This window comes from Diadema antillarum, unplaced genomic scaffold (assembly GCF_040938485.1).
Source record: "Diadema antillarum isolate AM-2024a unplaced genomic scaffold, OU_Dant_1.0 scf00000196, whole genome shotgun sequence".
In the NCBI taxonomy this organism is placed as follows: domain Eukaryota; kingdom Metazoa; phylum Echinodermata; class Echinoidea; order Diadematoida; family Diadematidae; genus Diadema; species Diadema antillarum.
In genome coordinates this window covers 2,629,471-2,773,649 of record NW_027271085.1, presented here as the reverse complement: position 1 = coordinate 2,773,649, position 144,179 = coordinate 2,629,471, and the positions used below count along the sequence as shown (strand labels likewise).

Genomic DNA, 144,179 nt, shown 5'->3' with positions numbered 1-144,179 from the left:
GAATAACGTGGCACACAGGGGGTTTCCACCATGGCACATAAAGAGTTAAAAAAAAATAGCTAGATATTATACGATCAATGACACGTTAAGGTTTCGATAATAACATTAAATCATGATCGGTTGCAAATCAGAACGTGGTTACTGAGTAACCCTTTAACTTGATTAATACATCGAGCCATACGATTAAAAAAAAAATCCACAATCGATTGCAAGTCAGGGTATTGATGAAGATATCGAGCATGGTCGTTTGTATATCAGAGCGTGGTTACTGAGCAACTCTTTAAATTGATGAGTAAATTGGGCCATAAGATAAGATATAAAGGAAATAACACTCTGCAAAAAGACAAGAAAAGAACAAAGTCAAACTTCGACCATAACAAAAAACAAAAACAGAAAAGATATTCCAATCTCACAGCATAGTTGCGGCATAATATTCCTTGATCGATTTTAATTCGGGGTGTAACAGTGCCTATCGATTCTTACCATGAGGATACATTATTCAAATACCTGATTTACTTATGGGGGACCATTACAATCAGATTTTTTTAACCTATCCAAAACAAAACAATACAAAACACTCAATCATTCAATGTAATACCTTAAAAAAAATCATTCAGAGATACATCATTATGATGTATCAAATTAGGTTGAGAGAAAAAAAAGCTACACTCAACATCATAAACAATGAGCGAACGATCATGATCGAATTGGAACGTTCTCAACTATCGGGGGAGACTGCAGTATTCATTATGCTTGAAACAAAAAAAAGAAAAAAGAAAATAATCTATACTTATCAAAACACCAAAATTTTAGATTTTAGTACATCCCTTTGCCTAGATCAATTCAAATAAATATAAAATTTAGTATATTCATACCGTAAGAGGAAAAAAGAAGAAATGTTAATCCATTAAAAGGGAAAAATCAAAAATATAAAAATAATTATAGGTTATTCTTAACGCTGGGATAAAGTGTCAAACATTGATATAATCAGAGCGGGGCAATATAAACACAATAAGTAGAATATTTAAAGTAATATCAAGTATCCTGTATCATAATAATTTATACAAATTTTGCATCAATATTAATTTCAATTTTTTTTGTTCAGCATTCTTTATTATATCAATAAACAATGTAACATAAAAGGCCTAGGTTGTTTCCTGGATTGAACAGGAGGCACAAGGCAAAGACAAAGGACAATACAGAAAAACATGTAAATACATCATACATTGTAAAAAAACACACTCAGTTACAGTTGCGTACTCACAAACAAATTTACCAAAGATACATTTCTACACAAACGAATTAAAATATGCAATACATATATTTCATTTCAAAACATACCTTATTATCCAAATAATAAAACTTCATCTCATTCTATTATTTTCATTTCTTTACGTTTTACATAAATCGTTCTCATAAAACCTTCTCTCTCTCTCCCTCTCTCTCTCTCTTCTCTCTCTCTCTCTCTCTCTGCCTTTCCCTGCTTTTCTTATACCTTTCTTTTACTCCATTACCATTAATTCACTTTAAACCTTCGTAACTTCTTCTCCAAAAACTCTACTTTAACTTTCTCAATAAAAATAACAACAATTAACAATACCAAGTCCTATAACATCGCATCTAACATATCATATACTGATAATGGACTATTAAAGTCTCAAATTCTTTTTTCCATATATAAACCTAAACATAAAATCTTAACACTAAAAAAAAAAAGCTTTACTAATAATATAAATGAATATACAATTATCCTATCTATATATATATTCAGTACATTTATCGGATATCAATCAGGAAAAAATACAGAACGTTTACTCAAATACATACGGGGCGCCACCGAGCTGGCGCCACTTCCCGGCGTAGAAGCGGAGTTTTGTTCCCGAACTGTAGAGCTGTTGGACCTGCTTTGACCATCTCTTTTTTTCCGCGAGGTCGACTGCTGTTAGATCATCGATGATGAAGTAGTTTTCGTTCTTCAACATATTTCTGCAGCTGCGCATCACATCCACTTTGTCCCGGTAGGACAACAGCTTCACTAGGATGTGACGTGGACGGTCCTTCGATTTAAGACCGTCACGATGAGCACGTTCCACTTTGGCTGTGATGTTGAATTTGTCGCGAAGGATCTTTTCCGAAGCCTGGATGCAGTCCTCTCGCTCGTCTCCTGGTGGAGCTTCGGGAATCCCGACGATTCTCACGTTGTTTCTCCTCAGGAAACGCTCACTCTTGTTGACGGCGGCTTCGCAGATGATGGTCCGGGCTCGAATGTCATCTGCCTCCTTCCTCAGCTCGTCGATTGTCGTTTTCATCTCCGCCTGCTGTTTCTCGAGGGTGTCGATCCGCTTCCGCTCGGCAAGCAAAGACCTGTTGAAGTTGCTCTCCATTTCACTCAGCTTTGTGATAAGATTATCGGACACCTTTCTAAGCATCCTTTCAAACTTGTCGCTCATCCGCTGAAAGCATGCTTCGAGTGCCGGAGAAAGGGTCGTTTCAATAGATATATCATGGTCCGATGCATCTGAATGGACACCCTGTTGCACTGTGTCCGGGTTGTTGGCGGGCAATGGAGATCTGTCGATATTATGGCTTGTACACTCTCCAGGGGTCCTTGTCGGGCTGGCACCGGGCGATGCTGTTGCAGTGGCTCCGCTCGCCTGCTTTTGAGCAGGGGGTGCACTGTTGGGTTGGAGCCCGCTCGCTGGTGTTGGTGGGGTCGTTTTTTTAACTTGAGATCTGGTGGGGCGAGTAAGTCTCACAGTGTTAGTTATATGAAAGGTACTTTAACCTGAAACACAAACTAAGACAAGGAAATTCAAGGAAACTTTTGAGGTACCAAAACTTTTTATTATCTTTAACTAGAAATCCATGTCTGGCGACTTTTTGTTGGTTTTGTCGTGCAGGGTCATATTATAAATTATATATATATATATATATATATATAGAGAGAGAGAGAGAGAGAGAGAGAGAGAGAGTGTGTGTGTGTGTGTTGTGACGGTGGAATGGCTGCTGGCAGACTTCGCAGTATGTTCACTTTGCCTTTAATTCTCCCAAGCTTTCGACCCAGTTACAGGTATTTTCCAAGGGTTTCGGACGTAAACAAAAAGGCAACCAATTTTCAAACTTTTCAACAGAATACATAGGCAAAAACAAGGCAAAATACAAGATATACTACAAGCTCTAATATTTTAGCAGTCCCCACCATTTCCAGCAATTCTGTTGACGACTTTACCATAGTGATATAACCTTTATGTGTATCTCTGTTAATAATTTACGTGTGTCTTTACTACATGTTATTATGTTCATCGCATTGTTGTACCAAATTGGTGACATTATCTGTATATGCGAAGATTTCATTGTATTCCTAATTATTTTGTTGGAAATGAAATAAGTCAACTTGAGCTCAACTCGAGCAAATGTAGGTTAGTTCATCTTTTTTTTTTTGCAATCCATTTTAGATACGGTATAAAAAAGAGATTAGGATAGGTGCGAGTTGTGCTTTTACAATATAGATCTGCATTGATCTGTATGTACTCTATTATGTCAGTGTGATGTGGTAAGCGTGTAGTTAAAGGGGATACCTTTGATATTTTTTTTTAGTTTCATCAAAAGTGGGGAACTGCATGATATAAATCTATTGATGAGTTGGAAAAATATTGAGATATCGGTTTGTTCCTTTTTGGTCTGTTTGTTTTTAAGTTCTCGCTTGAAGATATTCAAAGAGGTACACTGTTTTTTTGAATGTGGGTAAGAATATTGGAAATATCATGGCCCATGATGTCATAAAAATTTTGGGGATGTGAGCACCAGTAATATTCAAGATGATAATTGGACTACTGACTCATTGTGTATGAATAAATTAGGGGGTTTGCAGAGAAAACTGGACAGAATTTTTCAGGAAGACGATTAAGTGTGGATTTTGGGTGTAAAAAAAAAACAGCCTGGAAAGTATCAATAACATTTATGACATCTTTCGTTGACGAAATGATAGATCAGAAGGGGTTAAAAGGCGGGAATAAGTAGAATAGTAATTGGATTTAGTTTAGTAGATAGACAACTTCCCCCAAACAATATTCTCGTATGTTATATTAATTTTGGAACAGTCGCAGCGTCACGTAGGGGAAACTTAGAGATAAGAAGTTTTTCAATCGATGTAGAATTGTCATTGTTTTTGAGACACTATCATGTCTGAAATTTGTGAAAGCCATCACTCCGAGTAAATCTATAGTCAATTGTAATTCCTATGAATTTAGTGGATCTCGATTCACTTACACACAGTCCATCATTGTAAATTGCATAGTCATTATCATCATTGCCTTGTGACAGAAAATGTTTAATGTGTATCATAATTATAATACATGTATGTATACGTCTTGCTTATGAAACGTTAATGAACAATCTGGAAGACTTAAATTATTGAAAAAAATAAAATTCTCTGGAAGAGTGTTTAAAGTTTTGATCAGTGTTTCAAAGCCCTAATGGCAGTGAAAAGTAATATTGATATCATCAGGAAAACGTGAAAAGTTCAGGTGTGAAAGACTATCATATGTCATCTGAATAGGCATATAGGATTAGCAAAGGGGTCGAAGAATGATCCGTGGGTAAAACGACGCACAATATTGATTTACGGGATGTACAAAAGTTGAGGACGTTATTTTTTTTTTTATTTATTTATTTTTTTTTGGGGGGTGCAGGGATCTGGGGGATACTCAACAAACTGAAATGCATTGGAATCTCGTTTGCATTGTAGTCTAATATTCTGTAAAGGTTTCTCAAATAATCATCTTATTTCTATTGTGTATAGACAGGATATAGATGCATGTGTACTACACTGATAACTCATCTAGCCAAAAAAAAAAAAAATAATAATGATAATAATATTAGTATAAGCAATGGGGATGTTCATTCCCTTTTCAATCACGGGGGCAAAAAGTTAAAATAGAAATCGGTGTCATGGCATAATCAAACATTGTGACTGGCTATCAGCTCCTGAACCTCTTTGTGCCCCAAAAGCAACGGCGTAGCCAGGATTTCATCTTAGGGGGGGCGGTTAGTCTGCGAGGGAGCGAAGCGACCGAGCCAGAGCGAGCGGAGCGAGCGAGGGGGGGAGGGTGTGGGAGGGGGGTGTCCCCCCTCCCACGGTGAGAACTTTTTGCATTTTGATGTTGTAAATGGTGCAATTTGATGCATGCTTTTGCGCGTTTTATCGACGTGAAACAGTCCCACTTGTTTAAGGTAGCAGTTTATTTTGATGTAGATTATTATTGAACAATTTGCCTATAAAATGGTATAATTCAAATACACTTCTTGTATTAATTCTTTTCACTGAATATCATGAACGCGACTGAACCTGGGCAAGCGGAGCGAGCGAGGGGGGAGGGGAGGGTGTGGGAGGGGGTGTCCCCCCTCCCACGGTGAGAACTTTTTGCATTTTGATGTTGCAAATGATGCAGTTTGATGCATGTTTTTGCGCGTTTTATCGACGTGAAACAGTCCCACTTGTTTAAGGTAGCAGTTTATTTTGATGTAGATTATTATTGAACAATTTGCCTATAAAATGGTATAATTCAAATACACTTCTTGTATTAATTCTTTTCACTGAATATCATGAACGCGACTGAACCTGGGCAAGCGGAGCGAGCGAGGGGGGAGGGGAGGGTGTGGGAGGGGGTGTCCCCCCTCCCACGGTGAGAACTTTTTGCATTTTGATGTTGCAAATGATGCAGTTTGATGCATGTTTTTGCGCGTTTTATCGACGTGAAACAGTAACATTAGTGTAAGGTAGCAGTTTATTTTGATGTAGATTATTATTGAACAATTTGCCTATAAAATGGTATCATTAAAATAATCTTCTTGTATTAATTCTTTTCACTGAATATCATGATTGCGACTGAACCCGAGCGAGCGGAGCGAGCGAAGGAGGAGGGGGAGGGTGTGGGAGGGGGTGTACCCCCTCCCACGGTGAGAACTTTTTGCATTTTGATGTTGCAAATGGTGCAACTTGATGCATGTTTTTGCGTGTTTTAACGAGTTGAAACAGTCCCACTTGTTTAAAGTTGCAGTATATTTGGATGTAGATTATCATTGAACAATTTGCCTATAATATGGTATGATTTAAATACACTTCTTGTATTAATTCTTTTCACTGAATATCATGAACGCGACTGAACCCGAGCGAGCGGAGCGAGCGAAGGGGGAGGGGGAGGGTGTGGGAGGGGGTGTCCCCCCTCCCACGGTGAGAACTTTTTGCTTTTTGATGTTGCAATGGTGCAATTTGATGCATGTTTTTTCGCGTTTTATCGACGTGAAACAGTAACATTAGTGTAAGGCAGCAGTATATTTTGATGTAGATTATCATTGAACAATTTGCCTATAATATGGTATGATTTAAATACACTTCTTGTATTAATTCTTTTCACTGAATATCATGAACGCGACTGAACCCGAGCAAGCGGAGCGAGCGAAGGGAGAGGGGAGGGGGTGGGAGGGGGTGTACCCCCTCCCACGGTGAGAACTTTTTGCATTTTGATGTTGCAAATGATGCAGTTTGATGCATGTTTTTGCGCGTTTTATCGAGTTGAAACAGTCCCACTTGTTTAAGGTTGCAGTATATTTGGATGTAGATTATCATTGAACAATTTGCCTATAATATGGTATGATTTAAATACACTTCTTGTATTAATTCTTTTCACTGAATATCATGAACGCGACTGAACCCGAGCGAGCGGAGCGAGCGAAGGGGGAGGGGGAGGGTGTGGGAGGGGGTGTCCCCCCTCCCACGGTGAGAACTTTTTGCTTTTTGATGTTGCAATGGTGCAATTTGATGCATGTTTTTTCGCGTTTTATCGACGTGAAACAGTAACATTAGTGTAAGGCAGCAGTATATTTTGATGTAGATTATCATTGAACAATTTGCCTATGATATGGTATGATTTAAATACACTTCTTGTATTAATTCTTTTCACTGAATATCATGAACGCGACTGAACCCGAGCAAGCGGAGCGAGCGAAGGGAGAGGGGAGGGGGTGGGAGGGGGTGTACCCCCTCCCACGGTGAGAACTTTTTGCATTTTGATGTTGCAAATGATGCAGTTTGATGCATGTTTTTGCGCGTTTTATCGACGTGAAACAGTAACATTAGTGTAAGGTAGCAGTATATTTTGATGTAGATTATTATTGAACAATTTGCATATAAAATGGTATCAATTTGAATAATCTTCTTGTATTAATTCTTTTCACTGAATATCATGAACGCGACTGGACCCGAGCGAGCGGAGCGAGCGAAGGAGGAGGGGGAGGGTGTGGGAGGGGGTGTACCCCCTCCCACGGTGAGAACTTTTTGCATTTTGATGTTGCAAATGGTGCAACTTGATGCATGTTTTTGCGTGTTTTAACGAGTTGAAACAGTCCCACTTGTTTATGGTTGCAGTATATTTTGATGTAGATTATCATTGAACAATTTGCCTATATTTGAATACACTTCTTGTATTAATTCTTACACTGAATATCATGAACGCTGTCTGTTCAGCAATCAAACAGAAAAAGCATGCACACGAGGTTGTAGATAGGGGCATATCCCCTCCCACACGAAGGGGATTTTGCGTTTTCAGACCTGAAATTCAGCGATCTGGTGCAAATTTTTGGTGCAATACTTTTTCATCGAAGTGTTAAAATCACGGAATTTAGCTCTTATTCCGAATGTGCACCATCTGTGTGTCAGTGTATAAAGTCTAGTGAGGTAGAGCTTAGGGGAAGGGGAATTCCGCCTCCCGCTCGCGGAGCTTTTGCGTTTTTAGAATTGAAATAAAGCGATCTGGGTATAGCCACAGTCTACTTCTATGCATGGCGGAAGGGGGGGAGGGGCGGGTGAGCAGGGAGAAGGCGTGGGCGAGTGTTATCTCCACCTTTCCCTTCCGATGGAGCTTTTGCCTTTTTAAGGTTGAAATTGAGATATCTCGTATACGCATTGATGGAATCAACATTTGGGAAATAAAAAAAAAAAAAAAAAACTGATGGGGGAGGGGACTGAGGGAGGAAAGGGTCGATTAAAAGGGGAAATTCCCCTTATACATGAGGGAACCTTGAGTTTTTGGAAGGTATGTGATAAGTCTTGTGCACTCAGAATTATTCATAATTTTTTTGTAAATCTAAAAAGTGTACTAAGCTAGGGAAAGAGGCACAGAGGGGGAGGGTTTGGGAGGGGGATACCCCCTCCCAAGCACGAGAGATTTTGCATATTTTGAATTGAAATTCAACGATCTGGTGCACACTTTGAGTGAAATATTCAAAAAAATATCTTATTTGATGAAAGGTTGCAAAGGAGACCCGCTTCATGTGCATGCATACAGTATACACGCATTTTTTTTTCCGCCTCCCAAATCCCCGGTTCAAATCTTAGGGGGGGCGACCGCCCCCATCGCCCCCCCCCCCCCCTGGCTACGCCAGTGCCCAAAAGTGATCACTATTGTTATACTGAGTCGATGTTTGTCAATTGTCTGTATGAAATGATAATGTATTAATCGTTACATCGTATACTTACTATGCTTACTTATCCTTCGACCTCTGCGATCGTTGTGAAGGCACGAGGAATAGTAAGAGGTCGACCGTTTCCATCCGGCTCTATCTTAGACTGTTGTGAGGAGGTCTGACAAGGGTAGAGTGGTCCATTCCTGCACGTTGTCCAACTAGCTCTTTCTCTGTCGGCCGCGGCAGCGTCCACCTGACCTTCTACAGTGCCCTGCATCACAGTCTTTGTGAGCCAATCATGCCGAATAACATTACCAAACGCACAACGAGGCAAGCTTGCGTCTCTTGACCATTGGAAGGGGAGAGTCACGTAGGGCACCCCAAGGCATCGTATAAATTATTATATCTTATCTCCAACATGAGTAACTTCACGGAAAAGATAAATACATGTGTTTATTATACCATGTATAGGGGCGGATCCAGGAATTCTGTAAAGGGGGGGCGTTACTAATATTTCTGGTGGCACTTCCGGGTTTTATTTCATGTTTTTTTCTTATTATTTCTTTTGTTTTTCACGAAAAATAAAGGGGGGGGCGTGCGCCGGTTGCGCCCCCCTCTGGATCCGCCACTGATGTAGGCCTATGATCGGCACAATATCACAAAACCGAGTACGCCTCAGAGTGGTGGGGTTTCTAAGGCTAAAGCTAAGGTCACGTACGCAGTGAAACGTTTCACCAACCACTAACCACCAATAAACAGTGGAGCTATCTCCATGAACACACCTACTAATCTATCAATTCCCTTTGTGCTTTGAAATTCCCTGTATGCTTTGAAAAGCACTTGAAAAAATGTGCGTGTTGTTGTGTGTGGTATTTTCACACCGTGTGCGTGTAATGTACGGGGCTTTTCAGCGTGAGTTTTTTCTTTTTCTTTTCACTTTGTTTTTCAGTCTACTTTGTCTCATTCTCTTAACGTCGTTTGCCAGTTTCGCAAACACAGACCCACAATACGTGAAGCATATCAAGACAGCATTTTGTTTTCAAACTCGACCCAGGCGTTATGAGAATGACATGGCTGCACCATCGAGGAATACAGATTTGAAAGATTCAACTGACTACTGGCGACATGTTATCGTTCTGTATAGATTTGTCATATTAGCCATCTAGACGGAGGGATACCAAAGTCCTTTGGTGTACTCATACCGCGGATGGTCGAACTGTATAATTCTGACTACAAAACCCTTGGATTTATCTGTAGCCTGATGCCATCGATCACCTATGTGTTCGGTAGGTATAATTACATTCATTATAATTATTAGAAATACATGTATTAATGTCTCTCCCAAGTTATGATAACCATTTCAGAAAGTGTGATAGATTAGCGGTCCTTGTGTACAACAAAAACCATTGAATAATAATGACATAATGTTATCTTTATAAGGTGGATCTTACATAGGACGGATGTTTTCATGATGGAAATAAATGACAATTCAAACGAATCAGGATTTCCCATTGTTTTTCAAAAGTTAAGAAGAGAAAGGATGAAACTATTGCTGATGTGCAATTTAGAAAAATCCGTCACATTTAAGATTTTGACGAGGAAAGAGCATTGTTGGGTTGATCATAGACTGGAGTCAGCACATCACTCCAAGGAGCCAAAAGTGCCTCGAAGGATAAAACCGTTTAGGAACTCATTGTGTCAAAACACTTCATAAGCGATTTTAATCCAGAACTCATTTCATTACTTTCGTATAAATCGCCATGTGCGCAGCGATATTAACCTGAAGAGGAAACGACACGGAATAATTGTGCTAGAAGAAGAGGGTATTTTCAATTAAGACCTGCATAGGCTAACCATTACTCAAAGTACTCAGAATAAAACAGAGATCATCTCACCAACTCGACACCCAAGAGTCATACGGCCTACGAGCTAGACGTTAAAACAAGACCCATGAGTCATACGCCCAGGAGCCAGACACCAATTTAAACAGGCATACTATACAGTGCTATAGCTGTACACAAAAGGCTGCCCCAAGATCTCGACACTATTGGCAAATAGGGCTCATGATCTAAAAGCTAGCCCAAAAAGTACACTATACCTCGACGCTACGTGCATCACGCCCAGTGATTTAATGATCAAGAGCGTAGAGGCCCTTTTGCCCAGTGTCAGGCTTGCTTGTATAGGGTGGGATTTCACGGAGCACGCGAACGATTTGCGAAGGACGCGAATGGCAAAATCCAGCATTCGCATTTTGGTCTGCAAAAGATCGCCAAGCGAACGTGAGGGTTCGGAAGCGTCGTCAAATGTTCGCGAATGTCGTTTTTACTTCGGCGAGAATTTCAAAAAAGTTTGAAATTTTCTGCGAACCTTTTCCGCACACTTGGTCGTGATTTGCTCCTAAATTGTTCTCGAAAGTGTCTTTAAAGCCTCGTCATATGCGCAAGACCTTCGCAAGACACGCGCGACGTTCGCAAAATGTTCGTGAAACCCCAAACAGACTCCGAACCTTTGGAGAATGTCTCGCGTATGTTACGCGAAATCTGCGAAGTTTTTCCGATCATTTTACGACGTAATCGCAAACTGTTCGCGTACCTTTTGAGACATTCTCGCGAGCGTTTAGCGCACGTTTGGGGTATGTATGACCTATAGGCTTTTTGCAAATAAAAATCGTAGCATACACCTAAACATCAAACAATTATTAACAACTATAGTAATAAAAGAAATTAAAGACTAGCAAAGAGAAAGAAATGTTTGATATACAAAAAAAAATCGCAGAATACAGTTAAAATTAATCTAAAGTATGTAAAATTTCATTTGAAGTATAGAGATTACGTGTTGGAGGAACTGCAAAAAAAAAAAAAAGATCATAAAATATGCTTTACTAGTGGAGATAGGTCCTAGGAAAAAAAATGTAGGCAAGCACACAATAGAAAAATGAGAGAAAAAGAAAGGAGAAATAGAAGAAAGACAAAAATTCAACTCAAGACAGCTTCCACCTCTCCTTGGGTACATTTTCTCCCATGATTATTGAAAATGTTTCGTTGTTCGCATTTCCGTCGCGTGTTCTTCGTGTACGTAACATGCTGTACTTTAGCAATGATACACACGACATTCGCACATACGTCGTGGAAACTTCGCACAAATTGCGCAAGAATAGTTTTCGGCTTCATTGTCGGAAAACATTCGGAGAAAAACTTGTCCGAATGATGGATTTTGTCATTCGCGTCCCTCGCAAATCGTTCGCGTGCTCCGTGAAATCCCACCCATAGTAATTTGACTATAGTTTCCAGCTCGTCCTCTATGATCTAGCTCGTTGACCGCATACAGCTCGTAGGCCTATTTTAATTGGCGTCTATAGCTCGTGGGCCTCGTTTTCTGTAAGTGTCCAGCCCGCATGCTGTATAACTCGTGGGCTGTGTATACGATCTCAAATATATAGTGTATCGTCTGGTGCCTAGTGCGGTTTACAGGTGTACTTGTTGATACGATGTCCCAATTGCTATTGTGCTTCAGAATGATGGGGATTCTAAGGTCACTTACGCAGTGAGACGTTTCACCATCTACCAACCACCAAGAGACGAACTAACAGTCTGACCTCTCCTATCCGGACATGTCAGACACGGCGCTCATCTGAATATTAAAAGGGATTTGGCTGGATGGGTAGACTTCATGCGTAATACATGCAAGTGCCTGCCGAATAATGGTAGCTAAATGTACGGGTCTACGGCAATTTCCCCCTGGGCAATTATCCCGGAATCTTCCCCTCACCCAAACCCTAATCCTAATCTTCAACCTAATCCTAACGCTATTGAACCTTAACGCTAACTCTAAAACCTAACTCTAATCCTAATCTTGACTCTATCATTATTATTAACCAATATTTAGCCGGGGGTAATTGCTCTCGGGGGTCATTGCCTTGATACTATAGAGCCAACATGACAATTTTGTTTGAACATGCCACGTCCTCGTCAGCAGGTTTGCGTTCAAAATTCTCTGTTAATTTCATCTATGGACGATCGCCTCTACTATGTCCTGATTTAGTCAAGAGTGTTCGGTCAATATTCTCACGGAGGTTTGAGGGAAGTGAAGGTCTGAATGCATGTTATATAGATGAAAATTTGATTTGATTGCATCCTCATACTTAATATGTTGGAAATGATATGTAATCCTTGTGAGTTTGTGTGGGACTTTTGATTGAGTTTGACCCCCCTCCCCCCTTCCCCTGTAATTATTATATTAGGAGGGGACTACTGCGAGATTGCGTCAAGATACAGAGATCCGGATAATAGGAGATGAGATATATGGGACAGGCTGGACTGTAATATATGGATTCCTATTATACTTTGAAAAGCGCTTTGAATATTTATACAGTGTATAATATGAGTATGTTTGTTCGTGTGATATTTGAACACGCCCTTTGACTGTAGTGTGTAATGTACAGAGTTGTTCTATTATTTGAGTTTAGCCTTTTTCGTTTCATTTTTTCAGGCTTCACTTTGCCTTATTCTCTATACCTTTTTTTTTTTTGTTTTCAGTGATCTTTTTATTAATTCCATTTCCTTTGAGAATATAACAATTCAAAAAAAATGCACACATTCCACATAACATCTGTCATAAATCATGTAAATGTTCCTACAGTTGTGAGACATAATTCATAATCCATAAAACCAGAATAATCATTGAATTCATTCTGTGGCAGAAATCAAACAGAAGAAAGAAAATAGAATGAATTATCCGATCATTCCTTTTTAACTACAAAACAAACAAGAAAAATTCATATACAATTGTAAGCAATTTAGCCAAACACTAGGAAAACTGGAAATGAAATTTCTATCATATTAAAAGAACAATAACAACAACAACAACAACAAAAAACCACCCTCATTCCCACCTTTCCACCATACCCAACCCTCAACTACTCAAAACTTTAAACTTTAAACCCCCCCCAAAAAAAAAGAAACCGTCCCTCTCATATCTAAACCACCTCCCCACCCTCTACACCACATCCACCTGCTTACCCGAGACAGACACACTCCCTCTCATCCACCTTTCATCCACCCACCCATTCACACACACACCCTGCGCACACATCCACTAAAACACACACACACACACACACACACACACACACACACACACATCCACTTAAACACACATCCACACCCCCTGCACACACATTCACTCAACACAACACACAATTATTTCTGCTCGCATTCAGAACATAAATAATTATACTAATTATGCTTAGGATATGTGCTGCACACACACAATACATGCATGCACATACACATATTATACACAAAATATACATATCCACATACCTGCATATATATTTTATATACGCAATACTTATCTCTGAACTCAAAAATATCTAAAGAAAAAAAGTCAGTGATCAAACACACACAAAAGGGGAGAAGTACGAGTGCATAAATAAACTTAATCCTTTACAAATTATTTAAACATTCCCATTTCAACAAATGCAAACCCGGTTTATATCTTCTAATGGCAATATCATTCTCTTCCTTTCGACATATCATTAATGCCTTTTTTAATTCTGCCAATGTCGGTGTTATTAACTGTGACCTCGCTTTATATAACATATGTTTAACTATAAGAATAAGAGTGTTGTACAATTTGATTCTGTGAGAAGTTCCTTCTAAACCAATATGTATATCCCGCCAAGCTAAATTACGTAACTCTTCTAACTGAAAGTACTCAATGAAATCATGCCATAAAGATTTAACTTTTTCACAGTTCCAAAATAAATGCGAGTAAGTTTCAGAGCTTTTTCCACAAAAGGAACATAAATTATCAGCCACAAAACCAAATTTTAGGAGCTGTTCCTTAGTATAAATCGCCCCGTGTAATAACTTATATTGAAATTCTCTTAAATCTCCAATTAGAGTTGAACTTCTGGGCCTTATAAAAATATCTCTCATTCTTTTATCAGCGAAAACAAATTTTTCGTGTCCATCTCTAATTTCTAAACAGTAAGACTGCTTTAAAAGAGACACGAAATGTGAATAAATCTTCCTGGATTGTATCTTTTTTAAATCTGTAATTTGTCCAAAAAACTTTAAAGGTATATTAAAATCACTGACATCTACTTCATACCAATTGCATAAAATTCCATCATATTTCCCACTTTTCAAAATGGACTCACAAAGACTCCATACATAAGCAATATTTTCACTTTGTAAACCTAAACTTTCAAAATAACTAATTGGTCTTATGGATTGTTTATCAAATAATTGTTCTAAATGAAAAACATTCCGCTCATATAAATCTGCATTAAATGTCATTTTCCCTCTCAATAAAAAAATCTTTATTATTAAATATAATTGGATTAATTTTCCCTTCTTCAAAACTTCTGCAGTTATATAAATCTTCCCAGGCAGCTAACATTTCTAAATAAAACGATGGTGCCTTAAGTGAAATGTTTTTGTCTCATAATTGCAAAGAAATAAAATTCTACCTCCTACAGCTTTAAAACTGTGATCAAAGTATACTTTCCAACTCATATTTCGTTCTCCATACAAACGTCTTTTTACCCACATCACCCTCTGAGTTTTCACAAACAATTCAAAATTCATCATTCTCAATCCACCATCCTTGTAATCCTGATACATAATGGCTCGTTTGACGCGATCCTTGCCCTTCCACACAAAATCAAAACAACTTTTTTGAATTTCATCAAATAACCATTTTGGAACAACAGAGGATGACGCCACATAAATCAATTTAGATAAAGCATAAATTTTAAGTAAATGAATTTTCCCCATGATGGTGAGATCTCTTTGCTTCCACCATCCTAAAAGTCTTTTAATTTTACTTAATATTTCTTTATAATCAACTTCCTCCATTCTCTTCCTTTCTAAAGCAAATGTAATCCCTAAAATCTTAATTTCTGTAACTATACTTCCAAACTGAAATTGTGCTACATTCTCTTCATCCTTACCAATAACCAAAACCTTCGTTTTATCCATATTAACCCTTAAAGCACTAACTTCCGAAAAAAATCTGAAATAAATTTTGTAATAACCTAACTGACTCTTTATCTCTTATAAAAATTGTCATATCATCAGCATACAGTATCTGCTTTACTTCAAAATCACCAAGATCAATCCCTCTCAAGGTAGTCTCATTTCTCAAAGCATGTGCCAAAATTTCAATAACTACTAAAAATAAATAAGGTGATAATGGATCACCCTGACGCACACCCCGTTCTATTCTAAAATAACCGGTTGAAAACCCCTCATTCATTACACAGCTGCTAATATCAGTATAACATGTCTTTATCCAAGAATAAAAAGAAGGGCCAAATCCAAAACTTTTCAAAACGGTTAATAAAAACGAATGAGATACCGAGTCAAAGGCCTTCTCAAAATCAACAGCTATTAAATAACAACCTATATTATATGACAGACAGTGAAAAATCATATCATCTATTAATCGAATTGCTTCCTCAATATTTCTGTTTTCCATGTATCCCACTTGATCCATGTGTATTATCTCACTCAAAACTTGTTTCATTCTCTTCGCCAAAACCTTTGAAAGAATTTTATAATCCACATTCAAAAGTGTAATCGGTCTATAATTCTTGATATAAAGAGGATCTTTACCATCTATTTCTATTAATGTAATGGTCCCTTGCTTCTGTACGCTGTTTGCCAGTTTCGCCCACACACACACACACACACACACACACACACACACACACACACACAAATAATAAGTGTAGACAGCGTGAAGCTGATAGCCGGCATTCTCTTTTCAAACTCACCGTACGCATTACGAGAATGGCATGGCTGCCACGTCGAAAAATACAAGTTGGAAAGATTCTGACTACTATTGGCACATTATTGTTCTGTGTAGATCTGTTATATTGAGTTGGCTATGGACGGCGGGACAACAAAATCCTTTGGTGTGCTCATACCGCGGATGGTTAAACTCTGTAATTCTGACTACAAAACCATGGGATTCATATGTCGCCTGATGCCAATGATCACCAAAGTGTTTGGTGGATATCAAATTATCAGATAAACGTGTATTAACAACTCTCTTCATTTATAATTCCAATTCAGTAAATATGATAAGTGTCTATTCGTCCTTATACTGGGTTAAAATACTTATACATCTATACACACACACACACACACACATATATATATATATATATATATATATATATATATGAGATTAAAACCTAAAATGGCATTAAAACGCTTTATCCTGGCGAGGAAAGCGCATGATTTAGAAACAAGACACCAAACAGGTTAGTCATCGCATTCTTCATCAGCGACCAGGATGCGATGTGATGTTAGATTAAAAATCCGTTTCTGAAGCAGAACATACACACAAGGGTATACGTCTGCTCCTGGTCGGACGGATTTCAAAACTAACCTGCTTGTGATGGAATGCGTCTAGACTGATAGTTGCTGCCACAGTGCATGGTAACCGCGCAGTGTGTCTGTGCGCGTTTGGCGTAGCAACGACGCATCCATGGACTGGTTCCCTCCACGAAGAGCCAAAGATGAAAGGATGAAATCAGTGTTAAAAAAAAAACATGACAAACATGAATCCCTGATAGCTTTTCAATGGACTTACATTGCCAACGTCATGCTCCGATTTACTATCACGAAGATAAACGGTTCAGAGACCCACCTCATCTTGTCTTTCACTGACGCAAACTCACACCTCCGGCCCCCATAGAGACATCCCAGCCAGTAGTTGTGCCTTGTCCGTGATGGAATACTGTATCAGACTTTCCTGATAGTCAACGGTCTTTCCCGTAGTCAATCAGACTTTCCTGATTTATATATGTGTGTGTATAATTATATATATGTGTGTGTGTGTGTGTGTGTGTATAGATGTATAAGTATTTATATATGTGTGTGTATATATAAAGTATTTATATATGTGTGTGTATAATTATATATATGTGTGTGTGTGTGTGTGTGTGTATAGATGTATAAGTATTTTAACCCAGTATAAGGACGAATAGACACTTATCATATTTACTGAATTGGAATTATAAATGAAGAGAGTTGTTAATACACGTTTATCTGATAATTTGATATCCACCAAACACTGGTGATCATTGGCATCAGGCGACATATGAATCCCATGGTTTTGTAGTCAGATATATATATATATATATATATATATATTGGTCTTATCCGTATATGATAAATCTTAGATGTTCGGAATAAAAATGAATGATAATTGAATTGAATTGAATTGAATTGAAATGAATTGATGCAGTATTTCCCTTTTTTTTCAGAAAGTAAGAATAGAAAGGACGGAACTATTGCTAATGTGCAACTAATTTAAGAGAAATCCGCCATATCTAAGATTTTGACTTTGAAAGATTATTGTTTTGTTGATCATAGACTGGAGTTAGAACAGCGCAAGAAACAAGAAGTGTCTTGTGGGAAAAAAAGTGTACAAACCCATTGGGTAAAACTGTTTCTAATAACCACTTCATACGCGATTTTAATCAAGGAATCATTTCATTACTTTCATAAATTGCCATGTTCGCAGCTATTGCGACTGGTCGTGGAAATGACGCATTCATGCTAGAAGAAGACGGAATTTTTGATTAAGTCCTGCATGCTAGCCATTAATGACGGCAAAATAAAACGGAGATCATCCCTTCAGCTTTACACTCACGAGTCATACGGCCTGCAAGCTAAACGTTAGAACAAGACCTATGAGTCATAAGCCGGAAAAGCCATACAAGCCCACGAGCCAGATACCAAGTAAAACAGGCGTATACTAGCTATACACAAAAGACAGTCACATTCACATTCCATATATTTCTAAGTAATTTTTCATCTATTTTTCTTGAGATTACTTGGACACGGCCACACACACAAAAAATAACAACCCTTCCGAACCAATATCCTGGTTGTGACGTCATCTGCCAATCATTGCTAAAGTACTAATATGACTAACAAAAGGCATTGGAATGCACCCTCCCCGAGACAGAGCATAACTTGCATGTTCCCCCGCCATGTCTTTTGTTAGCCACATTAATATCACAGAAATATTATGCAGGCTAGTCTTATTCGAGTTGAAGGTGTATTCCAATGTGTTTTGTTAAGCATGTCAGTATTTTAGCAATGATTGACAGATGACGTCACATCCAGAATATTGGTTTGGATTATTTTTTTTTCGGCGTATCCAGGTAATCTGAAGGAAAATAGAAGAAAATATATTTAGAAATATATGGAATATTTTGTAGATATTCGTTTCACCGCAAGTGATGTTGAGGGTATTATGAATCAACAAAAATCAACATGCAATTGTATGTCAGAGACCCTTTTAAAACACGCCTATTATAAAGAAATCATCGATACAACGAAGTGTCTTATGCAAGCTCAAAATCCTCCTGAAAGACCCCGTCTCCTTTAACTATCTACAAAGCCGTGATTCTATCATGCATCACATATTGCAGCATTGCATGATGAGTATATTCCCATGAAACATTTCAGTCAGTTTACCTCCTCAAAAATAGACCTATCCATTCAAAGCTAAGTGAAAAGACATACACGGCCCAAAGTAAACATTTAAAAAAAAAAAACATTTTGTTACTGTTTTAAATCTTTCATGTACTAACCAGTAGTAGCCCGTACTTGATTATGAAATCCCATTGTAGACGCGTATCTCTTGGTTATGAAAGTCAAATTTAGTTTCAAATTTTACCCCGAGACATCGATTAATGTCAAGCAACTGCTTATGATGGGTGCCTCCTGCTTTTCTTTTCTTACAATACTACGAATATATAAGTCCCAAATGTATTACCTTAAATCCCTCTTTTGCTTTTTAAAACATTTTAAATCATATATTCGGTCAATATGTAGCTACTTTGCAATTGTTATCTTTATTTTTTGAATTATTTTCTAAAGTATAGTTATGCTAAGCCTTGCGAAAATACTAATGTTAGGCTCAGAATGTATGTATGTGTTCTTTTGTTACAAGTTAATAAGAAATAAGCCCACGCAAACACAAACACATATACGATATATATATATATATATATATATATATATATATATATATATTAAAATTTCACGGATTGCCTTCATGAAGAAACAAACTGGGAATGTATTATTGGCCTATAAAGCATGAGTTTATTCGACTCAAATTTGCTTTCTTGACAAAACTCCTGAAAAAGGCTTAGGACGCCGAGAATTTCAGTCGAATAAACTCATGCTTTCTTGGCCAAAAATGCATTACCAGTTTCTTTTTTCATGTATATATATATATATATATATATATATATATATATGGGTCAGAATTTTGAACGATGTACAATTGAGCCAAAACAAGGCAAAATTTAAAAAGTAGGAAATTCTCCAAATCATTCATCTTACCTGAAAGAGTATAACTCAAGTTTTAATATGAACCCAATTATACTAGGATTTTCCCAGAGGAACAAGTTTTTATTCACCGCTGAAGTTTACCATGTCCAGAGCAGCGAACGTCCGTGAGGAATAGTACTGCACATACATTTGAATACCATTTAACATAGTTTTCAAAGATCTGATTCAGTTCAAAATCCTAACGAAATATCTTAAGGGACATGTATACAGAATATTAAGCTTGTACTCTTAACCTGTACGTAATGGTAGACAACTGATGATTTAACTAAATTCGTCATTTCTGTTGAAATATTGCTCTTCCGCTAAACACTTTCTTAACTTTACGCGCATTTTACAGAAACTCAATATTTTCACCTCTTATTTCACTATCCCATACTTTAATCCTCACTCCCAAATAACAATACACCTTTTTAAGATGTATCTCATCTGGGCAGTCTCTATAACCCAACAAACATAGCATAGTTTTCATCACGGAGGTTCGCATGTAGCTCACGGACGTTCGGAACAAACAAGATATTGAACAATGCAGCTCTCTTGAGTTGGAAACGCATTCTACTCACAACAAACAGCAATTTCATGTCGAGGACAAACTCCTCTGCAAAATCCTGAATAGATATTACCAATTCTCAATTATATAAGCTTATTTATCTTCTCATACTGAGGAATCAAAGAAAACAATTGTCCATCTCTCGTAAATGAACGTACAAACGTACGTGTAATCTCAGTGACGTACTCTCTAAAAAAAATCGAGTGAAAATTTTCACTCTAAAAAGAGTGAATACAAAAAAGAGTGAATTTTGAGTGAAATTGGAGTGAATTTTGAGTGAAAAAGCTCATTTTCACTCATTTTGGAGTGACGTCAGGGATCACTCCAAAATCTTCGAGTGATCCCTGACGTCACTCCAAAATGAGTGAAAATGAGCATCTTCACTCAAAATTCACTCCAATTTCACTCGAAATTCACTCTTTTTTGTACTCACTCTTTTTAGAGTGAAGATTTTCACTCGATTTTTTTTAGAGAGTAGTCCATCCTTGAGAACGAATATATTTATCAAAATTTCGTTATCACGAAGTAAATATTCAGGTCCTAAACTTGTTATATAAAGTCTACAATGCAAAATTTGCTTTTTATATAACGAACAGGATCACAGCTAAAAATATGAAAAAGAATTAATAAAGAAAAACAACAGAAATGTGCTCCGTTATAGAAATACGAAGTTTAGCTGGGGAGGGCAAACGAATACGTCAGGAAGAAATCCCTCTGTGTTTTCTCCTTGTGTTACACACTGTTACCGAGGAGAATTTGTGTTATTATATTAGTCAGAAATGATAATAGGTTCGATACTGCGAAGTTTCGTCATAACAAGACACAATAAGTCCATATAACTTGGATGGATGTTTGTGACTTCGATATTATACAATATGGTTTGTTATAACAAACCTTTTGTAGCGCGTCATTTCGGAGGCTCGTTATTCATACAGTTATTCAATACGAAAATTGATAGAGTTCGTATAATTATGAAGCTTTTTTATTCGGTAAATGATAGGAATCTCCGAAGGTTAATCGAAAGGCTTATTAATTGGAACATGAAAAATGATGTTCGCTTATCCAAATGTGGAGAAACAAGTTAACAACTAAAATCCTCCAATTTCAAAACCTAATAATAACCGTTTTCACCTAAACGAATATCAGGCCCATTCAACTTTTAGAAGAACGGACCTAAAAATAATGATCCTTAGTATCTATTTTTCGAAGAACATTTCTAATAACAAACCTCCTGAATTAACTACATTTTTTTTTTTTCATTTTGGAATAACAAACCTTTGGACATCGGAGTAACGAATCTTTGGAAGAGCGAACGTATCAAAGTGCAACCTTAAACCTATTCTTAATCATTACTTTTTTTAACATGTGTTTTCAAAGTAAGCACAAACAAATTGACGATCTCTCTGTCTCTTAAATGTAAAATGAAAAAAAAAAAGATCTTGGAAAAAACTACAAATGAATATTGCTTTTCATTGATGAGTATAAAACAACACCATGTGATGATAAGCGGAGGATTTGTGTGTTTTCATCAGACAATAATTGTATACTGCATGATTTTTGTTCGCTTGTGACGGCATTTCGATGAATAAAAAACATAAACAAACAAACAAAAACTTCTCCAGAGGAATTTGGTATAACGGGAGTGCACTGGCAATTCTTTTCTCTGTGTGTTGGAGCTCGATCCCTTCTCTGTTTCTCAGTCATTTTCATTCAACTGCTTCCACGCGTCCTTTTGAAACTTTTCCGTTTCTTATTCAACACATGCTCATTACAGACTTCTTCCGTCATTATCCTGAATGTGATTGCGTAGCACTTTTCGGATTTGTTTTGGTTTGTTTGTTTGTTTGTTTTTTCTGTTTGGTCGCAGCATGTTCAGGCTATTGAGGGAATGAGAGAAAAATCGTCATGAAGAGAAAAATAAGAATGAATTAAGGCATTTAATATCATGACAATTACAGCGAACGTCCGTTATGGAGACCAAATCTGGATGTGTTCTGTTTGAGACGGCAGCTACCATACTCAAAAGATAAACACTTAGAGCACCTGTCACTAAAAAGTGGCACTGATCTTCTTTCTCCTACTATGTAATGCATTGACTTATTCAACCAACGAACATCCGTGAAAAAATGTTTTCCGTTTGTTATTACAGGTAAATTGAGTGCTGAACGCTATTCACTTTCGGGTATGAGCGGCCCGGTGATTTGGTAATATTTTCAACTAACATTAATCTTATGTGCAGTGATATATTTGTAATTGTCAGAAATTTCCTTTCTCGGACAGAACGTCCGTGATCGAAACTTTCAGAACCTGTAACAGTACAAATTGTCTCCAGAACGTCATTAGAAAGAAATTTAAACGCACAGAAATTACAGATTACGCAAAATTCCATTTTCCTATAACTTTGTTTTAAGTGTTTAGCTGTTTTTGTATAATTAGAGGGAAAACAAGCGTAAAATTGTGAGTTTGTTGTGAAATTGTGAAATTGTTTGTTCATAATGATCACATAACGCCTTAAAAATTCTGAAACTACTGCTCTAAACTCATTGTTTACTTTGTAAAACTTTATTTGTCGCTATTCGAGCCAAAAGTTTTAAAGAATACAGGACACTTTCGGGACAAGCTATCCCTATCGGAGGGATTGCATACGTCACGGACGTTCTCTGGAATTATCACGGACGTTCGTTCTACTACTAGGGTCATGTTCCAGGACGGATAACTAATCGGCAGAGAGTACCTAGCCTTCCTAACTCTTTCAAAAATTTGAAAAGGTATTGTCAATGCAAATTATAAGAAATTTGACATCCTTACAACATATGTATTGCTCAGAGGGGGATCAGGAGGTGAATTTTCAGAGAAAATATTAATTATTTGCTTGGTTTTTGGCGAATTGCATGGTCCAAAAACTGCGGACGAACCTCAGTCCGCTCCAAAAATGGCATACAGCTCCTCGGTTAGAGAGCCAAAGGTAAAATGCACCTTCGCCATCAAAGCAAGATGGTGTCCCACTCGAAAACGTTTTAATCATCACGGACGTTCTTTTCTTCTTGGAGGTTCGTCTAAAAATATAATTTCGGTTCCTATTTTACAAAGGATGGACAGAAACTCAAAACGAACATATTATCGTGTTGCTAGATCTTAGTTGATTACGACTCAGAACAATATCGCCAATAACGTTTCATGGGCTACGATCTTTATTAGAAAATAGCGGAAGCACGTCCGTGACGAAAACTGAGTATAATTTTGCATAAAAGAATATTACGTCCCATGTACAGCCAGCAGACGTACAATTTTTGCAGGATATGTTCATTAGGTGGAACACCAAATTTTCGTATACGTTACAGTTGGGACAACAAAGTAGAATTTGCAGCAGCGATAGAAATAAAAGCATCACGGACGTTCGTCTGTTTAGGACTTTGATATTTTAATTGTTCTCTGTAATTTTATACGTGCTCATAAAGTTCTTATAATTTTGTGGTACATACCCATGATATGTCAGATCCAGAACATGGTCAGATATTAGATGCCACGTACCATTAAAAATGCACATCATTAGTTTGAAAAACAAAAATTATTGTGAAAATAGCGTTTTTACCGTATTTTTACGCTTTAAGTCCTTGTGAAATGAAAAATATCAGACAAAAGTCAACCAAACCATATATTTCCTGAAAGGAAATTTACAAATCTTTGAGATGAAATGAAAAAATCTGGTTTCTTAGATCATCCTGGCGTGTTCTAAGGGAAAGAATGTCATAAGGTACGAAAATTGGCAATTGTACATCGTTCAAAATTCTCACCCATATATATATATATATATATATATATGTGTGTGTGTGTGTGTGTGTGTGTGTGTGTGACCGTGCACCTCAAAACGAACAAAAAGTCGCACACACTAATTTTGCGTGAGGACTGAAAAAAAGTGAAATGGGTTAACCTAGCCGATCTTGACTTTTTCATATATTCTGAAAGAACAAGTCTTCTTTTACATTATGCTAAAATTTGGGATCATAAAACGGGCGGGAAAGTGTGTTTTTTAGCAGTTTATCTCCAACATTTTTGAATAGTGTCATTAGGTGTGTCTTTAGAGTCCCTTTTTCATTTCTGAAAAACCTTGTACACACTCTTCACTTTCAACTCTAATAACTTTTGAAAGGATAGTGCTACTGCCTTGAAAGTTGGCATTAATTATGGACAGAATGTGTTAATGAGGCATGATTAATTTCAGTTTAATCTGAGAATCCCTTCATTGTTGTTACTCAGGTAGTTTACTTCCTATTTTTTGTCCCATTCATCGCACAGCCAGCACAGCTTGGTAAAGATTAAGCGCACTGTACTTCAGAGCCTCTTTTCTCAGTTAACACTTTTCCAGAGTGTGCGCTTTCTTTCCAGTATTTAGATAGGTTAGGAGAGTCCATTTGATTTGAGTTATGCATCATTTTAAAGCTTAGACTCTACTCTTTCAGAATCTGCCCTTAACTAAAAATCCATGTCTGGCGACTTTTTGTTTGTTTTGAGGTGCAGGGTCACATATATATATATATATATATATATATATATATATAATTATTATGCATACATACATAATGTATGCACATCTAATGTTCAACGTTAAAGAATTTTAGGTATAGCGTAGTAACTGGCGGTCCCGAAGACTTCGTTATAATTGAAATGCTATGCGTTCATGCGCATTCTACTCAATGCGGGCTTCACGGGTCGAACTTCTTTTTGTCGTTTGAACAAAATACCTATAGCTCCAGCAGCATACCTTCTGCTGCGAGTGATGAATGCAAGATTCGCCGCTATCTCGGGTGGACTTTTGACGGCCATTCCATTAATGTGTGTTCCAGCTGTGGAGAGTGTGGTTGCTCTGGGCGTGCTGATGGCGATATCAGGTAAAGCCAAAGCAATGGTGACGAAATGGCGTATGTGGTAAATCAACCGCATAAAACGAAGGGGGGGGGGGGGGGGCACATTATGCCCCCTGCCAGATTTTCATTTGCCACTCCTTTGCCTTTTGTTTTTATGTGACAAAGACATAAAACAATAGATACAATAGAGATAATTGAAAACAGCATTAATTTCCAAAGATTGTCTTTCTATTTTGTGTCACTTTGATTCCTTCACCCAACTTATGCACTAAATATAATTTATTTATCATATTACCAATCTTCAAACTTAAAATTCCAATATTATGGAAGTATGAAATGTGGTGACTATACGCGTACCTATCCCAAACAATGCATCACAGGTCTCATAATGTATTTCTTTATGTCATAAATAGCGCCCCCTTGTTTTGACCTTGACGAATTTCAACCCTAACAAATAATGAGAGTCGACTTGTACATCATTTGTGGCAAATATGAAAATGAATGATTTATGATAACACATATATACTGGAGATAAAGAAATTATCCAGAAAATCCTGTTGTTTGACAATATTTCATATGTGTTGTTTTATATTTTGGTAATTATTTTTTTTTTTGGTAATCATTTTATATTGATAACAAATTAACGTTATTATTTGGTACCATACCTATTTTGCAGGTTGTGGAATGTCCATCTCAACTCTGACTTTTTCGATAGCTCTGAACGAGTACTTCACAGAATCGTTTGCGTTTTACCACGTGGTAACTCAGTGTGGCGTGGCAATCGGGACGTTTTTCCTGCCTTTCTTGATGGAGAGGTGCTACGAAGCTTATGGCTTTAGCGGGGTGTATCTAATCATGGGTGGGATTTGTCTGAACACAGTCTCGTGTGCTGCTGCAGTTAGAAGTCCGAAAGACTGTGTGACGTCACAGACGTCTTCCACTGTGGTGGGTGAGGAATCTTCCTTAATTGGTGTGAAGAACAATGAAACGGAACCTGAAAAGCCACTGGACACCCAGTCCACCTCCATCTGGAATTCGCTTGTGAACAGGTGGAAAAAGAACATCTTCATGCAGGAACCTATATTCGCTATATTGTCCCCTGGATCGGTATTGATCTGCTTCCTGATATACGCCTGGTACCTCTTTTTGATACCTCGCCTGGAGTGGATCGGAATCGAACCTTCGCGCGCCGTCTACCTCGCTAGTCTAGCCGGCATTGCGGGCTTCGCGGGAATGGTCACCCTGATGTTTATACGAAAATTCACTGACTCGGTTCTTCCAAATTTGGTGTGGTCTTTACTTGCCGCCCTCACCCTTTTTGTTGCACAATTCAATGATACATTCGCCTACCAAGCAGTTTTGGCATTCGGTCAAGGCTTCATTATAATATCCATTAATACAGCAGCACTGACAATGACGAAGGCATCGGTTATGCATGAGGAAAATATGCCCGCTGCAGTTACTGTGACTTTCTTTTTAGCCGGAGGGGGAATACTCTTAGGGGACACTTTTTCAGGTAATTTATAAGCGTGGTACGACTACAAACCTGACAGTTCTAGTACATAGAAAACATATCAGAAGAGCTACATATTGACTTCGTTGGCCTTAAATCAGCCTAAATGACACACAAAATACTTTATTCATGCAAATTCCAGCAGTCTTAAAAAAAACAGAAAACACAATGATGCATTTGAGATACTCTTGTCTACTTTGAATTTTGAATTTTCTATCATCGACGTAACCAAAACATGGCTTCACCTTGACCCCCCCCCCCCCTTTTTTTTATATCCCCGGTTTCAACATCATAAGGTCCGATCATGTACCCGGTCGAGGAGGTGGTGTCGCAATCTATGTCAGCGATCCCCTTATAAATTAAAGTTTAGGGACGAACGTCACGTTGATGCAGCAGAGGATCTATTCATAGAAATCTTAAATGATAACGTTAAAAACGATATTGTTGGCGTGATTCATAGACCTATCCAATTCTCTGCTGATACATTTTTTAGAGAATTTAGATTCCTGCCGCACTGATGTGTCTATCAAATAAAAAACATCAAGGTCATGGGGATCTTTCTCAATATCAACTCGATAAATAGTTTTCATAACCACACTACTAGATTGATTAATTTATTTGCTTCACGTGCGATCCTTCCACATATTGACAGACCATGAAGAATTACCCCAAATTTTCAAACTTTAATTGCTAATATATTTTCCAATGTTTTTCTAAGAACGTAAAAAGTGGTATTCTATATTATGATATTTCAGATCACTAACCAGTTTTTACAGTTTATTCCAGCATCATATATTCTAGATAATTCCCTAGACGTTATTCTCTGACCCTTGATCCACACCTTTACATATAACCTCGGCCCTGTGTCAAAAAGCTGGACACACTTATTGCACTTCATATTCCAGTCGTCCCTAGTCAAGCGTACCGTTACGAACAGCTTTATGAAACAGGGCCCTGGTCAACCCAACCCCCCACCCCTCCGATAAACACACGCATACACGTTGTATGAAACATTCCTCGCCCCCCCCCCCCCCCCCCCCGAATAAAACTTAACTGAAGTATAATCGCTGATGAATGAGCCTCTTTGAGTTCACGTGTAGAACTCAAAACTATTATTTTTGTGTCATGATGTTTACATGTGGTGCAGCTGGTATAGAGAGAAGGATGCTTAGGCCTATTGTATGATAAGCCATGCACACAATCGATTCTTCATTACATTTCTTTGTCTGACAAAAGGCACGTCATTAATTTACTTTCTCTAATGGTTTTTGGTTTTTTTTTTCTATCGAAGGAGCACTGATCGACCTGACACAATCCTACAATGTGGTCTTCAGCACGTTGGGGGCGGGCTTCCTTTTCCTCTCTCTGGACGACCTCGTTGTGATGCTGCTGGTCTCACGGAGAACAGCTCGACGAGAAACGCCTTACTAGCGTTACAGCATTGCACCATTCAATTAACCCTAATGTGATTTTACAAATGCCTTATTATAAAATACAATATTGCACATATCAAATATGGGAGTGAGTGTGTATTTCTATATAGGTGAGGGTAAGTTTACGCTCGTTTCCTATAGTGTTGTGTACGTTTTGCAAATATCCAGACATCAATTGTATATACTGTATAAGAAAAGATGACACAGCTGTTAATGTATTGTGCGTTCCTTAAATTGATGACAATATTTAAGTACATGTAATTGAATTTGATTAAATTGATATGGTTGGGTTAAAAAAAAATGAAGTGAAGACATGATAGAGGGCTTTTGTTTCATAATGTCAAGATTGCTACGTCTTCAGTTATTCATAGGCCAAAGGTTTCAATGTAATAGAATGTTTCAATGATTATTCGTATTCGATGGGAAATCGATGCGTTTGTATCGGTCCATTTCTTTGTTTGTTTGTTTTCTGATGGTACCAGAAACTAACTGATGATACATTAACTGTTTTTCCTTTGGTGCTTTAGTGCCACTCAAAAAAACAAAACAAAAAAATGTAAGAAATGGAATCAACAGAGAAAAAGAAATCCACACGTTATTGTAATTGATTAATAGGCCAATGTTGAATACTTCATTTCAGGCAAGTGTTGAAGCAGCTGAAATAACCCTTGATGTATTAATGGATTTCGAAAAAAAAAAGAGCATAAGACACTATCAATCATAGCATCCTGTAAAATGTAAAATAGAACATTAAGTTATAAGTTTAAGTTATAAGTTATTATTACAGAGGGGCCCACATTCTACAAGCTCTGTCTTTTTAGTGGGTCTCTCCATTTTTTCGCACTTTAAGCAAAGTTATACATGTACTTCATTTCGATCACTTCTGCTTCTTTTTTTACTACAATGTATAATTACGATAAGGTTTTCAATTGTTGTACATTCTTTTGATACATAATGTTTTGTTTACCTTATTCTTTGTTGTCAAAAGAAGTGTGACTTATATGTTTTGTCGAAAAAATGAAATAAACTTTGAATTGAATTGAATTGAATAAGAGGCAGAGGTTTTTAATTTCCCTCTCAAACAGATAGCAGGGATTGTATTACAAGAAAGGAAGGTCCAGTAGTGGAAGTCATGGGACCCTCACGGTTTTTAGTGCATGGCAGATCCTGTTCAGGCGGGGGACGCACCGGGCGCCCCCCCCCCCTCCCGTATTTGTTTTTAAAGGCAATAAAAAGAAAAGTTGGGGCGCCCTCCCCCTTTATTTTGTAAAAGGGCCTCCCATTTGCGAAATTCTTGGATCGCCCCTAGTTTCTATCAAATATCACTGATTTGCCAAGCTGAACTCACTTTTGATGTTTTTATTGTTTTTTCAATTGAGACTATTTTCGTTGTCCTGATGGCTCTAATTTTTTTTTCGTACTTCCCCTTCCCCCAAATCGCACATAAATTGATATGAACGATGTATTGAAAATAAGCAATCAAATGAAGTACATGTGCAGTCATGGTGAATTGTCAAAAAAAAATAATAATCATATGGGGATAAACAATAAAGGATATGAATTGTACTTTAAGGTATAGTCAAATATTCCGCTATAGAAATAATTCATGTCGCATCTTTGTCAGGGATTCAAATTGATGGCACCCTGATGAGGAAGGACGAAATAATTCAATATATCAAGGAATGCATTAAAGGGGCATTCCCGACGATTTTCATAATTTCACATCGTGTATTGCATAAATCAACAACTCCATGTATAGATTTGTGGAATTTATTGTGGTTCTTGAAAGCAGAGAAACAATACTTTGTAAAACCTTACACAAATTACACTTAACAAGGATGATGACATAGGAGGTTCACATATTTCAGAAATGTAGCAGTGCATTTACATTACAATACCGCTTGCTTGCGAGTTCACCTGTGATTAACCTATGCATCCCTTCTTCTTTCGTTCTGCTTCCTTGAACCCTGATTCATGCATTTTTATAGTGACCCTGCTTGTCATCATCCTTGTTCATGGCAATTTGTTATAAATTTCGAAAATATTCTTATTCATTATCCCGATTATCATTAATTCTGAAACTGTGTGATACTCAGTATAACTATGCCATAGTTCTTCTTCTTCTTCTGTAGAAGTGCATCCTTCATAGTTGAAGATCAGCGCACTGCAGAGTGGTGTGCATGCCGTCATGGCACTTTGAGAGACGGGCCCTCAAGGGCCAATCATTATTTACATAGAGTGAACAATACATTGTGCAGTAATATGTACATGTGAAGTGCTGCTAAAAAACTTTCGGCATGACTGGATGCTAGATGAGGGCTTCCCTCACTGCCTTGTTAAAGACATCGAGTGATGGGAAGATTGCAGGATCCTTCTTCAGGTTGTTCTATTCTCTTCAGGTGCTGTGAAAGAAGGATGAAGAGAAAACTTGTGAGCTGGAGTGTGGGATCCAGAATCGACTAGCATGGCCTCTGGTATTTGACGTCAATGGTGTGAGATGGTCCTTCCAATCAATATCAACTAGGTTGAACCGTATCTTGTAGAGCATTGCTAGCCGACTGTGCGGACGTCTGCTCTGAAGTGTAGGCCAATGAAGATCATTTAGCATGGCGCTGACACTTGATTGGCGGTCAGAGTTGTTCAAGACATATCTTGCACTATTTCGCTGGACCTGCTCAACTTTCTTGATGTTTCGTTGTGTGTGTGGATCCCATGCTACTGCTGCATATTCTACTGTGGGTCTTCATCAGTTCGCATCCGTTTTCACTGTTGACGACACTCCTAACCTACCTGACCTTGGACCTTTCCCTTACCCACCTACGGACCGTATGACCATCAACAACGAGGGGATTGTCAAGCTACTCAAGAATCTGAATCCCCAGAAGGCGACAGGACCAGATGGTATCCCTGCCAGACTTCTTAGAGAAATTACAGAAGATATCGCACCAGCACTTACACTTCTGTTTCAGGCCTCCCTTGACTAAGGAACCGTACCATCAGCATGGAAGAAGGCGTTGATTGTTCCCGTTTCAAAAAAGGAAGCAGGTCATCTCCAGCCAACTACCGGCCTATCTCCCTAACTGCCATCCTATCTAAACTGTGTGAGCATGTCATCCATAGCGCCATCATGATCCATCTCAGAGACCATGAAATCCTATGTGATGCTCAGCACGGTTTCCGGAAAAGACGATCATGAGACACTCAGCTGGTCTTGACCATCAATGATCTAGTAAGAGGAATAGAGGACAAAGGGCAGACTGATCTCATCCTACTGGACTTTGCAAAGGCATTTGATACGGTGTCCCACAGACTGCTCCTCCACAATATCGAACACTATGGAGTGAGAGGGTGTACTCTGCAGTGGGTAGAAGACTTCCTCAGAGATCGCACACGGCAGGTCCAGGTTGAAGGTGAAGTCAGCAAAGAGGTGCTTGTGGCATCTGGTGTGCCACAAGGGAGTGTCCTCAGGCCCTTACTCTTCTTAGCCTTCATAAATGATCTTCCGGACTGTGTTAAAAACTCTACAAACCGGCTCTTCGCAGATGACTGTGCTCTGTACAAGAGGATATCATCTCCCCATGATGTGAGACTACTCCAAGACGATCTTGATAACTTGCAGGCCTGGGAGCGCACATGGAAATGCGCTTTAACCCAGCAAAGTGTCGAGTATTGCGTGTGACAAAGAAACGCAAGCCAGTCACTTCTACCTATAACATTCATGGAGTACGTCTTGCAGAAGCTGCATCTGCCAGATATCTTGGGGTTCACATCAATAGCAACCTTAACTTCAATTTGAACCCCTGACAAAGATGCGACATTAATTATTTCTAAAGCGGAATATTTGACTATACCCTTGATTAAATGTAAAAATCTGAATGTCATCCGGAGATCTCCTTTAAGCAAAAAATAAATAAATAAATAAAATAAACAAAAAATAGTAATAATGATGGCTTCCTTTTTGCGTTACAATATTAAAGTTACCATTTTGTGTGCAGAGGCATATTATCATTCTCAATATTCACCAGTCTAAAACTATTGGATGTTCATAATCTTCATGAACTCGCAATATCAAAACTTGTATTCGATTTACACAAAATAACATTAGCCGTATTCTTCAGTGCAATATTTGCAATATGAGGAATCATACCTTTAGAACCTGAGGCAAAGAACACTCCGTTCTAAGACTCTCCAAATCATGTATGCCATCTGCTATACAGGAGCAAAGTTTTGACGCAAGTATTCGAGAGGCAAGAACAAGATTATTATTACGTTAACATGTAAGATTTCATTTATCATCAAAGGTTGCTGATAGGCTTCTTGAGAAATATATTTACAGTTTCTTGAGACCGATATTTACAGTTTTTGTACTACATGTATGTTTTGATGTTTTGTTTTTTCCAATGTAAAAAATCAATGGAGAACCATTCTCAACTATAAGTAGCACTTGTGCTAACTTTGATTCTACGTTTATCAACTTTTTTTTCTGCTTATCAATGAGGATAAATAAAATGTATTATAGTTATGTATTAATTTCTTATAATACAAAAATCTTTGCTTAGCGTATTCATAATCATTGTCATTCTCGCAAACTCATGCAAAATATATATTCTCATGTAAGTGTGTTTTGTTGTTAATAAAGTCAAACTCAAATTCAACTCAGCACTACTCTTAATTTTTCACGGATCGCTTGGTTGCGCCCGCGAGAAGTTTAACGGGTCGGGACTCTAGAAATCATGACTATTACAATATGAATTGTAACAAATACGGATAATCATATTGTTTATTTAAATTCAACAGCCAAGTCACCTCATTGAGACGATCAGTCATTCAAACACATCAGGAGATACTTTTGGCTGTTTTGGACACGAGTATCACATAATCTCCCATTCACAAGTTTCACCCACATGCACTGTTGTTTTAGCTCTTTGAAATGTTCCACGTTCGTACGCTTGACTCAGTCAACGACGGGAATATTTTTTCTCAAACGCACCAACACGCCGAAAACAGATATTGATATAATAGCCAAATGCCACAGCACAACGAAAGCTTCACTCGCGATTCCAATCCTCTTACAGGTAGCTTGTATTGAGTAGTGATTGAATCTTAAGCTGTATCCCTTAGAGTTGTTGTTATTTCTTTTTCGAGTAAATTCTAATTTTCTGCTATGGTTGTGTGTGAAAAAGCTCCCAGACCTGAACAATAAATGTAGCTACTGGCCATTTGAAAGAAAAGAAAATTATGATGAAAGACATACAATAAGTTACATTGTAGCAAAGCTTGGAATTTTCTCTAAAACCAGTTGAAAACCTTGCTTTTTGCGTGTCCAGTATAAAAGTTTTTATTAAGATTTACAGGAACTGAAAACAGAATGTTTTCCCCATGCATGCCTGCTGAATGCCTCGGAATAATGTCGCACAGGAAAAAAGGCTTTAATATTATTTGTATCTCGTTGTTTGAATAGAGCCCCACAGTATAGAGCGCTTGCCCGTTTCATCAGCACACTCCACCAAGGTCTCTCCGCTCTTGTAATCCTTGCCTCCTCATTGTTCCCTAAAATAATGAAAAACTATGTGGGGTAGCAGCCTAGCAGGTCTTTTGACCATACTTTGGGAAATCCTCTCTCTGGAACAAGGCTTCTTTCCACATTCTTACTATGTCCTCAGTTGATTGTTTTTAAAGACAGCACTGAAAATACACATATTTCAAATAGCATGATTAGTCCATAACATAATACTTTCTCTCTCTCTCGCTCTCTCTCTCTCTCTCTCTCTCTCTCTCTCTCTCTCTTTAAAGGAAACCCAAACCCAAAGAGAAATGTGGATTGAGTGAAAGCAGCAACATTAGTAGAACATATCAGTGAAAGTTTAAGGAAATTCTTACAATCGCTGCAAAAGTTATGAATGTTTCAGGTTTTGGCGTTGAAGGAGAAAATATAACGGAAATTCAAAAAAAAAATCATTTTTCATGAAAAGTACACGTTCCATCAACTTGATACTGACATATGTCATGGGTAGCACGTTTCCCCCTACTTTCTGAAAGCGTGTAGTCAAGGGCTCTTTCATTATCCTAGAAAAGTGACTTTTTGTTGAGTTTTCTTTATAATGGTTGTCCACACTTACATCGTAACCTCTAGCACTCTCCTCATTCAGCGGTTCCAACACCAAAACTTTCAAAATTCATAACTTTTGCATTGATTGTCCGATTTACCTCAAACGTTCACTGATGTGTTCTACTAATGTTGTTGCTTTCAGTCAATCCGCATTGGGTTTGGGTTCCCTTTAATGCTGTGTGAGAGAGAATTTCCATGCCCTTTGAGCATTCAGACTGAGTGGTATAGGACAATGTAATGAATACCCTCTATTATTATCATACCATATACTCAGTGGCACATGAAGGGGTAAAAGTTTATCTAACTTGCGGCCCCTACCAAAATGATCCATCTATAAGCATTGTCTGACATCAGAAAACAATGCTTTCCGAGCCAAAATTGAATCTCCCACAATGCTTATAACATGAGCTATGGGTCAAAATGTTTTTGCTATTAAAGGCGGATATTTTGACATTTAAATGGCGCCTGAAGACATGGGAGGAAAATAGAAACAACATCGTTTGCTTGCTTTTCTTTGATTCAGCATCCCAAAATTGGTTAAGCTGGTTAAAAAAAGTAAAAAAAATGGTTTTTGGTCCGAAAATCTCACACTATCAATTATTTCGACAAAGCAGATTAAAGCGTGGCAAGTTTGTAAACTCTAATTTTATCTTACTTGATTTTTCCGATTGATTTCTTTTTGATTACATAGTCCTTTTTTTTACATTATTGATTTTTTTTTTCAATCAGAATGAATGAACAAAATGAACCATCATTTCAAATACAGGAACTTCTATACAAGTTGATCCTCTAATAATATATTGTAATTGATTTATCTTTTTTAAAATAGCTCTCAATAGCACAGTTAACGTTAAACTCTGGTCGGTTTGTTTACATGACAGCAAAACACGAATAAATACATTGAATTAGTGAATCTATCAGAGTTGTCGTGATCAAGATTCAAGACAAAATGGAAGATTGTTATCTCCCGTGAAATTAATTTGGTAATTTTTATGAGAAAATGTTAAAAAGGCTCGTCCCATTTTTGTTTCCATCTATAAAAGTCATGTAAATTGAGTGTACAAGTCGACCTATATGTCAAACCATTTATTGCAGTTTTGCTGGAAGGGTTATGTCACAAAAAGGCAATGCAGTAAAATATATTAGTATATTGACTTTGAACACTACGCTTAAAAAGGGGGGGGGGAGATTTAAGCTATAAAGGTGAATAACAGAATGTATGTGCGGATAAAGTTTACGCGATGGAGAATTAATGTAGGAAGACAAAACCCGGATATTGGGGCTTGCTGCATCGTTGTTGTTATTGTTGTTTGTGGGTCTTTGTGAAATCGATACTGGATGATTCCTGCTGCTTTTTTTTCTGTCTCTCTCTCCCTCACTCTCACTCTCGCTCTCTCTCTCTCTCTCTCTCTCTCCGTTTTCTTTTCTTTGTGTTTCTTCTATAATTTCTATTCAAGTACAAAACAGAAATCGCTTTAGGCTACGTTACACTTGGCCTTTGCCCAAGCGTAATTATACAACAACAAATAAAAACTTTACATCTGTTGATGATGTGGATGTGAGCGGTAGCGGCACAAGTAATTTATACTAAGACCTTCATTTTAGTTTCAGTTTCCCTGGTGACGTAATAAACAAACAGACAAATAGAAAAAAAAAGGTTCCTCTGTACATGACACACGCACACATGATCGGATGCCCAGAGCATCAATGTGTCAACGCAGTATGATGTCATATTGTGCCTTCTGCATGAGAGAGAGAGAGAGAGAGAGAGAGAGAATAGCTATAGTTGCACCACTTTCCTTCCACTTTAGAATGCACACTATTGAATTACATGAGTAGTAATGTGTAAATTCCAATAACGATCGATCCGTATAAAAGTTTCTTGACAAATATTACAGGAGTTAATCAAGACAGATGATGTTAAAAGTAAGCAGCACAACAATGCATAAATAATCGAAATCGCCAAGTCTATGGAGGAAAGAAAGAAATAAACAAACTGTAAATTATGCACACTATCTAGATTTTGTATGCTGATTCACTAGTGATGGAATTTATTCCGTAAAAATTAACATTATTGAACTGATCTTAATGACATGTCAAAATGTTTGCACAACAACAACAACAATGATAGTTTTACTGATACATGTAGTAAAAGTTTTACACTACATTTAAGAGAACTTTTGAGGAGTGTGTATTTGTGCGGCAAATGTGTTTGGAGTCGCTTTATAGGGTATTGAGAAGACGAAGAACAAAAATGCTATAATTGGTGAACAGCGCATACTTACATCGCATGCCTCTCTGTACTTCAAAATCGTTAAAAATTTGCGAACAAACTCTTCATATATACACACATTAGCCTTGCATATGTGTATCTGCCTGTCAAAATTGGAGAACAAATAAAGGGAGAAAAGGAGAGACACAGATAAAAAAGAGCATACATCATTGTATATGTATATGTATATATATACATATGAAGAGTTTGTTCGCAAAAAACCGATAAGTCCACATTTGCCAAATGGAGATATTTGCGATTAAAGGTCAAGAAAAATAAAGAGAATGCTAAGAAAATGTTTGCTTCTTTTGACCAGAAGTTCAAAAATGTACCTTCATTATGAAGTGACCAATGTATCATTTAAAAGGTATTACTTTTGTACTTTATGACAGAGACCGTACTTCAAAATCGTTAAAAATTTGCGAACAAACTCTTCATATATACACACATTAGTCTTGCATATGTGTATCTGCCTGTCAAAATTGCGAATATGTAATAATTCCGAGTTGTTGGAATTCCGAGATATAAGATTAATGATTATATCCGAGCTAAACGTTTCCAAGGTAAATGGACTTCACTCCCGGCTGTTACACTAGCCAAGGGCTTTAGGGTAGTTACACTAGCTGTTACACTAGCCAAGAGCGTTAGGGTAGGATAAACGCCACTTATTGCGTGTGTCGCATTCATTTCCTGTAATTCAAAACAGAATTTCAAAATACTTCTGACATATTGAACAGGAATTAGGAAGTGCTTTAACTGATTCCAAACGTTACCAATTATTTCATTTCATTCGGTTTCATTTCATTCCCAACGACACTCATACACTCACACCTACATTATTGTAATACATCATCATGTTACATTGTCCTTGTCTATCAATTGATGTCATTTATATAAATAGAGTGGGAGGGAGAGAACGACAGACAGACGGACAGACAGAGATAGAAAGACAGACAGATGTGTTTTAAGATATGATAATTATGTATGTGCATAGTAGGTTGCAATGGAAGAGTTTGTTTGCAAAAACCGATAAGTCCATATTCAAATGGAGATAATTTATTTGCGATGATTTAAGGTCAAGAAAAATAAAGAGAATAATAAAAACATTTTTGCTTCTTTTGACCGTAGCTTGAAAAAATATACCTTCATATGCAGTGACCAATTTATCATTTAAAATGTATTATTTTGTACTTTATGACAGAGACCGTACTTCAAAATCTTCAAAAATGGACTTATCGGTTTTTGCAAACAAACTCCTCAATTATTTGCTTGAATCCCTTTCCCTCCTTTGTATGAGGTGGCATTCGCGATAGCACGACTCATTTTGCCATTGATTATCCTTTCGCTTTATTGCATTACCTGAAAGTCATTGAAATCATATCAACCGCGAAGACACTGCTTTGTGCCTCGGGAAATCCCCTTTATACTATGTAGTTTTAATCAAGTAAATTCGAAGAGTGAACGGGTCATTTTATATTTCATGTGTGGCGTGACGGAGACTGATTAGCAGCTGCGCAATGATGTGAGGTTACTAAATGCCATGGTACATGTACTTACAAGTTGTGTTTTATGACTGGATAGTTCCGTCTCGGCAAATGGTAGCTGCAGATGTGTGGTAGTAATAAAGTCCTATCCCCGGGTGTCCCAAAAAAAGCGGAACGGTGGATTTTCAGTACCTTGCGGTCTAAAAGTTATATATCTTTTGACATCATGAGAAAAAGCATCTTCCGCAGAAGACTATGATACCCAAATCATTTAATTATGTTCAGTACCTTTTATTCTACGCCAATTTCTGAAAATGCAGTCATAGTCAAATTTCGCCGGATTTTTGCGACTTATGAGATAATGATTTGAGTGCGACACGCGATCCATACGGTGAATATTGTGTAAGCTCGGTGATCCATGTCAACAAAAGATACAGCTTTCACATTGGTCACGGGCCAGGAAAAAACTGTGTGTGTGTGTGTGTGTGTGTGTGTGTGTGTGTGTGTGTGCGCGTTCCCAATATGAAAGCATTATCTTTTGTTGACATGGATCAAAGAGCTTGCACAATTCACCGTATGGAACGCGGGTCGCACCCAAATTATTATCTCATAAGTCGCAAAAAATTGAAAATGACTGCATTTACAGAAATTGGCGTAGAATAAAAAGTGCTCAACCAAATTTAATGATTTTGGTGTCATGGTCTTCTGCGGAAGATGCTCTTTCTAATGATGTCAAAAAATTTATCACTTTTAGAACGCAAGGTACTAAAAATCCACCGTTCCGCTTTTTTGGGGACACCCGGTATATAGTGCCTATAAGCCATTTCCAATGTTAGAAAGCAGTATAATTTCTCTGACAATAGAATGAACAGACTGCGCCGCAGTTCTATTAGTAGGAGGTACCATTAAAAACTGGAGAAATTGTGGCTTTGAAAAGGTGGCTTGCGGATATTTATTCCCACAGCCACACAGTCAACATTTTGTAGCGCTCTCAGTGGAATCTTCTAGACTGTAGAGTATGTTGAAAGAATCGTGTATACTCAGTGTTAGCACTAGGTTTTGTTAGTTTGCTTGCTTGTTTAGGTTTTTCCCAGATTCGTTTTTCTTAAATGTACCCTTTTTCGTCTGTTTACTTAAATGAGTATCTGAATGTAAGAACGAGCCAAGTCCATGGAAGACCATTTCGAGTAAACTTAAAAAAGAACTTCATATCTTTTTCATTTGTCCAATAACATTCTTTTAGCTGTGATGGGAAAGCAACATTGTATATACAAATTAGAACATAATGACAATTAACATTTACATTAATTGTGGAGAGGCCATTTTGTGTTATGGACTTGGGTCGTTCTTTGATTCATATACATGATATTCTGCTATAGAGATGAGAGAAGGATGAGAGAGGGCGCTATAATATGAATGTAAGAATGACCCAAGTCCTTCATTCTTATACATTCATTTAAGATTTAACTCATTCATTTCAGGCACTTCCAGGGGTAATTAGGATTTATGATTTATACACAAGATGAGTCAACGCATAAGCTACAATTTCCCATGTCAAACTGACTTTGGCCAAATATTGGACTTGGGTCGTTCTAACATTCATGTCTTCAATTGTTTCTTTTTTTGCGTATCTTTCATTAGGAGACGGATCGTTGAGATTTTCGATTAACCACGACTAATCTTTGTATTAGGCAATGAATATTGCCTAATACTCTTCTCTCTCTTCTTTCTTTCTATAAAACAACAACAACGCTGAATATATGCGCTACTTCGTCAAACGTGAACATTAGTGATACAAATGTATCAATAATGTGCCGTTATATATCGTAATGTTTAGCGCACAGTTAGGGTTTGTCGGTTTTACTAGATTATACAGAAAACTTTGTACACTTCATTGAAACAATCTCAGTGGTTGTTAAGCGGCGTTCCCACTATCGCAATTGGCGCCACGATTAAAATCGTGGTCTTAATCGTGAAGCAATCGTGGCAATCGATAGATATCGTAGAAATATTTTCTCGCTGTCAATGCCGATATTATTTCATGGAAATAAAAGCGTCTTTGCTAGACGACCAAACTTCTTTCTTTTTCTTTTTTTTAATCATGCCCACTTAGAACAACGGAAATCGCGGAGGGTAACGCATTTTTGTAAGAGGCCGTGGAGATCGCATGATATATATAGGGGTAACTTTGGGCACTATCTGATAGAAGGTTACCTTTGACTGCACTGTGCCATCTTTAAACGGGCTGTACAGTACTGGTTGAGGTGGGGATTCATGTTTTTTATATTCCTAAGTGAGATAATGAGAAAACTCTTACGAAATATGAAAGAGCATGTAATTTTAAGAGAGGTTCAACGTTTATTTGATGAAAATTGGTTTTCAAATGGCTGAGATATCCAAAAAGTGATGACAATAAAAGACAACAGGCCACGCTTTTATTAGTATCTCTTTGTTTCATCTTGTTTTGGGATATCTCAGCCATTTCAAAACAGATTTTCATCAAATAAACTTTTGACACCCTTAGAATTGCGTGCTCTTTGACATCTCATAGAGTGGTTTCTGAATATCTCGCAAAACGTTAAAAGCTAAATCCTCACCTTGACCAGAACTGTACACACCCTTTAATATCTCAAAACCTTCAAGAGTACAGGAGATGAATCATCAAGATTCGGATTCAGCACCCTCTTAATAGGGCTAGTTTATCACAAAATAGGGCAGGTTGGTTACACTTGTTTGATAAAGTAGACTTTGATTCTATAAGTAAGTAAAAATTAAAGGGACTGTACAGTACTGGTTGAGGTAGGGATTCATGTTTTGAACATTCCTAAGTGAGATAATGAAAAGCCTCGTATGAAATATGAAAGAGCATGTAATTTTAAGAAGGATTCAACGTTTATTTGATGAAAATTGGTTTTCAAATGGCTGAGATATCCAAAAAAGTGCTAATAATAAAAGGCGACATGCCCCAACTTTATTAGTATCTCTTTGTTTCACCTTGTTTTTGGATATCTCAGCCATTTCAAAACCGATTTCAATCGAATAAACTTTTGATACCCCTTAGAACTGCATGCTCTTTGACATCTCATAGAGTGGTTTCTGAATATCTCACAAAACGTTAAAAGCTAAATCTTCACCTCGACCAGAACTGTACACACCCTTTAAGCTGTTATCATCTATCTGATTACAAAATTTGCATAATATTATTTACGGTAATGTTTCTTTTCGATGAAGAAAAGCTGAAATTGTGAATTTGAGCGCTCTTGATACGCTTACATCCTTCATTTTGATGTAATTAAACATTTCTTTAACCCGGAACCTTTTTAACGACGTAAGATAATTCGCATATTATGCAAATGAGGACCTGATTATCTACATGGAAATGTTTGCATTGCACTTAGTGACATTGTAAACTTAGGTTTCAGCTCTTTCGGTGTTCCAATCTGAAACTTAGATGCATAGTTTTGATGGAAACACTGTATTTCTGTCATTAGGGGAGGTAACTTGCATATGTTTTATGCATATGTTTATGATAATTTGATCACTTTGCTCCCCTGGAATTCTTAGGACTTTTGGAATGGTGTTTCACAGCCCATCGTGAGTTGCACTGGAGCAGTGGAATTCCTACTGTTGCTATTAGTGGTGGGTGAAACCCTATTTTAATTGGAGTAATACGCTTGCGACATTATTTGGCATGAGAGTCTGTGGGTGACAACCATACAAGAAAAGTCAAACAAAGAAGTCAAAGTTAAGAGTAAAAATGACGATAGTCTTCATTACATATGCTACCTGCAACCTTTGTAAATTGCGTCCCCATTCACCTTTCTGCTTTTCGAAGTTTGCTTCTCAGCTTTCAACTAACCACAGCCTGTTCAAACTACCTTTAAGGATGCAGTGTCGTTGTGCCTTCGTAGCAGAGGTAGTGTTGTAAAAGTAACCATCATCTTATTTACTACTACCATTATTAATAGTCATTTTTCGTAGTAGAACAGTCGAATCAAGAAGGGGGAGAGAAATAATTTACCGTAGAAAACGTCCGGCACAAGATATACTAGTAAGTCCAATATTATTATGCGTATATCAAAATGTTGGCCGTGTATTGATAACAGGAACGTGAGTACTCGCAAACTCATGAAAAAAAAAATATGTCCCTTAATCTATGTATTCATATTCTCATGTAAATATGTATTGTCTTTATTAAACTCAAACTCAAACTCACCTCTACTCAGCTCTTGATTAATTTTTCCGCGGATCCCTCGATGCGCGCGCGGGAAGTTTATCGGGTCGGGACCCTAGAAAACATTGACTTTTAAAGTGATTATTATGAATTGTAGAGCATGGCTGTCGTTTATTTAAATTCTACAGCCAAGTCATCTCAATGAACAAATTTGTTTAGAGTATCAGTCACGCAAACACATCAGAAAATACTTTAGGCAGTCAATGTGTTTTGACACCAGAATTCACTTACAGTTCGACGTTAAAAGCATGGTCTCCTTTTATCCGGAAATCTCATCCGGACGCGTTCACGCAGTGAAGGACTTTTTTTTTTCATCCAAAAATTGAGAAAAAACAATGACTTTAACATCTTTTCATGGATCTATTTCACTAATTTCATAAGATGTACATGATAGGTTTCTCAATATCTAATGAAGTACATTACAAAAAGTCTACACGCGAACGGTGACAAACAGATAATGAGCTATGACGTAGATCCGTTATATGCATACCACCAATCACAGTGCGTTGAGTGTTAAAGAATAATACATATTCATGATGCAATCACGCGCCGCAAATGCTACATTGAGCTAATGTATTAATATACAAATGATGCACAGGATAGAGTGCGTTAGTGGAGATGTAGCGCACTCGAGGGTATTTACAATTGTGAAACATGCACGAGGCGAAGCCGAGTGCATGTTGCACTACATTGTAAATACCCGAGAGTGAGCTGCATCCACTAACGCCACGAAATAATCCTGTGCATCATTTGTTTTATAAAATGGGTCGAAAACTAACAGCATTTTCATGTACCTTTGTGGGCCAATACCAGTCAGCTACATGTAGCACTCGCTCAAGAGTCAAGATGTCCAAAGATGTTCGTCCCAAACATTTACGCACGTCGCACTCGGAAATCCCGCACATATAAGTACATGTACTGTACGTATAAGAGTATACGTACGCCATACATGTTATGCACACAAGAAAAGAAGTTGTTTACAGGATTGACAGCGCGTATAGTAGCGCGCGACGCACTTGTAACAACTGATTGAGTGCGCACTGCTAATGTAAACATTGTGACGTCAGGCCGTGCATGTTAGTGAGAAAATAATGCACGCACACGTGACTCATTTCAGCGCTTCCAATTGGCTACATTCTTGAACCCATTTTATAATGAAATCTAAATAGTCATAAAGACGCGCGCACTTATTGTCACGTCACGAATTTGCATACGCGCTACGTCACGATGGCCCATGCGACCTCGTAAGGCCAATGACATTTAGCCAATCAGCGTAGCGTATTCAAGTGAGAAGCACGCAGGGACGCGCAATTGCTTTAGTGTATGACTATGAACATATTGGTGGGTTGTTCACTCGGGGCTAAACTGACATGGTTTATGAATATCGAAAAGGTACCGATGGCGAAGTTTCACGAAATTCCTCCAAACTCAGTATAAATACACGTGAGTATTTGCTGCGAATCACTAGGCAGGTGCATTGTACAAAAACAACAGGTATAGCAGTAAAATAACCCTTCCAAAATGGCCTTCAGGCTCACAGTTGGCACACCGCGCCGTCAATGTAAAATTGCGTGTTGTCGAAGAGCTGATTGCGTTTGAGTGAGAAATGACACCTAATTTTCAACTCGAAAGGTACCGATGTAAAATTTTCACAAAACTCTACAAATGAGGTATGTAGAGCAAGCCTGAAATCTAGATTTTCATAAAAATCAGGTGCATTTAAGCAAAAAGACATATTCTGGGAGGTATGAGTTCGTAAAGTCGAGAGTCCGTGTATATGTCCTATACCTGATTTTGCGCTCTGCGCGTTGCATTAACGCTCGTTTCCTATGGAGGATGTCACCGCACTTTTTGTAATGAAAACATGTATGATTTTCACATAAAGATATACTTTATTTTTGTGAAAAAGGGACTACAATTTTGCGCAGGCAAGCATAGATTACACCACCGTTGCGGGTACGCTACCTGCCTAGCTGCCAGTGCACTGGGACGGCAGCTTGGACGGCAACTATATACATTAACATTGTGTCTCCCATATCCGGCCAATTCGCTTATCCGGATGAGCGCCGGTCCCGACATGGCCGGACAATCGAGGTCGAACTGTAATATCCCATTCACAAGTTTCACTCTAATGTAATGCTTTGAACTCTTTACGTTCCAAGTTCGTATGCTTGACTTAGTCAATGACGTGAATATTTTTCTCAAACGCATAAACCCGCGAAAACCGATGGATTAACTAGCTAAATGCCACAGCACAACGAAAGCTTACATATCACTCGCGATTCCTCCCACATGTAGCTTGCATTGCATAGTAGGATGAATTTTTTAAGCGGTGTTTCCTAGGTGTGTTTGTATGTTTGTTTGTTTATTTGTTTGCTTGCTTCTTTGTTTGCTTGTTTGTTTTAATCGAGTAAATTCTAGTTGTTGTCATGGTTGTTTGTGCAAAATCAATTCCTTTCAGATCTGAACAATAAATATATAGCTACCAGCCATTTGCAGGAAAGGAAAATAGTAGCCATAGATAAGTTACATCGCAGCGAAGCTTGGAATTTTCTCTAAAACCTATGCTTGCTCTTTGCATGTCCAGTATAAATGTTTCTATAAGGATAACAAGGATTGCAAAATCATGAAAATAGAATGTTTTCCCAAAGCATGGCTGCGAATGCCTCAGAATAATGTCGCACACAGCCGGCTTACTCTTTGAATCTCATTGTATGAATAGATCTGCCCCAAAGTAGGCCCTGTAATACTTCTCTCCTTCCAACAAAATCACTCCGCTCTTGTAACGCTGCTGCTGGCCCGTCTTCATTGTTCCCAAAACAAAAACCATGCGGAGGTGACAGGTCTTTTGTTCACGCCGTTCCTTTAATATCCTGGAAGGCGACCTCCCTGCTCGATCAGGAACGATTAAGCTCCTTAGTTAATTCTTTTAAGATAGCACTGAAAACACACCTATTTCATATAGCATAATTACGAATAGTCAATGGCTAAATTCCTTCTTTCTTTCTTTCCTATATTTCTTCCTCTCTTTTATACTGTGTGAGAGATTTTCCATGCCCCTTGAGCACTCAGACTGAGTGGTAAACAAGTAAAGGACATTATAAATGCCCCTATCACTGGAGCCTACTATTGTTATTACACTGTGGCGCATACAGAGTTAAAGGCATACGATAAACTGGCGCCTATCAAAATGAACCATCAGCATGTGGCAAACCTGTATCAGCATGTTTGACATTTAAAGCATGCTTTCTGCTCTAATCTTAAATCTTTACAATGTTTTTAACATGAGACATGGGTCAAAACGTTTAGATATAAGGCGGTCATTTGGACATTTGAAAACATAGGAGGAAAAGTGTAACCAAAGGTTGTTGTTGTTTTTTTTCTTCTTTTTCTTTGATTCGCAACCACAAAATTGACCAACTTATTGAAAAGAAAACTAAGATCAAAAACAAATCAGTTTGGGCCCGAAAATCTGACTGGATAAAATATTTCGTGATGGCAAACTCTAATCTTGTCTTTCTTGAATTTTACGGTCGATTTCATTATGATTACTCATTCCTTTTTTAAAAAGTTTATTTTTGTTTAAATCGAAATCAAGTAACAAAGTAAAGAATCATTCAGAGATACGTGAATTTGGTCGGACACTTCTAAACAAGTTAATCTTCCAGCAATATAGTGCTATCAATCAATTTAAATAATATATATATAGATATATATATATATATATATATATATTATATATATACCGTATATATAATAGCAAGGTCTTATTTACCCAGGGTAGCCTCTTCAGTGTTGCTACTGTTCTACCAGAGGGCCCTGCCACACACACACACACACACACACACACACACACACACATATATATATATATATATATATATATATATATACAAATATTAACGTTATATCAACAGCAGAAGTCAACAGGTCCTAAAGGCCGTGTCACACCATTCCGGGCAAGCCTTGCGTGCGACTTGCAAAGAACAAATTGGACTACCCGGAGGTCCCCGTAGATGATCCGCATATGACAGTATCTAGCACGTATCTCAACCGTAGTCGCCCGGAGGTGCGCACGCATATTTTTTTTTTTACCCCCCACCGTGTTTAGGCCCTGTCACACCATTCCGGGCAAGCCTTGCGTGCGACTTGCAAAGAACAAATTGGACTACCCGGAGGTCCCCGTAGATGATCCGCATATGACAGTATCTAGCACGTATCTCAACCGTAGTCGCCCGGAGGTGCGCACGCATATTTTTTTTTTTACCCCCCACCGTGTTTAGGCCCTGTCACACCTTTCCGGGCAAGGTACCCGGGCTTGTTACGTGTAGGGATTTTCTAGCATACCAGACATTCCTGAGGGCGGAAAAGGATTTGAGCGAGTCAGCGTGTGTGTCTTACATGCTGGACGCGTTCTACTTAAATTATACTTGCGACCTGACCTTTGTACCAGTCGCGTGGGTGCTGACAACTCAGTGAAGGAATTCCTCTAATGGAATGGCTGAAATCCCACAGAATTTCATTATCTTGGCTGCATACGGGACTGCGAAGTACCTGCGTGGGAGTTGCCTGGGAAGTGCTGCCGCTAAGGGCCTCCTACTGGCGTTCTGCGTGGACCTCTCCGGGCATTCCCGCGACTCACCCGGAAAAAGTTTTGGTCATGCTCAAAACTTGGTTGCGGTTAAATCGGACTTGCGTGAGTACCTCCAGGCAACTACAGGCGAGATATGCACTAGATACTGTCAGGTGCGGACCAACTGCGGAGAGCTCCGGGGAGTAAATTTGTTTCCCCGCAAGTCAAGCCGCAAAACTTCCCCAGATACGTTATGACAAGGCATGAATGAAAATTGCAAACATTCTTGCTCGCCCGCTGAAAATCTTCTACGTGCTGGAAACTACCTCCTCGCCACAAGCCCGCGTAGCTTGCCCGGAATGGTGTGACACGGCCTTTAACTGTGGTCGGTTAGTATAATATGAAAGCAAAACCCGCATGAATGTACTGAATGAATAAATCTATTAGAGTTGTCGTTATCAATATTCAAGACAAAACTGGAGGATATAATCACCCATGAAATTAATTTGTTTATTTTCATCAGACATGTTACCAAGGTACACGCGTATACGTCTCATTTTTTTTTTCTATAAATCGGCTAAATTGTATACGAGGCCTATATCAAACTAAAAATTGCATTTTGCTGCCGGGACAATGTCAATGCAATTTATATATCATCATATTGCTTTTGAACACATAAGCAACTTAGAAGAGAGAAAGAAGGAAAAGTTGATTAGCAGGATGCATGGATAAAAGTCTACGCGATGGAGAATAGTGCAGGAAGACGCAACTCCGGATATTGGGGTTGGTGCATCGTTGTTTTGGTTTATGGGGTCTTTACATTATGGAATCGATACTAAAATATCTCCTGCTGTTTCCCTATCTCCTCCTCTCTCTCCCTCACTCTCTCTCTCTCTCTCTCTCTCTCTCTTTCTCTCTCTCTCTCACTCTTTCATTTTCATTCTTTTTTTTTCTTTTTTTCTGCTATATTTTCTTTTTTTAGTACAAAACGGAAATCGCTTTAGCTTACGTTACATTATTGGCCCTTGCCCAAGCTCACAACATAATGCAGCAACAAGTAGACGCTTTATGTCTTATGATGATGGGAATGTGCGCGATGCTTTTGATTTTGTACAACATAGTTACTGCGACCTTCCTTTTAGTTTCAGTTTCCCTTGTGACGTAACAAACAAATGGACAAACAAACAAAAAGATTCCTCTGTACACGACACACGCACATACATTGGATGTGTTGAAATCTGGAATTCTCTTTCTCATGAAGTGCGACGGTGCCAATCAAAGCATACTTTTAGAAGACTAGTAAAGAATACCCTTCTTTGCAAATTATGTTTAAACAATACTATTTGCATGGTTCTTGCCTGCTGTCTTACCCCAGGTTCACAGGTTTATTTTGTCATACGTATACACTACGTACATAATAGCAGCGAGTCTTTCTATGTTAGTTGTTACCAGAATTGTCAATCTTGTATACCTTTAACTACCATGATGTAGAGTATCCCTCTCCTTATCTCTTCCTCTCACTTTTCTTTCTTTTTCTCTCCTTCTCTCATCTTCCTATCTATGAACAAATTGAACGCGCATAATACATTTTTTTTAATGATGTTTATGTACATAATATGTGTACGTTATCCATACTGGACGTCCCAGTCAAGCTTTTCATAGCTTATGACGATCCAGACAAAATGTGTAATATGTTTCATGTACAAACTATGTGCATAGTTTGTGAATAATGTATGTATATGCATTTTGTAAATAAATCAAATCAAATCAAATCAAATCAAATGTCAAGAGCATCAATGTGTCAACGCAGTGTGATGCCATGTGTCTACTGCATGAGGTAAAATGGGGATTAAATTTTGTTCGAACATTTTTAGCTATGACACACTGTCTTTGCACTTTAGAATGCACACATGAATTACATGAGTACTATTGTGTAAATTCCAATAACGATCGATTATATATGAAATGAAATATCTTGACAAATATATTATAGCGGTTAATCAAGACAAATGATGTTAAAGTAAACTACACAGTAATGCATATTTTGATATATCAAAGCGAATGGCACAGATATCGTGCCAATCTAAGGAGGAAAGAAAGAAAAAAAAACAATATTTGTAATTACATTATTCATTATTAAACTGATCTTAATATGTCAAAATCTTTGCACAACAAACTGATAGTTTGACTGATAGTAAAATTTTCGCACTATACATTTAAGCGAACTTTTGAAGAGTGTGATGTGTTTGTACGGGTATAGTGTTGGGAGTCGCAAATAGGGTATTGACAAGGAAAGGAACAAAGTGCTATAATAATTATTGGTGACCAACACATACTTACATCGCATGCAGAGAGGCAGACAAAGGGGGAAAAGAGACCAAACGGTAGAACGCACATGGAAAACAAAGGAATGTGGAATCTTGTATAGACGAAAAGTTAGATGTTTCGGATCACTGTACTCCAACAATACCCAGCATAATGTACAGTACCCTCGGGTACGGGGTCCAACTCAGGACGAGAATTGCTAAAAGATTGGATAATTGGATAAAGAGAGAGAGGGGGGGGGGGATAAAGAAGTATTATTCGACTTGTATGCATATACCTGCCTATGATCATTGTGAATATTTAATAATTTGGAGAGGTCGGAACTCTGAAGGACAAAATTATTGTGTCTGAGGTATACGTTTTCAGGGTAAACCTACATGAAATCCACTCCATGATGCACATCTAACCACAAGGGCGTAGGCAGCTGCACCACTTATTGCGTGTGGCATAGAACATTCATTTCCTGTAGTTCACGGAATTTCTATGTCCTTCTAGGTCTTTCATAGCGCAGGAAGGAAGCACGTACTGATTCCACACATCACAGATTATTTCATTTCATTTTGCTTCATTCCCAAAAAACAAAACGAAACATTTCATATACACATAGTGACACGATACTAAAAATAATTTGTCTCATTTTTACACAAATAGAAAGGGAGGGGAAGAGGAAGAGATGGGGAGAGAAAGGAAGAGAGAGAGAGAGAGGGAGAGGGAGAGAGAGTGAGAGAGATGCGAAATACAAAATGTTGATACGATATGTTCCTGTGCATAGGTTAGAGCCTATTTTCACCAGACTCCTTTTTCCCCGCCTTCAATGAGGCGGCATTCGCGACAGCACAACTCATTTTGCCATTATTGTCCTTTCGCTTCACCGCATTTTACTTGAATGCACATGAAACGCGGAGACATTGCTTTGTACACGGGGAAAACCACTAGTTCTAAATCTTGTGTCGAATGGCAGGGGTGGCGAGTCGTGTTATGGTCCGTTTGTCACGTGATAGTGTCACAGCTGCTTAAGGATGCGAACAAGTGACTGAGGAGAAGCTATTTGATTTACAAAATACGGGATTATAGTTCCGTCTAGGCCAATTGGAGGTACGTGTGGTAAGTAGGAAAAACATGGTGCCTTCAAGCTCTTTCCATCGTTTTAGAATAATCTGAGTTCTTTGACGACCGAATTTACAGACTGAGTCACAGTTCTGTTGGCATAGGGGATACCACAAACTCTGTACTGGAGAAATTGTTGTTGTGCGAAGGTGGTTTGCGGATAATCATTCGCACACAAGCACGCTGTCTCTATGTCACGCTCTAATCAGGCTAATGGGATCTTCTCTCGAGTGCTGATGAGCATAATGCATTTAGGAATGGAAGAGTCGTGCCGAGTCACATCTGGCGCCGTTTTTGCTTACGTTTTTGCATGTTTTGTTTTTCCTAAATGTTAATTAATTAGTTTTCAATCTGTGTGTTTCTTTCATTTGGAGACGCATAATCATTGAAGTTTTGGATATACAATGGCAAACCATTGTAATATGGTAATTCATATCTGCGCTACTGGCGCTACTTCGTCGACTGTGAATGTGTGCAGTGATGCATGTACGATGTCGTAATATACTACACACAGTTAAGGGTTCGCACTTTTTCTGTACTGTACAGTATGCCCCCTCCCCCCATCGCCCCCCTCCCCCCCCCCCCCCCCCCAAAAAAAAGAATGCATGTATGTTTATATTAGCACAGTTATTGTGTGTTAACGCAGGGCTGCCAACACTGGAAACTAGTTGAGAGTGAGACTCCCATACGCCAATGCTATAGGAGTCAAAATGAGTGAGATCAATAGAAATGCATGCAAATGAAATAAAGTTTTAGAGTGAGAAAGGACCAAAATGAGTGAGTCTCACTCTCAATGAGTGAGAGTTGGCAGCCCTGGTTAACGTACTTAACAGGCTCCACAGGTTTATGTGGTAATGTTGATAACTGGCTGTGATGTGTGAGAGTGAATGCAATCCCATATTGATGGGGAGACCTAATAAATTAAAATCGGAGTAACAAAGGAAAAATACAATAATCATTTTGTAGAGGGCATGTCTCAAGTTTATTCTACAAAATTAACGAAGGTAACAAAGTACTCAGGGTATCGGAACCCTTTGATATTATAAATGTGTATTCGTGCGTTCGTGTCCTTCATTTTTTATATAAAAGATCGGTATAAACTTGAGTAATGATTTCATTTCCCTTTTACAATATAATAGTTATAATATTTTACATTCTTTGTCTGTACTACTGTTGTCAGCTGGCAAATGTTGTCTGTTTTGTTAATAGATGCATTGATACTATCTCCAGGGGCTCTGGGCCTAAGGGGTGCTATGGTAAATCCACAGTTTCCTTTAGACAAGAAGCTTACGGAACCGCTAGAGTGTATCAAACCATTTTTACATTCAAATACCCTCTGATTTAGCTGCATATCCAGTTGCGCTAGCTGGTCTTCAATGGGGTCTAGTTACATGCTAAGTAGACCACTTAGCGTGGTTCTCAGTCTTCTTTGTTTTTGTTTTTGTTTTTGCAATGAATGAATAGAGAGAGAATCTAAACCTGCATGAACTGTTTCTGGATTTCAAACACGAGACCTCCGGTTTATGTCTAATCCGAGGGATAGAGTGATTTGCCTCTAACGAAAGGGGATGGAGTGATTTAGGCCTCCGAACAGCATTGTTCAGTGAGATTTTCATGGGCTATATACCCACTGGGCAATTTGTTACCGATTACTGATATTACCGGATATTATCGGTAATATCACACCAAAATTTGACTAAGACCAAATAATACCAATATTACCATGTTATTACCAAAATTGTTAATGATATTTCCTGTGTGATATTGAAAGTGTTATAAATTCCTTGCTATTTCTTATTTTGAGGGTAAGGATAAGATATAAATGATCCTCGAGGCCGACAGGATCTGTTTCTGATGAGGAAAACAAATGAAAAACGGTGCACCTCGTATAACACAATGTTCAAGTCCAAATATTACTGCTACCACAATGTTGAAACCGACTTTTATAGCGAGTTACAACAGGATGATGATGCGTACTATGGGTAATATTGAATGGCTTTAGCTGGTATAACATTGCAAACTTAAATGATAAAAGTAATCTTGTAGCAATCCCAGCAAACATTTCAAGTTCCACAAATTGCTGTTATCACCCTGTTAAAACCAACATTTTATCGAGTTACAACAGGGTGATGAGGGGTAAAATAGGTAATGTTGAATGACAATTCCAGCGACATCTTCATGTCCCCCAAAATACTGTTATCACACTGTTGAAACCAACATTTCACCGAGTTACAACAGGGTGATGAGGGGTAATTTAGGTAATCTTGAATGGCTTTAACTGGTTATAACATTGCAAACTTGAGTAATAACAGTAATCTCGTAGCAATCCTAGCAAAATTGTCATGTTCCATGCAAATTACTGTTATCACCTTGTTGAAACCAACCTTTTAAAGAGTTACAACAGGGCGATAAGGGATAATATGGGTATAATAACATTTTGAATGGCTTTAGTTGGTTATAACGTTGTAAACTTGAGAAATAACAGTAATCTTATAGCAATCCCAGCGACCCAGCGACAATGCCGGAAATATCGGTTACATCATCCCGGCTAATATTGGGTAAATGGGGTAATATCGGGTGGTTTCCGTATCATGAATATTCATGCATATTCATGAATATTCAAATGAGAAAATGTGTGACCTAACTTTAGTAACCATGTCTTCACGCATCACAACATTTTGCAGGTGTATAATACAGAATGTGATAGTGTATACGTCAGTAGGAATAGGATGTAGTAGGTAAAGACGGTAGGACATTAGGAACAGGTTAGGTTAGCATAGGATTAGGATTAGGAGTAGGGCATATTAATCCCCAAATTGTGCCTAACATGATCTCATAACTTATCAACATGCCCAATTCAATCCTTAATCTTTATTTTACCCATAATATCGGGTGATAATAACATGGGAATGTGGGTAATATCTTTTTCATCATACTGTGTAATATTGGGAAAATGCAGTAATAACGGGTGCTAATAGCGTGGATATGCTGGAGATATCGGTTACATCATACCAGTTAATACTGAGTAAATGGAGTAATATCGTTGGTAATAACATGGAAATGCTGGAAATATCAGTTTCATCATAACGGGTAATATTGGGTATCAATGCAGTAATATCACGGTAACATTGGATAATAATGCAGTAATATCGGGTGGTAATAATATGGAAATGCTGGAAATATCTGTTACATTCATACCGGGTGATATTTGGTAAATGGAGTAATATCGGGTTCGAGTAATAACGGGGAAAGATTTGTCTACTATTTCCCCGTATACTACCCACTGCTGTTAATAACAGGTAATAACAACGTAATTACCTGTTATTACCCGGGTGATATCTGGTAAAATGCCTAGTGGGTAGGCCTATACATGCAACGTTATTATTGAGGTATTTAAGGGTTTTCATAGGGTTTTCTAAGTGAAGATTATCGCTGCTTTTTTTCTTAGACCATAAAGACTGAGTTTTGTTTTCATTTTATGACGATTGTGTTCATGACTTCCGTTTAATGCCCACATACACGCAAATGGGCGACAGAATAATATATGTTGGATGTGCATCGTCCATGTAGAAGTATAATCAATATAATAGCTATAGCAATGAATTAATGACTAATAGCAATGATGTTTCAGGAAAACGTGGGGATTTAATTTTGTATGATGAGGAAATCTTACAGAGTAACTTTTGCTAGTTGTGCGACACTATCAAATGCATTCCAGCCAAGCAGAATGTAAAGACTTGGATTTCTGAATAGAAAGCAAAACACAGCGAGCCGCATGACGTTATCATCTTGCAAAAGGCATTCGTGTTAGTTTATGTCTGTATGTTCTTATCACATGATAGATGTGTTTTTGCTTCTAATCATCAGGTCCAATTTTCCGGATCTCCAAAAATGGCCTCCGCTTTAGAGGTTGGAGCGGACAGGTGCCGAAATTGCGGATGCCAAGAAGAAGGTGGCGCTACATACAACGTCACGGACAAACAGTATTTGTGCGCGCATTGTGCGTTCAGTAAAGAAGGGAGCATTTCTGATCTACGCGACAGACCAAAGTGGATGTGCAATGAGCATGATGATGAAGAGGTAAAGTTGGTGTGCGAATCTCACGACATAGGAGTGTGCTGCCTCTGCGCAGTTGTCGACCACCAGAAGCCGTGCGAACTCGTGGATCTGAAGCGTGTGATCGAACGGAGAACGAAGGAACTTGACGCTCTTACTATTGTGACAGAAAACGAGAAGAGCGCCTGGGAGCGGTGCGAGCAGAGAATTAGCCAGTGCGAGAGCGACGCTGATCAGCATCTGAACACAGTTGCAGAGCGAATTAGGCTGAGCATCAACTCCGCCTTCCTTAACGTGGACACGTGGAAACGCCGTGAGAAGGAGCGAATAGAAGAGCAATCCGCCGCGGCGATTCGGAGCATACTGGAGGAGAAAGCAGTACTGCTTCGAAAAGCCGAGTGTGACGCGACTAGACGACGAATCCTTGTTGAAAATCAGGAACTAGAGTTGTCTCAGGAAGTAGGTAAAGTTCGCCATCTGTCTAACGCTACTCTTGACGGATTTCGACGCCAAGTGCAAAGTAATGTGAAAGCAATGGACGAGAATCTGGAAGCAGTTCAGGCTCTCCGCGAATCGCGAAAACTCGTCGATGGCGGAAAACATTTCATCTCGTCTTTGCCTACACCTGTTCAACATGGGATAGATGACGGGTTGCTAAGACAATTCACAGAAGGGATTAGGGATATTTCCTACATAAGGCACACTGAAAATGGCGTATTCAAAGGCAGAATTGACTGTCCTGGTGACTCTTGGAGCCTTGTGCGTTGCATAAAAATCCCAGGCTACGTGACAACGCCCACCCTTGCAGGTTATCTCAGCGAGGAAGAAGTGGTGATATCAGACTGGGATACTTGCAACAGGCACACATACACGATGAACATCGAGAGAGGGGAGATCAGAAGAGTAGTCCACAGCGACAACTACCTTTTCATCAAGTCGTGCGTGCTGCTAGATAACGGCATGATAGCTTGTGGTAAATGGCGGGCGAACTGCAGTGGCAACACTCTGAACAACTGCGTTAGTCTGTACGACAAAGATTGGAAATTGATCAGGGAAGTAGCCATTCCGAGAAATACGTCGACCTACGACGCCTGGGTGGACGTCGATGCGTTTGGCCGCTTCATTCTCGTCGGTGAGGGCGGGCAACCCAATTTGCACTTGGTGAACCCGAACAATGGCAAGATCATCAGAACCATAGAGCGCCCTCATTCTTCAATCCGGCTTCGCGGTCATCTCAAGTCCGGGGATATAATCCTGCGATACGTTCCTTGGAATTACTCATTCATTATCAGGTCTCCCCGTGGACAGGAGAATGTAGTCACGCACAGTGCGACGATCAGAAATATTACCATTGATCCTGTGAAAGACGCCCTCTACGTCGTGTGCTACGACGTACACCGAGAGGCCTGCTTCGTTGAGATTCTTCCTCTCGATGGAAGGCCGTCGAAGAGGGTTGTGTCCTTTCGACTCTCAGATGACCTTTCTCGAGATTTCAAATCTATGTTTCTAGCTAAATCGGACGTTCTGCTGACTCCAAGAGGGCAGTTGATTGCCTGTGATGGGCGAAATATCCTAGTATACCATAAAGATTGGAGCTGGTATGAACAATAAATGGCATGTGCGATTATCCGATGATTACATCGATCCAACCTTACAGCAAAGTCCGCCATTGTCTGTGGTGTCCAATGCGCGCAATCTTATGTCGTGCTTATGGCGAATATGGACGGCGGTCGGCTCGCTTCTGTATCATGCATACACAGAGTGCATCCATTACGTATGTGAGCTATACTGGGACACCGCAGGTAATGGGGACTGTTCTGCCAGGTCGGATCGGTATAAAGTCATGTATGACTGAGCACATACGTTACAGACGACAATGACAAGTTGTATTTTTTTTCCAAGTTTGAGTTTTATTATTACATAACATTGAATGTCTTATCTGAAATGGATGAGAGCTGTCAATGAAAATGGTCAAATTAAGAGGCCGGACTGCCGCATGATTGCGGGTTTGGTGTATTTAGGGTTTCATGACATTTTTTTTTAATGGTCCATAACCTTTAACATGGCAACGTGTCGTATAACCTGGTCACTTCTCCAACAAAGGCCAACGCACACGATCGATTTTTTTTTCTCTCTCTCTGCACATTCAACACATTGTCTGCCGCTGCGCCGAGCTATGTGCTGAATATGAACAGAGAAATGGACTGTGTAGGTTGACCTTTATGGGAGTGACCAAGTTACAGGACAGGTGGCTATATGTCCAAGGCGATGGACCATAAAAGCTCAGGGGAGTCTCTGGAAACACAAACTAAATTGCAGTCGTGGAGGATGGGGTGTTCATTTCTCCATTTCCATTGACAGTTCTCATACTTTTCGATAAGGCTTCAATGTTCCTTCGTGATAACAGTCAGATTTGGAAAAAGAAAAAAGCAACTTGTCATTGTTATCTGTTAAGGAAATGTTCTCGGTCATACGTGACTGAAGTTATTCAACTAGGAATAACATTATATTTTGCACGTTGATATTTAAACAGAAACAATGAATTTCCATGCTTTCAACCAACCACAATCTGTTAAAACTATCATATCTATTCAAATACAGTGTAGGACTTTTTTTATTTCTTATCTTATGTATACTATAATGTTTTATTATGTTATTTTGATTTGTTTTTACCGCTTCACTGACCCACTGAAGAACAGGTTTTGGCTGAAATGATCGAGTGACCGAGTCGAAGAACTCAAACTCAAACTTAACCTAGTAGCAGAAGTAGTACTGTAGATGTTACCATTGCCAGCTCAGCAGAAATTCTACTGAAACTCTAGACTTGTGCACTTCCTAACATCTCATGTAGATGATTGTTTTCAAAAAAAAAATGTAAACAAGGTGCAGAGAATCAAAGCGCGGTTGATAGAGGGTGCAAGCTCGGGGTCATCCCACTAGACCGACACCCAAGAGTCATACATCCCACGAGTTCGACATTGAAAACAGGTCCTCAGGAGTCATACAGCTCACGAGTCATGCAGTCCATGAGTTCAACACTATAGGCAAATAAAGCTCATGAGTTCGACACTAACAATTAAGGTAAAAACAGACCACGAGTTTGACCGATACAACACGGGGCTTAATGTGTCGGTCTCGTGAGCCGTGTTAGCTCAATGTCGAACTCATGGGCTGTATGACTCGTGAGTTGTATGACTCGTGGGCTGCTTTATAACTCGTGGGTGTCGGTCTCGTGACGGGCACCCGCAAGCTCTATGGACTCAAGTAGTCTGACTATTACACCAATTCTAAGTAGACTTCATGGGCTATCAATTGAAAATCGTGTGGTAGTTAAGACATTTAGGCCCGAATTCACGAAGGTAGTACAAATGAAACCATGGTTTAAACCATGGACAAAAACCATGGAGCGCCAAGTGTCGCATGGAATATTTCGTTACGAAATCAGTCATTTCGTCGATGAAATGATTATTTTGTAACGAAATGACAACATTTTGTAACTAAATGAACATTTCGTCCACGAAATGATAATTTCCTTAACGAAACGGTCATTTTGTCGACGAAATGACCAATTTCGTAACGAAATATTCCGTGCGACACTTGGCGCTCCATGGTTTTTGTCCATGGTTTAAACCATGGTTTCATTTGTACCACCTTCGTGAATTCGGGCCTTAACGTATAAGTGTTTTAGAGCCCAGAACAACCTCCTCCCTCTTACATCCTTGAACTTAGTCATCTTCACATTCCAACACGAACTCTTCGATCATCATCACAGCATCAAATTATAATATCCTGCAAACACACATAACATGGTACCGTACTTTAGTAACCGCACCCATCATCAGCTCCCACTCTTGCATTACCCATTTTTAGTAATGAGCATAGGGTCATCTTCCTTTGATTTCTTCTTTCAAGAAGGCGCGGCTGAAAAGCTATCTGTTCAGGCACTGTTGATAGTATGTTAAGCACATAGAGAATAAATGATAATTATTATAGGATTTATAAGTATAATTCACATTATTATTATTATTATTATTATTATTATTATTATTATTATTATTATTTTTATTATTAGTAGTAGTAGTAGTACACTGTAAAAACATCGGTGTTAGATTTAACACCACGGGTGTTAAATCTAACACCGATCAAACTTCAATAAAGGACCACACCCACAGGTGTTAAAATTGCACTGTGATGGTGTTGAAAAGTGTTCACCTGACACTTCGTGGTGTTAATTTGACACTGTACCTGGTGTTATTTTGACACTGTACTGGTGTTAATTCAAAAATGACACCACATGGTGTTGATTTGATATTTGTTGGTGTTAATATCAATGGTTTAACACCCGTCCAGCTTCAATAAGAGACCACACCAGCTGGTGTTACTTTGGTGTAAATTTATTTTCACATTTTTTCAAAAATCTAGTAGGCCTATTTTGATGTAAAATTCTTGATCGTCTTGTTTTAATTAAAAATCGACAAGAAGTGCAGTTACTAAGAAACTTTTCAAAAAACAGTTTAAAATTTGGAAATGACACCCGGAGGTGTTAATTTAACACCATAAATTAATGAGCACCGAAAATTTAACACCAGCTCGGTGTTCACTATTTAACACCGGACTTTTTGCAGTGTAGTAGTAGCAGTAGTAGTAGTAGTATTGTCATTATTATTATTATCATCATTATCATTATCATTATTATTAATATTATTATTATTTTCATCATCATCATCATCGTCATCATCATCATCGTCATCATCATTATCATCATTATCGTCATAAATATCATTATCATAGCACTAATATCATGGTCATCATTAATAATTGTTTGAGGTTTGTAGTACAACGGTCGAGACATAGGATGGACAGAAACATTGACCGTACGTAGTGGAAAACATCCAGCACATGTCGGAGAGTGAGCTAAAAGAAAAAAAAATGTGTGACTGTTTTATACCTTACCTGTGTGCTTATGACAGGTGTATTACCTTTTCGGATAGATTTGCTCAAACCACATAGTCCATGGGCCAGGCCAGATATTGGTACCACCTAAGGTGGCAAAACCTTTTTGGTGTCACTTTGTTTGTCGGGCATAGATATGCTTATCAAGCTATGATAGCATTTCCAAATGAGTAGCTTAGTCATAATAAATGAATTCTTAACCAATTTACAACAGAACACCTGTGGACATACAGAAGACAGTGTTCTTCTTTGTATAGCTGTTAGTTTCGATTCAGAAGTATAGGGATATAAAAACGAGACCAAATTGGTTAAAAATTCATTTATCATGACTAAGCTACTCATTTGGAAATGCTATCATAGCTTGATAAGCATATCTATGTCTGACAAACAAAATGACACCAAAAAGGTTTTGCCACCTCAGGTGGTACCAATAACCAATTTGTCGGGTCTTGGCCCATGGACTAACACTGACTAATTCTATAGCTGCAGCTGGAACACGTCTTAGTCTGATCCCACATCATCAAAGTGGATAATGTATACAGAATTGAACAGCGCCACCTCGTGGCAGAACCACTTATTGTAAAAATATACACACCTAGCTGGGCAAGTTGCATAAATTTTATTGTGTTCGTAACATTATGGCCCAATGTTCATAGTGGATAGTTTTTCTCCCTCAGTGGGACGTAGGTAGGGATAAAAATAAATGACAAAAAACAAATAAACACACAAAGGAACAAACAAAGAAACAAACAAACAAACAAAACGAGTGTTCGTTCGTCAATATCGCAAGACCACTTTTGCGCAAGTTTTCAACTTAAGTGATGGAGAGCAAAACGGTAAAACTACGTTTCCACAATATTTTGCCAACTAAAATATTCGACACTTATAAACACTAGCAAAGAATAATATTGATCGAAAAGGCCTATTGTGAATCATTCCGTTTACTTTTGTTAGTTTTGCCTGTCTTTATACTTGTCTCCTTGTGTGTGGATGTGTGTGTATGTGTGTGTGTGGGTATAGGTGTGTGTGCGTGTGTGTGTGTGTGTGTGGCTGAACTCCTCTCTTATCAATGTTGTCTGTTGTCTGTTAGTTCTTGTCTATATGCCGTCCGACAGAATCCGACGAAGCATCAGTGAAATAATGTACCTCCATTTTTGTTTTCAATCATTTTATTAATCATTTATGCCGTTCATTGAATGAAAACAATGCCTCATTCAACTTGTTTTCGCGTGTTGTCATATGTTTTCCTTGTAAAATAGTCGACATCGCAGCACACATATGAGAGAGAACGAGACAGAGATAGGTAGATAACGAAGAAAAATAGAATAAAGAAAGATAAGGAGAGAACATTTATGCGAGAGAAAGAGAATGAACGTAACATTCAAGTGAAAGGGAAAAAGAATGAAGGACACCAATTAAACACATCAACAAACATGAAAATGATAAATGATGATATCCATTCCCCGGGCAAGATCATGGACAAAGAGATTCTGAAAAGGACGAACAAAACTGTCCGGAAAGAGTTCCAAAGGTTTGGTATATCGCTTAACGAAGCTCGCATCTCTTTCCAATTACTAATTTTATCGTCTGCGGGGGAGTTTTCCTCTGTACATAATTTGATAAGGATTTCCCCGTTCCCGAATGTTATAACTGCATAGCAACCAATGTCAAGCAAGTCAAGTAAATCCTAATAAGGAAACTTGGCTGGGAAAAAAAAAATTGACTGTGTTGTTGTTGTTTTTTTTTTTTCGTATGTCTCATTCTGTTTGCCTTTTAAGTCCTTAAAGTAAGGAGCCGTCGATTTAGAGTTTTGTTCAAAATAAATGGCCACAATCAATTTTGTCTATATCATGATGTCCAACTAGACCTCATAGAAGACCAGTTAGTGCTGCTGAATATGGACTATACTGCCATCTTCTCAGATGGACGATTAGAACGAAAAACAACAACAACAATAATAATAACAGTACTGACTGCATGCCCACCGATTAGCAGAAACTATAGAGATAATCTTGTGAAGCACACGGTCTACATACTTAAATTAAAGGGTGTGTACAGTTCTGGTCGAGGAGAAGATTTAGCTTTTAACGTTTTGTGAGATATTCAGAAACCACTCTATGAGATGTCAAAGAGCATGCAGTTCTAAGGGGTATCAAAAGTTTATTCGATGAAAATCGGTTTTGAAATGGCTGAGATATCCAAAAACAAGGTAAACCCAAGAGATACTAATAAAGTTGGGGCATGTCGCCTTTTATTATTAACACTTTTTTTGGATATCTCAGCCATTTGAAAACCAATTTTCATCAAAAAAACGTTGAATCCTTCTTAAAATTACATGCTCTTTCATATCTCGTAAGAGGCTTTTCAGTATCTCACTTAGGAATGTTCAAAACATGAATCCCTACCTCAACCATGTGTGATTATAATGTAACCTGAGAAGACTTATTCTATTCTATTTTATTTTGTTTGTTTGTTTGTTTTCTTTTTTGTATGTGATTGTGTGTGTTTGTAAAGTATGAGAAAGGGCCTTTGAATCTTTTGATGAGTAAGGAATGTTATCGCGAGTAGCTTTGAAAATGCAATTTTAATCACTCGTTTGCCTTTATTTGACAAAATTTAGGTCGAAGGGGGAATATACAATTATAACTGCGGGCCCACTAAGTTTTTAACAAAATATACATGTGTACTTACATCTGGTAATGACAATGTTCGCTATATTCTGCACTTGCAAACCGCATGGTCATAGTAAGTAGACGGATGACATGGGAATTTTTTTTTCTATCCGATATGGTTCTAAAGAGAAATGAATGTTTGAGCTGACTTTATTCGAATCACACATTGAACAAAGAGAAAACTGATAGTGTCCCTCCATATTGGAGGTGAAGTATAAGATAATGGTCAGAAATCAAGTCAATAGAGTCGAAGTGAGCTTGTATGACAGAGGGCAGGCTACATCTTGCAGACAATCTAGGCGTCTGCGCTTGCATTCTGACGCTGACTGTAAATGTTTATAGCCCTTCGCGGGGCGCTCGGCACGCGTCTCGTACTTTCAAATCGGTGAAGTGTTTTCGCAGAAAGGTCACGCCTTCACAACACCAGCGTCATTTTGGAATTGGTAACGTCATCTTTTCATCAAGGACTTCAGATTGTGTTCCGCCTAAATACATTGAAGTATATTTCTTATGTCGGAGAGACAGACGCTGTGTATATACGCAATTCTTTGCAAGATTCAGTGCGCATCAATGTAGGTAGTCATGCACAAACTAAGTGGAACGATGTCACTAATAACAAAGTGGTTGTCATTCTAAAAAGACGTTCTTCTTCTCCTTCTTATGGTATTAGTCTGCCTCCTTCAATAAGCTGAAGATTCTTGCAGACTGTGTTATTTACATTATAATACAGTATATTCCTTTACAAATATTTACAAGCACATAACAAGAACACGACTAGTCACTGTTGCGGAATGCTCACACAGATGGCGCTGTAACAATTTCCGCCAACATACAGCCCTAACCTAGAACAGAGAACAGGTTCTGGGATATCATATTCAGTGTAACCGTAGAAAACTGCATATTCCCTGCTTTACTATCCTGTATAATTATATGTTTCTTTAAAGGGATAATCTAACCTAATTGTATACATGTAAATCGAGAGAATGCAGCAATTTTGATATAAGACATGAGCGAGGTTTGAGGAAAGTCGGATTATCCCTTGAAACGTTGTGAATTTGTCAAATGTCGGTGCCGCCATTGCTTTGTTTTGGATATCTCAGCCATTCCAAAAGCAATCTTCATCAAATAAACTTTGAATCCCTTTTATATTGTATGTTCTTTAACATTTTATAAGAAGTTATTCATTATCTTTAAAAACTAAATACAAATTGAAACTTGAAGTCTCATCTCAAATATTCAGTTATTGCTATATATCATCTGTTTATCGCATACTGTGCGGATGGTATAGTTTTTATTAGCAAGTATTATTACCTGTTTAGCCAGAAGAGGAATGGGTCTGGACGCATCCTCTCTTCCTGCAATTCAACTCAATTCAAGACGAAAGTATAACAATAAAAAAGGATTCAGGTGTTAGGACAAACATTTACATTGTTATTGTCAACGATATTTCGTATAGGTTTGATCGCGGGACGATTCCCCTTTGGCCATGACCTCCTATTCTATGAGTTTGATGGCTTTATTCAGTTATTGGTATAATCCTGTCATTGGATGAATACTTTGTTTACTTTTCTCTGGCGTTATCATCCCACATTACAAACAAGGGTGCAGTCGAGGAGGGCACTGTCTGTAGGACGATTTTATATTGACTTTTCGATGTATAGCAACTGTGATATGTGCGGGTTGACCCTATTCTGGATTAGTTTTGGAGCTGGTGCAGCACCCACTGTCTTGAGCATAGCGTCATGCGTTTCATCTTTGTATTCTCGGCAATGGGTTCTAATGATATACTAGCAGACGTACAAACATTCTAGGCTCGTTTGCCAAGCAACGGTCCCTGCAAGGACTTTTAATACGCGTGGGTCTATAACGTCGTGTATTATACAAACTGTGCCCCGCCCCTCATTCACCATGCCATCCTTCAAAGATTCTCAGAACACACAGATATATATTTTCAGTGAATATTCATTCTACTGCATTTTTATGCACTGCGCGTGAATAAACTTCATTGTTATAGTGCTGATTGGTTGACAATAATTTTAATTTCAATTCGAGCTTCAATTGAAATCAAACTCAAATGCAAATTTTAATGGAATTCAAATTCGAACTTCAATTGGACTGCACGCTCTCCTTTGAGATGACCTCTAACATGATAACACTAAGTTCCACATTTTCATTTTAATTTCTGCTCTTCTTGTACATGTTTCATTTCCCATCGATCTATGCCCTTTCTGCTTTCATCTGAAACAACGGAAGTTTTTGATGCACCATAGCTGGTAGATACCTATGAGGAGAGTTTCTGCATCTACTCAATCAATGCAAATTTACCAGATAAAATGATCTTGTAATCATTGCTGAATATTGAAGTTTGCCCTAAAGACGTTGACCATGCCTTCGAGTACAGTTGACTATACGGTATCCAGGCCCTATTTTAGCATAATTATAGCTCAGTAGTGAAGCTTTTCCATGGTGGCTATAATAGCATTTAAATCAAGACGCCCTGATAGACTTTACTATTAACATATTTTGTTCTTGTCACACACACACACACACACACACACACACACACACACACACACACACAGCCAAAAACAAAAACAAAACAAAACAAACATCACTCTCGTAGTTGGGGTAACTCTTTTCCCCCATGGGAGTTATTATATTCGGGATGTTGGGTGAAAACTGAGTTGAATGGGGATAAGGTATAGTGTTCAAAAAATGAATATGATAATACACAGTGAGCATGCCAGACAATATAAACAATAGGTTTTGAGGGGTAGTATTATAATATAGCGCTTATAACTTCCGTTTATAGATGAATGCGACGAAATTTCTTCCTGTTTAGAGTCGAGTTGCAACTTTCCAAGTTTCGCTCCCACCATCAGCAAAATCCCTCCTCGGACGTATCGGATCTCAGGGGTCACGATCTTCACAACCTGTCACTTCCGGTATCATGTCGAGGTCTCGCCTTATCTGACATTGACCAGTTTCCACAAAACCGGGTCGCCCCATTTCCGCGCTGTGTGCGCTTGACCCAGAACAGTGAATCTGCAGATTAGATTCGTCATTCTTTCCTTTAGCCGTTTTCCTTTCTAGACGTTGATATCCAGGGAGTCATGGACCACGGTTATATTGATCAGACTGCGCATTGTGGTCATTCGGACTTTTCTATATACTTCAGTCGGAATATAGTCATATTCGGAGAAATACTTCATTTGAGGTGAAAGATAAAGGATGAAGGAAAATAATCACTTTGATAATGATGGCAGCAATAAAGCTTGGAATAAACAAGGTATACTTCAGACGAAAACAAAAATGAATGAGAAGATGAAAGGAAAAGGAAGACAAAGACGAACAGAAAATTCACTTTTGCTACAGTAATCATATTCACCAGTTATTACAATTTATAAATGGTTTCTAATGATTGCGATAACAATCATGGTATGATGATAGCCATAACCATAATGATAATAATGATGACTAAGATCGCAATAATAATGATGGTAATAAGAGTACTAATAATATTTAAATGAAAATGGCACTAATAATGACAATCAGGTTCAGGCTCAGGCTCAAGTTCAATGGCATACATTTCAAGCAAATATATAAACATACATATTAAGTACAAGTAACATGCCATCAATTTTAAAATACTGGGGACTCATTTCCAGACGAAGAATAGAAATAACAATTACAATAACAATAACAATAACGATAACAATAACGATAACAATAACAATACAATAACAGTAACAATAACAATAACAATAACAATAAAGATAACAACAATAATATCATCAACTTTTGTCTTCCTCTTTTAGAAACCAAACCTATATAATTATGCACTTGCCATGCAGGATTCGAAAAAGAAAAAAGAGAGAGAAAAGTCTTAGGTCTATATCCACTAATGATAAGCCATAGTGCCTACACATAACACAGCCCAGATTCAGGTTTAATGTCATCTATTTCCAGCAAATATGAATAGAATGATAACAAGTAACATGCGGTCAATTTGAAAATGCTGGGGGCGCATCTCTAAATGTACAAAAACTTGTGACGAGTGTCAGTGCCCTCAACATAAATGAGTTTATTATTACTTAATGAAAACGGCAATGCTGACCACAATGACGATGACGTAAACGATTTAAACAAATCAAATTCATATAAGATTTTATTTCTAATAGCACATTTTTGTCGATACTATTTCGAGAAAAACAAAACGTATACAATGTACGTATTCAAACAATATTATACATACATGTACATGTGAAACTTATTGTTTCCAAAATGGTTGTGTTATCGGAAAAGAGAGGCCCAAGGAAAAGACAAGGTTGTAGACATGTGAGCCACTCAATGAATCGAGCTTAGAACAGAGAAATTGTAAATGAACGGAAACGCATACATACAGAAGCACACGACACTCATAGTCAACAAAGGCATAGACAGGACAAACAACAAGAGACAATGGAAGGGCAGGTTAAGACGGAGAATGAAGGAAGGGAGGGAAAAGAAGGAACGAATTAAGGCAATAATTATTACTATTTCCTTGACTTTTGCAAACTGTCTATCATGAAGAAATTCAATATGCAGGAATATAGTGAGCGCGGTGATAATATATATATATATATATATATATATATATATATATATATATATACAAACATATATAATATATCCACATATATATGAAGAGTTTGTTCGCAAAAAACCGATAAGTCCATTTTTGAAAATTTTGAAATATGGTCTCTGTCATAAAGTACAAAATAATGCCTTTCAAATGATATATTGGTCACTACATATAAAGGTATATTTTTGAAGTTATGGTCAAAAGAAGCAAAAATTTTCTTATTATTCTCTTTATTTTTCTTGACCTTTAATCGCAAATATCTCCATTTGGCAAATATGGACTTATCGGGGTTTTTGCAAACAAACTCTTCATATAATATTACCTTATTGTCTGCCAAGGAGTCAAATGTGAACAAATTTCACACATTAAAATAGACAGCTGATACTCAATACGGCACGCAGAGGATCAAAGACAACCTAAAGAACAGCCTAGATAGATAGGCAATCTCCGTAGATCTATAATGTTATAATGAGAGAAAGAGTTTGAAACCGCGGTGGTCGGGCGAACAGTCTCGTCTCACCTTCCTGCAGTTAGCAACCCTTTAGTGTTTACATCAAATTTTATTGGACATTGGAGATAAAGGCCTACCTGTAGTTCACGTACGGTTACGCTGGCGCTGCAGGAATCATGACCATTTAAAGGGGTGGTAAAGTGTTGTTTGAGGTGAGATTTCAGCTTTCAACTTCTTGCAAGATATTCAGATACCACTTTATGAAATGTTAAGAAGTCTCCAATATTCTTGCTGGAGTTCAAAGTTGATTTGATGAAAACCGGTTTTGAAATAGCTGAGATATCCAAAAACAAAGTAAAAAAAAAAAACAATTCTAATAAATTGTGGGTCACACCGTTTATTAGGATTGTTTTGTTTTGGATATCTTAGCCATTTCAAAACCAACTTTCATCAAATAAACTTTGAAATACTCCCACTGTATGATCTTTTATATTCAATTACAGGTTTCCCATTATCTCTAGAAATCATCATCAAAAAACGTTGGAAACATTGCACGCGAAACTGTACCATCTTGAACCAAGGAAGTATACAGGCCTACTACACGGCGAGCTCAGTACCTCTTGTCCTAACAAAGCGCAAGGCTAACGAGACACACTACCGTTGCTTAGGATTGGAAATAACATCGCATTTACACACTAACTGACCTTACACAGAAATTTAGTCTCTTAACTTTTATCCCTTCTACGTAATTCACACAGAGGTATAATATACTAATTATATCTGTCTCTCAAGGGCGAAGCTCAATTAAGCGGAAGCAAGTACATGCTTCCGCTTATTTCCAGATAATTCCATTATCTGGAACAGCATACGATCCAGTTCTTGAATGTTAAGGCTTTACATTGTAAAATTGGTTATGACGTTTGGCTCTCTATCGATTTTTTTGTTTTGTTTCTGACTGTGTGTAGTCATAATATGTCTCTCACTCCCCTACCCTTCCCCTCGTTGAGAAAGAGTTACACATAATCATTGTCTATAAATATGACTTTTAAACATGTTGAATATTCACTTTCGTGATCGCTAAAATAAACAAACAAACAAACAATTAAAAAACAAACCACGATTAATTTTGTTGTTGTTGTTATTATCATTGTCGTTGGTTATTATTATTATTATTATTATTATTATTATTATTATCATTATTATCATCATTATCGGTATTGTTATTTTGGTTTGGAACAAGTTAGAAAGGGACCTCGACTCTGCAGGCTTGACAAAGTGATGGGATTGCCTGGTTCAGTTGGACAAAATGGTGCGATGGCGTTAAAGGGCTGAAACGTCGTTCTTGTGTCAACAAAATAACCAATGGAGCTACAGTGTATTCCATCCACTGAATGTTCCTGGTAAAGAACCCATTCACTGGCACCTTGTTACGACCCAGATACCACTCCACCTGCGTTGGAGGTAAATATTGGCGCCGTCTTTTATCTGGTGTAATCTGACGTATATCCAGAGAATCATGCCATGAGCTCCATCATGGATATACTCCTGTGGCCTATACTACCAAGGCCGTCAAGATCTTATCGTCCGCTACCTGAGCAAAGAATAGACATCACCGCGGAGGAGGATAATTGCTTCGTTGGTACACAAGCTCCTCGTTGCGGAAGACATCGACCCTCAAAGTGAAGGACTTGGAATGTAGTAACTGCGCTTTGAGTGATAACTACCTGTCATTATACTTCCGTGAAAGAAGAAATCTACTACCGAACTTTATCATTTTTTATGCATGAGAAAGAGGAAAAATCCCTGGAAAACAGGGCAAAACTGATCGAAATCGAATAAGATAATAAAGAAGTTATCAACTGCAGAATTTTCAAGAAACTTTCGGAAAACACTGGTCTTCTAGACCAGTTGTTATGAATAATTCATTCAGATCTCAGCATGTTGATAATGTCATGCGCCAATGTTTTCTCATTTATTTCATGATTATACAGAAATGACAAAAAATTCATATTTTTGCTGTACAGATGTAAAGCTTACCTTAAAACCACCACTAAAAAAAGAAAGAATCAGCTCTGATATAATTTGTTAAGGCAATAAATGATATGCTTTCACTTGCATTCTGCTGAAAAACTACATTTTTCCGAATTTCATATTATAACGCACATGAAAAATAGTGAGGGCATGACATCATTAAATCACTCATATGAATATTCATGAGGACTTGTCAAGAAACAATTGCAATTTCAATTCATTTATTTTCATTCTTTTTCCAACAAAACATAACACAAAATAAATCAGGAATTACATCGTTAACATAAACATTCGGCTTTGCAAGAGACAAAATGATGCAGATAAACATAAGAATGTATACTGGCAAAAATACAAAGTTATACTTCAGTTTAAAAAAAAAATAGAGGTCCACTGAAAAGCAAGCTTGTTTATTGTAAAATAAAAATAACAAAAACTTATAAATTACTTATTTAAAAACACGTATCAAATATAACTTACGACAGGACGGAACAAAACAGAGAAACACAACAACACGACACAACTTGACAGAGTAGATGGGGAAAAATGGAAGGAAAGAAAGAAAAAGAGAGAATGCCTATTATAGCTAATGTATATACACCCTGAACAAGGGAAATGCAACAGGGAATGATTGAGGATGTGCTTCAGAGAGCTGGTGCTGCACGCACTGCAGCTGCGCAAGGATTATGATGGCTACTTCATTGTGTAATAATGAATTCAGTAATGATTGATTGGTGGATGAACGATGAACCCTGAGGTTGATGAGACCAAGCTCATGAAAAAAAAAAAAAAAGGATATCAGAGAGGATTTCAACAGAAAGAATTTCAACTTGCGCTTAAAAGAATACAAGGATGGGGATTTTTTTTTTTAAATTTCACAGCAGCTGCTTACATGGCTTAATGAGTTCCAAAATCCAGGATCGGTGTATATGTATTCTGAGCCAATAAAGTTCTCAGGAGGGGTAAATGAAACTCATTAGATTGCCTAGTGGGATAATTATGAAAAAAAAAATGATTCCATGGGAACACTGAGTTGAAAATACTGGAAAGTGCAGTTGGATTGTAATTAAACATGAACTGACCAAGTTGAAAAAAAAATACAAATCTTTAATTTTCAAAATCTTATAATGTTTAGTAAATAATGGTTCTGAATTGGAACGTGGCGGGACGCCACAAATAATACGAAGAGCCTTTTTGGGGGGTAATAACAGTAGTTTATCTAATAGTAAAGTTTGATAGGCACTACCCCATGCTCGAGAGTCCGTAGTTAAGATAAGGTAAAATAAGAGAGACAACGGAATGTGAAACTTGAGTGTATTGGTAATATTAATATTACGTGGAATTGTTGTACAAATGTTAATAATATGCGGCCTCCACGAAAGTTTATCGTCCACTGTGATACCAAGGAATTTTATATGAGATACTCGTTCTAAATAAATGATATCTGTGCGTAAAGTTTCTATGGAATTGCTAAAAAGCATATACCTGGTTTTCTGGAGATTAAGTGATATTATTTATTAGCTCTTATCCACCGAGTTACTTTTTTTTTCAATTCGGAATGTAACGATGCGTACAAGAGTAGATCCTATCTCTATTTTGGTGAGAAAAGAAAATATTTGAATCATCAGCGAAAAGTATAAATGAGAGTATGTCAGTTTGATGATCTGCAAAAATCATTAATATAAATGATAAAAAGGTAAAGGTCATAATAAACTACCCTGTGGGACGCCACATTTAATGAATTCAAGACTTGAAACGTTCTCGTTCAGATATACGTATATGTTTTCGGTTTTGTAGGTAACTCCTGAACCACTCCAAGGTCTTCCCCCTTATTCAATGATGAGACAATATTCTAAAGTATTCATGATTAATTGCATCGAAGGCCTTGGAGAAGTCCAGGAAGATGCCAATAAGATGAGAATGATTATCAATAGTATGCGCGGCGTGGTCAATAAACTTCAAAAGGGCAGAAAAAAATATGAAATTTCAAAATGTCATCTCTTCTTTATTACTTGTCAGAAAATTTTGGAACTTTTTTAGATCTTTTTCTCTCTTTCTTTAAAAGTTTATTTAATTTTGGGGGTGGATTTTCTCTTTTTGTTTCATAAAATCGTATCATTTCTTACTCGATGCTCGTTTATGAAGGGAAATTCAATGATATAGCCTTATCAACTTTTGTCCTTGACTCGGGAATGGCTGGCTGGGCATGTCTGTGCGGACAGTGGTCTGTCAAGTCAAATTTTAACAATGCAAGGTTTGAAATCATAGTGACGTTATGATCCTTGAAGTTTCAAATAGCCACATGTTAGTTTTTTAGAGTAAACGGAATTCAATTCAATTCAATTCATTTCAATTCAACTCAATTCATTTTCATATTTCTTAATGAAGGAATGTACATCAAATATAATAAAATGAAGTGAATAATAATATCCGGCTTAATGGATGCAAAGTAAATTAATGTAAACGTATAAAACATGGCGGTCAATTTTCGTAGGTTTGGCTCTATGTACGTGTATATAACGCTAAATAAATAATATATGATGGAACCTACTTAAAATCGAGCTTGTTAAGCGTAGGTCGCAAATTCTGAACAGAGTGTAAGATACACGCAGATGAGGAGCACGGATGTGACATAGGACCAAAATAAAGAAAACAAAAATGAAAGGCAAAAATACACGGGGCAATAACAGAGTGTTATGTATATGACCTTCTTCACTTATCATAATCACTTGGTTTGTTTGCAAAAACCGATAAGTCCATTTTTTGAAGATTTTTAAGTATCGGTCTCTGTCATAAAGTATAAAATAATACCTTTTAAATAACATATTGCTCACTACATATAAAGGTACATTTTTGAAGTTATGGTCAAAAGAAGCAAACATTTTCTTATTATTCTCTTTATTTTTCTTGACCTTTAATCGCAGATATCTCCATTTGGCAAATATGGACTTATCGGTTTTTGCGAACAAACTCTTCACTTCATCAGTAGATTCCTTCAACAACATCTATTATAACTATCATTCAATCATCTTCATTAGGAATAGTCACATCACCACATTGATTCGGAGCTATCATCTTGACTGTAATTTTTTCAATGCTTGGGCGTATATTATAGGCTACATGATACATCATAAATAGTAAGCATGACCTGATGATAATATTAATAATAATGATGCAAATAATAATAATAATAACAATAATAGTAATGATAATAGTAGGGAGTATTTGAAGAGTTTGTTCGCAAAAACCGATAAGTCCATTTTTGAAGATTTTGAAGTATGGTCTCTGTCATTAAGTATAAAATAATACCTTTTAAATGATATAACATGGTCACTACATAATGATTATAAAGGTACATCTTTGAAGGGGTCTAGGGCAATTACCCCGGAGCCTTCCCCTGGCCCTAATCCTAATCCTAATCCTGAACCTAATCCTAACCCTTACCTAAACTCCTAACACTAAACCTAACCCTAACCCTAATCTTAACTCTAACCTTACCGCTAGCCAGTATTTAGCCGGGGGGAAATTGCCCTCTGGGGGTAATTGCCCGGATACGCTTTGAAGTTATGGTCAAAAGAAGCAACAATTTTCTTATCATTCTCTTTATTTTTCTTGACTTTTAATTGCAAATATCTCCATTTGGCAAATATGGACTTATCGGTTTTTGCAAACAAACTCTTTATTTTTTTAATAATGCTCTTTACCACTCAAAGGGCATGAAAAACGAACCTCTCACATACAGTAACACAGAGAGAATATTATAAAGGGGGTAACAAAGAATTCAGGAATTCATTGACTAATCATTTATGAGAAATGAAATAGGTGTGTTTTCAGTGAAGCTGCCTTAAACGAATCCACTGCGAAGATAGTACGAATGTGTAAAGGAAACATTGGTATGTAGAATAATCACCATCATAGCATCAACATAATATTACTCAGAGTCATTTACCATAGTATGATTAGGACAGGTAACTTTACAGACTCCGGAGGTTTCACAAAATAGTGGAGGCATTAACCAAAGGCAAACGTAGATGGCGCATCACAATTTCTAACGGACTACTGTTGCAGCCAGCGGAAGCTGCAGCGGATCCACAGGTTGTTACCACGGATAGAGCTTGTTCTGTGATAGTACCGCGGCAGAGCTGGGCGGCGGACGTGGGATCTATGATCTACCACCACCTGTTTTGCGTGCGAGAGTAGCGCGGCACGCGCGACCGTGGTAGCTGATGTAGTTTTTATGGTATTGTGGCGAGAGCGACGTGTTCGATAAAGCGGTGTCGGACAGCGTACCCACAAACCGGGCGGGGGCACTGATGCACGGACGTACACAGTACACACTAGCTACGTACGCGGACAGGCTGCTGCTGCACGAGGAAAGTGCGGCCGGACGACTGGACTGACTGGGTTTCATCAATACGGCATCCATTTCGGTGCTAAAATACCACGAAGTAAGGCCGAGAACTACCCGCTCATCCCCGCATTTACCTTGGAATCATAAACTGAGTGTGCCTACTGAGTATAGCTTTGTTGACTTGAAGGTACCGAAGAGGTAAGGGAAATTAACGTCTTTTGAGTCGATACATTTATTTTTTTTTCCTTCAGTGTTCTCCCGGAACTTGGCTGTACTTTTTAGATAACGTAATCATATGGAAGATAGCCAGCAAGCAGATACTGTAGCCGACGCCCACTGCTGCACCGTGAACTTCACGGCACGGTTCACTAATTTAACATTTGAATAAATCGTAGACTTCCTCTTCACATTGTTGTTATTGTGGAGCTTTATCCAGGCCGATATTTGCAGTGTTCTTTGTTTGTTTCATCACAGAGAGCTGGAACAATCTCGCTCGTGTAGTCATGGTAAAGACCATGAGACAGACCAGACCAGGAACTGTACCATCGCCTGCGGCCTGTACTTTCTCTTTATCATTGTGTATGATAAATCTACAATCAGATCAGTCTTTGTTGATGAAAATTTATTTAAAATTAGAGTTAGAATTGTAACAGTGTGAGTTAATAGACACCTCACGCACGTGTACGTGTGATTCTTCAATCATCAGGGAACCACTTATTCATTGACATCGCATTGTAACGTAGATATTCAGCCCCCCTGAGCCCCCCCCCCCCCCCCCCAAAAAAAAAAAATGTACTTTCGATAGACTACTTGAAATAAAAAGCATCCATAATTTGGACTAAAAAAGTGATTGTGAGGGGTAGCCTGTGTCATGTGCGTGTTGCAATTATGCACTTTGCCATGGACAGTTCCTGTGGAAGAGTAACCTTATCTTAGAATTTCTTCTCCACCTCCCTAGACTACCTGGGCCTAGGCTGAGTATCATAAATCCCTGGACCCTGGTCTAAACGGACCTTTACCCGTTGAGGACGGGCTGGTTTTGCAATACGCCTTTCCCATAGACACTTGCCTGAGTAGATCTATACTCGGTACTCATCCTCAACGGGTTAACGGTTAAAGGGTGTGTACAGTTCTGGTCGAGGCGAGGATTTAGCTTTTAACGTTTTGCGAGATACTCAGAAACCACTGTATGAGATGTCAAAGAGCATGCAATTTCTAAGGGGTATCAAAAGTTTATCTGATGAAAATCGGTTTTGAAATGGCTGAAAAATCCAAAAACAAGGTGAAACAAAGAGATCCTAATAAAGTTGTGGCCTGTCGCCTTTTGTTATTATCACTTTTTTGGATATCTCGGTCATTTGAAAACCAATTTTCATCAAATAAATGTTGAATCCTTCTTAGTTACATGCTCTTTCATATTTCATAAGAGGTTTCTCATTATCTCACTTAGGAATGTTCAAAACATGAATCCCTCACCTCAACCAGTACTGTACAGTCCCTAACCCAAGACCATAGATTCATACATCCACGTCATTGGTAGACCTGCTGTATAAACCAAGGTCACAAGGAAGTCTTGCAAGAACTTCTGCCACTGTCTAGCCACGCATTGCTTTCCTATTTAAATCCTATTCATATGGGACTTTAGATTTTTTCAGGTTTTAAAAGGAAAAGCGACTTCCTCTAACATGTTAGAGAGTGAGTAGGGGCCTATACTGTGCACTCAAGCATATCCTACTGAAAAGAGCTGTGGAGCATGGGATTAGCTTGTGCTACTTCCTGAATACATTTTATGTATCAAATTCATTGGTTTGAGTCCAGAAATGGGCAAGTCCAAGATAACGTGCACGTTACGTATGGGACATTCAGAGACTTTTATGACCTGAAAAATAGTGTTAATGGCCTTTGATCATATTGAACTTCATCATGGTGATTGATATCTAGAAGAAGTATAATCATGTAAAAAATTGAGAAAAACGACCTTGACAATTATATTCTAGAAGAGAAAATATGTGCTGTTACGTATGGGACCAGAAAAATTTTGTTTTTTTGAACATTTTTTTCAACCTCAAAACTCTCAGAAAGTATATCATTCTACAACTTGTAACTCACTGTGATGAAAGTCACAACACTCAAGATTATCACATGTAAGTTTCATGTCATTAGGCAAAAAGCTCTAATTATAGGTTCTAATTAAAGACAGACATGACGTGTTACGTATGGGACAGTTACGTATGGGATAGTTTGTCCCCCATTCATTTAGTGTGTGAAGAACCATGTTTATGGGTATTTTGCATAATTATTGAAGTAAAATCAGTAGAAACTACTCAAATACTGATTCAAATTGTCAAGGAAACAATATTCCCCAAATATTCACCATCATAATTATATTCAATCATATTTTTATATCACAGCGACCAACCTGGGTATGCATGCCCTTTGTCCCCCATTCGTTTAGTGTGTGAAGAACCATGTTTATGGGTATTTTGCAAAACAATTTTGCAAAATACCCATAAACAAATTTTTGCATAATTATTGAGGTGGAATCAGTTGAAATTACTTAAATACTGATCCAGATTGACAAGGGAACAATATTCCCCAGATATTTACCATCATAATCACATTCAATCATATTCTATATTTTTTATGACCAACCTGAGTATGTATGCCCTATTTTTATCAGGATAGTTACTACTGAAAAATTGAATAGTTTAAAGTGTTTACTTCCATTGATGAAGGGCAGTTTGCCATTTAGTTTCAATAAAAAACAACTTGACACAAGAGATATTATTAGTTTAATGAATAAGCAATACCTGCTGCGTGGAACCCCAGTGATCGAGTGGATATATGATGTCTGTCTAGCAGTCAGGTCATTGATTCGAGTCACACCTCAGTATATATGTATACCCATGAAGTTTGTTGTGTGGCTACTACTGAAAACTGAATACGGAAAATTTGTGTATCACTTGCAATTTTTTAAAAAAAAATCATTTTACTTTTTTTTTCTATACTATATCACAACCATTTCAGATTGGATCTCCATCACATAAACTTTGAATTCCTCTAGTCTTAGGATTTTAAGCTCTTAAGTAATTCAATAATTGGTTTCCAATCATCTCTTTAAATGTTGAAAACTGAATCCCCATTTCTACAAAAAACTATACCATCCCTTTGATGCTGATTTTTCATTGTGTATTTTGCCATTTCCCCCTCCCCCTTTCTGAAAATTGTTCAGTCAAGTTCATGTATTGTTTCAAGTGTCTATAACTAAAAAAAGTAGCTGCAATGTTGGGATGTTTTCTTCAGGATGATTGACCATTTGTGTACTGAGAGACCTTCCCAGCTAGCTACATGCATTCACATGCAATATGTATGAGGATGTCCCATACGTAACGCATTTGTCCCATACGTAACATTATTTCAATGCCTAATAAAAAATATTTCTTTTACTTTTTTTTCTTTTTTCTCTGGTATTTAATTTCTCTAAACAATAAATTAGAACTTTCCAAAAGGGCATTAAAATAACCTTAGCAATTTCAGAGAAAACCTAAAAAAATGACCTCATTTTGTTACGTATGGGACATCTCATGATAGGACACGAGCTAATTTGCATAATCACTTGCATAATCCCTAAATTGTCATACCAAGTTAAACTATGTGATGAACTTCTTATGTCCACATATTAATCAAATATCATTTGCTTTCCTTTGAATTAATATGAATTTTTATAAATGTCCCATACGTAACACTGTGTTTCACATTTATGTAAATGAAGCCCTTGAAATTTGCATAAATTTACATAATATCATTTTTTCTTCCACGGAAATCAAAACTTCAACTCATAAGCTTCAAAATGATACCAAGCATGTCAATATTGAGCAAAGATGAAATTCTGCCTTCTGAGGGGACCTTATCTTGGACTTGCCCAAATACAAGTTTACAACACACTCTGGACTTTGGTGTGCGGGGAAAGATATTGTTAGAGGGACAGATAGAGAAAGTGGTTTAAAAGTGTTGACATGAACCTCTTAAAAAGTCTAATTTAATAATGTTACACATTCCTGAATCTCTTGAGAACTGCATAGTGCAGGCACCATCATTATGCCTACTGAACAGGCATTTTGAGCTGTACAGTTCATGAAAGATTTGTATCTAAAATGGAAATTTTCGTTTGAAAAAAAAAATGAAACCAACAGCTTTGATATGAAGTTTTATCTAGGTAGGCCTGCTGTAAATGTGGATATTTTTGAGATGCATTAATTTTCCGTGCATTGTACATGTATACAAGGGCTTACATGTACTTGTACTTTTGGCTAGCTCAAATTCTAAAACCACTAAAATAAAGTTTTCTCTGCACATTTTGAACATGTCCACAATTGCGCCAACACAAAATCAAGAACCTGTGAGCTGCTCAGCATGAAAAATTAATCATGGGAAAATATAAAATGTTTAAAGTACCATACTTTTAATAAAGGGATGGTACAGTATTAGTGGAGATGAGAACTGGGCTTTAAACTTTTTGCGAGATATCAAGAAAACACTTATGAAATAGTACAGAGCATGACCATTTTATTAAAGAGGAATTCAAAGTTTAATTGATGAAAATCGGGTTTGGAATGACTGAAACATCCAAAAACAAAGTAAAACAAAGGAATCGTAATAGCAGATGGATCCCACACTTCATTAGAATCGCTCTGGTTTGGATATCAGCCATTTCAAAACCAATTTTCATCAAATAGATATTGAATTCCTCATGGAATTACATGCCCTTTCATATTTCATAAGGTTTCTCATTATCTCACCGAAAAATGTTAGAAACCTGAAATTACTGTAGGTGTCAACCAAAACTATACGATCCCTTTAAAGGGGCTGTACAGTACTGGTTGAGGTGGGGATTCATTGTTTTAACATTCCTAAGTGAGATGATGAGAAACCTCTCATGAAATATGAAAGAGCATGTAATTTTAAGAAGGATTCAAAGGTTATTTGATAAAAATTGGTTTTAAAATGGCTGAGATATCCAAAAAAAGTGATAATAATAAAATACTACATGCCCCAACTTTATTAGGATCTCTTTGTTTCACCTTGTTTTTGGATATCTTGGCCACTTCAAAACCGATTTTCATCAAATGAACTTTTGATACCCCTTAGAATTGCATGCTCTGTGACATCTCATAGAGTGGTTTCTGAATTTCTCGCAAAATGTTAAAAGCTAAATCCTCACCTTGACCAGAACTGTACACACCCTTTAAAGTTCAGGGTTGTACAGCTAGTTGTGTGAGTTGACTTTTGAACCAAACTTTACAACATTATACTGTAAGACTGGTCCCATAAAGCATTCAAGAGCAAAGCGATTGAGTTTTCAAATCTCTCTCTGCATGATTGACATTATAAACCAGTGCGTAGTCTGTCTGGTTGGCCCCTACATTGGGATGTTGGACAGTAGCCAAGAAGAAGAAGAAGAAGAAGCTTGCACAAATGTGATACTGTATATGCTATAATTTTCGCGTACATAAATTTTCGCGAATTGCCGCTGTCACACATTTTCGCGAGTGGTTAAATTCGCGATTGGGGGACCAGAGAAAATATGAAGAGGCAAAGAAAGTGTGAATTTTCAACTTACTAGCAAATAAGAATGATACTACAGGCTGTAGTTATACACTGCATGAAAAATACTTACCAAACTCTGCGAACTAGTAAGTTAGAATTCAACATTTTTGAAGTGGTTAAATGCATCGCGCTAGATTTCTGATGAGTGGTCCCCTTGCGATAATGGATTGGCTCTCTACAGTATTCGTAAGTAGACGTGGACGTGCGTAAACAAGCTTAGCCAGTATGGTCTGTTCGGTAAGCCGTGACATGGTATACTAGTACTGAAATGTTCGTATCATCAAGGCAAGGGATTCATTTTGGAAGGTAATATTTTCGCGTGTTGTTAATTTCGCGAATAGCTCCCGACTCGCGAAATTCGCAAAAATAAAACCCACGCGAAATATATAGCGTATACAGTACCTGAACCTTCTCTCCATACAGCAATTCATACAGATTGTACCCAGGATAAAGGGGGGGGGGGGTGGAGGGGAGGTGGTGGAAGGTGTTCACTGTTGGGGAGAGCTGGCTCTTGGAATGGAAACCACTGTGGGTGTGGTAGCCAAAGTGGTATTTTATGTAGAGTAGCCAACTTTCGTCCTAATCGTTTGGTTTTGAATCTACACGTAGTTGGATACGTGCTCTGCAACAGTTTTTCCAAGCACTCTTGAGCCCAGATGATGTAAATCAACCCCGTCAGAACACACTCCACACACTCTGGGGTTGGCTGCCACAGTGGTAAAGGGAATGGTCAAAGGGATTTATCAAGATTCAAAACGACACAGTTCGATTGATATTGAGCGCATTCTTCTCCAGCTTTGGTTCAGATCTGCACAGACCAATAACCCTCTTTGTGCAGTAAGTGTATGCTTTTCATTTGTACCTTTTATTCTTACTGTTTTGTTTATTAATGTTGATATTTCATGGAGGGGATGGGATGGGAGACTGAACTTAAATGAAACAAGAATCACAATGAAAGACCAGGAATTTGATTTCGTGATGAATTGGATCATAATGCGAAGTGTAATTTACAATACCAGTGGTATGTTAATATGTGTGTTTATTATGAACTCTTGATACATTTGTAGCTACTGAAATAGGAACAGATTTACAACCCTGCCAGATTATGAACAGTGGCATGCCATGTACTTTAATATATTTGCACAGTTCTGAATCACTAATGATACTATAGCAACAGCTCAAGTGTCATTACACAGCACACTCCCTGCCAGCAACATTGCCTGTTATCCGTCTGAAATGTAGGGCCATTTTTTTTTCTTTTTCTGTGCAATAGTGCAGTGTTCTGTTGTATGAAAAAAAAATGGCCAATCAGAGTTCTGTGCTCTACTGTACGCTGACTTCATTCTGTAAAGTCCCATTGCATGTATACATATATTGAATAGATTTGCCTTGAAACTGTAGTTAGTCTACAATTATAACGTGTACTGTCTGTTTTTTTTTACCTCCGCCAAAGGAGGACGTTATGTTTTCATTACTGTTGGTTTGTTTGTTTGTTTGTTTGTCTTTGTGCAAAATAACTCAAAAAGTAGTTACCCGTTACGGATTTGGATGAAACTTACAGGAAAGGTTGAGAATGACACTTGACAAATAATAAGATTTTGGTAGTGATCCCAGAATTTTTTTTTGAATTTATGTTAAGGATTTTTGATATTTTGAAAGGTAGGGTCCCTGAACTTGGGAGTTCAAGCTGCACATTTTTGAGGTTTTCTAAAAATGGATATTGTTTCACATTTCAATGGATTGAATCACTTTTCAATTGTTTCACTTTTCAATGGATATTGATTCACAAGCATTTTTGTGTTGTTGAACAGTTTGCCAGGAAAGTTTGGAATACAGTGTGTCAGAGAATAGAATCTTCCATTATAATTTTGCATAATACTTCCTATGACTCATACTACATGTATATCAGTTCAAATTCAAATCTTTGGAATGCATCATATTAGAATGAAAGGAAAGAAAGTACTGTATGAGGCTAATACAGCACACACATTTCCCTGTGTGACAGTAAACTTTCGAGTGAACTCCTCCTCTGGAATGTTTTTTGTTTGTGGCAAATTGACGGTGATTAAAATGATTAGTTTTCAAGCTCCTTTGCAGAAATGGATATTATGCTATCATGTGCCGTCTGAGGAGAAACGGCCATTAACACAGATGCACTTGGGTCATAATGTGTGTCCTGCTTGGCACGCTATAAAAGGCTTTATTATTTCCCCCACCCAAAGAGAAAGTCTGCAAATTCACTGAGTACTCATTTGAGAATGAGAGAGAAAAGAAATTCAAATGCAAAGTCCAAAGTCCACATTTGAATAGCCATCGAGGACTACCCAACTGAATCTATCAAGTGAAATGTATGCATTCATTTGAATACTCGTTGGTCTATAAACCTTAGAAAATCCAGGACACAACCTAAAAACTATACTTGTGGGTGTTGGCTTGCAAGCATGCACAGGAACCTGGGCTGTTGCATCTTTGTTGCAATGCCAGGATATCAGTGATTTGCAAGCTGTGATGAATATAGTGCAAACTACACTTACATCGTCATTATCACCCCCCCCCCCCCCCCCAACCTTTCTACTGGCTGTCTGGTCTATATGAGAATCCACTTAGGTGGGAAAAGTTTTCTTTCCGGCTTTCCCAACGAAGCGTCTCAAATCCCAGGTCTGCCCACTTCAGATCGAACTTTCGCTTCTCCTCGCAGAGAGCGAGAACATCGAAGAATGTTTTCTTAGATATCTGAGGCGACAATGTACATTGTATTATAAAGTTGCTCTGCACTTCATACCACGTACGAGCAAATACTTGATGAATGGAAGTTACAATGTACATACTTCATACTGTAAAAGCAAACATTTCACCGATAAAAAGGAAGGAGGTACATGTACCAGTAGTTGGATGCTTTTCACCCCACTTCATTCAGTAGTTATTTCCATAAAGGTTGTCTACTGTCCAAAGACAGGCAGATTACATTCAAGTACCAATTTTCATACTTTCATGACAGCTCCCAAACCCTGGAATAACTTTATAACTCAAGAAATCACCTACACTGTTGTACTGTAGCATCTAAAAATCATGATTTGAAATAATGTTTTTCAGAAAACATGTCTTTTTATACCCCCGCCAAATGAAGTTTGAAGGGGGTATAGGAATCAGCGGACGGTCGGGCGGTCGGTCGGGCGGTCGGTCGGGCGGTCGGTCCGTTGCAAATCTTGCGTCGCGAACTACTTCCTCAGTTTTCAACCGATTCCCATAAAACTTGGCACAGATGTGTGCCTTGGGTTGTAGATGTGCAAGACACATATTTCCGCAGTGGCAAAAAGTGCGTTGCCATGGTAACGGCATGTTATTGGTAAAATATAGGGCAAAATGCTTCATGGCAAAACTGCTTCATCAGTGTTCTTCCAATTCTCATGGAATTCATATTGAATGTTTGTCTTAGGATATAGGTCAGCATGACACATTTCTTGACAGTGACAAAAAGTATGTTGCCATGGTAACAGCTCACATATTATGAGCCAAAATGATGGAAAATTTTGTGTTGCAAACTACCTCCTCAGTTTTTGCCCAATTTCCATGAAACTTGGTACAGATGTGTGCCTTTGGTTGTAGATGTGCAAGACGCATTTTTCGACAGTACCCGAAAGTACGCTGCCATGGTAACGGCATATTAATGGCAGAAGGTCAAGGAAAGATCTTGCGGATTTAACTACTTCCTCAGTTTTTTGACCAAAGCTTATGAAATGTTGTTTTGACCAAAGCTTATGAAATGTTGTTTGGCGGGGGTATAACCAGTCGCTGTAGCGACATTTCTAGTTTCATTTAATGTTCACCATTGTTTTCAAGTTAGGAGCTCTTGCAGTACGGATACGTGTACGGTGACGGCATGAGTTGTACAACTCACGATGTATTAGTGTACGTATCCAGTAAGTGTACAACATTAGAACTTCACTAGCTTTTACTGTTTTATAGTGACAAACAGATGTACACAGTAACTGTATTGTCATTCTACTGTACCATTTAAGCTTCTTTGATGTACATGCAATGCAAGCATCTCCTCAAGATCAAATATTTATATGATGTATTTTCTACACTCATTGTTTTGTCGTTAATCTGTTAGTTTGTTTTTTCCCACACCCCTCCAATATAGGTATTCTCTTCTGAGGCTGACACTGCTGCGGAGCTGTACAAGTAAAGTACGTTTTACACACTGGTCGGCGGACTTCCATCCTGACGCCGTAGCAACCACAGTTGGAGAGAAAGAGTGTTGACATCATACATCTATTACATCACCATGGCCGAACCAGAAGGGAAAACTGAGGCTGAGATTCGTGAGATCTTTGCAGGGGTATGTATTATTGTACTGAATGAAATACTGGCACCATCCACAAATTGTGCTTGCATTCAGTAGCTGCGGTCGCACTGGCAAAAGACTGGGAAGATTAAGACCGCCATCTTTAAAGATCTCAAAGTTTTGCCAGTGTGACTGCAAATTTTCTGTGAAACTTTCACTCAAAGTAGGGATAGAACGATCCGCACCCCCGCCAAACTTCTCGATCTTTTGCCAGTGTGATCGTTGGATACTGAAACTTCGTTAAGTTTGTCACGTGACCAGTCCACCTGCGAAGCTCGGGGCCATGACAATGTACAGGTGTGTATTGTTACATCACAATCACTAGCCATGAGACGGAGTAACTCTTCTAGTCAAGATCGAGAAGTTTCTCTGCTGGTGTGAACAGCAGACCAAAGATTGCAAAGACTTTGCGATCTTTAATAAACTTCTCGATCTTTTGCCAGTGTGACCGCAGCCATTGTGAAGATGTCATGGCAAAGTGGATATCAGAGCCCTTCGGTCTGAATCACAAGGGTGTGGGTTCACAGGCCCAATGAAGCCAGGCGCGTTTATCGTTCAGCAGGGCACCTTTCATATACCCACATTGCTGCTTTTAACCCAGGAGTATCATGGGTACACGGTATGTGAGGATGTTGGTTGATCAGCATGTGCACGCCTGTAAAATAACGACTGGCTGGAATGCTCCCTAGGGAGCGGAGAGTGAGGACTGTTAGTGCTGGTTAGGAATAATGTATCCAGTGACCGGGGTATTAATAATGGTCTGTAAAGCGCATTGAAACTCTATAGCAAGTCTGAAATAAGCTGTATAAAAGCTAGCTACTATTATCATCCGCTCGTCAAAATGTACAACATCAATATACGTACTGTAGTGAAAAAAAAACAAAAGAAAGACAAAAAGGCTAGTTGAAACAATTTCCCCAAAATAACTTTTGCTTCTACCTATAAAAGACACGGTAGACATGCCTTGTCCAATTGACTCCTCATACTTGCCACCCAACAGAATACATTTAAAAACAACGAACAATGCATCATACGTATATCGTTATTATTAATGCTCATCCTAAACGGTTGACTCCAGGTGAAATTCTTGGCTGTGTGTGTGTCCTTTTGTAGAGATCAGTGAAAAAGCTGTACATCAACAATACCATTCGTTATTGGGATTCTTGCAAACACACTGTAATTGAGGCTCCATTTATTATACATTGTAGGATGAGCTAGGCCTGCCTTCCCATTCTCTGATACTACATGTACATGTATGCCAGTTTACCAGGTCAAAATTTTATATCCCCGACCACTGCTCTTATGAGGTAGACCTACAATCGACATCCACTAGGGCATCAACGATGTGCAGTAACGCACCAGCACCAGAATCAGAACTTGAATGTTTTCAATGAATGTCATACAAGGATGGTACAGTATACACGCTACTGTCTGTTTGTCAAATATAGGTAAACATTACAATTCAGTACGACTACATACATAGTACATTGTATGTGTATGTAAAGTACCTTTGCGAAATGTGAGAGGCGTGTGGCATTTTTAATATTCAAGGGAAGAGATATTGGCAGAAAGGGTCTAAAGTCAGCTTTAGATCAATCAAACTTCATTTGGGTCTTGTCATCAAATATAGTCTGTCAGCAGGTTAAAAACCAATTGTGATTGATTACAATGACACAGTACTGGTACTCTGCAACAGGGGTAAGTTCTAGGACATCCAGGTTAAACTGGACTATGGCTTGTGCGGTAATGGAAAGAGTTTGATTTGCAATTGGGCCTGGATAATAGAAGATGTACGCAAACAAGTGGAGGCATGCCGATGCACAGGGGAGTATTGTAGTTTTGCCTACAATGTACCTCTGTTGAGGTGAGAACGGAAATTGTATTTTAGAAGGGAACACATTGTAATGCATACAGTACACATTGTACACATTTCAAGTGTGCAATTTGTTTTTTGCTGTGAATTGACTTTTTGTATTTTTCTTTTTAATGGTCATCATGCATTGAATTGCCAACCCTTTTTACCCTGTTTGCATCGAGAGCAAACTTAAGGGAAAGATGCTGCAAATAATACCATTTTCCTCTAAAATACCAGTGAAATAATGCCCATTGTCCTATATACATGTACCTGATGCCATTACTACGTACAACTGTAGTACCTTATTTCATGATATTGCCGTCAAATACATGTACAAATTGTAGACCCAACCTGTCTCCATTACAGCACGATAGCATCACTTAGTTTCCATTTTGTGATTATCTTTTCCAGAAAGGATATAAAGACTATGAGATTTTCAGAGGTACAATTTGGGTGTTAGCATCGTGGATGTGACTTTCAAAAGTGCCAAGAAAGAAAACCATTTTGAATAGCACAAGACAGTTTGTTTCCAGATCAGGTGGACAGAGTTTTCCAAAAAACTGATTTGATGTTAACCTGCAATTACAAGCAGAAAGAAAATTGTAGATTAAAACTACCAAGGTTGTTTGCTTCTTTGATGTCACTTAATATTCCTACTTTTCAAAACAACCTTGGCCTGTAATTTTAATACTGTCCAGAGGGAGCCGAGCAGTATCAATCTCCCAATCTTGTGACCGAATGTCAAATACTTCACATTTTCCACACAAACCATCTCATTTTCCAGTTTTCACAGCTTTTTATTAAAATGTGTCCAACTTTATCAATGTCATGTGCTTTCAGTGGCTCGCACAAATAGCGTGCGAAGAAACTTGAGATAGTGAAACCGCTGTATAGCAACAGTAAAAGAAGGAAAGAAAGAAAGAAAGAAAAAGTAAAGGCAACATTGAATATTCCTTGATACCGGACCTTGTCCTATCCCTCCCCCCCCCCCCCCCCCCCCCCCCCCAAAAAAAAAAAAAAAAAAAGAGAGAAAAAAATGAATAAATAAATAAATAAAAACAATAAAAAAAGAAAAAAAAAGAAAAAAAATAAATAAAGAGGATAAAATACAATTTAAGGAGAAGGAAAAAGGAATTGGAAAAAAAGGTATCGGTAAACCATTTACCTTAACCCTTTTTGTGCCAGGGACTTTGAACAGCATACACTAAAGGGTTTTTTGTGCCAATCATCCCTCTATAAAGCACACAAAGGATTAAAAACAACATATTTTGCCGTTAAAAACTTTTGCTTTCATTTTCACACTTGCTGGCGAGATATTAATTGCCCATCGTAACAACGCGGTGGTAAAATTGTATGAAATTGAGCTCTTCCATCCCAGAGGGGGGTGTTCGAATCTGATACTACAAACTGTACATGTATGGATAATCGAGGTCAGATTTGTCCCCGGGAGGCAGGAGACAGGCGATGGTTTGTGTCTCAGAAGAAAATGAAAGCTTGTTAGTGGACAAACCAACGCTTCTCTGTCAGTTAGTCTTGCTAAATACAGACCCTTTCATCTTAAATTTGATTGGAAATGCAGTGCCACCGGATGCCTTTGTACTGTAGGTGCACATTGTACAACAGAATACAAAGAGACCGGTTTGTGATACGCAGTGTGTATATGTTTATAATCTGTAAACTAGCCAGGGAATAATTTTCCTGGTATCGCATCACAATTTGCTATCTTCATACACCATTGCTACACAAACGATCTTTTATGTCAGCAGTGTTCTTCCATAGCAGAAGTGTACATGATGAGAAATTGTTCATGAGGTGAAATTGGTACTATAATACATGAGTTGGATTTGATTCCCTGCTGATGGGAATATACAATTTTCATGGACCTTTCTTTTTTTTTTCTTTTTTTTTTTGCCTGTCAGCTAAAACCTGGAAATGGAAGGGGAGACATGAGCTGAGGACCTTTTTTTTTTTTTTATGCTCATGAATCATAGAATCATGGACTAAACAGACTTTATATTCATTTGTAGTATGAATATGGAGCCCAGAAATATTCAGATTTTAAACATAAACATGACATGCTTCTGGTATACTTTCATGTGTTTAAAGGGGCTACGTTTGTTTGTGTACACCTGTGCGTGTGTGTGTGTGGGGGGGGGGGGGAGGGGGGCTGGAGAAGGAGGGGGACATACATTTGTACAGTACAATGCAGAGATTTTCTTTGTAAAAGAAATGAAGAGCTACAGTTGTATAGTAACACACTGAAATGAAAAGAGGCACTGTTAGTGTTACAGTACATACTACTTATGACATTCATTGTCCCCGCCGAACGAGTTCGAGCAGGGGACTATGAAACGGGCTCCGTACGTGTGTGTGTCCGTGTGTCCGTCCGTCCGTCCGTGTGTCCGTCCGTCCGTCCGTCCGTCCGTCCGTCCGTGTGTCCGTGTGTGCGTCCGTGTGTGATCAAAATCTTCAATTTGCTACTTCTCTGTCATTTATGAGCCAATTTTGATTCTGTTTGCTTTATATGATAGCACTACATGGGAGCTTTGAAACTTCTACACAGAATTTCAGTCGTGACCTTTGACCTTGACCTTTGACCTATATTGTACATTTTGCTACAAAATGCTACTCCTTCGCCATTTCTAACCCGATTTCGATTCCGTTTGCTTTATGTGATGGCACTAGGTGAGGGCTTCAAAACTTCTACACAGAATTTTGACCTTTGACTTCTTTGACCTTTGACCTTGATTTTTTTGACCTATATTGTACATTTTGCTACAAAATGCTACTCCTTCGCCATTTCTAACCCGATTTCGATTCCGTTTGCTTTATGTGATGGCACTAGGTGAGGGCTTCAAAACTTCTACACAGAATTTTGACCTTTGACTTCTTTGACCTTTGACCTTGATTTTTGACCTATATTGTACATTTTGCTACGAAATGCTACTCCTTCGCCATTTTTAACCCGATTTCGATTCCGTTCACTTTATATGATGGCACTAGTTGAGGGCTTCAAAACTTGTACACAGAATTTTGACCTTTGACTTCTTTGACCTTTGACCTTGATTTTTGACCTATATTGTGCATTTTGCTACAGAATGCTACTCCTTCGCCATTTCTAACCCGATTTCGATTCCGTTTGCTTTATGTGATAGCACTAGGTGAGGGCTTCCAAACTTCTACACAGAATTTTGACCTTTGTCTTCTTTGACCTTTGACCTTGATTTTTGACCTATATTGTACATTGGCTACAAAATGCTACTCCTTCGCCATTTCTAACCCAATTTCGATTCCATTTGCTTTATGTGATGGCACTAGGTGAGGGCTTCAAAACTTCTACACAGAATTTTGACCTTTGACTTCTTTGACCTTTGACCTTGATTTTTTACCTATATTGCACATTTTGTTACAAAATGCTACTTCCGGCGGGGACATATGTTACGCACCGCGTAATTTCTACTTTTCCTTGTTTTCTTTTTCTTTTCTTTTAAACCACCTTGCAATGACAGGGCTGTGGTAGAAATACTAGAATACAGCTTGCAGTATAAGTGCACAGATGGTACTATACTGTAGCTGAATATTGTGCGTTTTTTTTTTTTTTTTTTTTTTTTTTTTCAGAAGCACAATGTGTTTGAATTGCCAAAAAGTGTGGAAAAGGTCTGCAGCAGTAGACTAGGGCTTCTGGCAGGCTTGCTGTGACCTTTCCTATCACCAGGTGGCAATGAGTCAGATCCAGACACTATTTTGGTTTGGTTGGGATCACACTTCTCCGTTTCAAAGAGACCTCTGTCCTGCAGGCTTGTCAATTTATACAGTAAAGAATAACATACGCGCTTGTATGTATAAAAGATATTCTGGAAATTGACTCGCTCAAAACAAGAAGCGCTTTAATATGTCCTTCAAAGGGAAAGATGATCTTTTAAAGATGATCACAACTTTTTATCTAATGCCCAAAATGAACCAATATTGAAGAGTCTTGAATGGCTTATAAACAAATTTTCTTTTGGATAAAAAAAAGATAATGCTTTAGAGATTGGTTGAAAGTGCTTTGTGTTATTAAAATTACATAATTATATAACTACAGTTCAGAGTTAGTGATGGCCTGTCTGACATGCCATTATGATTTGGAAAATGATATCACTGCAAATGACAACATTTTACAGATACAGAAGTGTTTCATATACATTTTATATCAAAAATTCAAAGTATTATTTCGACATTAGCAGTCCCTCACATCGCACATTGCTTCAGATGTCACTCTGTGAAATGTATCAGAAACAATTTCTATTAAAGAAAGCACAAATGTAGTTCTTGACATCACAAAGCAATATTCTGACTTTACATGCTGCTCTGTTGGTCAAGCTGTGAAATTGCATTTTATATTGAAGAAAAAATTGTGGCACATTCGAGCATTGTCCATGCAAACCTCAAGTATGTGCAGCTTGACCTCCCAACTTCATTGACCCTACAGACTGTATCTGCCAAAAGATTAAAAAATCCTTCAAGATCTGTACAAATTCTCAGATCACTGCCAAAATTTAATCATCTGTTCCTCGTGTCATTATCGACTTTTCGTGCAAGTTTCATTTAAATCCGTGCACAACTTTTTTTATAGTTATTTTGCAGACAGACAAACAAACAAACAAACAACCCAGTACTGATGAAAACATAACTTCCTCCCTTGGCAGAGGTATTGGGCCGAATGCATAAAACAAGCAATTGCTTGTAAGCAATTGCTTTTAAAGCAAAAGCACAAGCTCGTCTAGCAAAAGGTCTAGCTCAAGCAATAGCTTAAATCCATCATGCATAACCTTTTGCTTGTGCCCATACCTTTTGCTTGTCCTGCACAAGCAATTGCTTGCGTTTTCGACAAAAGGGACGTCACGCCTGTGCGAACACAAGGACAAAGGAGTGTGGCTACATGTATTTGAAAGGGCATGTGCGTGCGGAAACATTTCCTGACATAGCAGAAGAGCGATGAAATGACACTCATAAATGCACACACAGACGAATACACACAACTATACACACACATGTACAGTATTACTGGCTGATTCCCATCACTGCTTACAGTAGCCCGCATCTTCCGGATCGCACGTGGAGAGAGGTCTCTTTGCTCTCCACCGAAGTCAGATGTCCTACCTGTTTTTCATCACATTTTGCGTGCTAACCACTGGACATTCCCGTTGTTGAAATGAAAAAGTTTCTAACTCTACTTATGAGAAATTTCTTGTAGAAGGTACTTTCTCCTTCACAAGTGTGGTCTTTCTTTGATGAATATGAAAATGATACTTAGTTAGAAGGGAACGTCCCAGATTTAAAGCAAAAGCTCAAGCTCATTTTACAGAGCTTGGAAAATCGTAAGCAATTGCTAGCAAGAACTAGCAAAAGGTATGTTTTATGCATACGTTTTTAAGCAAATGCCTGGCCTCTAAGCAATTGCTTGCGGGCAGCAAGCAATTGCTTGTGCTTGCTAGCAAATGCTTCTGCTCGCAAGCAATGGCTTGCTTTTATGCATACGGATTCGAGTAAAAGGCTAGCACAAGCAATTGCTAGCGTTTATGCATCCGGCCCAATGATATGACTCAATTTTCGGTGAAATACTTCAGTATTGAATCTACTTGTAGGCTTGAGAGAAGCTTTCCATAGTTGGTACTGTAAGTTGGCATTGGTGCTCCAGGTACCGTACCTCAGCATCCCAGGTACATTATACAATGTACCTCCCTGGGAGAGTAGAGTTATACATTGAGGTCAAGGGGGACAACAGTTTGTACATGTAGCAGGATCCTGTACAGTGTAAACTCACTGGCCCACTCTTGGACCCAGGTCAAAACTTTCATATGATATCAGATGAGTAAAGTTGAATTGGCACGTGTTTGTTTGAAGTGTAAAGAGAGACTTGCCTAATTGGGCATTGGCCAAGCCAGAGGTGTGTCTTTTTTCAATGCCCTGCGTGGTTTGATATCGTTTCTATTTGTCTAAAAATTTGCATAAATAAATGTCCTAAAAGTTGGAGTGGAGCGTGAGATTGCATGATTGAAAGCCTTTCTGATATCGTACAAGCAGTTTTTCTTTTTTTTTAAATATAATAATATTCATTCATTTTTCCTTTATTCAAGTACTTTTTTTTTTTTTACTTATTTTTTTATTTTTTACTCATGATCATTGGGGTGCATTTTGGCACTTTGCGTCCAAAAATAGTTTGTGAAAATAGTTTAAGGATAAATCTAATGAAACTACTGAAATTCAAATACCCAGTGCTTTGTTAATTTTGCACTTTTACATACCTGGGGATGATATCATGTGTCTACAGGGAATACTTTCCAAGTGCTGTGCAGCCATTGAACTGCATACAAATTGTACTTTAACAGAAAAAAAAGTAAGATTACACTTGTACATCCTCCTTTTTATGAAAAATGGAAGCATTTTGCATGAAAACTTGTGATTGGATGCCTCATGAATGGAGTACACGTGTAGGTTGCCTACATTAACTGTAGTTCAGAGTGATGTTTAATCAAAAATCAAACCTTGTTTTGGGTCATTGTAGAAAATAATGGAGCTAGAAGTATAATTGTAATCATTGCCTCTATAAAACAAGTAGTTTTTTGTTCTTGCAACATTATTCATGCTCTAGTTCTAGATTAAAAAAAAATGAAAATAGAAAGAGGAAAGGAGAAGAAAAGAAGAAGAAGAAGACATTCTTTGATATGAAAAGGAAATTATTTCTGGCAAGAATGGAGACTTGTCTGTAGGATGTGAATGTACATGTACAAGTACATGTACACCACCTGTGAATATGATAGGGAGGGATTGTAATAAGGATCCCCTCTAATATTTTTCTTTCCATACTTGAGTGTACATTCCTGTTTATTGATGTACAGTGCATACACTGTACATGATTTAGTCGAAATGTGTCCCAAGTAGGAAATTCATGAATTCATTCTCTTCCTTTTCCTGTTGGGGAATGGCTCTCTTTCAAGGGTTGACATCATCAAGTGTCGCAGCTGGAGGAAGGTACAGTTTTGGAGCCAAATATAGAGGTGCTAATTTGGTGAAAGGGTGCTGTCACCCAGTCACTCCAAACAGAATCTTGTTACCATGGTGATGTAACTCTCCTAGAGAATTCACTCTGTGGGGAAGGGGGGGGGGGCAATATTCAAAAAAAGTTTCTATCACAAACAACAACTACAACATCTGTGGAAATCTGACAGGGTTGATATTAAAGTATGAGTTCTAACTCTCTTTGGGATTTTTGTTATGTTTTTGTGTATGTTTTCATTGCTTTGTTCTGTTTTATATTAACTTTTTTTTTTGTTTTTAAATTAAACCAGTCACTAATTGATAATTGTCCAGAATGCATTTTATATGGAAATCTTACTTGGCAGATAACAAAGAAATGCAGTACACACTATGTGTATGAAACAGTGCATAGAATTGTTCGTCATTGATGGCAGAAGTTGCCAAATGACTGTTCTGAAGACTTCATAATCACAATTCCATACAAATTTGTGAATATTTTGAAAACAAAGATTTAAACACAAAGTTCTGCAAATATGTTGTCTGCATTCATATCATAAACCAAAGCTGCACACTGATACTGGTCCGACGGTCGAAATCATTGTTGAACCGGTAACTTTTTCAGGATGAACCAGTAAAATACATGTCGATGGAAAAACTGGGTACCCTTCTGGCAGACAGGTCCAACCAGTAGAAAAAAAGGGTTTAAAGCATGCAGCCCTGATAAACCATAAGACATCTGTGTGAGACAGAATTGATTATTTGACATGTACAAATGACTGTAAATGTGTGTCATGTTATTATTTGTATTGTTATCTGGAAAGGGAAATTGTGTTTCTACATGTAGAAACACAATTTATTATACCTTCCAAAGGCCTACCAAGGCTGTTTTATTGCTTAATATTATGACTTCCGTGTTTCTGAAGGAGGAACGAGAATCCCAAATTTTGTGCTGCTAGGGACACTACACACAGACAGTGTACAGCTGTAGTTCCCTGCCAACTTTTTAAAAGGAGATAATCCTCTAGTCTGGTAATAAACAACAACAACACCAAAGAAACAGAAAAGAGGAGGTCATAACAAGTTTTTGTGCTAAAGTATGATAGGACTTGTCTAATCCATGGAGCTTGGAGTGTTTCACTATCAAGAACTCGCATTCCTCCCCGCTTCTATTCTTTTTGGGTTGAATGCGGAAGCAGTAGCCAAAATGTGGGGTACAGTGTGGATTGTGTTTTATTGTTGTCGTGTTTTATTGACAGTTGGGCATTGTGTCAGGCATTTAAAGGGAAAGGCTAGTAACCGATCAGTGGGAATCAGTGGGAATGCTGGAGGATGATTGTTCCAATCCTTGTGGGATTCATTTAAGAGTACATTATATATCTATTGTTGTGTGAAAATTATTTGCTTCAGAATGGTCTCATATTCAAGTAATGTGCTGTTTAATGTTTCCAGGTAAGCGTCCCTGGTCAGTGACGGGGCATTAATATGCACATTACTTGAATATGAGACCGTTCTGAAGCAAATAATTTTCACACAACAGTAGATATATAATGTACTCTTAAATGAATCCCACAAGGATTGGAACAATCATCCCTCAGCATTCCCACTGATTCCCACTGATCGGTTACTAGCCATCCCCTTTAACCCAGCCTCAGATCACTCATTAGGGCTGGTATGATGTGTTTGTGAGTGTGTGGGAGAGAGCGGTAGAGAGAGAGGGGAAAATCAGAGAGCGTCTACTGTAAATGCTGTACACCATGTACATCTTGCACTGTATTTGCAATGTTGCAGCCTTTTGATTTTTAGGAGCTTCCTTCAAGTTTCTCTGTCTTTGTATGCATGATTAATTTAATAGTTCAGGGACATTATTTACCATGTGCAGATGAAAAAAAAACAACTTCAGAGCTTCAAAATGATTATATTATATAAAAAAGTAAAAATTTTGATCAGTATTCAATCAATGTTTTATTTGTTGAATATAGAAAGTGTAAACAATGATACAATAAAATTGTCTCTAGGATAAACCGTCTACAGTTATGGTTTACAGTGTATAACATAGTGATATCTTCTTGTATTTTAGGCTTTATTGCAAAATTCTCATTTGATAAGTACTAGTTAAATGTTTTGTGATACAACTGACCTACAGATTTATGTACTGGGTTTATGCATCACATGTGACAACTCAATTCTTTTTCTTAATCACTGCTCCCGATGGTAAACAGTACCTTTAAGAATCCAAATCCACATTACGATTTCTCCTACAAGTGTACTTCCAGATGAGAAAGAAACTTTGTACATGTATCTCAATTCAACAGTTTCTGTTCAAGGATGTAGGCCTTACACTTAAAGGGGAAATCCAGTCCAAATATAAGTTAGTCTGATAACAAAGAGTAAAATATTACGAGTTCAATAATAAAATTTTGATTGAAATCTGGTGAAAAATAAGACAGTTATGACAATTTGAAGTTTCAAAAATTTTTCAGGAAACAGTTTTTGAACAGTGCAGATGGCAAAGTGAGCATGTCATACCCTCACAACTTGCCATATAGTTTGTACATAAAATTGTGAAATTTCCAGTTTTTCATTCAAGCGCAATTATGCCCGAGGCTCAAATCCTGATATATCTAAAGTGATCACTATTCTGAAGTTATTCAGCCAGGAATAACATTATGTTTTAGACTTCGATGACAGAAATATTGAATTTTCGTCATTTTTTTGTACACGATCAATGGAAAATTGTGAGGTTATGGCATGGAAATGATCATCATGGTTATGGTCATGGTTATGACAGCTCACTCATTTGCATATTCATATCCACTGTACAAGAACTGTTTTGCAGAAATAAGCAAAACCTCAAAATTTCATAACTTCCTCATTTTTCATCCAATTTCAGTCAAATTTTTACCACTGAATTCGTAAGATTTTACTTTTTTTTTATCAGACTATCTTGTTTTTGGACTGGATTTCCCCTTTAAGCTTGTAGTGAAAGTTGGTATGATATTGGAGGTCAATTTGAAAGTTGGTTGCCTCTCATGACGATACCAACTTCAGGTCAATAATTTCGCGATTTAATTTCATTGAAGAAGGAAATGATATGGCAAAAACGTATCGGTTTTGCTTTCCCTTTTAAAAGTGATAGATACCGCATGTACTTTGCCATATAATACAGATCTTTTACAACCACATCATTTTATGAGCACTGGTATACTTCCTGTAGAATAGAATAATATTTAAAGCAGACATTACCTGTAGATCCCAATACAAACAGAAGAATAGTGTCATTAGACCATGAGACTTCTCAAAGCAAATATTTCACATACATGTACTTCCGTCATTGTGCCCTGTAGGAAAATTCATAAACTGTGAGCAGTAAATGAACAATGATCATTTGAAACAAATCTCAAAATGGCACATTGGTGTACTGTACAAGTGTGTTTTGGGTTGCATATTATGGAGCATACTTCCTTCATACTGCCTTACAGTGTATAAAAGGAAATTCATAAACTACATATGAGTAATTTCTGGTCCTGCCATAAATTATGAAAAAGAGACAATAATTAAAATTAGAATGAAAACTTCATCTAAGATTTTCACATTCAATTTGAATCATAAAATGTTCGCATTGTATAATTTGAATCTTGTGTACCATGCATATTGTACAGTATGTGGCTGTACACTCATTCATCTGCAACATGCAAGACACCCTACAAATATGAGGAGTCACTCTTGAGTTCCTACACATTTCTAATCTATACAGGGAATGACAATCAAAAAAAAAAAAAAAAAGAATGAAGAGGAGAATGAGAAAAAAAGAGGTAAAGATTCTATAGGTTTGCTGTTTACAAGCGTTTTGTAGAATAGAATTTTATGCTTCCAGTACTTCCTCCTATGTACAAGTTAGGAGCCATCTGTGGGAAACTTCTGTTATAAAAAGAATGATTCCTATTAAAATAGGGTACATGTACATTCCCCTGACAAATTCATTTGGAGACCTACAATTGTACATAGTTGCCTGTGGAAAAAACAGATAAGTGGGGTGTTTGTTGTCTTTGTGTAGCTGCTCATGAAAATGCCAGTGATTGTTCTCAGGGATAGTGTGTGTGTGTGTGTGTGTGTGTGTGTGTGTGTGTGTGTGTGTGTGTGTGTGTGTATTTCTTTGTGAGGTTTTTTCAGGTGATATGGCCTTATCTCTGCATAATCACCAAGTATATATTGCGACTTAAAGATTAACGTACAGAGGCTGTACTATATTAATGCTATTTGGAAAGATTTATTCTGAAAAACAAAAAAGCTACCCAGTATGTTAACAAATCAACAAACATATTTCCAAACAAACACTGTCCACACACAAGAGTCCAGATACAGTACTCGGCAGAAAAAAAAAAAAAAAATTGCATTCTACAATCTGCAAGCAAACTTTTACCTAGTGGTGTCCTATCTGATGACATTGGGATGTGTGTCTTCATTTACCTTTAATATTAAGAGGTTGTCAAAAAACAATTGACCACTTTTAAGTTTGATATGACTGTGCATTACAAATCCAACCTACATTGTACATTTATGTACAGTATTTGCTTGACTCTTACAAGTACAAGCGTGTATTAGGACTCAAAACAGCTGAACTGGATCAACATACTGTGTACATTGTACAAATGTAGTCATACTTTCAGATGATATGAAAGAACAATTCTATGCAAGTTTTGGATCATAACATGAGTGACAAATTGTCTACTTTTGCACTCTTTCAAGAATTTTTTTTCTGTTTTTTTTTTCTCTCTCTCAGTTTAATAGATGTTTATTTTGTCAGATTTACAGATTTGGAGCACAGGAAACCCCCTGATAAAACCAAATATATCATTATGCCTTATTACCTTTCCTAACCCTGTCACAGTGTTTCATTGCATTCACAAGGTTTAATACATTGTGTAGCATCCCTGCCTAATGTCCTCATAAAAAAAGATATTCCAGATTTTATGACAGTTTACAGATATCAAGGTGAGTAGTATGTATACAAAGTATACAATATTTTCCATGTAAATTTGAACAAGCAATAAAGATTACTTCTTCAAACAACCCTTGAAGTGCCATGCTAAAGGATTAAATTGGTATTTGTTTGAACAGTATGTAATGAGTGTACAGAGTACTCACAGTGAATGTAGTACAATATGTAGCTGTCAGTTTCGAGGAAAAAAAAAATAAGGAGTTTGCAGACTTACCTGATAAAGGAAGCTGCTTGGATACAACAAAAACCAACATGAACAACTGAACCAGTGTTGTTCCCTATTTGGTATGAAAAGAAGAAGAGACCTGTGTTAAATATACAACTTGTAATTTACACCTCCACATACAACTGTACAATGTAGGGAACTCAGAGGGAGGATAAGATTCTTTTTTTTTTTTTTTTCTGGCTATTAGTTTCCTTTTTACTACTGGCAACACCCCTTTCTGACTACAACAGTATTTCAGGAAAACGAGACAAAACCATACAAAACAAAATAATGTCAACAACAATATTACAAAAAACAGCAACCCAATCACTTTACAGTATTAAAGTTTCAAGGTGGCGAGTGATGAATGCTCAAGAAAACCATCCATAAAATGAGGAGAAGAATGATGGAGAAAAATGATAACATTTGGTGCAGGGAAAAAAAAATGTTTTCTTCTCTTTGAAGCATTACTATATGGTGATGTGACATAGTGATTTGATCGCACGTACTCGTACAGCAAGTGTACAAATTTTGTACACGTATGTACTCGTACGTTTACTCATGGTGAATAGCACATCTGTAGGAAGTACATGTATGCCTTGTAACATACTGTACAATGTATATGGAGGAAACTTGGTGAAAATGTAAAATTTTTCATTTCCGCCAAATTTCCTCCAGATGGTACAACTGTTGGCATACTTTTGTTAAACACACACACACACACACACACACACACTCATACAACAAAACAAAAACTTTACACACGAAGCAAAAAGAAAAATGCAATCTGTGTTTTAATGAGGACATTATCTGGGTGAAGATATGAAAGTTTTCCTATACCCTGGAAATGGAATTAGAGTACAGCTAGAATACGTACATCAAAAACCGGCCATGCACAGTTTAATTCACTGGTGGTAGCCCCTGAAAGTTCCTATCTTTTCGGTATTGTGAAATCAGATCATTTCTATGTATGTCATATTACAAACAATTTGTCACTTGTGTTCTGTGCATTTACACATTAAGGTCTGCTCCTTTACACATAAAGGTCTGCTCCTTTACACATTATTACAGGTCTGCTCCTTTACACATTATTACAAGTCTGCTCCATATGCGCTGGTCCTGATGTCTGTGCTTTCTAAGGGTGCGTTTATAAGATTTTTCTTCTGGCTAGAAACAGTGTTTTGAAACACTGTTTCTGGCCAAACAGTGATTCTAGCTCGAAAAAAATTCTTATAAACACTCGCCGTGATTTGAAACAGTGTTTTGAAACACTGATTCAAATCGCACAAAATAGTGCGTTTCAAAACAGTGTTTCTGTAGAATCAGTGTTTCAAAAATCTTATGAACGCAACCGCGATCGCAAACACTGTTTATAATGACGTCACAATGCCTTGCGCGCACCCTGTTTGATCTTTTGCCGAGGAAAAACTGTGCAGAGTGAGTTGCGCAATGGCACAGTCTGAGCGAGAGCCCCAACACGCTCAGAGAAAAAATCTTATAAACGCTCTCCTGACGAAAGTGTGATTTGAAACAGTGTTTCAAAACAGTGTTTCAAAACAGTGATTCTAGGCACGCAAAATCTTATAAATGCACCCTAACTCTATATGCGTCCCTTTTTTTTTCTATGAATGATGTCGAGATTTCCATGTTGATCGTTTACAATGTTCAGTAACGTACCTGATCACGCGCACGCATTGCATGTCAATATTGTTCAAGATCATGTACTAAGTATTTGGGGAAAAAAATGTCGATAGCACGATTGTTTGATTGAAAGAATCAGGTGACCGACTAGTTTCTTTCATATCATTTTTGTGTTTGTACCATACTCTTTAAAACATACATACATTAATGTACTGTAATAATCCCAATAAATAAAAATATCTGAGTGACGAAAAAAGCATGAATACTTTGCAGTGGGCATGTCTCAGGTACATGTAGGTCTTTAGTCTACAAAAAAGCAAACATAATACTCATGGTCTTGGTACACTGTAAAGCATTCGATATCAAAGCTTTTTGAAGTTTTAGATCTTTACTTTCGCACATTATGCTGTGAATGGGACTATTGTGCAATATGTTCACATAATGTGAGTAATGTGCTGAGAGATACTGTACATCTGTGCTCACTTTGTGTTCTTCCAAACAGTTGGCAAAGGTTACAGACGGCATTACTCACGGGCCTTGTCCAACGGAGCAGCAGAGCCCGAAATGAGTCACGCTGTACTGTAATTTGCCATGCACACAAACGACAGCCCCTCTCATTGAAAATATCGGTCCATACAGTGTCTAATGTGTGTGCGTGTTGGGCTTGGGAGGAGGGTGGTTAAATGTCCTTTAAAGCGCCAGATTCCTTCAGGCTGATATACTGTACAGGGTAGTTAAAAAAAAACACATACACCGCACACAATTTTACAATTTACCAATCATATGAATCTATGAAACATCACTTTCACAATTTTGCAAGATCATAAAATGATGTGCAGCTGTACGTGTAGATCTCCAATTTCCATCCCAGACTATGAGTTTTAACAATGTACAGTGTGTATTGTAATAGTAGGCTATCTTTGAGTTCTGTATTTTACCAAAAAGCTGTGAAAGTGGGATAACATACAATGTCTGATGGCATGCTGCTGCCCCTCTTTAAAAAAACAAACAAACAAACAAACATACATTGGGTGTCAGAAGTGGCAATGGACATACATGTACATACACTGTACATTTTGTGATACAAAAGTATCTTGAACCACCTGTTAAAATCACTTGCTACAAATGATGTTTACATGTGCATGACAGAAAAGCAAAGCTGTGTTTAAAAGTGTGTCTGAAAAGTATCCTAATTGATAACTTTACAATCATTACAAACTTTTAAGTTATTTGCTTTCTTTTCTCCCCTCTTATTACATCTAGACTATTAAATTTTCTGGTATATTTCTCCTATTAAAGAAAAAACCTGTGAAAGAATTGCCTGCCATAGCAACAACTATGTATGCAGTTCATTCTGAAAGCATAGAAATTACAGTGTTCACAATGAGTAGCACTTGTACAGGTAGCCTTTGTACTGGTACACAATGGCCCAAATTCACGAAGGTGGTACAAATGAAACCATGGTTTAAACCATGGACAAAAACCATGGTGCGCAAAGTGTCGCTTGGAATATTTCGTTATGAAATCAGTCATTTTGTCGATGTAATGATTATATTGTAAGTAAATGATATTTCGTCCGCGAAATGGTGATTCCATGCGACACTTGATGCACCATGTTTTTTGTCCATGGTCTAACCCATGGTTTTATTTGTACCATCTTTGTGAATTCGGGCCATAGAGAATGTGCATTGGATATCTGCAGAATTATAGGCCTAATACCAGTGTGAGCATGGACCTACAATACAATAAAATCAGGTCGTGCACTGTAGTCTTTGGTGTGAGGAAGACACAAATTTTGTCTTCGTGGTTTTGAAGTCCCATACAAACTGGCTTGTCACCTTTGATATCGGACTACATTGTGCTATATGTACACATTGTACGTACTGAATGCTACAGGCCTAGGCCGACACACCTTGTACATGTACTACATGTACATGTAGCTACATCTGTATATGAACAAAACTAGTGTATGTGTGAATTAGCTGGACAAATGCTGGGTAGCATTGTGCATTCACACAAACCATAAAATGTGTGTGTGTGTGTGTGTGTTTGTGTGTGTTTGTGTGTGTTATTAAATGAATAGACAGCTTGCTGAATCAATCACTTAACTACACTTTATTAAAGTTACATTTATAATTGACACAATAGATCTGTTACTTCGTAATAAATAAAAGAGTTAAACTGCACTTGCACAATATGTATAGCCACTCATGTGTGTCTTGGTTTCAGTTTTTGTGGCATTGTCCGACTATCAATTCCTGGTAAAGCATTGATATACAAATGTACTATAAAGTAATACAGTTGTACTCCATACCTTCCAGTGCGTCCTCATCAATATGAGTCTTTCCCAAGGACAGTGTACAGTCAGCCTCAGTACTGAGGTTGCATATATATATACTGGTATTCCATTATGTCCACACTGATACACTAAACAGTCATTTGGAACATTCAACTGGTGTGTGATGTGCCATGAGATCTGTTTCTTAGAGGCAGATTGTATAAAATTATCCATTTTCTAGTCATTGGTGGGTTTATCTGGGTACATTATGTACCAACATACAGAGCTCTGACCTTTGACCCATTGGTCATCATGTCGTTATCACCAAACTCTGTGAGGAGAGACTGTGCAACATTTTTGAAAAAAAAAATGTAGGAAAATAGAAAAAAAAAATTAAAAAAATGATAATGAGGAAGTAGGAGTTGTAAGTATTCAATGACTTTTAGTATTACAAAAGGTTGAAAAGATAATATGTTAGAACTCCAATTACTGTTGGGGGAAAAGAGGAAATAGTGAGAATAAATGTTTGAAATGTGGGCCCCATTTCATAAAGAGTTTATTTGCTGAAATGACTATTGTCATGGTAACAACAAGAATACAGCTTCCTGATTGGCTGTTTGCTGTGACAAGTTGTCATTCCAGCAAGAGTTGCCATCCTAACATCTTTTATGAAATGAGGCCCTGGTCTGCCAGCCTCGAGCTTGCATTTGACATGAGACACTATTACTGGTACTACATAATACGATGTGACATTTTGTAGTATTGTACATGTGAAGGCAGGTCAAGAAATGGAACCTCATATGCGATCAGATTGCTTGTCTTTTTCTTTATAATGATGCATCGAAAATGTCCTTGTTATAACCGGAATCTCGTTGGAACTCGTTATAACTGATTTGTTCTGCCATACATTTACACGCAAAGGAAAACGGGACCTCGATATACGTGTAACCGAAATTTGTTATAAAAGGGTTTTCACTGCTCTTTCTCTTTGTTGCATTTAAAGTGTGATACTTTTTTAAAAACATATAACATGTCATATATTCTTTTTTTTTGCAAAATTTCTGCAATTGTTATGATTTTTGATGTGTGTTCCTCTCCAGATGGATTTGAATACTGATGGGAAGCTTACGCAACAAGAACTAGGCTCACTTTTTGAGGAAGTAGGGGAAAAATTGCCAGGCTACAGACTGAGGGAGATCATGAGTGAGGTGGACACGGACAAAAACGGCTCCATCTCCTTTGAGGAGTTTCTGGCTGTGAGTTTCAAGACCAATATTCCTTGCTTCCATGAATGCTTTTCACAAGATTTGATACAGTATTTCACATCAATCAGCTATTCGTACAAATATCCATGTAGTGCCTTTTATCTAAATTTGTGGAATTACAGTTATACATTGTAGTTGTGATGGCTGTGAGCAGATCAACTGATAAACTGAAAAAAATGCAAAATGTTATACATGCTGAACTAGGGTGAAGTTATCCATAGGAGTCTGGGTTATTTTTAACCGTTATTATTAAAGTATTTCACTTGCAGGCAAGTTTAATTGGTTTTATGGTTCTTTTGTCTTTACTTTACCCTTTGTTTCTCAACAATTTTGATGCCCCGTGGGACCCGTGTTTGTCATCACCAGGTCTACAACAATATGCAGAGAGGGAAAGTGTCGTCCATGTTCAAGACTCTGGTGACGAAGCGGGAAGGCATCAAGAGTGTGACAGGGTCGTCGGAGGTCAGCTCAACGGGAACGACACACTCCTACTCAGAGGAAGAGAAGGTTGCCTTCACAGGTAAAAAAACAGAAGGCGGTCTTAACACTTTTTTACACTTGGTGTTTCTTAACCCCGGACTTTCTCTGACCCAGGACTATAGTTAGTCCCGTACCAATTTTTTCAGCTTTTTACACTGGCCAATTAGTCCCGTACTATCTCTTGTCCGGGGCTAAGGAGAAAACTGACCTTTTTACACTCGTATTTCTTAGCCCCGGACTTTCCAAACCACATGAATATATTCATGATTACGCTGTGCACTGTACACGTACACGCACGCACCGGCAGCACTTGATTACCTCGTTTCTTATTGGTCAGTGAGGGTCGGACTTCGTCTCCGTCGCTTAGCCCCGGATTATTTTTTCGTTCTGTTTACACTCACTTGCTTGGCACCGCAATTGCAGTGCTAACCCTGCTATTTTGCAGGGCCAGATAGTACCGGACTATCAGTGGGGCTAGCCCACTTTGGCAAAAACAAGTGTAAACAGAAAGTGGGCTAAGGATAGTCCCGTACCAACGGTGGGGCTAAGGCCCCCCCCCCCCCCCCCAGCCCCACCGTTGATACGGGACTAAGCAAAAATTTACAAGTGTAAAAAGCCCTTTAGAGATCGTGAAGAGTTTTATTGCAAAACAAGCTAATTCTGTTCTTGTTATTTAAAGTTGAGATATTTGTGATTGAATATGTTAAAAAAGACAGAAAAAAAAGAATGAGAAAATACCACATATTTTTAAGCATAACATTTAGAATATCCCTTGTTATGTTACAAGTTAGGTATTACTGGAAAGGTTTATTTTTGCTCTATCTGATGATGGACTAACTTTGAAATGTCTAAGAATGGCACTTTAATAGCTCATTTTGCAATAAAACTATTTATATGTATTTTCACGAGAAGAGCCCTCTGAAAGTGCAGACCTCTGCCAAGCAGCCATTTTCCACCCATACACACATGCTGAAAAATCATCCAATTTTCAGCCTTTTTGTATGTCATCAGCTTCCAGCTGAGCGATGCCTCGCCTGAGAAGCATGTGCTTCAGAGGGCATGTGCACACCTCAGATATGCGCAGCATGAACTCCCAAGCTCATTGACGCTATCTGCAAAAATGTAAAAAATCCTTCAAAAATTGATAAAAATTCCTGTCCCACTACCCAAATTTGATTGCAGTTTCTGTTCCTTGTGCCTTTATGAATGTCTCCTGCAGGTTTCATCTTAATCCGTTCCCAATTAGATGAGTTATTTTGCACCAAAATAAACAAATAAACAAACAAACCAACGCCAGTGAAAACATAACCTCCTTCCTTGGCGGAGGTAACAAACATACATGTACAAATGAGAAGCCAGTTGGGAATTCAGTGTATAACTAAAGAGAGGAAAGCAGAATTTTGAACACTAGTTTTCATTTTCACTTCATTTCTTCTCAAAATGAAATGAAGTGTGAGATTTTTTTGAGGCTATGTCTATCATCACCCCCACTGATTTGCATGCTCACAGCCAAAATTCATATCTCTGTTTGATGTAGGGCCCCAAACTAAAACTCAATTTCCCTTACTTTCTCATTTCATGATTTCTTTGTCTCGCCCGCATAGCGGAAGGGAGATGTAGGCATCACTTTTTTGCCAGTAGCAGCGATGGTTGCAGTATCGTCACTAGTCAATGATTAGGTGTACTCTCTGTAAAGCTCTCCATAGCTTTGAGCTATGACCACCATTATTATAGACCCCAAAATGCCCGTCAAGTTCGTACATGTTGCTGTACATTGACGTAAATAGAGCAATTTGTCAATCAGTTGCTGAAGTCTTTAATTCTGGTATGTTTTCTTCATTCATACTTCAGATTACATCAATAGTCAGCTTAGAGAGGATAAGGATCTTGCGAGCAAGATGGACATTCAACCTGACGACCTTTTCAAGGCTGTGGGTGATGGCATTCTCTTGTGGTAAGTATTGACATGATAGGGTTGAAACTAGAAGTGTGGGGGGAAGGGTTATGAGTCTTGATCCATTAATAAGCCAGTATTTGGCATTATTCAAAGCTACTTGAAGACATAATTTACCATTTGCAGATGAAACAAAAACCCGGCATTAGTGCTTTAAAATAGTTCTAATATGTGAGTTGGGATGGAAACAACCAGTGTAAAAGCTTGAATTAGTAAAATCGATGTGAAGTACTGTTCAATACCCAAAATGTTAACAATAATTATAACAAATGTTTCCAGACTAAACCGTCTACAGTTACGGTTTATTGAGAAAAATACAGATATCTACATGTACATATATGTTTTACGCTTTATTGTGAAAATGGTATATGATGGGATGTTTTGTTGTACAACAGACCTACACAAATATAATGCATGTACTATTATTTTAAATGTCATATCTTGACATTTTCTTAAATCACTCTTCCCGAAGGTAAACATGACCTTTAATGCCTAAACTTGTCCAACTTAGCAATTTTTGGGATTCAATAGTCGTGTGCAAACGAGGAATATACGTGTGTAGAACAGGTGACCAGAATGGCCTGTGAATTTACACATTATACTCTTTTACACTTGGGGGAAGCTTTCATTTCATCATTTTGCACTGAATTCATTATTAAAATAAATCCCTGTCTGCAGTAAAATGATCAACCTCTCGTCCCCCGGCACCATTGACGAGCGGGCGATCACGAAGACCAAGCTCAATGTTTACACCCGATCGGAGAACCTGACGCTGGCGCTGAACTCGGCCAAGGCCATCGGCTGCAGCATCGTCAACATCGACCCTCAGGACTTGCAGCAGGGAGTCCCACATCTTGTGCTTGGTGTACTATGGCAGATCATCAGGGTGAGTTCAAACAGTTGGACAAGGGGCACATACAGTATGTCTCCCCCCCCCCCCCCCCCCAAATTACAATCAGATTTTCGCATGGACAACTTCCAATATGATATATCCATCTAAATGCCACTTCAGGGTCCTAAAATATAACATCTTAGCTATATTATGCAGAAAACCCCATTCAATTTGGTTGAGTGGTCACAGAGATATATTATGTGGATCATTGTAACGCATGTCATGGGTCTGATTCTTCCAAGTTTAATAGGCACTTGGATGTTCTTGGAACTGCATAATGTGTGAACACATTGGACAGAACTTGGAGGGAAGGGTTTCCTGACGTGCTCTACAAAACTCCTCATTTCTCTTTGACCACTGAAGCAAATCGGATGGGGTTTTCTGTAAGATGTGGGTAATAAGTTTCAATATGATTTCCTACCCTGATATTGTATTTAGATTGATTCTCTATTTGCAGAGTTATCGTTGCGGAGGGTCCCATTGTAATTTTTTTTTGGACATATGGTGTAGGCCCGAGAATTCACAAAGGTGGTTTAAATGTAAACCATGGTTTATGCAAATTTCTTCTGCGTAAATACGATTGACAGATTGCATTTATTCCAACAGATGTCCAATAAAAAAAACATGCGCTGATATGTGCATGTCAAAGTTACTGTATGCCTATTTTGTACCTATTTTTTTTTAGAGTATTGTCTAAATTTGAACCACCTAGAATAGTGAATTTGGGCCATGTAGGCCGCCAGAACCAAAAAATGTTCCAAAGCAGTTTGAAGGCGAAATGGAAAAGCATGCATTTTGTTTACTGTTATCAATATGCTATAATATGCAATTTATGTCCCCTTGAGCTATTGTTAGCCTTTGCATTGAAATATTTGCCCTAAAATTAGACTTTATATGTGACATGCCATGACATCAGGATCCAAACGTCACTGACGGCTGAGCCGAGAAAATGAAGTTTGAAGTTAAATCATCAAAATCGGTCAAAACAACAAATTTCTGTTTTTGGCAAAATTTTGCAGTCTAATGCGTCGTCTATCACTGCTAAAATTTCGAAGCTAAATGATCAAACGAAAGGCAGGAAATTAATAGTGTTTTTCTGGGCCATGTTTTTCTGACTTTCAATGGAACAGAAATGTGTCCGAAGATTTGGATTTAAGGCCGCAAATAGACTCCGCCCTGGCAAAGAGGGAGTGATCTTATTGGTCGGTGTATGGCATCCTGGTTACTGGTTGGTTGTGTGTAGACCGCTAGCGCTTAGCTTGAATGAACATCGCGGAGGTTGCTAGGAGCATACCTTCAGTATTGTCAAGAGGTGAAAACTGTCTTACCTCCCCTTGGTCACGATTGCGTCGGAAGGAAAACTTTCAAGGCGGTTTTCTTGAAACGCTGATTTTCTGGACCGCTCGACATGGTCTCATAGAATCATCGATACCTCCGCAACCTCATACTTTTATGAGTTGTATAGCGGAAGAGTAAAAGGAAATAATGCCATGCCATTTTCAGAAAATTGACCTCCCCCCCCGACTTTCGGTTCCTTTTGTTGCAGCAGGTCACATATCGACAGGACCACAGGCGACAAGACCTCGTATCTACAAAATGTCAAATGTTCAGGAAAGCAAAAACACATGGTAGCCAAAGCACTGTATCCAATGAGATAGACATTCCTTTGACATGCCGTGGTGGCTTCATTTTTGGGGTAAGACATCTAGGATTTGGACGGGACATCACTTAACTACAAGTAATTCTCTGACCATTAATCAAAAAAAGTCATTTTTACCAAAATTGCAGATACAAGGTCTTTGTCACCCCAGCGATGATATGTAGTTTTATGAAACCCCGATGTGAAGGAACAAACAAGTATTGCATTTGTTTGAGTGCACGAGTTGTGACTCTCTCACACATTGGTCCTCCAATGTCTTACCCAAGGGACAAGGTGTGTTTGCCTCTTTGATAGTACAGGGATGACATGATTACTACCAGGGTACTCACAACTGTGCTTCAGTAGGTTGACTCATTGGGATTCAATCTCCAGTCATTTGATTGCATTGCAGACACGCCACCAACTGACCCACCTCGATGTTCCAGTATTTATCCATAAAGCGCCCCAGATATTTATGAATAGAGTATCCAAAGATATGCAAGATGTGAAAAAACAGAAGTCACAAGATTTCTGTGATTTCTCTTTTCTATTTTAAAGATTGTCACGAAAAATGTCAGGAGGGGGGTGGCTAATCTAGATCCCCGGTTACAAATAGGGTTAACTTTGTTGCATGTAGATTCATTAATTCAGCAACCTCTTTGTACATCATGCCATTGATATAATATAAGATATACATACGTATATAATATATATTTTTTCAGGCAATACGGTGTAGTCTTTGTAGGGGTATATAAAAGGGGAGAAGTGTGGGGGGGGGGGGGGGTGTGTGGGTAGGGGGGGTGGATAGAACTTGTCTGTATACAAAGGTCAATTCAAGCGTCATTGTAACTTGATAGCATGTCAATGGTTGTCAATCCTCCCAGAAGTATTGATAAGGTATATATCCGAAAGAATGTAACCCTGTATTCGAAGAGTATCGAGTTTCGTACTTGGTACTGTATTACAGTAGAGTTTTGCAGGATGCCAGACCACAGGAGCTGTTATGTAATCAAACCTAGAAACTGATAGCATGATGCAGCTGGTATCGTGAACTAATCCATAGGGGAAACCTCAGCTTCCTTCCGTCAACGATAGCAAAATCTTGCCCCGTTGAGCTGTACATGTATCATCATTTATTATAAACTTTAGATGAATCCTTGCAAATGTGTTCCAGTGTGCATCTAATGACATTTGTCTTGAGGACATTCCTTTTTTTTCCTCTCATCTATTTCAACACCAAATAAGGTTTACGTTGAAATACTATTGCTTTTAGAAAAAAAAAAAAAAATCTTTTTCAAATGTTCACTTGTATTATCAAAGTGATTGTATCATTGGGGAACTACTGTATTTTTTTAACACTATCCAAAAATGCAAAAAATTCAAATTTTGCTCAAAACTTCTATGATTGCTTGCAAAATAAGGCATCCAGCTCCGTATCTAAAGTAATTTTTTTTTTTTTGTTTCAGGACCCCCCGTCTTTAAAGGACAAGTCCACCTTCATTTACATAAGGATTGAGAGAATGCAGTAATATTAGTACTAACACATCAGTGAAAGTTTGAGGAAAATTGGACAATCCATTCAAAAGTTACGAATATTTTAAGTGTCTGCGCAGTCACTGCTGGAAGAGAAGACTACTACAGTGTATAAATGATGTCGCGTGCGTACAACTATATACAAAGTGTAAGGAAAATAAAAAGAGAATTTCACAAAACGTTACTTTTTGAATAAAGAGCACATTTCTTCGACTTGCTACTGACGTATGTTAAGGGTAATATCATTCCCCCTGCCTTCTGAAAGAGAGAAGTCGAGTGTTCTTTTTGTCATGCGAGAAAAATGGAAATATGTTGAATTTTCTTTATTCTTTCTTTATATGTGACCCGCTACAACAAAATGGTCCTAAAGTCGCGCACGGTCGAAGCCGTCAAAATCGAGTTTGAAGTTAGAGCATCAAAATTGGTCAAAACTTATGGTTTTCTGAATTTGACAAATTATTAGAGTCTGACATGTTTTCTATCATCTGTCGAAATTTTGAAGCAAAATGATGAAAGGAAAGACAAAAAATAGCGTTTTTCTGGGCCATGTTTTTTGACGTTTCAAAGAAGCAGAAACTGGTTCGAACATTTGGATTGAGCGCCACACATAGGCTCCACCCCTAACAACGACCAGAGTGATCTCATTGGTCAGTTTGCTGCTTGCCGCTAACCGAAGCGTGAAGCTCGCACACTGCCCAGTCGACTGGTGCGTGCGGGCGGGTTGCGCTATGCCTAGCCGCTTCTCCTGACATCCTGGTCACTGATTGGTCGGTGAGGAGACCGCCGACGCTGTGTTTGAATGAGCATTTCGGCGGTTGCTAGGGCTTAACTTCTATTGTCCGGAGGTGAATACTGACTTGCGTGTCTCTTGATTGTGATTGCGTCGCAAGGAGAACTTTTAGGGCGCTTTTCTCGAAACAGTGATTCCCAGACGTCTTGACAAGCTCTCTTTTAAACATCGATATCTCCGCAGCCGATTATTTTTATAAGACGTGTTATATATCAATTTAAAGCAGAAAGATTAGGGAATTGTGTCATGCAATTTTCAAATAATCGACCTCGCCCGACTTTAGGATCATTTTGTTGTAGCGGGTCACATATCGTTGTACTCATGTGACATCACAAGCTATAGTAGTCTTTTCATCCAGCCGTGACTGAGCAGAAACTTAAGAAATTCATAACTTTTGAACGGATCGTCCGATTTTGCTCAAACTCTCACTGATGTGTTCTACTAATATTGCTGCATTCACTCAACCCACATGTCTATGAAGGTGAACTTGTCCTTTAATAAGATACTGTAATTAAGCTAGAAATATTTGCAGCATGAAATTTTCCCGAATTAAAGCCCAAGGTCTTTTCTTTCTGCATGAAATTTATGTGAAGTGCCACTGACATCTAATGCACTATATACATGACTTGTGTGGAAGACAAGATCTTTTGCATCCAAATGTTTTATAGTTTCGAGAGTCTTTAGCTCTTGCAACATTCACAATATTAAAAAGTGAATGTGAAGATTTATTGTTTTATAGTAGCCCACATTAAAGAGCTTCGTGTCAACAGACTGAATTACTAAAAAAAAAATATTTCAAATTTTTCCATTTCTTTCATCCTGACAAAGTGGCAAGGTATTCTATTAACCTACATGTATATATCTCAGGAACACTTCGCAGTATTTACATGTACATACTGTAATAATCCAGCTTGTTTACATTGGTAGTTGTTTCTCGCTTTTGGCAAATCTCGCACAATCGTTCAGGCATTCGAGAAAAGTCATTATCAGAAAGGCATGCATAAATTTTGAGTAGTACATTGTAAATTGGGTCTCTTCCGCTTTTGTCAAGGCGAGTATTTACTCTGTACATGACATGTGTCATTGGCATTCCTCGAATTCCATCATTTACAGTGTACATAATCATGACCTGGAATCGTGCTGGGTCCTGCACAGCTATCCTTTAACCCATTGAGGACGGACTGATTTTGCTAAAACACGCATTTCCCATAGACACCTGCCCCAGTATTCTCGGGGCTCGTCCTCAACGGGTTAATAGATACTGATAAATTGCTGTATATCTCTTTGGGGAAAATCCCAGTCATGCTTCCTGTGGAACCAGTCACCAAGAGGTAGGCGCCTGATGGTCTGCTCTGTTTTTTCCATGCACGCGCTATCTAATTGGCATTTATAGTCCAGAGGGTATGGGCCACATGACGGTCATCCACTATCTTTCAATAGAATCCCGATTTGAATGTTTACTGTGTCATTGATGTCAGCTGAAAGACAAAAGAAGTCATTGAATTTCCAATAAGGAAATTTTCTATCCAGATTAGAGCGATTAAAAAAAAAAAAAAAGTTGCCTGTTTATCACCTTCTGATGTTATTTTTTTGTTTTGTTTTTATTGAAGAGGTCATTTGAATAATGGGATACACACACACACACACACACAAAATTATTGTTGGACTGTCCGTAAGTGATTTAACCCTAAAAAGACTGGGCTATTTTGGTAGCTCGAAAGACTGGGGGGGGGCTCAAGGGCCCCCCCTAAGATCTCGGCCGTGGATCGCGCGATCGCCGCGGAACTTTGCACAATGGTAGTGTGCGATGTAATCTACAAGATTGTGTTTTTAAATTTTCCAAAATAGTCTTCTTTTATTTTATTTTGATTAATTATGATAATTTATGCGAGAAATCAGAATCTTTCATCTAAATCAGTAAATAAAGCTCCAAAAGTGCTCATTTTTGGTACAATTATTCTTTGTGGCATTCTTAGCAGATGTACTTGAAAAAAAATTCGGTATCAAAATTAATTTCTTATTTATTTTATTGTTTCATGAATTTCTTATTTATTTCTTTGTTTTTTTTGACCTTTTGTTTTTGTTGTTTTTTGTAGCAAAATTTGTCACAGACACTTCTTGAAGCATAATACTCCTAAAACAAACTAATTTTAGCCATTGAGAGTAAAAATAAGCATATTTATATGAACCATGTGAAAAAACTCAATTTGCATTGACTTTGTACACAAAATCACATTTTTTAGCCATTTTTGGCCTCACGTGCATGTACAAAAAGTCATGTAACTTCAGAACCGTACCCCCAGGTGTCACAAATTTGGTGTCAAAATGTGCGGGAAACTCAAAAGAAAAAAGTCATGGAGCATCGCGGCGAGAGCATTGCGTGTTGCAGAGTAATCGTGCGAAATGTTGAGGGGGGGGGGGGGGCCTCCGAGCCCCCCCCCCCCCCAGTGCAGTTAGGGTTAATTGTGTAACATTACCTGTAATAAACCATCACAGTACTTCTGATTATTATTTTTTTTTTTGCTACAGTAATTTAGGGGAAAAGGTGAAATATGTTTAAATACATTCCTTTGTCATTTTTTTTTTTTGTGGGGGGGGGGGGGTATGCATTACTCGAGAGCAATTTAAAAAGTAATCTCCTCTCTATACATGTGCAAACTTTCTGAAGAATCTTTGGAATATATATTCATGACGTGCTTGAGGCTTGCCTGACATATCAACCCCTAATGCATGCTCAGTGCATTGAAAATAAAATTTATGTACACTGCACACTTGGAGTGAATAATGTTACACTATGTCCTTCTAGCAATACACATACATGTATGATATAATTTTCAATGCACCAGCATTCTGGCCTATGAAGTTACAGGTAATTGTATGAACGCAAACAGGGAAAGGGACATTATTGTTTAAGGGAACAACTTCCTTCATCTTAAAATATGCTTCCTCTCTGATTAGACTTTGTGTCAGTAGCTCCGTTGTAGCACAGGTCTTTTTTAAGGGGAAAGAAGCCACCAGTTGTGCCTATAATTACTGGCCTGTGGTATCATCTGTTGCGGTCTTGTAAGGGGAGAAATCTGTACAACAGGAAATGGTTGGGCGATTGGCATTAGCGTTAAGCCTGTGGTTACACACAGTGGGTGCTACAGTTTGCTTTAATCACCTGCCGCTGTTACAGTAAGCCAGAAAAGGGGAGAGCCAATGTGCAGAGCTCCGCAAAACGCGGGGTGTACAACATGTATGATGTAACCGAGGACACCACAAAATCCCAGACAAGGTTAGCGACGAGGAAGAAAGTCCTTTTCCCCGTACCGCATCGGAAGGCGCAATGGAATGCATTGGCATAATTGATTAGACGTGATTGAATGGGCAAGTAATTGTTAAAGACAGAAACTAAGGACTGACGTGTCTAGATAGCTGCACTTTCTATGGAGTCTCTGCAGAATTTATAGCACACCATTAACGTGCTAGGGTATGCTCAGTATGGTAAATGTTCCCTTGTAAATGAACCATAAATACTTTCAAAAACCCTACATTCATTGTAACTCTCATGTCCATATTGTTATACCTATGTACGATGTATGGGGGTGGGGTGGGGGTGGGGAGGTTAGTTGCAACTGTAACAATATTGAATCTCCTTTCACTTGCTTCAGGCTTCTTATCTTTCAATAATGAGCTTTATCAAGTATTCATGTCAGCTCAACATCCAAATTTGGCTTTTACATGTAGTTTCTCCAAGCATCTCTATATTAAAGGAATGTTTAATACAATAGTCATATCTTTTATCATGTATTGGGCTTGTGCATCGCACATGAGAAAGGTCTGTTGAGGTGGATTTAAAACAATGAGAACAAGGAAGTATAAACCAGCATTTGAGAGTTGAACGACAAATTCTGTAAGGCACACCGCATTGTTTATGCAGAGACATGTGAGCCAATGTACATTGCATGTCCCTCGATGGAAAGCACTGCGTACAGTGATGTACACCATGATCGTACTCGGATAGAATTCAAATTTTGTTGTTGTCTCTTTTTTTTGTAATTAAGCAAATCATTTCACTCCCTGCTCTTTGTGCAGCACCACACCCTCCAAGTACAGTCCTGCAATATTGTCTCCATAATGGCTATTTCACTCAAGGTTGATTCTCCATGGTATACTTTGTGCGAGATTAATTATAAATATTATTTTTTATGGACTTCACTTAGATTATTAATCCCCTTTTAAAGATCATAATTGGTATGTGTGTGCAAGTGTGTGTGTGGAATGGGGAGGGGGGACTGGGGGGGGGGGATGGGGATTAGGTAAACATTTATCACTCAGAATTTTCTCACACAGTCATTCTAATATTAATGGAGCTTTTCTTGGTTGTCTTTTATTGAGTATTACAATCATCTGGTCCTGCATGATTGGTTGACTGCATTAAGTGCAAATACTGCATTTACGTACTGCAAACAGAGTTATCTTTTGTGAGGACTTAAGGCACATTTTGTCTTGAGAGCACACTTAGAAACTCATTTGAAATAGATTGAACATGAGAATGTGTTTCCTAGTGTAGAATATGAGTCTTATGTAGCAACGTTCCCACACTACACATACAGTAATTCATGCCATCAAGTACGCATTTACAGAAAACCATTTCAGCCTGTATGCACACGCATGCTTTTCCCAGTGGTGGCGTTACTATTTAAGATTTAAGTGGGGGGGGGGGGGGGGGGATCTGGGACAAATAGAACTTGTCTGAACAGAAAGAGTAAAATCTTACAAGCACAATCAGTAAAAGTTTGATTGAAATCTGGTGAAAATTGAGGAAGTTTTAGAATTGAGAAGTCTTGCTGATTTTCAGGTAACAGTTCTTTAACCGTCAATACAAATGCAAATAGTGAATTGATGATGTCATTCCCTCACAATTGCCACACAGCATGTACATAAAATCATGAAATTTTCCAGTTTTTTGATGAAATGAAATTATTGCCCAGTCTCAAATCCTGATATATCTGTCTGATCATTTTAAGCTTTTGTAGTTTTAAGTTATCTTACCACAAGTTATAAAAGAATATTATAAATACACAAAAGGAAGAAGAAATTGCTGTGACTTTGTGCGTAATCAATGAAAAACTTGTGAGGTGAGGACTCGGCAGCTCACACACATTCCATATTCAACTGTTTGCAGTGCAAAGGGTAATGAATATTTGAAATTTCACAACTTCCTCTCTGTTCATTGGATTTTGATTAAAAATTTCTCTGTTGTGCTTGTCATATTTTACTCTTTCTTTTCAAACAAAATTTTGTCTAGTCTGAAATTCCCCTTAACATCTATTCATTCTGTAGCGTAGCGGACACAGCATGCTATTTATTGGACAATATGAAATGTATAACCTGTGTGTATTCTGTTAATTTTATTTTTACCTGTTCTGCCTTCCTTGTTGGATCATATGTGTGTGTGTGTCACATTTTCCTTCTGGCTGGCCTGGTGTTGAGGAACCCAAAATAAATGGCCGGAAACGGCTACGAAACAGTTGATGGAAACTGCAATGGCCCAATAGGCAGAATAGTCTTCCGCCAATCCTGACCTTCGTTATTATTTGTTTCCTCGTCCCTGTCGAGCAGCAAAGAATACCATATGCTACAGTCTTGACATCCTTGTTTCAAGACTAATCTGCAGTCACATGACATGTGGATTCCTGATAATGAAGTTAAACAAAAATAAACAAGAAAAACAGGAAATTAAAATGAATCAAGCGGGGTGAAAGGAAATAGGAAGAGTTGAAGATTATAGAATAATGAGTGAAGATAAAAAAACAAGGAGGAAACACAATGCTGAAACAATGCAGAAAAGAATGTGAACATTGTAGTTGGTGTGTTTTAAAGAAAGAAGAGAGGACACTGTAAACATTGTACACTGTATTTTCATTAATTACTTTTTGGGGTCAAGCGATAATATGTTATATCAATGTAGGGAGAGTACCTTTGAATTTCCTGCATTTGTTAATACCAGGCACTGCAACCTGTGCAAGAAAATTATCTTGATATTCTGAGGAGAAAAGAAGAAACGATTATATTCATACAAGTTTATACTGTATATTACATAAGAGAGAGAGAGAGAGATAAATACATTTTGTAATATGTTTTTTATTTCATATTTTTCTTTCTTCTGACCTGTTCAGTCATGCATCTGTTTTAGTCTGTCTTGTCTTTTTTTCTCTCCTTTTTTTATGCCTCAGAGCTGTAAAGGATCAGAAGTCATTATTATTTCATATCACTGTAGTACATTTAAAAAAGGAGGAAATGTTTAGATAATAACGTAGAAGGTTACAAAAGGTGTAGAAAGAATGGAATGGAAAGTGTACATACATGTAGGATATACTTTCTGTGCAGTGAAATACAACAGATAATATACGATAGGGATGATATACTTGTACATCATAGATCAGTCATATGTCATATTTGTATACTCCATACTTTTGCTACTTATACTTTCTGTGTAGTGAAATACAGTAGGTAGATATAAATATAATAGGGATGATATATGGGCAATTCCGTATGGGAAGGGCAAAAACAGCAAAATTCAAAGTTAAGTAAATGCTCAGAAATTTAAGTTTCCCGTACAGACGGATTGTTGTATTTACGGAAACAAAAAACCCTTTTCCAATAACTTTCCTCGTTTTTGTTGTACACACTTTTAAAGTTGGGAGACTATTTATTGTATTCATCTAAAATTTTGCGATATTAAATGAAAATTCAAAATGAAACAACTTAAATATCTCTCTGCTTTAACCATACTTCCACATCTTTCTTCCTATGCTTCAACAATCACATTCAATGAAGCATTCAGTCGCTCTCATTATGATATTTTTTTGAGAAACTTTCAAAATCTACTGACAAATTAATGTAATTCCGTTACCATAAAAATGAAAAAAGTTTTCTCCTGAACAAACTAATCACTGATTTTTTCTCCCCTTGTAAATTTTTTCTCTACATGTGACTCCCTGAAAACTCACAAAACATTTTGTGAAATATCTCCTTCAGTTCTTCTGTAATTGTGGTAACGGAATTACATGGTAACGGAATTACACGCACATCTAATATGGAAGAGAATGACATAACCTACTTTTGTGCCAATATGCACGTGAACTGTTCATGAAATAGCTTCAGGGCATTATCATTGAGCTTAACAGTGTTAGTGATTGGCAGTAAAGGAGTGAAAGTTGAAATATATGTATGGTATGGTACACTGACATGACTCGGCATAGCTGGATGCCTCTGACAGTGAGTCCTAACATCAGGGTACACGCTTGACAAGACTTCTTGTGCTGAAAGTCTCCTCCCTTCTTTCACCTTTTCTCATGCACAAGAACTACATGGAGACTGTGCTAACTGATAACTTTATAAGGTTTGCTACAGATACCCACTCTCAAATATTAAAAATCATACTGAATTCTGAGATATCAATGTATTGTCTTGCTAAAAAGTCTCATGGTTTCATACAAAATCAAAGTATAGTGACGAGGGACTATTGAATGGGTGTGATGCAGCATAAATTGAACAAAGGTTAGAAAGAAGAGGAAGGACATAAAATTTCTTTAAAATGAAAAGAGAGCACTGCTAGTGCTACTGACAGGGAGAAATGAACAGGATAATTTTGTGAGGAAAGATCAAGAATTTAAGAGAAGGATCATACACATTGTGATAGAACCAATTAGAAGTCATTATTTGACATGGGATGCCCACTGAATGTGACACCTTTGATCTTTTTGTATGCTAAAGGCTTTATCATCACCAAGTCGATAGTCTGACCTTTTATTGAACATGTCCTGTTTTCATCCTCAAGTCCTTTATCTTTAATGGTAAGTGTATGACTATGACCTTCTTTCATCTGTTTCTTAGATCTTTCCTCCACAGAGACTATGTATTTTTATTTTCATGCCCATTTGATACAGAGCATCTGCTACCCTTTGAAATTTGTTCTTTAATTTAATCCTTTCTTTTTAAAAGGAATAAAGACAAAAACACCATTTATGATGAACATTTCCCCAGTCAGTAATTGTGATACAGCTCTAAAATAAAACATTTAGGCCTATACTTTCCCATCCTAAGAAGATTTTAAATATTAAAGTCAATGGGCTTCTGCTTCTACCTTTACTCTTCATGTTACCATTTGCTGTACAATCCAGTTTCCTTTCATACAAGTGCCATTACAGTGTATTTTATCATTTGCTGTCAGGCAGTCAAAATACAACTTACTGCAAAAGAGAAGATGCACACTTCTTGTGATTAAATGGCAACACTCAGGATGAGAAAATAGACAAAGTCAAAGAAGAAAGACAGAGACAGGAAACTTGTAGGAAATTCATAGGCCAAGTCATGATTACAGTCGATGATCAAATCACTGTGGTGTTTCTGAAGACATCATTTGGAAATTTTGTGTGGTCAGAAGTAAATACTAACATTATTCACAGGTTGATTAATCTGACTCTAACTCAGTGAGTTTGCAGATGGATAAAAGAGGCCCTCTTACCTTTCTATGAATTAACAGAATTTGGTGGACTCACTATAATGGTTCAAAAAGTTGTAGTTTGTCAAAGTTATTTTGCTGTATTCTATTTCATTTTAGTTTAGTTCATTTTAAGTAGGACTTACACTGTAAAAGAATTATCAAATTATGCACTACATTATATACCAGGGGGCAACTTCAGCTATTAGTAAAATGTCACAAGTTTTTAGTGATTAATATAAGCCACAACATATAAATAATAATGATTGAGCACTGGTGCAGTACCATAATCATATAAGAAAATTTTCTTTTCAATTTATGATTGAATTGTAATTTGTTATATTTGTCATTGAACCATAATTGCATCTTTTCACTTAGCAAATTAAAAGTTTCAAGCATCCTTTGTATCAAACATTGTGTTCAATGATGGGTATGCACACTGTGATCTTGCACTGTAAATTGGCACTTTATGATTTAGATTTAAATTCAGTGTCAATTCGGACAGTTTTTCATTATTTTCTTGTGCGTGTGCACATAATGTTTGTGTCAATACTTGTATGAAATTAACACATATTATCAATTATTGGCATATTTAGGAAGAAGAAAACAGAGAAATCTGTCTTGCATGATATCAACAAAAGAAATACAAGAAAATTTGAGTATTGTTGACTGGATTTATAGAATTGTACTTGTGTAGGGCTATTCTAGCGTAATTCCGTTACCATGTGTCATAGATGTCATTTACCTGCAGAGTGTGAAATTCTTAACTTGAAAGTAGACAAATTTTGATGGATGTGGTCCTTACAAGTTACGAGATCTTGATTGACATAGTTACAACTTCAAATCACAGTTGTTAGCATGAAAATTTTATATTTTTTGACAATAAAAACTAATTTGTCACCTATGCACTTGTAGCAGTTCAAGGTCAAAGGCTAGAGAGTACTTATTTAGTGGTTATATTATAGCTAAAGGCATAAACAATCTTTATCAAGACATTTCAGAATACATGAGTACCAAGAATGTGTATTTTTTCCAATGTATTTCAGAAGGCGTAATTCCGTTACCATTTGTGTAATTCCGTTACCACTGACTTTCCAGGGAAAAAGCCTGCTGCTGTGAAAATGTGATGAAATATTTAAAAAACAATACAACTAAATTGAAGTTGACACAATCAAAGATGACATCAAACAACAACCTATAGTGTATGTGTTATAGATTTCAGAGAAACAACTCCCAAAGTCAGAGTTGAAGTTGTGACTCAATTCTCTGGTAATTCCGTTACCATCGGACATAGACCTCCTTTGTAACCAACCAAGTGAGAACATTTAACAAATTTGTATTTGGGGTGACAGTTTGAGTACCTCTGCATCTTTTAAATGTATCAAGAGAAGGCAAAGTAACCAATCCAGTATACAGGGTGAAAGAATATGAGCCAAAATTCTCTGATTTGTAATTCCGTTACCGCGGAATTGCCCATATCATAGATCAGTCATACATCATACTCCATACTTTTGCTATTCACTTTCTATAGAATGTGCATTAAGTTACTTATGGTTGAGGGCTCACTGCTTCTCTAATTGCAGATTCTGTCTCCCCCTTATTTTTCAAGGATATTTATAAATATGTATCATATTATTTAGTAGTAAACCTGCTGAACTTAATTAGCATTATGATACTTGGTCCTTGACAATGCACTGTTATACCAAGCACAATCCTGCTTGTACTGGCCTCAAAGCTCGTTTGAGTTTTAAGGGATAGTACAGTATTGGTTAAGATGAGGATTGGGCTTTTACACACACCTTTTTGTGAGACACAAGAAACCACTAATGAAATGTTACAGAACATACAATTCTAAGAGGAATTCAAAATTTGTTTGATCAAAATTGGTTTTGAAATGGCTGCCAAGACATCCTAAGCATTTAACAAAGCAAACCTATTGCCGACAAAGGTAGGACCCACCTTTTATTAGGATCGGTTTGTTTTACTGTGTTTTGGATATCTCAGCCATTTCAAAACTAATTTTCATCAGATAAACTTTTAATACTTCTTAGAATTACATGCTCTTTCATATTTCATAAGAGGTTCCTCATTGTCTCACAAAGAGAAATGAAAACTTGAAGCCCCATCTTTACCAAAACTATACCATCCCTTTAATGTCAGTCTGTCAGTCATTATAAAAGGGGGCGTGGTCTCTGAGAAGGAAATGGAAAAAAGGAAAAAAAAAAAAAAAGAAGAGCAAAAATAACTCCAGTCACATGATCGGTTGCTTCAGGGAGATGTGCATTTCCATTTAAGGCTAATTCATGTCAGAATGAATGTGCTGACCAGTTTGCTTCTGTAAATAAGGAAGTACCAAAGGAGAGTAAGATAGAATGAGAGAGATGTAGAGGTATAGTTTTAAAGTATTACATTGAGAGAGATGTAGAGGTATAGTTGTATTATATTGAGAGATGTAGAGGTATAGTTTTATTATAAGTATTGAGAGAGATGTAGAGGTATAGTTGTATTACACATATATTGAGAGAGATGTAGGGGTATAGTTGTATTATATTGAGAGAGATGTAGAGGTATAGTTTTATTATGAATATTGAGAGAGATGTAGAGGTATAGTAACGTTGTATTACACGTATATTGAGAGAGATGTAGAGGTATAGTTGTATTATATTGAGAGAGATATAGAGGTGTAGGTATATGATATTGAGAGAGATGTGCTGAGAGAGAATTAAAGCTATATTACAAGTGTAGTTCAGGAATCAATATATCATGTTTAGAGAGAGAGAGAGAGAGAAAGAGAGGACTACGGTATGTTGAAGCGGAAGAAATATACTGAAAATAGAGTATTAGAAAGAGAAAGATAGGAGGATTGTTAGAGATCTATATACACGTGTAAAGGAAGAAAAAGATACAGAAAGAGATAGAGAAACAGATATATAGGGAATGGGAAAGAAAACACTGATATTTGATGCTTTGTGGTATGTAAGTGGTTATTTCTACCCTGATGCATGCATGTTCAGCATGCTAATGGATGCATTCAAACAAACAAGGAAGTACATACAAGTACTATGTGATATATCTTAAAAATCAAGTTTATTAATCTGATAGTTTAAATGTTTTACAAACTTTCCATCATTTCCCACACAACATGTTTTTTCTTTTGGCTGAGGAAAGCTGTGCCGGTCTGATTTCCCTTTTCTGCGTAAGCCATCTATACTGTGAGGTGAATATTGATGGTTGTGCAAATCTCTGACTTCTGTGGATTATGAAGTCATACATTTCAGATGAAAATGTGTGAAATATCACAAAATTAGAATTGAATGCCTGAACCGTCTGAACCGTAAATTACTCAGAATTAAATAGCCGTGAATGATTTGACACCAAAAGTATACACCTAGTCCTTTTGATAGGAGTATATTTATTTAATAGCTCTACACCAGGGAACAAAGAGATTAGTAGAAGTGTACGTAGTTACTAAATATTATGTCAGTAAATTGAAGGGAAAAAAAGATATTGAGGAAAAAAATGAAGAGTAACGTAAAACATACATGTATGAATGAGTGACTGACAGTCACAGAATGCATGATATGTGAACCAGTCGTATTTATGTAAATCATGATATTAACAATCTGTAGCTATCTGTGTATCAGTGATGAATACAAGGCACCCTCAGATGTACAAATGTAATTAGTACAACTCTTCACTGGCTGTGTGCCATAAAACATGTTTGGTATTAATACAGCCTACATGCTACAAAACTCCCCTGGGGCTTCTGATGTATGGTGGCCTTGAAATAAAAAATGAAAAAAAAAAGGAATGACATTTTACAGGTAATGAGACATGTAGGCAGATATAATCATTTGCAAACACAAGTACCAGTAATAATCTAGATGTTGATATCAACAGTCACTCTCGTCGATGATGTGACGAATTTAGAGTTTTCCTCCGTAGCCGTCATGGCCAGTGGTGTCGTATTAGTTCCACTGTCGTGCCGTGGCGTGTTGACTTCTCTTGAGGCGAGTATCGACCTCTACCTCATGGCATTTTTACGAGACTTTAATTGCGTTTTTAAGGTGTGTGTTCTGAGCAACGTCTCGCTTTTGCTACTAAAATTGCATCTTGATCTCAACTCTCCTAGATTAAGCCTTGTAAACGAAGGCAAACCTGAAAACAAAACTTGGCATTACTGATTTAACCGTCAATAAATACCACACACCTTCTTGTGAGATAAGAAAACAAAAGTTTATTTGCACTGCCCATAACTTTTACGAAGCCATGTCAGATAGTATACATTGCATTCCAGTATTAATGACCTTGTTTCTTGTCAATCAACAGGGTTGATCAAAGTCAATCATGTTTTCTGGAAGAAGACATTTTTGAAAGGTTGTTCAAATCCTTCAATGTAAAAAGAAGAGATACGTTGGAAAGAAAAGTCCGATGAAAAGAGACTGTGCAGTGTTGTCCAGGGTCCCATTTCTTAAAACTTGTTATCAGTGACAGCTCCCACATTTACAAATTTGCTCTCAGCCAAACAGATGCAAGGATTTCAGTAGCTTATAACAACTATGACATCTTGTCACTGATAACAAGTTTTATGAAATGGGGCCCTGATCAGCGTTTCACACTATTATGAGGAAACAGATGAGACCACTTCATATGTAGACTTGATTCAGTCTGCTGATGGTGTCAGTGAGACGACAAATTGTCTAAAATTAGTCAAGAGAACTAACATTTGATATCATGGTCTGAGAAGATCAAGAGACTGTGCAAAACCTAACGGGAACAGGAACAGTGTTTGAAAAAAGGCACCCATAAACATTCATCTGGATATCTGATGTACGTGTATGTATAACGGGCGGTTTTGTGAAATGGCAACAGATAAACCAACTCGACACCTACAGAGGGTGGATGTGTTGTGACTGTTATAGTAATGTGTGGGTAATTGTATTTTCTCAGGAGCAATTGGTTCATAATGATTGTGATAACAGTGACTGAATATACCTGCATGTATTCTACCCCAGCTGCCAATGTCATTCTTGTGGTGCTGAATGCCCCATTATTACACATTGTGGGCCTTTGAGGGTAGTACGGTGGAGCTTCCTCTGCAAAAAGGTCATTAATTTTGAGTCGTGGCGTGGGGGAGGGGGGTTTTTAAGCGAAAGCAAAGTAACTAGAAATTATAGACGGGCTGGGTGACTCATTGGATACGAGCCCATATCACAACAAGCCATTTAAGGTAAGAACGTCTTGCCTGGAAATGTTACCCTCTTGGCGTCCAGCCAGTGGCTGATCAAGTTGTACAATATACACACAGATAATGACTGGCGTGGGAGGGCAACAGTGTACACAATCATTACCTCCCTCCTCAGGGTTTGAAAAGTTTATTGAGGGCAGAAAGAAGTCCCGAAATGACATCTGTCTAGGGACTGAAATGGATATTGCATAATTAGTGAGTGTCAGTGTTAGAAACATTTTGTATTACCAGTGAGTATATTCCCTATAGGAGGAACGAAGCTCTCTGTTATATCATGTGAGTCTAACCTGTTGAGGATGAGTCCCGAGTATACTCGGGCAGGTGTCTATGGGAAATGCTTGTTATAGCAAAATCAGTCCGTTCTTAACAAGTTAAGAATCAGAGTATCTTTCCAGTGTTGAGACAATTCATCAATTAACTGACTTAACTAGAAATATCTGTTCATACAATGTATGAAGCATCGGTGTTAAAATGCCAGTTGTATGATCAAAAGTACGTTTGTGTCAATTTTCTCCTTCATTGCTGACACTTTTAATCAGTTTACGCATAAATGTATCAAGTGCATTTGGGACATGCTACACCATGTACATACGTACTGTGGGACTACACATTGTCAGCAATGAGATGGGGCTCAATAGAGCCTTTCAGATTGTGTATAGATAACCATCAAAATGAAAGTGTCACCGCATTGATACCAAAACAGATATCGTGATGGGTGTCTCCTCATACTCCAAGCTACAAAATGTATGATGGATTGGAAGCTAACCACTGAAATCAATTTGTAATTGAGACGAGTGTGCCACAGAGGCCTAGCTCACGATGACACGAGGATGTAAACTGAAATTGGTGATTCCCTGACGCACAATGGAAAGTGAAATGCAAAAAATTGATCTGTACTTGAGAAATCAACTCCGATTAGGTGACAGATCAAGTGCTTAAGTATTACTTTCATCGTGGTTCACAGGAGGAGTATAAATTACAAATCAAAGCTACTATTGTGATGTCATTGACCATGATACTGATATTGTAATATCTAATGATAAAATCTGTACAGTTTTAATATTCACTTTGAAGCAAGCACCAGGTTCTAGTTACTGTGAAAGTGGAAGTTTTCATGCATTTCGCGCAACCAGAAACTAGCGCGAAAATAAAATCATGCAAATATTTCTGCTTGCCATACAATGTATGCTCTAGTAGTTGATGTCTTGATTCTGCGGAATTAAAAACATGCGAAACTCTCCTTTATACACGGCTGAGCGCTAAAAAGTAGTCGCACAAAAATATCTGCTTTTACATTACGTGTAACTCTTTGTGTAGCATGGGCATTGGACAGTGGGTTCGATCCTGTCTTGTTTTCTGTGCCAGTCAACACTCTTTTAATACACAACTTTAATATAGGGTTAATTCTGAATGCTCATGTAGTAAATGGTCAGTAACTTGATGCTCTCAGGGATTTTTATTTTTTCAATCTGTTTGTCCATTCATTTCCTGCGAGGTATTAAAATTCCGAAAATGAGGAAGTTGCTGCATAGTGCCCTTGCAGCAAATTAAAAAATGGTAGTGAATCTGTGGGTAGGTAATTGCCATTGCAGTTTTGCTTCATAATGTGACCACTCCTGTACTGAAAGTGAAATGCCGAAAATTTACATTTGCTGACGAATGAGGAAGCGTGTTGAGTAGAGTTCTTGGTTTCCTAGTGGTTGTGATTTATTGTGAATGTTGAGATATTTCCTAAAAAGGATAGGAGATAGCTCCCTAAAAAGGGTATGAGATAGCTGCTGTAGTGTTGATGTTGAGATGGTCTGCCAAAAAAGGTAGTATGAGAAAGATGTGGTGATATCTTTTTTAAATCACTGCTCCCAAAGGTAATCAGGACCTTTAAAGTTTTATGCTATGCTACAGGCTCTATGCAGATAATGCACCGTAGATTTTGAAAGTTTTGCCAAAATTGAGATGTTCCTCCCAAAACAGGGTAAAAGACTGCAACAGTAATGTGTTGATGAGAGGTCCCCCCCCCCCCCCTAAAAAGAAAAGAAAAGAGCAAAAAAAATGTATGGTAAAGCTACAGTTTTTGTGTTGTCAGTGTTGAGATGGTCTGCAAAACAAGACCCCCCCCAAAAAAAAAATAAATAAAAATGATAATAAATAAATAAATAAATAAATGAATAAAAAATATGCGGTAGTCTTGCTATTTAATTTTTAAACAATATTGCTGTCGCATAAGATATTGAGAACAGATGACCACTTTCACCTCATCTTTGTACAAAGCCATTTCTGTTGCAGGCAGTGTGTTGTTTTGAAAGCATATTAAAAAAAAGGAAATTGTGTATTTGCTACTGGGGATTTTTTTTTTTTGGGGGGGGGGGTGGGTGGTGAAGAATCTTATTTCTTTTTCTTTCATATTGACGGCTACAAGAAGTGACACAAAGGAAGAATTCCTCCGGTACAATTCATCACACTCCTGAAATACTTTCGACACTGTTTTCAGTTTTGAAAATAACAAATTCTTCCCACTAATGATTTTGTCCCATGGTATACAGTAGCTACATTGTACAGTGTATGTATGTGCACATGTATACATGCGTGCACAGACTTAAGATTTATTAACCATATAGATGTAAAATATGTGTCAGCTGCTTTCACAGAGCTCTGTGATAAAGCATTATGTGTTTCTATAGTTATATCCCTGTTTATTATTATACCTATCACTGAAATACTGTCAAATTTATAGTCTGTCTTAACCTTTTCACCATCTGTGTGCTCTGAGTGCTGATTAGTGCAGTAAATCCATAGCGTAAACCCATTGTACACACTGTCCAAGGTTCATGGCACAGGAAGGGTGAAGTATGAAGACAGAATGACAGCAGTAATAAATCATATTCCCCAGTAGTCGATCTCAGGTTATTTGGACCTTCATATAAACATGAGAAGATTCTCTCTTTTTTTATTTTTCTGTATAAAAGATGACATTCATAAATCATCAGGTGCAACTGTACATTTGTAGTCTATAAGAAAAGAAACCCATCTGTTGTAATTCGCTTGAAATTGGCCATTTGGTCGACAAAATGACCGTTTCGTTAAAACAAAATTATCATTTCGTGGGCGATATGTTCATTTAGTTTAATACAAAATGTTGTCATTTCATTACAAAATAATCATTTCATCAACGAAATGACTGATTTTGTAATGAAATATTCCATGCGACACTTGGCACTCCATGGTTTTTGTCGATGGTTTAAACCATGGTTTCATTTGTACCACCTTCGTGAATTCGGGCCCTTGATTCATTTATACTGATATTGTTTTTGTCTGTTTTCTTTCTTTTCCTCTTTGCTTACCTCAGACCAGTCTCTAAAATCATTATTGTTGTTGTTTTTTTTTTCTTTAATTGCTGACCTCAGATTGGACTCTTTGCCAAGATTGATCTGCACAATGTGCCTGGCCTCATCCATCTCCTCCATGACGGAGAGGAGCTAGAGGACCTCCAGAAGCTCTCCCCTGAGGAGCTCCTCATCCGATGGGTCAACTACCACTTGGAGCAGTCCGGTCAGTGCCCTCACATTAACCTTCACACCTACTGATTCCTCTCCCCCCCCCCCCCCCATTTTTAAGGTTAACCAGTTAAGGACGGTTTGATTTTGCTACAACATAGACGCTTGCCCGAGTATACTCGGGACTCGTCCTCAATGGGTTGATAAGATCTCAGTGTTCAGAATAAATCTTGACAATATATTTGTGGAAATAGCTGCCATTCCCTGTATGTGCCCCTCAGCATAATTTCAGAAGGGGAGGGGGGGGGGGGGGGGGGGAGGAGGAGGCGGGGCAAAGTCCCCAAACTTATCTTTACAAATCTTCTTCTCTAGATCCCTATTAAAGTGATAATCAATGGCAGTGCTATGAGAAACCTGATTGGTTAGTAACCAGTTGTTCAAGTGTGTTTGGAACATCATGACCCCACTCCCCTTGTGACCCTCGAGGGACTCCAGAGCTTCCCAAAATAGGGATCATTTAAAACATTAAATACAAATACTCTGAATACATTTAACCCATTCCATACTGAACTCTGACATGCCCATAGACTTAATACGCAGGCCACCAGGTTCTTGTACGGAACGGGTTAATAGTGACTTTACTTTCAAGTTTTTTTATGGCAGATCTAGAGTTGGATCCACCAGGGCCAGGACCTTTTTGTTTTTTTAATTGGGGGCCAGTTTTCACGTGTTGATCATCTTTTTCTCCCCAAGTTTGCTGCCATTGTATGTCCTTGAATATTATTTGATATTGTACGAGCTGAAATTTTCGCGTACCGATATTTTCGCGAATTGCTACTTGGGGGACATTTTCGCGTGTTGTTAATTTCGCGGTTGCAAGGGTCTAATTGAAATTACTTATTCGCGTGTTATTTTTGCGTGTTATTTTCGCGGTTCAAAGGCGATTCGCGAAATTCGTGAAAATAAAACCACCGCGAAAACTTCAGCTCATACAGTAGTCTGCAAGAATGCAAGGAAGGTGAACTTTTATGATACTGTACACGTAGATATTTAAGCATGAGACCTCTGGGTTATTAACCATTTCTGTGTCAGTGACTCACATTTGCCTAAATTTCACCCACAAACCTGTTGGCAGGGCATTTATGATGTCACAAGCAGAGGGTTAATGATGTTTTAGTGTCACCATCACTCGATAGGAAGACTGCAATACATAATAGGTGGCATCATTGTAGGACAGCAGCATAAGGTAAAATGTGACGCATCATCGCAAAAGCCATATATAGTGCCGAGAGAATGATTTATTGGTTTTTGCCAGATCTGAATTCAGTAGATGCTAAGCTTTAAATTGATATATAATTCGCCCTACACTGTGTACCTAATTACATGACAACTATCTATTAAAAAGAAAATGAATGAAACATTTAGAGAAGGTAATATTGCCAAAGTTGGCTCTATGTATCTTTCCTTCCTTTTTACAATGATCTGCGGCTTTTATGCAGGTAGTTGGATGAAGCACCACACAAAGAAAAAAAAAAATCAACATGTTTTAATTTTTGTGGAAAACGGAAGAGCAGTGTGCCTTACTGCTTCCAAAAGCTAGGGGAATGATACATCCTCAACGTATGTCGGGGAGAAGTGGAAGGAATGTGTAAATTCTTATTTTTTTTTTTTACCTCCGCCAAGGGAGGAGGTTATGTTTTCATTACCATTGGTTTGTTTGTTAGTTAGTTAGTTTGTCTGTGTGCAAAATAACTCAAAAAGTAGTTTAATAACGAATTTGGATGAAACTTGCAGGAAAGGTTTAGAATGATACAAATACTGTACATTGTAACAGATTATTAAATTTTGGTAGTGATCCGAGAATTTTGGGGGAATTTATTAAGGATTTTTTTAATATTTTGGCAAGTAGGGTCAATGAACTTGGGAGGTCAGGCTGCGCGTATTTGAGGTTTGCATGCGCGCGCTAAAGTGCGTGCTCTAGTTTCTGCTAGGGGGAGGCGCGCCGCGCAGCTGAGGGTTTATGACGTGACAAAGGCTGATCTCTATGGAAGAGCCCAAATAGCTTTTCCACAGTGGTGGAGAGGAGAAAAATTTCTTTGGAAAGAGCAAGATCATCTGTGAAAAGTAGCCGCTCGGCGGAGGTCTGTGCTCTTAGAGTGCTATTCTAGTTTTTAAATGTAACTAGGCTGGAGGGATTGGTATGGAGGTAGGCAAAGTGGAATGTTGTGCGAGTATACATCATATGAAAGAGTCTGAAGCACCACAATCCTGTGTTTTCTGTTCCACTGAATCATCCATAGGCGTTTAATTAGGATATTAGATTGTTGGTGAAGTATGGATTATCTGTTTTATATAGTAACCTTTGACATTCATGTGGTCTTTCGATATCAGGGTCCCCACGCCGCATCAAGGACTTCTCCGGCGACATCAAGGACTCTGAAGTGTATGACATCCTCCTCAGGCAGATATGTCCCAGTGAGATTGCTCTTCAACGTTTCGATATCAAGCAGGTATTGGTCACCCCTAATTTATCGGTTGTTGTAATCGTGTTTGTCTGTCCGTTTGTGTGTTTATTTGTATGTTTTCTGTGTATATTCATTTTAACGTAAATAAAAAAAAACCTGTATGTGCTTGGCACTAATAGCTGCAACTTGTTCATCAACATTGATTGATTTTGATTGATTTCTGAATTTCTTTTTCATACATAAATCAAATACAAAGTCAAAAGTTAGATGATTCCTTCAAACTTGACCTTAAAAGTTGGCCAGCCCAGTCAGGAGTTACATTGTGTCTTTAATAGTCCAATAGGAAGACCATGGTGATTGTGGTGATTATTAGGGATATTCGAAATGTTATACCGGTAGCTGGCATGTCATTACAAAAAGCATTTAATATAAAAACACTAAGTTGTACATGTGGGATGTTTTCTTCCAAATGATCAGGAACAGTTACTTATTGGGAAAGCTGATCACTTCATTAGAAGATTGGCTCGCCCTTGTCAAATCAAGAGGATGGTCTGCTTTAATATTGTTTCATAGTGCATACACTGTAGCTTTTGTACATGTACGTAGCACACTCTGTCCATGTGTGTACACACACATGTACTGCATGCAGTGCCGGCTGGAATGCCATGTAGAAAATAGACAAGACTTTTTTGGAGTTGCTTTGAGCTGTAAAATCTTCAAACATGATCATGCAGGTTAAAGCAAATCTTTACCTGGCAATAACAGGACATTCAGTTTATAACTGTGGTTTTCTTTATTTGGAAGTCGCAAGATTTTAATATCTGGTTTCACAGTATTTCATGTGATTTGATCTCATTTTTTCACCAAGTGCATTTATTGTACATGCATTTGATACACACAAATAATTATGCACATGGTTTGTACAAATTGTGTACATACATTTTGTGTGGATCGTCATAAGCTATCAAAAGCTTGACGGGAATGTTTGTATTTTTTTCTCTCTTTCTCCCTCTTTCTGTCTCTCTCTCTCTCTCTCTCTGCCTCTCTGTCTTTTTCTGTCCCTCCTCGTAACTCTGTTTTTTTGTCTTACTATTTCTGTCTTTATTTTCTGTTTTTCTTTCATTTTCTTTCTCCAGCAATCAAATATGGAGAGGCGGGCAGAGCTGGTGTTGGGAAATGCTGACCTTCTCGGCTGCAAGGCGTTTGTCACACCCAAGGTAAGTTAGTCACAGCTATCACCAAGGTACGTTAGTCACAGCCAAGGTACGTTAGCCACAGCCAAGGTACGTTAGTCACAGCCTAGGTACATTAGCCACAGCCAAGGTACGTTAGTCACATCCAAGATATGTTAGTCACAGCCAAGATATGTTAGTCACAGCCAAGGTATATTAGTCATATCCAAGGTACGTTAGTCACAGCCAAAGTATATTAGTCACAGCTAAGGTACGTTAGTCCACAGCCAATGTGTGTTAGTCACAGCTAAGGTACATTAGTCACAGCCAATGTCTGTTAGTCACAGCTAAGGTACGTTAGTCACAGCCAATGTGTGTTAGTCACAGCCAAGGATCGTTAGCCACAGCCAAGGTATGTTAGTCACATCCAAGGTACTTTAGTCACAGCCAAGGTACGTTAGTCACAGCCGAGGTACGTTAGTCACAGCCAAGGTACGTTAGTCACAGCTAAGATACGTTAGTCACAGCCAAGGTATGTTAGTCACAGCTAAGATACTTTAGTCACAGCCAAGGTACCTTGGTCACCATACATTGTACAGTCAAACCTACTACAGTGACCACCTGTCTGTACCAATCATCTACCGATTTCAACCACTTTATTCCCTTCGAACACGGTGCTACTAGTAACAGTAATAGTTTTCATTTCCTTTCATTCCTTTATTTAAGCACAACACATACTTCAGTCCGGAGACTGTTCTTCCGCAGGTCCATGTGGATATAAAATACAACATAAATGTATCAGAAATAAAAAAAAATAATGATAAAAAGAAATGAAATAATAATTAAACATTTTTCATTGTAGGACATCGTTGCAGGAAATTCCAAGCTGAACATGGCCTTCGTGGCAAATCTCTTCAACCACCACCCCGGTTTGGAGCCTCCAGGAGAGATTGAGTACGAGGAGGTTGAGGAGACGAGGGAAGAGAAGAGTAAGTACTGCATCCCAACTTGTTACCATGGAGACCAGGCCCCATGGAAGACTAGTGGTCTCTATGTTGCCAGTTCTAATAATGGGCTATCCACTGCATTTTTTTTTTCTTGTTTTTTTGTGTGTTATTTTCTCAATATCTTATTGTATTGAATTTGATTGAATGATGGGGTATCCATTGCATTTTTTGTTTTTGTTTTTTCATATTCTCATTATTTTATTATATTGAATTTGATTTTTGCTACCATAATAAAAACGACACCAAAGAACCCTGATGAGATGTTTCAGAGTTTTCATCTATTCACTAGTTAAAGGGGATGGCTAGTAACTGATCAGTGGGAATGCTGGAGGATGATTGTTCCAATCCTTGTGGGATTCATTTAAGAGTACATTGAATTGTATATATCTACTGTTGTGTGAAAAATTATTTGCTTCAGAATGGTCTCATATTCAAGTGATGTGCAGTTTAATGTTTCCAGGTTAGTGTGCCTGGTCAGTGACGGGGCATTAATCTGCACATTACTTGAATATGAGACCATTCTGAAGCAAATAATTTTCACACAACAGTAGATATATAATGTACTCTTAAATCAATCCAACAAGGATTGGAACAATCATCCCCGCAGCATCCCCACAGCATTCCCACTGATTCCCACTGATCGGTAACTGGCCATCCCCTTTAACGCTTAAAAAGTTTTCATGTGCCTTTGGCACGTAGCTATTAACTTGACAAGCTTTTTTTTTCATCAGCATTGTGTAGTCCCTCCAATAATTGACCTGTGTGTAGATTACCTAGCCCACTTTATAGACCGATTCGGGTTTGTTGAGGGCAGCAGACAATTTGTGGCACTGGGCGCAGCCATGAGCTCATTTGGAGGTGTCTTAGCCGACCCCCCCCCCTCCTCTCCCCCACCCCCGGGCAACATGTTTATCATGCACTTGTAACAAAGGTTCGCGCACTAAGCAAGCATTCGCGCACTAAGTACGGGACGCCCATTGGCTATTAGAAAAGCAACCATGCATCAGTTTTTCATTCCACGCGCGGAAGGGGTTGGGGAAGAGGGGAGGGGGGGGGGGGTCGGCTAAGACACCTCGGTAATGACGCTGCCCATGCCAAAAATACACATAGCGCGTCACAGAATCGGTTTATAGATTTATTATGAAAGGAGAACGGTCATGATGTGACACAATAAGCCAGTTCATAGTTAGCACTAGTTTGCAATGACCTTTCCAACCACGCACTTTGCAAGACATGATATAGTTTTCAAGAAGAGCAGTTGAAAACAGCCGTGCAGAAAGTAGTAAATGCTGATACCTCTATTCCACACAGAGATTTTTTCTCATCGGTCAATTCAATCGGAAGCAAAATTGTGCCTTCTGGACACCTACCAAAATGCATCGGATCGCAGTCTGATGAATCTGACTTGTTCAGTCGACTATTGGGTCATTTTCTTTTTCTTCTTATATGTCTTTCTTTTCCACTTCTTCTTCATTTTTCTTCTTCTTTTCCCTTTTTCTTTTGTTGGGCTAGTAATGCACTCCGTGCTAGCTTTTATATGGAATGACATGGGTGGATGATAATGTTGTCAAATGTCTGTATGTTTGATTGCAGCATTCCGAAACTGGATGAATAGTTTGAACGTCAAACCTCACGTCAACTATCTGTACTCGGACCTGTGCAACGGGCTAGTCTTGCTACAGGTGGGGCTCACTCAACTTTACTTTGATTCTCTTCTTTCTGCTAAGGAGAGCATGTTCATTTTGTAGGTTCCTTTATCTCTCTTTCGTCATGAAAAAGAAAAATAAATCCAGAAAATATATAATTATACAATGTATCTTGATATGTGTATGTTTGATTTTTTAATGTGATAAGTTGACCTTCTGACCTATTGACCTTAAATGATTGACATCTGCTAGCCTGGGATGGTGAATTCCTTGACCTTTGACCGTATGATATATTTGATTGAGGTCTGCTTGCCTTAGATAGTGAACTGTGACTGTGTGATTCTTTAGCCTTTTGACTTTTGACCTTTGACCTTTGTTAATGTTTTATAGTTGATTGACATCTGCTAACCTGGGATGGTGCAGTTAGATTGTATGATTGCATCATTGCCCTTTGATTGCCCTTTTATTGTATAATACAATTTCATTTGATTGAGGTCTGCTGTCCTTGGATGATGAACTGGGACTATACTTTACTGTACTTAGCCTTTTGACCTTTTGACCCTTTGACCTCATTGACCCTTTTATAGTTGATTGATATCTGCTCGCCGGGGATGGTGAACTGGGACAAGGTGAATCAGGGCGAGAAGCTGAAGAAGATGGGCGGCAACATGAAGAAGGTGGAGAACTGCAACTACTGCATCGAGCTCGGCCGCCAGATGAAGTTCTCCCTGGTCGGTATCGGGGGCAAGGACATCAATGACGGCAACGACAAGCTGACCCTCGGTATGTTAGAGAAAGAGGGAGAGAGAGAGAGAGGGAGATAGAGTTGGCTTATACTTCATTTATACACAAAGGTGGGCTCAGGAGCACTCCTGAAGATTTTCAACTTATGCTCCATTGAGTCTATTCATACAGAGAATCACCGCTCGCAGATTGCCAATTAAAAACAAAATAAAACAAGTATATCATTATACATATACAATTTTCACTTGTAGCGGGCATTGTACTTTATGTTAATGAGGGGTAATATTATTTCCCCTGCTTTCTGAAAGAGCTATTTAATACTGTATACGCCATATATTTCACGAGTCTACATTTTTGCGAATCGGAAGATGCTTTCGCGAGTGGTTAATTCACGATCGTGGAGTCTCGTGTACTAAAAGGAGAAGTGTACACGTGTACGTCACATTCATATCGGGATTAGAGTCAATATTTTTGGGTGTCTTTAATTTCGCAAATAGCACCTGACTTGCGAAAATAAAAACCTCGCGAATAATAGTCAAAAGTGCTCTTTCCTTTAAATATGCGAGAAAAGTGCAAGCATGCTTTTATCAAAAAGTGAAAAGAATGGTGATGACAGCGGTCGATATTTCCTTCCATCCAGCCCTGGTGTGGCAGCTGATGAGGGCCTACACACTCCGCATGTTGCAGAACATCAGCGGCTCTGAGAAGGCCGTCACCGATGCAGAGATTGTGGACTGGGCCAACCAAAAGGTACATTTATTGGATTCTCCACATGAATCTGACTCCCATTTCATTAAAAAGGGCCCCCTGGAAAACAGTACTTAATTACTGACGGCGCCACCCGTATTAATGAAATGAAATAATAATAAGTTGATATGATAGCAACTCTTGCTAGAATGGCAGTTGTCATGGTAACGACAAGAATCCAGCTTTCTGATTAGCTGTTGCTGTGGGAAGTTGCCATTACAGCAAGAGTTGCTATCCTATAAAACATCTTTTATGAAATGGGGCCCGGTGGGGTTACAAAACATGTAGCTGTGTCAAGTATGTCTTGCTTTTTATAGACAAACAAGATGAAATGACAGCATCAAAATATGAGAAAGAAGAAGAAAAAAAATGGTATGTTGTACAAATGAATGTGCCGGTGATGGGAACTTTTTATGGACATCTTCAGGTATGGATATAGACAAGTATTGTGAAAGTGGAAATTTCGGCATGAGTGATTTTTCATGCACGGGTGAGAAGATGAATTTAGCGTGTTTCAATTCCGTGGAATCAAAATTTAAAATGTGACCGCCCAGCTTGGAACCAATAAAAAAAGGAAGCGAAATGTTAACTTTTCTACATAGATTCGCTTAAAAGTGTAAGCTCTAAGCTTTTTTTGATACTTGTTCAAATAGGACCATCTCAACCCATTCAAAAAATGTTTAAAAGATGTAAAGTTAGGGTAACTTTAAAGGTTCCATCATATTTCGTTTAGCATTCTCAGATTCCACCTTTCATGGGTCAACCACTATGGTCTATATGTTTGCAATATTCTATCATGCCTCCTGGCTGGATATCATGTATTATTTCATTTTGCTGCATGTATATTTGATGTATATTTTGTTTTCACAGAGAAATATGAAAATGAATTGAATTGAATTGAATTTCCTTTTCCGTCATTCTGCTTGATTTCTGCCCCTGGTGAGAACAGCTTGAGCAAGCAGGCAAGGACTCGCGCATCAAGTCCTTCCAAGATCCGGTGATCGGCAACGGCCGTGTCATCATGGACCTCGTGGACGCCATCTCTCCTGGCAGCATCAACTACGACCTCTACATCGACCCCAACGAGGGAGCCGAGGATGATGACGTACGTTTGAATGATCCCTCCCTCCTCCCCCCTCCCCCTCACTCCACTCTTACAACTCCACCCTTAGAACTCCACTCAATTCAGTTCAATTCAATAGTTTATTTATTTCCATCTTCAAAAAGAAAAGAAAAAGAAAGAGAGAGAACATGATTCAAAGCGGTACAAGTCGTCGGTTTGTCTTTCATTCGTCTGATAAGGGCAGTTTTTTTTTTTTTTTTCAAATACAATATAAAGTATATGCACGAATGATGTCATTAAAAAAAAAGATACAATGCACTTTGTCATGGCAACAAAATAGTCAAGAATCATAGCGATGGAAAACAGTGTTCTACTATTCAAAAAGCCAAACTTCTAAGACGTGGAACACTGGAACAAAAAAAATAATAAATTGATTAATAAAAAAAAAATAAAAATAAAAAAAAGTATGACAGCACCAATTTATTATACCAATAAGATATATTCATATTAAATTCTTCTTTATAGTAGTGTGCATTTCCTCATTGAGTCCACCTATAATTCCGCCTATATCACCCCTTCCTTGCAACCCCACCCTCACAACCCCATCCTTCAATTGCCATCCCTGGAAACCCGTACTTTTCCTCCCTTACAACCAAAGATAGTAGAGTTAAGAAGATAGAAAGGCGTGTGATAAAAATGGAAACAAAATGGCTACGCTACATGACGATACAAAAGAGAGCTAAGTACAAACTCAGTACACCTAGGAACATCATTCATTTCCAAAGGTAGTGGTATATTTATCATCTTTAAAAAGATTTTAAAATTATAGTCGTAGCTTTTTTTCAGTTAAGGGGATTATTTTAAAGAACGAAATTTTAAAGTAATTAAGATTATTTTGTGGATGTAAAAATTTGGCAACAACATGATCTAAAAATAGAGTTCAGGCTACACTCCCTCAAAGACGCTTGATAAACAACTACAACAACTTCAAAGACAGCGCGTCTCAGGCAAAGACGCACATCACCTGAGACGCGCTGTCTTTGAAGTTGTTGTTTATCAAGGGTCTTTGAGTGGTCTCTAGTGATGTGAGTAATATGCTTGAGGACCGCACGCTGTCCATTTGTTTTGTACAGGATTAGCGCGCACTTTCCTGTCTTTTCAGTGAAGCGTCTTTGCTTTTAATACAACCCTGCTCTTTGATACAACCCCACTCCTTTAAAGGATGGTATATTCTCGGTTGAGATGGTGATTCATGTGTACATGGTAACTTTTTGCAAGGTGATTAGAAACCAATTTGAAAAAAATGAAGTATTAAAGAGCGTAGCTTGCAATATTCTACGAGGAATTCAAAGTTTATATGATGAAAATTGGATTGATATTGCTGAGATATCCAAAAAACGAAGAGGAACTAATAAAAAGGTTGGGCCCACTGTTTTGCTAGAACCAATTTGCTTTCCTTTGTGTTTGGATTATGTATCTCAACCGTTTCAAAAATGTTTCTAGTCGGTTCCTCTTTGGCTGTACCTGATTTTGATACGTGATTGATTGTGTTTTCTAATCATCTCCTATCCCCCCCCCCCCCACCCACCCCCCATGCAGCAAGTGTACCAGAATCGGCTGCAGAATGCCCAGTACACCATCTCCATCGCCCGCAAGCGGGGCGCCATGGTCTACGCCCTCCCCGAGGACATCGTGGAAGTCAAGCCCAAGATGGTCATGACGATCTTCGCCTGTCTCATGGCGCTCGCCCTGGGCACGGAGAGAGAAAACTCAAAATAGATGGTGACCGTAAGATGGATCCTCCAATACCGGTGGGGAAATAAAAAATGTAAGCCTTTTGCAAGAAAACAACCAAAAAGACTTATACTACATTATGATGTTTGTACAATGCTATTATAATCATGCACTAAATTTACACCTTTTTTTCCTCTTTATTTTCTTTTGTAAGGGTTATAGAATGTGTACAGCTGTAGTTGCACAATATTTTGTTGCTATAAACTCACAAATTAATAACCGCGAGGAAATGGCATGGAATTTGGATACGTTTTCCATTCTCTTCTTGTACATGGAGAATTTTTGCATATGTACAGAATGTATTTTGAGATACCATGTAGTTGTCCATTGTATCTTTTGGTTTTCCCTTACCCTAGTAGAATACAGTGGGTATGGGTGAAGTCAGTTTTATGTGGCTACGTGCTTGCATCCAAATGCAACTACACTGTACGTGTATGCTGAATATCTGTCAACATGTAAAAGGTATTGAGTGGCATTAATGCCAAAGGGTCAGATCATTCAACAGGAAGTCTATTTTTTGAAGTGATCAATATCAATGCAAAAAATATGTACTCAGTATAACTTAAGGTGTTTTGTTGATAGTTACTGTCATTTCAAATATCATCCATAGAGAGGTGTAGAGGTAATGTGAATAAGAGAAAGTTGTTTATGTTACAAAGATACAAAAGTCACATTGTATAGTTATATTTTCGTGCAGGATGATGCGTATGTTTCAAGGCATGCATATAGTGTCGTATATATGTCGTATGGAAGAACCAGGGTTTGTGTTGCAAAAATAAAAGCGAGCTGACATTTTGATTTAATATTTCATGTTATTTTTTTTTTTTTCATTGTAGATTCTACATCTCTGTATGAATATTGTTTTACAACATGTGTGGAAAAAAAGATGATTACTTGTTTTCTGATGTCGATGCCATTCCCACAAAGATGTATCATTCTAGTCAATTTTGCAGTGAAATGCATGTTATCTGGGTCCATAATCATAAGTGGCGCATTCTTATCCGCGTCTATAATATTGGTGTGTGTGGGTGTGCGCGCGTGTGTGTTCCTCTTTACCCAGCACAATATGCCTGTATGATATATCCTTTTTAAGTAAATAGCCCTCAAATGCCGAGTGTAATATTAACCTGTTGAGGAGAGATTGATTTTGCTACAACACGCATTTTCCCATAAACACCTGCCCGAGTAGACTTGGGACTCGTCTTCAACGGGTTAAGAAACAAAACCTGTTATATCTGGACAAGTTATCTGCAAGTCCTATCTATTTCTGAGTGTGTAAGTTGCGACTTTCCCTCTGATTAAACAGCTTAAGTCGAGACAAAGTCTTTTGGGAATTGTTTCTAAATGTTCTAAATATTTATGTGATAGAAGGGAATATGCTGTTATGTCTACAGACTGGTGAAAGGGTCTTTGCTACTTTCAACAATGTATTAGGAAACAGCTCTTTTTTGTTGCTGTTGTTGTTGGGCCTTACATTGGAATCCTTTTCATGATTTCAAAATTTACATTGATACAGGGCAGGCTTGATTTTGTGCACAGCATCACTATATAACCTTACTAATATGGCAGCATAGTGTGTACAGTTGGAGTCAATATGAATATTGTGTAACTTTGAACAGTATTTAGACACCGCTGGAGGTATAGACTACTTAGTCTTTCATGTTTTATGGTAATGTAATTATCACTCTCAACTTGTTCGGGTTCACATCCCATGCTCTGTTTGGTATAAAACACAAAGGCATTCACAGGTCTGACTGTGTCTAGTAGAATGGCTGTGATAGTCTTCTCGCCACACTGTAATACAGATGGTAGAAACTTTACTGCATTTGTAGCTCTTACACTTATGTAGGTTGTATGAATCAATTTATTTAGATCGACCCGTTCTGTAAAGAGCAAATGAAAATATTTCTAGTTTATTTTTCTTCTTCTATGAGTGATTTAGGTAAATTGCTCAAAGCATTGATTGAAGTTGGTAATGCATGTTGCCTACTATTGTCATGATTATGAGAAAAATGTGATGTAAATCGAGGTAAATTAGAGCCAAATCATGCTTCATGATTTTGTTTTCTACGCAAGGGTACGCATTGAAAACCATTCCCACCATACACACACATTCCTCAGTCAATCTCTATTTTAGCTCAACATGTTTTCACTTAGTATCTTTCATCACAAGAAGTGCCACACCATAGCCTGCTATTACAAATGTTCTTTCATTTTTTTAATCTTTACTGAAACGTTTGTAAACTATCGACGTTGCTATCATTCCTGTTTAATTTTTTTAATCAGTATCCAGCTTCCCATAGCAAACTGGATCTCTTACTGATGTCTGTTTCATTTAAGACATTCCTGCTTATACCAGAGTTTATATTTAATGTTTACTTTACTACATTAAATCAGCTTGGCATGGAAAGTTTGTGTTCAGATTTGACCGCTTCATTCCAATCCCAGAGTCGTGGCTGAGATGGGTTTTGTGTACTACAATGTACAGGTGTATGTGCCGTTGATTGTTTAAAGATAGAGTCAGCATTAATAATGTCACATGGATTACGAAATGACACATGCATACTACAACAGTTATATATTGCAGTTGCTTAGGAACACTGTGGCTTGACCGTTAAAGAAGGAGGAAGATATGCTACAGGCTTGTGACGATTTGATGGTACAACGATAATGAATAATGGTGGTACAAGAAACAAAGTTTCAAGTTGTCAGGTCCAAGCAATACAACAGGGTATTGGAAAAAAAGTTCCATGGAAAGTGTTAGAAAGTTTTCGTATCATGTTTCAAGCAGCTTTGTCAGATGAGTAGTTGATACTTTTCTTATACTATCTATGTATGCTGTGTTTGTACACTACATACGTGCATGTGGCCTTGTTATTGTGTCTACGCATTTGTGTGTTTTGGGATTTTTCTGTTTTGTTTTTTGTTTTTTGTTCTTTGTTTTTCACAGAAATTATCAAAAATGTCTTTGCCTTTCTGACAGTTACTTATTGTAACCAACCATACTGCTTTCACATTTCCTGAATACATACTCTCGTGGAGAATTCCTGCCATGCTTGTATTGTGGTACACGTAGGCATTTAAAGAACCTTTTCCCAATCATAGACCCAATGTGCACATTGTGCATAACTGGTTTCAGTAGGTATGTCAGACACATAACAGCTTGTGTTTCTGAAGGCTATTCATGTTGTACAACACCCTCTCTTATCACTAACTGAACATGTCCCAACCCATACAAATGAGTTGATGATATGGAGGGTTTAAGGACGCTTTGCTTGTATATATTTTGTTTTTACTTTCGGGTAGAGGAATTCACAAGATTTAACTCTGCAAAATCATGAAAAAAAGTATGTCAACGTCACTTCATATTTCTCGTTCCTTGGTATCATGTGTTCCTTGAATATATCTGTCACCCTCTCATTCCGCCATAATGTCAGACTGCGCAACAGACAATCAGATATTAAGGAATCTCTGTCTAATGCTGCAAACTTTGGAAAAAGATTGATTCAGATTTGTTAAACCTGGATGTTTGGCATTAACCAGAATTGATGGCATGGTAATTGACCAATTAATCTTTGCCAGAACATTGAGGATCTTCATGTTTTGTTCTCTTTTTGACAATATGTTTAAAGTTCCTTCATTCTGTAAACCTTACTTGCAAAAGACTCACCCAACTTTCAAAACTGAGCTACAAACGCCCCTTATAAGAGACAAGTTTTTGATAATGCACTGGTATGGATGGGTCTGCAGTTTGTAGTTTTGTTGTAGAGTTTACGTCCAATATGTGTATATTGTTCTGTTAGTTTCGTTTTATTTTGTGCAGTATTTAAGGCCTAGAAAATGATGTCTGATACGGAGTGGTCTGTCCTCTTTGCTCTTTCAGATTATATAACAACTGTTGAGCTTGCATGTCGGCATTTTAGCTCCGTGTCGTTATAATTTGCAGCACTTCAAGTCTGGCATGGCTTGTACCAATAAATGATCTGCAAGATGTGTACACATGACAACGTTATCTGGACTAAATTGTGACTTTGTTCTTTTGTTTGTGTGTCTTTTATGTTCATTGTCTGTAGTGGTTGGTGTTTCGAGCATGGTGTAATGAGTGGCAGAGTATGCGTACTGTTGAACATGTGTTGAAGGGAATTCCCCTTTTTGTGATGTCTTCTCCTGAAAAGCTACCAAGATTTGCTTGTATTGTCTGTCTGTTTGTTTGTTTGCTTGTTTGCTGTATTTGAGTATCAAGCATTGTTTAATAATGGATGACTGTGTTTACATGTGTATATCTATGCCCCCTAGACCACTCCAGATGAGAAGCATGGCAATGCAAATCTTTTTGAAGAGTCCCATGACACATTAAGCGCTGAATAATGTTTGACTAATGTTGGAAGAAAAATACATGTATGCTAATTTCTTCTGTTGTCTGTCCATACATATATACATTTTTTTTTTTCTCTCTCTCTGGTGATCTGCCCAGGCCAATAAGATCTTTAAATATGAACTTATGCTGGCTCCAAAAGGATGTGCAGTGGCCAGAAATAAAAGCAAGCATAATCAATTTTGAATCTCACTTGCCCTATCTGGCCGTCAAGAACCTTCCTTTGCTTAATTTGGTGGACCAACACCAATTTTTATTTGCCCCCGGCTACTGCTAATGACAAGCTCTACATAATACCCCCCCCCCCCCAAAAAAAAAAAAAAGAAAAGAAAAAAAAGATAATAATAATACTAATGATAATAAAAAAAAAAATAAGAATAAATAAATAAATAGAAAAATAAATAAATAAATAAAATTTTAAAAAAACAATGTGTTGTAGCATCCTCCAGTGTTGATTTGGTTGTTGTATTCTGCCAGTCAAAGAACTTTTGCACTTTATTTATTTCTCTTGCATGATCATGGATAGGTGTTTACATAGTGGAGGTGTGTAAGTCTGTCCAGTTTGTCTACCATGACAGGTGATTTTCCTGTCATGCCTACTGTGTAAGAGATAATCTCTTTGGTTAAGGCCGTGTCACACCATAACGCAGGCTTGTGGCGAGGAGGTAGTTTCCAGCACGTAGAAGATTTTCAGCGGGCGAACAAGAATGTTTGCAATTTTCATTCATGCCTTGTCATACCGTACGGGGGAACTTCTGCGGCTTGACTTGCGGGGAAACAAATTAACTCCAAGGAGCTCTCCGCAGTTGGTCCGCACCTGACAGTATCTAGCGCGTAGTTGCCCGGAGGTGCTCACCCAAGTCCGATTTAACCGCAGCCAAGTTTTGAGCATGACCAAAACTTTTTCGCGGGAATGCCCGTAGAGGTCCACGCAGAACGCCAGTAGGAGACCCTTAGCGGCAGTACTTCCCAGGCAATTCCCACGCAGGTACTTCGCAGTCCCGTATGCAGCCAAGATAATGAAATTCTGTGAGATTTCAGCAATTCCATTAGAGGAAATCCTTCACTAAGTTGTTAGCCCCCACGCGGCTGGTACAAAGGTCACACAGTATACTCGCAAGTATAACGCGTCCAGCAAGTAAGGCACATGCGCTGACTCGCACAAATCCTTTTCCGCCCTCAGGAATGTCCGGTATGCTAGAAAATCCCTACACGTAACAAGCCCGAGTAGCTTGCCCAGAAAGGTGTGACAGGGCCTAAACACGGTGGCGGGTAAAAAAAATGCGTGCGCACCTCCGGGCGACTACTTTTGAGATACATGCTAGATACTGTCATGTGTGGATATCTACGGGGACCTCCGGGTAGTCAAAATTGTTCTTTGCAAGTCGCACGCAAGGCTGGTGGGACACGGCCTTCATGGATATCAACGTCAAAATGTAGCACCGTAGTTGGAGTACTCTCTTGATTTCTGATCGATCTTGAAACTTATGAATTAAGTTTCAGTTTGTCGGAGCATACATGTAGATACCTCTTAATTTACACACAGTATATAAAGACCAGGGGGGTGTTTCATAAAGCTGTTCGTAAAGTTATGAACGACTTACAAGCGACTGGTGATCAGTTCTTGTGCTGAATTATGGTACATGTAATTCTGATAGGTATAGCACATCAGAACTGATCACCAGTAGTTAGTAAGTTGTTCGTAACTTTACAAACAGCTTTATGAAACAGGGCCCTGGTCTTGATTTGATAATCCTGCCAACTGTCCGGACAAAGAAGGGCACGCTTCTGTAATGATGCATGGTATGACTACTGGTGTGTTTGAACTGTTGTTGTCATCGTAATGTTTTTTTCTTGCTATGAATTTGCAAGCTTTTTGTCAGTCCTCATCCAGGATTTAAGCTTTGAATTTCATACTGCGCGACTTACAAGTGAAGGGTTTGTTTGCAAAAACCGGTAAGTCCATTTTTGAAGATTTTGAAG

General features: G+C 38.0%; 1 protein-coding gene across 1 annotated transcript; it reads left to right on the top strand.

Moving 5' to 3' along the window:
* Window positions 1-73,413: 73,413 nt before the first annotated feature.
* Window positions 73,414-141,482, top strand: LOC139723616 (plastin-3-like). Its single transcript, XM_071634845.1, has 15 exons — window positions 73,414-73,645; window positions 83,199-83,396; window positions 102,501-102,656; window positions 103,032-103,185; window positions 104,997-105,099; window positions 105,778-105,985; window positions 127,094-127,238; window positions 129,575-129,717; window positions 130,800-130,865; window positions 131,683-131,809; window positions 133,421-133,509; window positions 134,061-134,256; window positions 134,858-134,967; window positions 135,914-136,069; window positions 137,627-141,482. Exons 2-15 carry the CDS (start codon window positions 83,343-83,345, stop codon window positions 137,804-137,806), a joined length of 1,887 nt encoding a protein of 628 aa, XP_071490946.1. The 5' UTR covers window positions 73,414-73,645; window positions 83,199-83,342; the 3' UTR covers window positions 137,807-141,482.
* The last annotated feature ends 2,697 nt before the right edge of the window (window positions 141,483-144,179 follow it).

Excerpts from the sequence above, each read along its gene's own strand:
- LOC139723616 (XM_071634845.1), top strand. The coding sequence starts at position 83,343 with ATGGCCGAACCAGAAGGGAAAACTGAGGCTGAGATTCGTGAGATCTTT. Across the intron at positions 103,186-104,996 it reads AGAGAAGGTTGCCTTCACAG|ATTACATCAATAGTCAGCTT; the intron begins GTAAAAAAACAG and ends TTCATACTTCAG. Across the intron at positions 133,510-134,060 it reads ACGGGCTAGTCTTGCTACAG|TTGATTGATATCTGCTCGCC; the intron begins GTGGGGCTCACT and ends ACCCTTTTATAG.